Source organism: Amphiura filiformis, unplaced genomic scaffold (assembly GCF_039555335.1).
Source record: "Amphiura filiformis unplaced genomic scaffold, Afil_fr2py scaffold_26, whole genome shotgun sequence".
Lineage (NCBI taxonomy): Eukaryota > Metazoa > Echinodermata > Ophiuroidea > Amphilepidida > Amphiuridae > Amphiura > Amphiura filiformis.
In genome coordinates, this window is record NW_027305490.1 from 313,246 (window position 1) to 457,424 (window position 144,179).

At 36.2% G+C, this 144,179-nt stretch overlaps 2 protein-coding genes and 1 non-coding gene across 3 annotated transcripts in view; 1 reads left to right on the forward strand and 2 right to left on the reverse strand.

Annotated features, from left to right (window-relative positions):
• Positions 1–382: 382 nt before the first annotated feature.
• On the reverse strand, positions 383–109,326 carry LOC140143716 (twitchin-like). The gene is made up of 58 exons (XM_072165529.1): positions 109,260–109,326; positions 89,582–89,884; positions 74,170–74,349; positions 71,298–71,402; positions 69,731–69,847; positions 67,283–67,549; positions 65,902–66,141; positions 65,126–65,410; positions 63,564–63,842; positions 62,747–63,058; positions 61,738–62,151; positions 60,858–60,926; positions 59,413–59,733; positions 58,541–58,831; positions 53,735–54,085; positions 51,613–51,897; positions 50,312–50,614; positions 49,396–49,671; positions 48,626–48,970; positions 47,881–48,019; positions 47,736–47,848; positions 47,322–47,606; positions 46,234–46,524; positions 44,892–45,206; positions 43,367–43,672; positions 42,841–43,146; positions 42,273–42,593; positions 41,683–42,003; positions 40,928–41,227; positions 40,136–40,438; positions 38,365–38,661; positions 37,830–38,000; positions 37,100–37,384; positions 36,278–36,541; positions 35,411–35,440; positions 34,472–34,501; positions 34,127–34,165; positions 30,908–30,964; positions 29,916–29,948; positions 29,599–29,637; positions 28,027–28,080; positions 27,165–27,221; positions 26,269–26,301; positions 25,958–25,999; positions 24,870–25,220; positions 24,054–24,125; positions 23,664–23,744; positions 22,894–22,974; positions 22,639–22,713; positions 22,131–22,175; positions 21,595–21,627; positions 19,254–19,286; positions 18,775–19,107; positions 7,236–7,358; positions 6,727–6,871; positions 4,933–5,135; positions 3,696–3,916; positions 383–3,002 (listed from the first exon to the last, which is right to left on the reverse strand). Exons 1-58 carry the CDS (start codon positions 109,324–109,326, stop codon positions 2,778–2,780), a joined length of 11,262 nt encoding a protein of 3,753 aa, XP_072021630.1. The 3' UTR covers positions 383–2,777.
• Trnav-gac (transfer RNA valine (anticodon GAC)) lies at positions 31,467–31,538 on the forward strand. The gene has a single exon. It is a non-coding gene; the product is annotated as a tRNA-Val (tRNA).
• A 21,356-nt stretch (positions 109,327–130,682) lies between the features above and the next one.
• Positions 130,683–144,179, reverse strand: part of LOC140143738 (uncharacterized) — a 54,669-nt gene continuing 41,172 nt past the window's right edge. The window contains 2 exon segments of the mRNA XM_072165549.1: positions 130,683–135,380; positions 141,518–141,559. Coding sequence (XP_072021650.1) covers positions 135,053–135,380; positions 141,518–141,559 — 370 coding nt within the window. The 3' untranslated portion in view covers positions 130,683–135,052.

Here is a 144,179-nt window from a genome sequence, read left to right on the forward strand (position 1 = left end):
TCTTTTGTGACTTGATAATTGCTATTAGGTACTATATCCAAAATCACTTATCTCTTAATTTCAGAGCTTTGCCGATTTTTATAGTCTATAACTATTAAAAGCCGTATCTCTTTGCTGACATTTACCAAGTTTTGTGAGTATTATGGATCAAAATTGAAGCGCGGTTTTCCAAAGCTCGTTCAGTCCACGACTTGTTAAGTCTGAATCCAACAATTGGCTTAATTTGGTTACGTAACTGTATCGGCCATCATGTATAAGGTAAAGAAATTGCCAACAAGATTAGGGGGACAGATTTCCTATCTCAACATCCTTTCTAGCTTTGTTTCTAGTACTACAATAACACACAAATAATAATGACAACTTATATAATTATTATCTTTTAATCAATTGCATAGTGAAGAAGGTTCTCTTTTCAAAAACAGTGCATGTACAATGGGTAGTTTCAAGTACATTCAATACTTGAAAGTTGAATGAGTTAATTATTTTTGTACTTGACTGAAATAAATGAAGAAACATTTGCCCCAAATCAGAATTGATAATACAAAGTTAACATTGTGTAGGCCTACATATTAAACACAAGCACACAAATAATAGATATCAACTAACATAACTGTAATCAATTGCAGAGCGAAGAAGATTCTTTTTTGCTTTAAAAAAACAGTACATGTACAATGGATAGTTTCAAGTCTTTCATTTACAAACACCATTGTAAACAGCCCGGCTGCCAAGTACATTCAATCATATAATTGAAACGGCCCACTATATAACCCCATACGTTGAATGAGTTAATTATTTTTGTACTTGACTGAAATAATTGAAGAAACATCTGCCCCAAATCAAAATTGATAATACAAACTTAACATTGTGTACATATTAAACACAAACACACAAATAATAGATATCCACTTACATAACTGTAATCAATTGCATAGCGAAGAAGATTCTTTTTTGCTTTAAAACAGTACATGTACACAATGGATAGTTTCAAGTCTTTCATTTACATATTGTAACAGCCTGGCTGCCAAGCACATTCAATCATACACTTGAAAATGCCCACTATTATAACATCTTAAGTCAAGTGACTATTTTTAAATAACTCTTAAAAGAGTTATTTGTAAAAATCAAAGTGGTAAACATGAAATATACTTTCATACTTGACTGAAATAAATGAAACAATTGCCCCATATCAAAATTGATAATACCCAAGTTTACATTATATACATATTAAACCCTATAACTTTAATATTAATCTTACTTCTGGGACGAATGTATATTCGTCTCAGTTTACTTCAAAACAAGAAGGTTGATAGCATTATTAAAATATTATCTGGAAAAGGCTAATTACCGCTTAAGTAGATAATTTATTTACATCACTTATACTGAAATACACATGTCAATAGCTTTCTCTGTATTTCTTTGTGTTGCACACTATCAATTCCAGAAATATCACGCTATCAAGTTGAATCCTAAATGGTCAGTAGATGCTCCTACTGACCTACTCGCTTTCATTTATCAATATATTAATGCATAGACAATTCTTATAACACGTGCCTGCTGTCGATGTCAATTGATGAACATCGATATCACAACTCTCTTTGGAAAAAAAAAGTGAAACATAGAACCGTTTTGTCCCGTAGGACATGTAGGAAGCACCTTCAGCAAAATGGTTCTCCGGGGGATCTTTTCATGTTCAAGAACCCAAAAAGTTCCATAACCAATAGAGGTTATAAAGACCTCTTCAGACACCTTTAGAGAACTGTTAATGATTCTTTGAAGAAGGTGCCCATTAAGGACAGCCGAAGAAACAAACGCGTGTAGCACCATTTTTGCTATTGTGAATGGTCTAGAGTAAAATGTACATTAATGGTTATATATTATAGAACCATTACAATACATTTGCAAAGGACACTTAATTAAACTGGGAATCTATTCAAAATGAAGAAAATTTAGGATGTCATTGGAGATGAAAATGGAGGGGTTGACCAATGGGTGACACGTGATCTGGGGCTATTTAAGTTCCAGATCATGTCCCCACCCTTTGTCATCTCCAATGACATCCTGAATAGATTAAGTCGTTGCCAAATATTCCTATTATCTGCGAATTATATTGCCTATAATCTCAAAAGTGTCTATTCAAATGTGAATAGAATCTATTTAGGATGTCATTGGAGATGATAAAGGGCAGTATCTAAGCACACTTAATGCAAGAAAACATAACGAGTATGTCCTTTAGGTCAACTGTTATCATGGTTATGTGCAGCACGAGTGTACTAATTTTGCCACTAACTTGCATATACCCGTGATAACAGTTGACCTACGGTATTAGGACAGACTCGTTATGTTTTCTTGCGTTAAGTGTGCTTAGATAATGTAATTAAGTCGTTGCCAAATTTTCCTATTATCTGCTTATTATATTACCTATACTCTCAAAGCTGTATATTCAAATGTGAATAGAATATATTTAGGAGTCATTGGCTATGACAAAGGTGGGGGAAGCATTAGGTGACATGATCTGGGACTAAAACAGCCCCAGATCATGTGTCACCCATTGCTTCTTCCACTCCCCATTTTTTCATCTCCAATGACATCTAAATTTTCTTCATTTTGAATAGATTCCCTTTTTAATAGATCATAATTATTCAAATTTAAATTTAAATAGATAGTGTAGAGATCACCAGATCAATAAGCTTAAGTTATGTTTTAAAGATTTAATATTATAATAATAATGTGACAAGGTGATGTACATTCTACGAACTAACATTTTCAAATTCCTATGATCAAACAACAAAGTAAGCAGTTCCAATAAAATCTTCAAAAGCTTTATAAGTTTGTACTTCCATAGGGTTGCCATTCAGATTAAATTTACATCGTGTATTAGGTTGTATGATGAAGCATGTGCTCATTATGGCTAGTTCAAATTCGGGGCTAGCGCCGTGCATCATGCTCCCAAGAACTTTGATGCGTCCGTTCCAGTCAAAATTTGCACCAAGAACGTTCGTGTCCTGAAAATGACAGAAAAAATAAGACAGTATTAATATCTAAAAAAGTAGCTCGACAATTTACAAACTACGAATTTATAACGGATCTGTATTGGGCCCTTGTTAATTTATATATTATCTTAATAAACCATTTTATGCCTTCAGTGAATTGCGCCGAATCTGACTGATTCTAGACGTGATAGATATTTGTTCTTCCAACAGCATCCATATAGACAAATTAATATTATTCTTTTTCTGAGGAATATGATATTTCAGAACTTTCGATTATCATAGAAGTTCCAAAATTTAACGTGTAATGTATCTGCTTTGTTGCTATTAATGTACACATGGATACGCCACCCAATGTGAATAGTAGAACATGCAAAAATACATGGGATACTTTTCAGCATATCATGTTTAGAATCATGCAAGAGTATCATGGAGGACAACATCTCATGTATATTGACACCCTCTATTGGTCAACGTTAATTTAAGGTAACGCATTGCTTTAAAAGGGGACGGCCTGTCGATGAATTATCGTTACGCATCGCTTTATTGCCCTGCGGGGCCATTATTTATTATATTTTATACTGGGGGCCCAGTATCAACAAAAACCATCAAGGCCGCAAGCCCAGCAGGGCTGAGGCCGGAAACTCATTCATCCATTCACTTATTACTTTGAGTTTTTGAACATGCCTATATTTGTGTGTGACTTACAGGATTCAGGTCGACAAACCCATTGTAGTTCACTTCACCAGCCTTCTCTAAAAGATAAAACTGGACCCAGTTGTGGAATCCGTTCACTTTAGCACCCTTCCTATATTCGCCAACGAAAACATGCTCAAATCCAGATGTATCAGCGGCACTTCCTCGTTTGTACGGGCTAAACCACATCGCTTCTATCTTATTCTGAAGATCTTCTGCGTCTATCACGTATCCTAAAACAAGACAAACGCGTATAGGGCGTGAGCTTTCACAAATAAATCAATATTAGTTTCGATGTTTTAATTGCAGACACACAACACGAAAGGTTTATCCGACCGACCGGGCCAAAAGTAAATAAACAAAAACAATGAATATCATTATCTATTTATTTATTACTATATTATCTCGTATCCACATGTGATACATAACAAAAAAATTCCCTGACAACATTAACTTTGTCGTAAAATTTATAAAGTAAAAAAGTATCAGACTTGAAGGTGATTTTTTTTCTTTTTCTTTTTTTTTAAATTACGAATTCAAACACCCCTATTGATAATAAACAGAGATTTAAAACAGTTCTCTCAACAAATATTTGACTTACTTGATATTTCATCCCACATCCATGGGATTTCATCAGAAAGTGAGGTAGAGCGGTAAACACCTAGTCATGTGACCCACGGGGTAACCCGGGGTCACATGACGTGATGATCGGCTTGTAGACGCTGAGTAGCACGTGTCTCCCTTTGTCCTGGTTGAGATCGGGGCCCAAGGCGATAACATAGTAGGCTTCTTTGATGCCTCTTTGAAGCCATCGGGAGTCAGAACATAAAAGGCCGTCTTCCTCTGTGGGGGCGCACTTGAACTCAGAAGGGCATGATTTCAGTTCGGACAATGTCAAAGTCCTTGACTCAGACTCACGATGGCTTCAAAGAGGCATCAAAGAAGCCTTGGACCCCGATCTCAACCAGGACAAAGGGAGACACGTGCTACCCAGCGTCTACAAGCCGATCATTACGTCATGTGACCCCGGGTTACCCCGTGGGTCACATATTCTGATGAAATCCCATGGATGTGGGATGAAATATCAAGTAAGTCAAATATTTGTTGAGAGAACTGTTTTAAATCTCTGTTTATCATGGATATACCTCAACAATTTAACTTCCACAAACACCCCTATTGATATTTTGGCCAAATTGTTAGCCGGTATCCGTCTCATTTATTCTTCTTAATCATATTAATACGCATTTACCTTTATTCTTCAGTAAAGTTACCGCTTCCTTCATTACACTGGTAGCCATCACTAACTCCAAGAACGTGTTAATTTCTTTTTGTTCGACAGCAGTAGTTGTTTCATTAATTCCGTATGTTTCATTATAGTTATCAAGGAGAGCGATGAAAGCCTCAAAGGTTGGTCTCATAAAGATGGCATATTCGTTTACACGGGTAAATAATCTAAGATATAGTAAACATAAACATATAGGTGGTGATAAATATGAAAACTGCAAGATGACTTGGGTCGCTCCTATATACTTAAAGCCATAAACACTCTGAGATGTACGTTTTAATGAGTTAATGCAGTCGTGATAACATTGACTTACACCAAATAAAGTGCACTTGAAAACCCAATAGCATAGAAAAAATGTAATATGGAAAATAAGTATATGTGACTGTTTTTATTGAGTCCGTACTCACATTAGTGCAACTGATGAATCCTCAACACATTTTATAGACATGACCAGTTTCAAAGTTTTGGTAAGACCGCCTAATTTGATTTATCGCGCTGACTGTGTGACATCTTCACATCTGTGTCGCAGTAAACAGATGTATCACAAGTGCTATTAAACGAATCAAATGAAAGAATTTGCGCGCTACTTACAAATACTGATATGCCTACTACATTCAATGTAGGCCCTACAAGTTAACCCTAGAACTACGAAGGGGAGATTGTACCAACCAACCCCCACAAGATTTTTTATTCGTTATAAAAAACGCATTTGTATACGACCAGAGCTAATCGTAGCTCCATCCTTTGCGCTCTTAGTGATAACATTTTCATCCCAACACCTTACCCGGGGGTAGCTCCGGCCATAAAAGATTACTATCGAGGGGGTGGCGGGTTGGTGAGGCCCCAATGATTTTCATCTCGCTCTTGTGAAATTAATCCAAGAGCTACTGAGTTTTGACTTATTAGTATTTTGCCTATACTTTTGAACATAGTCAGAATTTTCCAAATTTGCATGGGCGCCCACATTACAACATAATAGCGACATTATGTGGGGAATGTTTGTACCTAATATTTCGGTATCACTGGCTAGAGGAGACCCATAGCTTTACATTTGTACCAAATATAAAGGTATATGACCAGTGTACTTCGGTTATATTTATAAATGCGCTTTTATAAATACGTACGTGACCCATGGGCACGACATACCAAAACCAGCAGGCGTGACCAAATCCCCATGCATTGACCACTAAATAGAAAGGGATAGGAACTCTGTAGATAAATATCATCAAATTTAAGTATTAATTGAATTGCAAAGTTATTACACATTTTGCAATTCCGAATTTTTATGTTATCAAAAACAACATTTTGAAAGTATTTGACGACGGAAAAATGATATTCAACAACGGAAATGTTTACAATATAATCACAAAGTTGAACAAAATAGACAATTTTGCTGCACAGCAGTCTCATGTTGTTTCGCCTTTGCATTTAAATGTATAGGAAGACCACTCGCTATGTATATTGAAGGTCACTTCGAGACTTACTGTCTATAAGCTGTTATTGCAGCGCGGAGGTGGTCACGTGCGTATTTATAAAAGCGCATTTATAAATATAACCGAAGCAACACCCCTCCCCCCTCGTAGTCCATATTCCAAAATATGGCTCAGTAGTTCTAGGGTTAATATTTGTTACCCACACAAAGGAATTGTCATACCTTTTCGCGCTCATCAAGAGGGATTTTCAGTCAGGTCAGGGACCTTTGCAATACAAGATATATGAAAAGAGAAACACGCGCATTTATTTATTTTCTGATATTACCTTTCAGGTGACAAATCTGTCCTATAATCAGTACCATTGACACTTTGCTGGATGTTAATGTCGTATTCCGAGGGATCAGCTTTGGATTTATCTGCGGCCCACATGTTATCCACCATCCTAGAAAGGTCTTCTGCACTTACTACATCTTAATAACAAAATATAGTAAGTAATTCCCATTATAGCTTGTTTTAGTGTCTTTTAAACTTTTGTTTTTAGTTGATTTTGCTTCTCAAGACAACCAGTTTTAAAATTGTGTTTTATTGTTGTTGTTTTTGTTGTTGTTTTGGTGTTGTTGTTGTTGTTGTTTTGTTTTGTTTTTGGCCCTCTGTGGGCATTGGGCAATTTTAGTAGCGGACTGTTAAAGTGCGGAGCTGACACTCAAAGTTGCTCAAATGTTGTTAAAGACTTCACACAGTTATTCGTCTAATCACAAGGATTCAGAAAAAGTATTATCTATAATAGTAATTGTTTTGTCATCGACATCAACACCATCACTTCCATACACTTACCTGGAAAGTCACATATCTCCGAGACATCGGGGCAGCAATTGTTATGCCTTCTACATTCCAGATTACATTGGCAGGAATGAAGGGGATCATACCGACTGCCACAAATACCCGCACAAGATGATCCTATAATTATTAATAAAACCAAACGCTTATGACAATTAATTTAATTAGCATGTTTAACTCATTTTGTCATTTTGTAAAATTCAATATAACGTTATACAAGGCTAAAACACATCACAAGACATGAAAGCAATTGATAAAAAAGTGAGAATATTAATTGTTTACGTTTACAAAAGTATGGTATATCTGGTATTACACTTGCGTAAAAGAATCAGAATGATTGAGAAATCCATGATAGAATGAAATTTGATGCGATTTGAAACGTTTCAAATTCAAACATTGAATAGCATTTTTTCATTCAATCATTAATTAGCTCACTCGATCGTTCCGATTTCTAACACAGGCAAACAACGGCAACTGTACTTCGATAAATGCGCACAACGACCACATGCATATCCCCATACCTTCCCTAAAGCTCGATTATGTTGTGTAATGTTGTGGATATGTATGCTGTGTAATTTTAAGTGTGGACGGTCCACGATTATGCGTTAACTCTCAAATTGAATGTCATGTCCGAAAATTTTGGAAATTAACTTTTTTTGGGGTATCTATTCTTGAACCATAAGCTACAAAGATGATGCTAAATTCACGAAATTTAGGTGTGTGGGGGGACGTAGACATAGGAGGTGTGTATCTATCGTATGGGATTATGGGTTTGCTAACTTCTTTGTTGCAACGTTTGTCTAATTGATGGGTTGTTTCTGAGCATATTTATAGGCTTTACATGAATATTTTACTATAACGTCCGTTTTGAGCCTTTTCGAAAATATTATCCGTTTGAAACCTCTTTTGAATAATATAGATTCGGTGTAATTGATCGGAATTTTCTGCGTTTCTTCTAAGATACTCGTTAATATATACGCTGTTTCATTGGTAATGTATTTTTTCGTGAAGTGTTTGGTTTTATATTAAACGGGGTACAATACTGATTTATCTTGGTGTAGATTATTCATCCAGTAGTTCAAAACATTATTTTGTAAATTAAATCAAATACTGTTGTCACACGCATGGGACCCGGCGTTACGAGACATTCCTCGCCGTCTGACGTCACAACATCTGACGTCATCACAACATCTTCAATCAGATGCCTGACGAAGTCCGATGCTTTCGGACGCAACGTAGCAAAGTGAGTTGCAAATTTTAGTTCCAGTATTTGATTTAATTTACAAAATAATACTAGAAGATGGTTCAACTTGAGTGTCAAAATTTCTGTAAATAAAGCCACGTCTCGTTGAATGTCGGAATATCGCACTTTACCTCCTATACAGACTTGACATAAAGTATGGAATATTTCTTCACGAATTGTCAAGACTAGTCTGAAAGGGGTCTGCATAAACCACACTGGCTAACTATTTATTGGGTGTGTCGGGAGATGGTGTCAAATAATCGATAGAAAATGTGCTTTCCATGAGCATGATGAGTTTACATTATGGTGCTCATAATGTAGTGAATTAACCTCAAATGGCGGATTAAAGAAATTGAATTTGAGTTCTGTGGGGGTAAAATTTCTTAATTTGGGCACAATATTGTTCTGATATTATCAAATTTATTGAGGTTTGAGATGATATGTACTGAACCTTAAGTGTTGCTTAGAACTGAAATTTTACCAGTTTTTAAAGTGGTAGGAGCTTCCGGAGCTGCTCTTAAAATGTCTCAGAAAGCCATGAGGCCAAATGTTATTAACTTACTGTAGGCTACACAAAGAAACAGCGTAAGTTCATTCGACAACCAGGAATCAGCGCAGTTGTTTTTGTACCGTAAGTTTATAACATTGGATCACAGGTGGGGGGAGGGGGCTGCAATCAATCTTTCCGAGTACGTACCACTTTTAAGAGCCATGTTTTAAGCTCCTCCCATTAAAGAAATGGCCAGTACATTGCCAGTGTATTTCAACTCTGACTAATACCAATTGCTGACGAAGGTCAGGAAATATCGCCTCAAAACTCTATAAAGCTGATAATAACAGGGCAATGTTGCATGAAGTCTAAAATTGTGTTCCCCACAAAGCTCAAATTCAGCCTTCCTTAAATCCACCATTTCAGGCAAATTCACTATATCATGTGCACCATAATGTAAATTCATGGAAATCATATTTGATATCATACAATTGTTTTACACCATCTCTCGACACACCCCAATTAATATTTAGCTCGTGCGGTTTATGCAGACCCTTCCAGACTAGTGTGGCACTTCGTGAAGAAATATTCCATACGTAATGTCAAGTCTGTATCTACTCCATTTAAATGAAATATTTGAATATTAAAGGTGGCTAGGCTAGAAAGTTTTGTGCCACTTACTTATCCTCCCTTCTAAACGTGAGCAACACTAGGGGGAGGCTCTCAAGGATTTTCTGGGTACCCATGGTAGATCCGGGGTTCATGGAGGTAACCCCTATACCGGGACTGTAGTTTTAAGTAAAATATATACCCCAAGCGGCATCCGATTTTCAATACAAAATAAACCCCTAACATGCCTAACGGGACTAGTTTTCTCCGGGAGTTTCGGTGAAAGTTCCCCCTATAAGACCAAGTGCACAATATGACAATTATTGTACCAGAAATGTCATTTGAAAGTCAAAAAGTCACATTTTGTTCTGGTTTTTTTTTTATCAAAAATTTCAAAAAAATAAGATGTGGGCAGGGATTCCGAAAATTTGATACCCCTTTGAGATTAGGAGAGGTAAATTTGATATCCATAGCGGGACTAGAAGAGGCTAATTAGGTTACTCCTAGTGGGAGTTGCGAGGGGTGGTGCAATATTTATGTGTAACCCAGGGGTAAATTATATAGGGGGAAACTATTTTTGGTAAGCCTCAGAGAGGGGAAGCATTTTTAGCTAGGTTATATTTTGAAGGGGAGAGGGTGGAGATTTTTGGCATAAAGTTGTACCTTTTCGATATTACGTCCTAAAGAAGCTTAGAAAGGTATGCCCAATTTCCTTTGGGGTACAAATAATTATTACACAGCTCCTTGTTTCACAACTTTTCATAGGTAACGGGCTTTTACAATTATACCATATAATACCACACTTTCACATATCACACAAACGTCAATAGATTTAAGAACCATGTTCGTCCGCTACATCCATTGTACAATAAGCGATGTAAGAGACACTTTATTTCCATTTGTACAAACCGAGTCCTTAGTCTATCAAATTATACACCATGATCAAGAAATATAACTTATATTAAGTCTACTGTCTTAGTGTTGGCTACGGTTTACGTATATCTCTCTACATACACTACTTTGATTATGGGTAGCTTTACCATAAATTCATACTACGGATGCTGGAAAATTTTAATGTAGCCTACTGTTGCTTTAGAAGATATTATATATGCGAAAGTGATATTTAATAGATTTCCCGCTCGCGCTGAACGCGATCTATTTCTGTGTAATTCAACACTTCATTATCTAAAATTGAAGTAACTGTATTAAGGAGGTACAGGGTGTCCCTAAAAGAACAGTATCGTCGGAAACTTATTTTGTGGAGTATTTTAATATCCCAACCGAACATAATTAAATAACTTGTATGAGGAATAAATTAGTTCTCACATACTTTCTACATTTTGAAAATTGACCACGCCGTTCTTAAAATATAAGAATTTTACGAAACTCCCTCACTTGCAAACCTTTGCACGGATTCAAATACCAACCAATGACCTCTATTGATGTAGGAGTGTCATAACTGCGCACGAGGCGATTATTGTTATTGATTGATATCTTACTCCGTGGAACGGATTGAAAATGAGGTAGTTTCGTAAAATTCTTATTTATCAAGAACGATGCGAACAATTGTCAAAATTATAAAGGTATGTGATAGCTAATTTATTCCTCAACCATATCAATTATTTAGTTCTGGTTCATTCGGGCATTAAAATACAAAAATTTATGTTTCCAACGTTACAGTTTCTTCAGGGACACCATGTATAGTATACGGTGGTGTACGAAATAGAAGCAATGACTGAGTGGTTACCACGTAAGCGCTTTTAAACATCCCAACTTCGCGACGCAAGGAACCTTCACAGACGGATACCAGGGCGGGTACCACATTGAGAGATATAAGTACACCAGTTGTACTCTCTGAACAGCATTTGCAACCTTAGAGATTTGCAGCCTTACTTAGTAAATAAAACTTACACTAATAAGTAAGGAAAGCCTAGATATATCTATAGTTAGATACAGTGGCAGAGACTTAAACTAAATTTAGTTATAACTTAACTATAGTCGCAGTCTATTATGTAATAATAAAAACTAAGTCACCTATAATGTGTCTATTCACATGAATATGCTTTATATTGAGGAAAAATGCAAAAACAAAAACAAGTGCCAATTAATATAAAAGTTCTCACTAACACACACCCGCACAATTACTGCACACTCACTAAAATGCTCACACTCACACGCCTCGCAACACAACTCACACAACTGGTGTTTTTGGTAATCATTCTCAATTATTTGAGTCTTATGTATACAATCATAACATTCGAACATTGTAAGCTTGGGGTAAGGGGGTCTCAAGACTGTTTCGTGAGGGTACATGCCTTCTTTAATATACCTACTATTCACCCAAATAAAACGCAATAGATTTCTATGGCAAGTCCAACAATATAATTTTGCAACAATTTCCTTATAGTTATATGTTCATTTATCATGGAGAGATAGTACAGAGACCACCTCACCCCTACTATAAATTCCTCACAGAAACATCCAGGCAGGTGGCTATGTCACGTCCTACACACTCACACTTCCTTTTATTTGGAAAAATTTTCATAACGAAAACTCGGTTAGTAAACGGTTAGTTCACCTACATATTATATACACGTGTTTCCACTCCAATTTGTTCCTTAATTTGAGCCCACTTACTCTTATCGAGCGACCAAAGAATTTTACTGTTGATTATATTTCCATAATCATATTTATAATTAAATAATTATCAACATTTGAGGAACAAAACTGCATCATTAATGCTACCTTGTGATTTAAATACAAATCCAACATTGTCCATAGCAAGACGATCCAGGTCGTAAGTGCAACATTTTCTGCTCCATTAGGGTCGAAATCAAAAGTAGACCGCCAGTTGACTGGCGGTTGAACCGCGTTCCATTGTTTAGAACATTAGAAACCGGACGGAACCGCTGGTCGATTTTTGATTTCAACCCTTATGCGGCCTAATCAAATTCGTACCTTCTCTAAACATGTGGAGTGTGGTTCTCAAATAATCTAGATCTGGATTGTCTCGCATTGTGTTGGTAGCTTTATATTAAACACAGGTATGACTTAAAATAATGACCCCATACCATTAGCTGCTTAGTTTATGTACATAATTACAGTCCTTAATGATCAAGCTGTACAATAACTACTTTTATTTGGACGATATTTCATTTTAAGATACTACAATGGATTTTACTCGATCAGTAATTGCTGAAAGTACTTGGTTGATGTAACTTCGACTTGCTAGTTTTCTTCCAAGTGATGCTGTTGTCTTAAGGTGCTGAAAATTGATAAAAAAAGAAAAGCACAAATGATGTAAAATAGCTGTAATTTATTACTATGAAGCGTGTGAATGAATGGCCGATACATAAATGTGGCTCAACAGTGCAATTGCTCTTATCTGAAGCACTCTTACATTATTCAAATATTGTAAATTTTCAATTGATACATTCTTGAAACTATGAATGGCCAAGTGGACCAAAAAACGTGTAAGATTATACGCGTAACCTTACACGTGTAAGATGGCATCTTACACGTGTAAGATGGCATCTTACACGTTTTTTGGACCACTTGGCCATTCATATTAAACGGCTCGCAACGCGTTACAATTAATATCCGACTTATATACGCAACATTTAATTAAGTTACGTAGATCACCTTTGAAAGTTACGCATTCTGTGGCCGGCTATTACCAGTATTTATGAAGGTACTCTGACATAAATTTATATACGTGGTGCCTTCATATTGCATCACCCTGAACAACTGGGATGTTTCTAATAAACCTTAATTATCAAAGAAAACAGGACTGTAACAAAATGTTCTTATTAATGAATGAATAGCAACAGAGCAAGAGCAAGATTAAATTATTACAATTCTTTGTACACATCAGCTGATTGTGTTATCTTCAATCAGTTGTACCGAATGGTATAATCGTAATGCCAAGATGCATGTGAAACTAAAATAACTACCAAGACTACATTAAAAACAATTGTATGGTCAAGATATAATATGTATAGGTTTAAGGGGCTGGACAGTGCTTGAAAAAAACCCGGATTATTTACTTGTCTGAAAAGGTGCTTTAAAATCACTGAATTGAAAAATATCAAACTATAAAGCCAAATATGCGCAAATGTCATACAGACTTAACATTTAATATGGAATATCTTTTTGCAAAATTCAAGACTGGTCTGGAAGGGGTCTGCATAAACCGCACGGGCTAAATATTAATTGGAACGTGTCGGGAGATGGTGTAAAATAATTGTTTGACAGAAAATGTGCTTTCCATTAGTTTACATTATGGCGCTCATAATGTATTGAAGTAGTCTAAAATGGCGGATTTAAAGAAACTGAATTTGATTTTGTGGGGGTAGAATTTCTGAATTTGAGCAACATTATTCTGATATTTGAGGTGATATTTACTGAACTTAAATACTAATAAGTGTTCGTCAGAACTGAAATGCACTAGTAATCTACCAGTTTTGAAAGTGGGAGGAGCTTTAGAAAATATGGCTCTTAAAAGTGGTATGAACACAGAAAGTGTGAATGGTCCTCTGGGGCCAAATGTTATAAACTTACTGTACACAAAGAAACAGCGTGAGTTCATTGGACAACCAGGATTCCGCGCAGTTGTTTTTGTACCGTAAGTTTATGACATTTGACCCCAAAGGGGCCATACAAACTTTCTGAGCACGTACCATTTTAAGAGCCCTATTTTAAGCTCCTCCCATGTTCAACAAATAGGTACATTGCAAGTGTATTTCAGCTGTGATGAATGCCAATTACTGATGAAGTTTAGGAAATATCACCTCAAACCCCTATAAATTTGATAATAGGGGGCAATGTTGCATAAAATCCGAAATTGTGTTCCCCACAAAGCTCAAATTCAGCATCCCTAAATCCACCATTTTAAGCAAATTCGCTACATTATGAGCACCATAATGCACACTTATGGAAAGTACATTTTCTATCAAACAATTATTTCCCACCATCTTCCGACACACACCAATTTATATTTAGCCCGTGCGGTTTATGCAGTCTGCAGACTACGTCCAGACCAGTTGTGGAAAAAATATTACATATTAAATGTCAAGTCTGTAATTATTTGCACAAATGACATGTTTTTTATCATTGTTTTACAGTTTTGATGGAGAGTTCCCTCATATTCATCCGCTGGACATCAATTTTCACACCCCTCTGATGTGTTCCTCTCAGGTCTCAGGTTATCGTATGTTGAAATTTTAGTCATTTATGAATTCAAACTTCTACTTTTAATTGATAACAATGCCTTTTTGCTATGAGAGTTACATGTATGAGAAAATCGAACTTGAAATTACCTATTTTACCATTGAATACTGTGTAATAGACAATTGGTGCCAGCACCAAAACATCTTTCGCAAGCTAAACTATTGAATAACAATCATTAGCTTAAGTGCTGGTTATTCTGTTAGACTTATTTTTACATATTATATGTGCTTCGGAATAGTAAAATAGTTTTGGCAGATTAAAAAGCAATAAAAGCCCAAGATGCCAAGCAGACCGATGCGCCATGCTAAGTGTTAGTAAGAGTTAATTAAACCATGCCAAATGCTAAATTTCTGATGAGGGCAAGATATTTACTTCGAAATGTTTGAAGATGGAGATTATATCGTTTTTTAACATTTACGAATATGTACTAAATATAGAGATTATTTTGGGTACATAATTATTGGTTGGATTTAAGATATTAATCGTGGTATATTTACCTGTATCTCGAGAACAGAGAAGTGCTATTTACATTCGTGGTGTTGACTCACAATATGGAAGGCGTACTAGATCATGTAGATGCATGATTTATATCAATCGCGGTCTGGAACTTGCGGACTTGTGAAATTCGGTTTTTTAAAGAAAATATCTTTCTTTACTGTTTTCTTTTCTTTTCTACATTTTATCGTATAATAATGTTAAGAATGTAGTAAATAGAATGGTGTATAAAACTGGTTCTGTGGTTCTATAATAGTTTGGGTAGACTTATCTGCTGTGTTACAATCACAATTATAGCATTTATTATTTTGGGAAATAAACATGATGAAAAGCGAGATCTGAACAATTAAACATCATGTCTGTGCACGAGTTGATAAGAAGAAATGGGGCTTTCCAAAAGCTCTCACAGGTGAGCAAAAATTTCAGTTTTGATAACACGAAGTTTAGCTTCATTGTCACGGTTCTTTTGGGTTCGATTAAATTATTGCATAACATCAACCATAGACAGTAGAGAGAACGTGCCAGCTAAAGACATGCAGGCCATGCAAAGACAAGAAACATGATGTAGCAGTTGAAAATATGAAGTAATAAAAAGCTGGGCTGGTGACTTTGCCATGCGACGCGCGACTGTTTTAAAGTTATATTCAAATAGGCGTAGGTACACCACATTGTCAAAACAATATTTAAAAAGAGAAGTATGAAATCCAACCCAATGCTAAGTATAGTACAAATATAATATCTCATTTAACGAAGTACTACCCCAGTACCCTTTATCCCTTAATATAAAGATTTAAGGAGGCTGAATTTGAGCTTTGAGGAGGACACAATTTCGGACTTTATATGCAACATAGTTCTGTTATTATCAAATTCATTGTGGTTTGAGGTAATATTTTCTAAACATCGTCAGCAATTGACATTCATCAGAGCTGAAATGCCCCCTGTGGTCAAATGTTATAAACTTACTGTACAAAAACAATTGCGCGCATTCCTGGTTGTCCAATGAACTCACTACTTCCGTTGTGTACAATTAAGTGAGTACGTACCACTTTTAAGAGCCATTTTTTCACATTCATAACTAGTAAATTACAAGTGTATTTTAGTTCTGACCAACACTTATTATTGGTATTTAGGTTCAGTGAATATTACCCCAAGGCCCAAACTTCAAAATTTTGACAAAATCAGAATAATGTTGCCCAAATTTATAAATTTTACCCGTCACAAAACTCAAATCCAGTCTCCTTGAATCCACCATTTTAAGCTAATTCACTACATTATGAGCATCATAGTGTAAACTCAAGGAAAACAAATTTCTATCAAAAAATATACGACACCATCTCCCGACACACCCAATAAATATTTAACCCGTGCGGTTTATGCAGACCCATTTAAAATTAGTCGTGGTACTTCGTGAAGAAATATTCCATAATTAATGTCAAGTCTGCACTTCCTTTATTATTTTGACAATACGGTTATATATGATCTTTTTGTGAATGTGTGGAGATATATCGATAAGGGTGGGAAGGTGTTCACTCCGAATGGGACGCTAGGCGGCAATTAACAGCCAATATCGTAATTTTTGTCCGAGGTGCGTTTTCGGCTCTTATTCACACCCACTTAGTACATTTTACACACACAGAGGACAATCTTAAATTGCAGCAACCCCCTTCCCCCTGAATTCCCCACTTACAATGATTCATCTCCTTCATTCCCATGAACTTTTACAATAACTTAATGTTGTGTGTCCAGCTTTTTTTTACCTATTGAGTGCATTGGATGGAGGGAGGTGTCTGTGCACAAGTATGTAACTCAACATCCGATGAGCAATATTATTAGATGGGCAATTTCGGCTTGGTTGTGAAGCTTTGTGAATAGATCTTCCACTGATGACCTGTACCGGGACCTGTATTAATTCGCTTACATTGTTCTGTATTCTTTCTGTCTCATGACCTGTATTAAATCGCTTATATCATTTCTGTCTATACATTTAACATGAGACCTACCTGTTAATCCTTTTGTAGTATAAGCTAGCATACTTGATATTCAAAGAGATATAATTTTTTATTATGCCTTTTTTCATTGGTTAGGAGCAAGCATAACCTCGTGAATTTTGCATAAAATAAGCGATAAGCCTTTCATCGTTAACTTTGATTTTCATGTACATGCTCGCTTTCGAATACATTTTGTACAGAGAATTTCTCTCTGACTTATACAAATTATGTTTGGTGTTAAATAAAAAAAAAACACGTTGCAGCCGTAGAATAAAAACTATACCCGTTTCTTTACATGTACAAGAAAATGCTATCAGTTAATTGCGCTTTTCTTTTGAGATTTTGCTGACTGAAATATTAATTGGACATGACACAAATATGAATTAATAGCATTTAAGAAATGAGAGACAGTGCTTGTGGGCCTCTCTTGTGTACACTGACAAGCACAATACTTTTATTTTTAATATCTATTTTTTCATGTTTATGTTCTTCATTTTCATGCAGTCTTTAAAGTGGTACTTCACCACCCCCTTATACATTTCGTGACTAATTTTGCATTTTTCTCAAAAATAACTACATACTGCAAAGGTATGTATATTATAGGGGCAAGGAATCCAATTACTTCTCTAAAATTTCAGTGATTCAAGACAAGTGGTCCATTATATATGTTAAGAAATGAGGTACATTCTACCAGTTCCTCTTTTCTTATCATAAATACCGTACCTCTTGTCTTGAGTCACTGAAATTCCAGTGTAGTAACTGGATTCCTTGCCCCTATAATATACATAACTTTTGTTACCAGTGTTATAATTTTTTGAGAAAAATGCACAAATAGTCACAAATTTATCAAGGGGTGTAGTGCCACATTAAATCAAAGAAAACCCGCATATTTGTTGTCCCGGTTTATTGTGCGGTCTTTACTTATGTTTTATGTTTTAATTAGAGTGATTATGCCATTCCTTTGCCATGTTAGCGGGTAAGTTAGATCACTTTTAAGTCTTAAAAGGATTCTTGCATTGCTTTAGATTATAACTATATAATGCAACAATTAACATCACAAATGTGAATAACAATGCCCATGCTTAAAATCATGCCTCTACAATCTTGTGATTTATTGTAAATTATTACACTAATGAATGTTCATTAACGTATGCTGATTCAATGGAAACTTTGAAACGTGCATCACATGTGAATACACACACCTGATGGCGCATGGTAGTGATGATTGGTAATTTAAGTGTTTCATTCTTGCTTAAGGACAGTTGGTAATTTAAGTGTTTCATTTTTGCTTTAGGACGGTTGTTCTTTTTTCTTTTTTTGAGTACTTTTGACAAAAGTCTTGAAAATTGGTGTAAAATATTTTAGGATGATAATCACATTATTAATTTTCACATTGAGTTCAATTGTGCATGTGTGTGTAATTTACAAATGAGGCATACATTAAACTTGTTCAACTGAATTTGACATTATCCTTTTACTCACGTGGTAACTCCTTTGCATCTTTGTCAAACGATAGGTAAGTTGAGTCTGAGGGTGGCCCTCTGCCGTCTGAATTCTCCACATACACAATAACCTCATACTCCACTCCACTTTCCAGATCTTTCAGATCATAATATGTATCTTTTGAGTCTACAGTCACTGTTGTTAGATCCTTTATTGGGTTTCGTTTGCTGTCTACTTGTTGGTAAGTAATGGCGTATGACTTGATATCAGACGTGGTATCTTTTGGCGGGAACCATTGTAGTCTGACTGTTTTGGAATCAACGGAACGGTAGGTTACTTCTTTCACCACACTGGATGGCCCTCCTCCTGTTACTGAGAATTTTAAAAAAAAACCGATTTCATATTAATGATAATCGATGAAGGGATGAAAGTAACATAATTCTTGGTTCGGCGGTGATTGTGAATCTAATTGTGACATTGATATTATTACAACAACTGGAAGTTTATGTTGCACATACCTTTCATTTCCTCTCCCCCGCTTCCTTCACCACCTAAATGAATATAATATCAAGAAAAATATGAAACTGATTAAAGCGATACAAGGGGCTTATTTATGTTTCATCGACTTGAAACTATGGTTGCGTAAGAAAACATGACATTTCTAACACTAACACATGCTGAAATGTGTACATACAAACCCGTTTCAAATAGTATCATGTTAAAAGTTTTGAAATCATGCTGTCTGTAAAAAACTGTATCGTATTACGCATTATTTTTAATGATGAAGAAATGTATGTGTTGTGTGGACTCCGCATGCACAAAAAGCAAGAAAATTCACACTGACAGAAGATGCAAGGATAAACAATAGAAGGATGAGTTCCACGTGAAATCGGTAAGGAAAGAGTATAATAACTAGCATGCGTCTATTTCTGAGTAACTTCTTCATGCAGCTTATAGCTTTATCTTAACCGTCTTTTAGAACGCTCCTTATGTGGTAGCTTGTGGTTTTCATCCAAATATTAAAACGTTTAAAATACAGCACCAAATGACTTGTCTAATTGTGGATCCATCCTGTATATGCATATAAGCGAAAAATGTTTCGGCCTACCACTTTACACCGATGCAAGACGTATTATCAACTCTCGGGGGTTGATGATATTAAACCTAATGAAGTTGTTATTCGATGAAAGTTGTGAACACTTGGGTCTACAGCCAATACAGAAAAAAATTAAGTAGTCTCAATGTGGACTTTAGGACCGAGTGTCTGAAGTAATTTTGAGGAAATATATCCTACTCCTACATTGCCGACTGGTTACATATCTGACAATAGTCTCGTGATACTTGTAACTAAACATAACACACAGAATGGCAAAGGTAGAGCGGTAATGTAAGTCTATATGCAATGGACTACCGTCTAATCCACACTTCAGGTCTCTTTGTTATGTGCCGTATCTAAAAGGTATGTTTCATACTCGTTTATTAACACAACGGAACTACCAGATGATATTAAAAAAATTGAAAAACAAAACATTCAGATGATAATATGGTCAGACACTAAACAATTGTAACCAGTGGCAAGAACCATCAATTTATACATAACGAGAAACAGCTCGCACACAAACGTTGTTCGTTTCGTGTCTGAAATACGAGATATTTAAGAACCTATTTGTTTTTTAATTCTTAAATGAGCTATATAATGAGATGAGCAGTTGGAAATTGAGTCGGAATGTTTTGGTGATATTTATGCTTATCAAGATGGCAAAACTCACATTATGATCTGATGATACATACTAAACAATGATCTAAAGACTACTACACATGCGACGTGCTAAACCCCACACAAAATGAATGTTTATGTACTTCATAGATGCAATTTGTATTATGAATAAAGATGTAATGATTCCTAATCAAATAAGACATCTTGCTGTGAATATTTCAAGGCGCAAGATGATATTGCATCAGATCATTTCGCCCAGGCTCTGCATGCATTTGGAATGCTCAACCAGCACATGTAGCTTCAATCAGGACTTGCACAGCTTCAAGACAGTGTGTGGTTAATAGCTATCTTGTCACCAACCATGATAGCCTATCGATAAAGCCTTGGCATAAAGTCGTAATTAATCAAATGTATGATACCCCATCAGAGGAGCATACGCGTAAGGAACGCACCATTAGACTTCAAGGGGGGCTAGGAAAATTTTCCCACTACATGAGCAAAAAAAAAAACTTTCCCCACCAACACTAAAAAAAACCACTTCCCCCACGTAACTGTGTATAAATGCATGAAATTTTTTAAAAAAACTTGCCGGCGGCGAAAATTTTTTTTTCCCCGACCCCAACTTCTTAACCCCCCCCCCCCCTTGATGTCTAATGGTGCGTCCCTAATGGATCGAGAAATAAGACCTGTTATACAATAGCATTATGGTAACAGGAAAACAAGCTTTTAATTTGTCGACATTGATTTCCCAACAAACGTTTTTGTTACAATGATTAAGAACATCACTAGCAACAAAGGACCAGGGTAATTCATAGTAATCTGCTGAAGACACTCGTTGAGTCGGTGAAAAGGCGCTTCGGTGAGTGTACCAAATTTAGTAGCATAGAACTTTAAACTCACTTTTCCAGTGTTTCTATTGTTTACTATTATAGTTTGGCTCCCCTGCCAAGTATGTAAAAAATAAAACCACGTGAATTCTGAAAAAGAACTAGCCGCAATCTACTCTAATGGTTGATGTTTGAGTTGAAATGTTTTATAATGATAGCATATCAAACAGAAAGTAAAAAGACCTAGCGCTATGACAGAACACAAGTATCCATGCAACGTGCGGAACTTGAAGTAATCATTCACACATATCATACCTAGATCTGTGGTTAGGTCCTCCGTAAACAAAGCTGAAAATTTAAGCCAATGTTACTCGGTTTTTAGATAATGAAGTTTGATTAACAGAGATGAACTTTCATGGCATTTTTCGCCAATATCATGACAGAGTTCAGGTTAAATCCCAGTTATGTTACTTTGTACAAGTATATTCAAATTAGCCCCATAAAGTTAATTTGCCATTACTAGTGCAGTGATTTGTTGCTGTTACCATTATTCGCAGACATTTAGATAGTTTTAAAATCCTTCTTAAGTTAACATAATCTGTGTATCTTTTTCAATATTAATCACTAACATGACTTAAGATTAAGCATCATATTACATTTTAAAATGGTATCTAATCCGGGTATCTAATAAAGTATGCGATCTTGGCCGTCCATACAAGGAAATAAAGACATTTAATAGATATTAATTTAGCAACATTTGGCCAACATATTCATGTAGCGTCACGTCCGTCGCAGATTAAATTTTAAAGAACACAAGAAAAACAAAGAATAAGAATTTTTTTGTAACATACCGATTGGTTTGGCAGTAGTTAATTCTTCCAAAATCTCCATTGTTGCTGTAAGGTATTAAAAAATGTTGAGTTAGCAGATTGCAAAATCGTAATCATATTATCGACTATAGCCCCAGCGATACTGCATCCATATTGTCCTGGGTAGGATATGTTCACCTGAGGGACATGTGTTGATTTTAATTGTTAATAACTAGCACTACATTAATGTTGATTTTTTTTCAAAGTAAAATGCTAATACCTATTACAATACCTTGTAAGGGTCTGAGGAAATTATCACGATACCAAGATAAATTTCTTATTTTGAGACAATGGATAATATGGGCTATTCCATTTGAAATCCATACACTCCCTATGGAAGACATCCTTTTAATCTCCCACACGAAGGGTGTAGATTTCCAATGGAGCCACCCATTTAGGCAACCCCATTCGAAATTCACACTCCATGTTATGTCTTCCATAGGGGTGTATGGATTTCAACTGGAATAGCCCAATATCATAATAACCTTACCTGTTGTGGTGACTACTGGAAGATCTACATATTGCCTCCAATACCCAACAAAGCTGTTTATTTGGTCACCCAAACCTATCGCAAAAACATAATAATTGGAGTGTTAATATAGGAGGAACTGTACTTTGTTATATTCTTTATTAAAGTATCATAACATATTTTTGTCTTGAACATCATTTTTCTTATGTATCATGTTGCTAAGGTAAAAGTTACGTGCAACATGTTATTCCTTTATTTTGAATCTTTCTTCCTTACCTGGTGGAGTGCTGCTTAGTAATGTTTGTAATAAATAGATTAATATGGTGCTGTTGCCACTCTCTGATGATACATTGGTTCCTGCAAAATGATAATGAAATAAGTCTATTTAAAAAAAAACATATTTCGAAGATGAATTTGTATTGAGTATTACAGTAAATCACATACGGTATATTGCCAAATAAATTGCGCTTTCCAATAAACCATTTCCCTTCAAGCATACTCAAGAAACATCTTATCAATTCCCTAAACAGGTATTAGTTAAATACATACGTTACTTGTTTAAATTACCATCGTCTATTATGGACTGACCATTCAACAACAATCAGGAAAATATTTGTTAATTTGAATAACTACTTCAAAAGATTCGAGCCAGGTATACCAACTTAATATGGAGAACAAGACAAAGATAAGATAAAAACTAATGCAGTATGTAAAACCATGGTGGTGTACACTGACACTGTACTGGTGAAAATCCAAAACCACAGGGATTTGGATGGTTTTTAATTTTTACTAGTGCAGTGTTAGTGTACACCTCCATGATTTACATACTGCATTAGTTTTTATCTTGTCTTTGTCTTGTTCCCCACATCAAGTTGGTTTACCTGGCTCAAATCTTTCTATTTTAATATATTCTATTGGAGACACCATTGACCACTTTGTACTTCAAATATTGTGTCAACATCATGTTTTTATTCATATGTTTATGTTATATAAAATTATGAGACAATTCCATATCATTTTAAAATTCAATTAGTCCCATACATTACCTGGACGTTGTTCGTTTGATAATAGGATAAACGCATCTCCCAGCGCAGCAAAATCAGCTCCTTCTAAATACGGGGATACGTCTTTGAAATGAAAATGAAAATAAAACATTATTTAGGAGTTGTGTGAATTAATATCGACCTAATTTGTGTGCATCGTTTGCGCATCCGAATAGGCAATCAATCATTGTAATTATTGTTCCACAAAATACCATAAAACTGATGTTAAAACTGTTGATATAAATTGATGATATAAACGATCATTTAAAACTGCTGGTGTAAATGTGCTTCGCAAAATGTGCTTCGCAAAACACAGAACTACTTCATGATTACCATGGTTCGAGATTGTTTGCAATAGAAAAAAATAACTGAATCGCTTTAGTTTTCACTCACCTTCCGGTACATCTTCGTTGGCAAGCATCCTTACTACATGGTTTCTAAAGGCACGTTTCGCGAACTCCTCATCTGTGTAAAGATAGTACATAATAATTAACCTTCGTTAATATAATATATATATAATATAATATAATATAATATAATATTAATTATTTAGCTCCCATTACGGTTGAGCACTTTACCTTTGGATGATTGTAACCATCTTGGATGTATATCTTGGATTTATCTATTTATACATTAATATATTTATCTACTATAAAATGATAAATATTTAAAGAACTTGGTTTGTAACATAGTGAAACCAATTTATTTCATAAAAGCAATTCTTTAAGGCTACACGATTTATTGTTGGTCGAAGCAGCCAAAAATCGATTTTAATTATCAAAATCAATATATTATTGAAAAATAACACTTTGATGTTTTGCAAGAGTTCATTCTACAAATCATAAAATTTGAAAACTTATACTTTGAACGCTTGATTTATTGTTGTGAATAAGTTATGTACGTTTTACAAAAGTGTTGTTGTTTCAGCCCTCTTTACAACATAACTCAAGAACCACAGGACCTACAAGAGTATGTCTGCGATATTTGAATTCTTTTACACACTCGCTATGAAATGATCAATGCAATTTTTGCCAAAACTCACTACCATTCGCAAGATGCTGTGAACTACCAAATCGCAGCAGGTAAAAATAGTTGCTAACCTTAAATGATAACTATTAATTAAAAACATTGAACCAACAGTATTTTGTTACATAACATTGACATAATACAGCGGGTAACACTTAAATTTTATGTGCCTTATCTACCTACCCAATTTCGACGTTCCCACTGCATCTTTTTCCACTCTAATAAACACATCATCTGATCCAGGATCCATACCAGCTGAAGTATTTGCATAAACAACGATTTGATACAAAGCTCCTTCTTCTAACCCTTCAATATCAGTGTTCAGAGTTGAAGCATCGACGTTGAATCGAGTTGCAGTAACATTCAAAGGTCCTGGTACACCTTCGGTTTCTTCCGGTTCAGTTAGCAGTTGGTATGATACGGTGTAGCCGGTTATTTCATCACCTTCTGCGTCCTTCCGTGGATACCAGTAAACACGGATAGTTGTGTCTTCAGTACCGAATGCTTCTACTTCTTTTATTAGACTCCGTGGGCCTATTACAATAATAATGATAACAATAACAATAATAATAATAATAATAATAATAATAATAATAATAATAATAATAATAATAATAATAATAACAATTATGCCTGAGGATAACATTCCAAATAACACCTAAAAATGAAGTAATGGCACTAACATCATGCAAATCTTGGACTAATGTCATCATATAAATCTTCGGCTAATGTAATTTTGTAATATAATAGGCGGTTGGTGACTGCCCAATCAGCGCCCTAGATATCACCATAATGTGCGATCATTTTTTTTTTCCAATCTGATTTTTTTCCATATTTGTAATGATTATACATCTAATTGGAATCGGACAAATCCATTGTCCTTGTGGGACAACAGGGTAATTTTGAATTAATGTCTTACTAAGACATTGAATCCCTCATAAAACACCACAGTTAAGCGGCCAAGATAGTGAGTGGGTTTTGTTTCTTTTTTGCTCATTATTCCAGTTTAAAATGACCAGAAAATATTCCTGACAGTTGTTACTAATATTATTTCATAATGTTTGAAATAAGATATGAGGGAAATTGTACATTATGGTTTAAGGGATCGGAAAGCAACGTTTGCACAATATTTTTGAAAGCACATCAGAAAAATATACATTTGTAAATAATTTGCCATAAAACGATCTGAACTGTATTTTCCCGGGGCAAAAACGTCATTATATTTTCCATTTGTCAATCAATTTATCTAATGACCAAAACTGTGAGCCTACCTGTAGGCGTTGTGCGATAAGGTGCTTCTGTGGTTGGAACATCTAAAACAATAAAACAAAGAAAACAGAATGATAACAACTGCATCTTGAAAATAATATGGCTACAATCATGCATATAATATACATGATTGTTACAACTATAAAAGTAACAGTTGCGCTTGAATGAAATGATCTCAAGTATTGAGATATTGGTTGTTTCCACTGAAGATGAGCCAAAAATTATGATGCTGACAATCATGAATAACAGAGAGAATTTAAACAAAATATATGAAACAATACGGACACAAAGTGCATTCAACATATATTTATACCTGACGGTGCTAGGGAGGGCTCATCTGTAAGATCTGAAACAAAAATATCATCAAATTGGTGTATTGAGTAAACATTTATAAATTACCAAAATGTATCAGCATTAACTTGTACTACTTGTGCAAAAATGGATTTGCATGCTTCTTTAAGATGATTTTCTCCAAGTTCCTTGCGACTGCATGTTAGGAATTGATATGCTGGAGGTAGCAGCATCGTGGCGCAGCATCAGAACATCTGATAACAATGATAACCTTATTGTTCAATAACTTCAGCTATATCTGAACTCAGAGGATGATTTAACCACTTCCCAGCAAGTCTTGCGGTTAGCACAGCTGTGTGAGTGAACATGACACCACTGCCCGCCCACTGCATACACACGTGCATGGTTAAATTTGAATTTGGACAGATATATTTACCGTAAAAACACCTTCAAAAAGTTGGTCGATTTCACATGTTATGTTATCTACAGAAGGTGTGAATTATCCTTCATGCATACATCACTTTAGATCTGAAATCGACCAAGTAATAATGACACACGGGCAATTCTAAAACAACATCTTTTGCACAGAGTTCAATGGGATTTGAAAAGTAAAGTGGCAGTTGAAACTCTAGTGATAACACTTTTACAGTGCATGATGGGGCTTCCTTAAATCATCCTCTGATCTGAACTGGTGCAAGTTTTAAAGCTAGGACACTATATGTTCCCAGTTTAACGTCACGTGTCACCTCATTACAAGGCCATGATGAGAAGGTAATGTATGATTTTCTATGCTACATCTTAAGTGCAAAAATGACAGTGATTAAGTGATGACAAAAACAACCATCCTAGCAAAACGAAATGGTTTTAACGAAACAACACAGATGTCGATGAGTGCATTCTATGTGAGGTGAGATGTACCTTCTGTAGTTGAAACAGCCGTAGTCATCAGTTCTGTAACTGGCAAAGTTATCAATTCTGTAACAGGTAAAGTTGATTGTATGAATATGATACCAGATGGTTATACATGCTATCAGATCATTTGAAACTACATTTTACATCTTTTATTTATTTCTAAATGACGGGTGTTTGACGTAATCACGCAATCTGTAATACACTGATATTATTTTCGGACAATCGATGCATACTGATATCTGATTATTTTGAAAGTAATTGCATGGTATCATCAAGTCAATTATCACATAATCATTTTGTAACACCTAAGACGATGATGTGGCAAATGATATTATTTTGCTTAATTTAGTGACGCCGTATATTGTTCATGGCAGACAAGAAGTAAAGTATCACATTTTGCACACAAGTAAATATCTTTAATTTCTCATATCTTTCAGTTGTATTATTATTATGAAAAATAGGGAATCTAGATAGAAGTGTAATGCCACAAAATTTCAAGTTAAATTTTAAAGTTGTTCGCCGATAGGAAGGTAATTAGGGTTTGGGCAGAGCAGATGCTCCCACTCAACATTTTATTTTGCCCGCCAACAGTAGCGGCGTTCCACATGTAAACAGAATGACAGATGCCACATCATCTATAAGATTATTTGCAAAATGAAGAAGACTAAAATGCGAAGAAAAAAGTATATGAATATACATGTACAATCAATGGAAATGACGAGAAACGGGCAAGAATTGTTTGTCAAATATGTTGGGGAATCGAAATTTGAAACATTCACTTGTCTAATCATGTGATGCGAACATGGACAGGGTTTTAACGAAACGACATAGATATCAATGAGTGCATTCCATGCGAAGTAAGATGTACCTTCTGGAGTTGCGACCGTAGTCATCAATTCTGTAGCAGGCAAAGTGATCAATTCTGTATGAAGTAAAATATGAGTATGCTGAGTTAAACATGTTAACATGTTTTAGGGAAATCTATTTTTCTTCCTAATGACATAATTATTTCGTGACAATTGGTGTCAGTTTATCTTATTGTTTGGAAAGTTGTAATTGTATGATGTGATCAAATAAAGCAACAGTTATTTGGGGACATATTTGAATATACCACGGTTTGCCGTAACCGATTTATCGTATTAACATGATAACGTATATACAATCTGTAACATGATGAAGTATCGTCTTAGGTGAGACTTGATACCAAGGATGCTAACTGATATTTTAAAAGTTAATGCTTACACGGTTGATTGTTCAAATGTCTCTTTGATCATGTCTCATTGCTTTCATGCAACGTATAATAGATGATGTGGCAAGTGATATCATTTGCTTAATTATGAGTGACACCCTCTATTGTTCCATGGCAGGCAAGAAGTATAAGTATACTTGGAAATAATTACTTTCTTTCGTGTTGTGATAAATAAGTAACCTAAATTAAAGTACCCACAACAAAGTTTCAAGTTTAATTTCAAACTTGGTCGCCGATATAGGAAAGCAAGGGTTGGGCAGGCAGATGCTCTTGCCCATTCACTCAACATTATATTTTGCCTGCCAGGTTTTTTATTGTAAGCAATAGCGGTGCTCCAACTGTAAAGAGGGTAACAGATGCCACATCATCTATAAATTTTATTTCAAATGAAGACGACTAAAATGCGAACAAGTGTAAACATACATGTACAATCAACGGACAATGAGCAGAAAGGTGCAATGATTATGTGTCAAAAATGTAGGGAAGCCCAAATTATTTTGATACCTTAACTTGTCTAATGGTCTCACCATGTGGTGCCAGCGCAGCGGGCATTAAAGTTTGAACATTGTAACGCGTATCCCCTTAATAACAATGACACAATTATGGCATCATTGCATTTGAATATTATGATTTAACTCTAAGACATAATTCAAAATAGATTCTTTTCTAAGTTTATATAAACAGTGATGGTGCAAGACATTGTGGCGAATATTTCAGATTATTAAGGCCTTAAGCATGATTTAGCAAATTGATCATTTCTGAGAACGTTCTTTCTTGATTTATACTTAAAATGGTACGATACCAACTTCATTTTGTAGCTTTTGGACTGAACATTTGGACTTGTAATTGTTATTTGTTGTGTCTGTTGTATAAAGAAGAAGTGCTTTTGGGTGGACCTTCTGCAAGGATATGCTATTGAGAACCGGGCTCAGCTATGCATTAGTGACCAGATGATGACAATAAAAAGATGATGATGATATTGAAGACCTGTCGATGGAAACCAGAGTTACAACAAACTTACAAATGCATTTAGAAACAAATCAATGCTAAAACTGATCATGAACATGATGATGAATTGATTCCACATTACAAAACTCAAAATAAAACCATGATAAGACATTTAGATGTTGATGCCGAATGTTGTTGATGATGATGATGATTGTCATTCCATTTCATACAATATGATTCTACCTGTGTAAACTTCAGTTGCTGTACTTGTCATAAATATTTCTGTAAGAAAAATGTCGTTTTATTATATTTACTCAAGATACTATAATAGGCATTGACGTTATATATATGTGAGCTAACATCGCTTTTTGAGATATTGCTGAATTGTTATCATTCGTATCGATTGATTTACTTGACTATAATAACTTTATGTTAAAACACAGTGTAAATATTGAGTTTTAACATGAGTGACAGGGTTCTAGAAACTTTAACCTTCATTTATAATTTTATAAGACGTAAAAGAAAAAAGTGAACAAAAGGGAAGCAACAATGGATAGTACCTTCTGTTGGTGGTTGCGCTGTTGTAATCTCCTCTGAAATAAACATAATGTATTATATAATATGTTTTACATAATAAGAAATAAGTTTATTTCAAATTTAATTTAAAGAAAAAATTTGAAAATTATTCTTGTTTCAAATGCAATACCGGTACGACAGATTTGAAATGTCCAAATGTCGTCTGGGGAACCCGGGCAAAGAGCACAAATTTCCGGGACAAATTCGTCCATGACAATTACACAAAACGGCTTGTTATACGTCCTGAGTTCACTCCCTACCTCATGCCAGATAAACTATATGAAATGTGTGTCGTCTTATCATGCACTATGCCATGGATGTGAATTTATAACGACAAGATCCAAATTGCGTCATTATTATGTTTTGGTGAGTCCAAGTGTGTGAAAATATTGGATCCAATGGATCCAAAACATAATAATGATAAAATTGGATGCTTTGCGCCCAATATTTATTGGTCTTGATATGAGTGTTAAAATATGGGCTCAATCGATCCAATTCTATATCATTATTGTTCTTTTGATAACAATGGTGACGGCGACTTTAGTTTTTAAAAATAAATACGCATCGCGATCTTTCCTTTCAGACCACCCTCGCTATAAAGGACTAAATATTGTTATTACTTTTGCATTGAAATTAACTTTTTTGCATCAAGGTTTGCAGTTACCAAGCATTTTGGATTCAAAGTTAACTACATTGGAAGGAGGGCGTGGCTTCAAGAAATGAGGGAAAATATTGGGTTAAACACTTACAGCCAAAGTTTAATATTTGACAAAATAGTAATTTTAACCTAATATAGTTCGTGTGGTCTAAATGGCACAATGGGAATGCAGCGTATGAAATTCTATATTCTAAGATATCCTTAAGTGATCAAGGTGATGATAAAAATTACTATTCTAGCAAAAACGAGTAAAACGAAATGGTGCTAACGAAACAACATAGATGTCGATGAGTGCATTCTATCTAAGGTGAGATGTACCTTCTGTAGTTGACACAGCCGTAGTCATCAATTCTGTAACTGGCAAAGTTATCAATTCTGTAATAAGTAACAATGATTATATAAATATGCTATAAAAAAGAAAGTTAGTTTAACATGCTAACAAATCATTTAAAGCAACCTTTGTCATGTTTTAGGGGAATCTTTCTTCCTAATGACACGTTTATTTCGTGACAATTGTTGTCAGTATATCTTATTGCTTGGAAAGTAGTAATTGTATGATATGATCAAGTCATTTGAAGCAACAATTATTTGCGGACATTTTTGACTATAACACGGGTTTGTTGTTATAAGTAATCGGCTAATCGTGCGAACATGATAACACAAAATTATATATTTTCGTGTCGAGTAACCCTTGATACCAAAGATGCTAGCTCATATTTTAAAACTTAATAGTTGCAAGGTTGATTGTTTGATCATTAATTGATCTCGTACACTGGTATGTAATGTGTTGTTTGTACTGTTTACCCCGCATGACTGCTCATATCCATAAGTACCAGACTTCTGTCCTGAAGTCTGGTAGTCCTGTTTATCAGGGACAGTCTGTGTAGCTCAGTGGTAGAGCGCTCGCCCGACAAGCGAGAGGTCTGGGGTTCGAGTCCCCGCACAGGCAGGTATGTCCGGAGTTTGTACTCTGGTATATCTGCCTATGCATGTAATGTTTCCACTTGTAAATTCATGTTTAATTGTGCTAGTGTGCGATGCGTAATTCTTCTTTCCCCTGTATGTATGACTTTCATATCTTTCATATCTTTGATTTGTTCCAGCTTCGATGAAACCTCTGTCACTTATGAAGAGGGGTTTTGATGAGACATGCAATTCAATTCCTAGCAAATCAAGGCGGTGTATTGATTACAGATCTATTTGCTCAATTGCCTTCACATACATGAACCTCCTCTTACATTGAATAAAATTTGCCCAACGTGACGTCAAAGGTGTCACCGTAGATGAAACGTATAATAGTAGATGATGTGGCAAGTGATATCATTTGCTTATTTCAGTGACACCCTCTATTGTTCCATGGCAGGCAAGAAGTAAAGTATAACATTTCATACACAATCAAATATCTTGAATTTCTTGAAATTCAAATTCAAAATTCACTTGGAATGAATTACTTTCTTTCGTGTTGTGATAAATAACATAAATTTAAGTACCTACTACAAAGGTCAATTTTAAACTTGTTCGCCGATAAGGGAAGGAAAGGGTTGGGCAGACAAATGCTCTTACCCATTTACTCAACAATGCATTTTGCCTGCCAGTATTTTATTGTAAACAATAGTGGTGCTCCAAATGTAAACAAAATAACAGATGCCATATAATCTTTAAGATTTTACAAAATGAAGAAGACTTAAGGGCTGGGGTATGAACGTTTGGACAGTATTTATTGTGGGACATTAGAGCACATCAGACATATCGAATTGCATTCTGAATACGAAGAATGTCATTCTGATATCAAATAATTTGTATTTTTTGAAATTCGCAATTTAATACACATTTTATGGCAAATCATTAAAAATTAATATTTTTGATATTTAACAGTACTTGAAGTAAACTTTATAAATCTGATGATTTATACTTAAAGTGTATGTAGGTGGGATGAAAAGCCGACGATCAATTGAAAATTTTGACCTTTCGTATTGAAGATATGGATTTTTTTCCCAAAACACCAAAAAAATTAGGTCTTTTTGGGAAAAAAATCCATATCTTCAATATGAAAGGTCAAAATTTTCAATTGACCGTCGGCTTTTCCTCCCTGCTACATACACTTTAAGAATATGTCATTAGTTTTATATAATTTACTTCGAGGACTGTTATATATCAAAATTTGAAAAATATCAAATTTTTATAATTTGTCATAAAATTTGTATTATATTGTGATTTTCAAAAATTAAAATTATTTGATATCAGAAAGACATGCTTCGTATTCAGAATGCAATTCGATAGGTCTGAGGTGCTCTCATGTTCCACAAAAAATACTGTCGAAACGCAATAAACGCTCATTTTTGATCCCTTAAGCGCTCCACAGACTCCGAGTATTTGACGTACAATATTGTATGCAACATATCTACGTTATTTAATCTATTGCCATTTTATTTAAAATAATGTTTAAGTTCTTACGAATGTTTGATGACGAAAAATCGATAATATGTTACATGTAATATCTAGTAGAAATATATTATCGATTTTACGTCATCAAACATTCGTTAGAACTTAAACATTACTGGAAATAGAATGGTAATAGATTAAACAACGTAGATATGTTGCATACAATATTGTACGTACAATAAAAAGTCTGAATACTGCTTTAAATATGAAAAAGTATATGGCTATACATACAATGGACAATTGGTAAAAACATGCAATGATTGTGTGTCAAAAAGGCCAATGTTGGGAAAACTTGTCTAATGGTCTAATCATGTGGTGTGAGCGCAGTAGGCATGAAAGTTTGCATATTGTAACATATCTCCCCTTGATAACAATGACATAATTATGACATCGTTGCGAAAAACATTTATATGAATATCTAAATTTATATGAACAGTGATGCTGCGAGTCATTGTGACGAATATTTCAAATTGTGCTGGGATCAAGCAAAATCAGTCGGAAGTAGGAAATATTAATTTTGAGATATAGCCAATCAAAGGAAGTATTTCCATTTGTTTCCTACTCTATTGGAAACTCTTTAACTGCTCATATCTTTTGAACTGCTTGTCCAAATTTAATGGGATTTTCTGCAAAATGTAGCTTTACAAATGCTTTTAACATAAAAATAACAATCCTATAAGAAACTGAAAATTGAATATGCCAGACTTCAAACTGATTTTGCTTGATCATACCACAATTATCATCGGGAAAAGACTTTAACAAAGACTTCAAAATGTTCAGATATGCATTAATGATAACATGACGACAATAATAAAGATGATGATGATATTGAAGACCTGTTGATGAAAAGTAGAAAATGATTGCAAATGATTATGGGTTAATAATTCCGTCTGTGTGATTTTGAGAGTGAAAACCATGTAATGGAAAAGTGGTATTTAGAAACAAAGTAATGCTAAAACTAAACATATGAAGACTGACCATGAACATGATAAGGAGTTGATTCCACACTACAAAACTCAAAATAAAACCATGTTAAGACATAATAGATGTTGATGATGATGATTGTCATTCCATCCTCATATTATATAATTCTACCTGTGTAAACTTCAGTTGCTGTACTTGTCATAAATATTTCTGTAAGAAAAATATCGTTGTGTTATATTTCTCAAGATGCTAAATAATAGGCATGGACGTTAAGATTTTTTTATATCGCTTGAGACATTGCTGAACTGTTATAATTCGTGTCGATTTACATGTACGATTAAATATGATGAAAAAATTATAATTCTTTTATTGCAACTAATTTATTTGTAAATACATTGTAAATAATATGGAGGTTTTTACATGAATTTCAAAGCTCTAACATTGTAATCTTCATTTATAATTTTACAAGACATAAAACAAATCGGTGAACAAAAACGAAACAACAATGGGTAGTACCTTCTGTTGGCTGTGCTGTTGTAATCACCTCTGAAATAAACATACATGTTTTATATATAAATAAGAAAAATTAAACATAATATTCTTGAATATCAGACGGTAATGACACTTAAGGAGTATTTCGTGATCCACAACCTCATTCTCCCACTTTTCTCATACAAAGTTGAGATTTTTATACAACTGGAAGCCTCTGGCTACATAATGTTTATGTACAAAACATTTCTTGCAGATTAATTTGTTTGGCAAAAATATCGTCAAATTTGAATTACGTTCTGGTGTACCAGGACGAAATTACAACAGTGGCCTATGGAGTAGTGTAATACACATAATCATGCGTAACTCGCAAACGCGAAATCGGAATCAACTGAAATTTTGGGAATAAGTTTTTTTCGTGGATATTTACTGAAAGACGTCATAAAAAGATGATGCTAGGATCATGAAATACTCCTTTGATATAGTACCACATAATATCAAATTCTAGGCTATAATAACAAGGAAATTTTCGATTTTCACGACGGATGGTTGTGCGACAGTAAAACACCAAAAGTTGTCGTCGTCGCCACAACGCGTTGCGACGGTTGTCAGACTTTTGTGTGTTGTAGAATTTAGACGACGACGCATTACAAAGTCGACGACAACGTTTGGTGTTTTACCGTCGCAGAACCATCCGTCGTGGAAATCGAAAACTCCCTATTACAAACAACGACGACGACCAAAACAACAACACGACAGCAACAACATACAGATTTACGAAGTATGAATTTATAAATGTCATGAGTTTGACGTGATCGTGGTAAAATATCATGCACAAAAATCATTCACATAATAGCAGTAATTTATCTTCAACATCAATATGGAAAAAAAACATGATTACTAAACTGAACAAATAAAAACACCAAGACTAGAACACTGATGGGGATGATACACATTAATTAATACCTTCTGGTTCCATGATTTCAGTGATATATTCTGGAATAAAGAAATTAATTTCAAATTTGCATATTAAGATACACATTTTGTTAGAACTACAGTGTTAAAGAGCGAGGAGAAAAGAAAGTGAGGTCCACTGTGTATGGATAACACATACGGAAAGACTTTATCAATATATTTGTCACGTATGTGTCATCAATCAAAAAAATAAAACGACTATTCCAAGAGACTTAAACAATATCAAACATAATAGCATTCATATAACTAAATCACGATGATTGAACCAAACCAGTTCTCCAAAACACCAATCCACTTGTAAGGACTTCTTATTAGGGCACAGTATAGAGCTTGCATCTTGGTAAAAGCTTATTGTAAACAATTTGGTTATTTGTGACCCAATCAGGCTAAAGTCGGCAATAATGAAACTGAGATACAGTACAGACAGAAAGTAAGGAGAAAAAAACAATGACCAACATAGGAAAATTGACATATAAAAGATTCATAAGTTTGCAACCAAATATTCAAAAAGCCTGGGGGTTCAACATTAGGTACCGATCGGGTCACTTTAGCATGTTTATAAATTCAAAAAACGCTTGAAAACCTCATTATGTTATTCTAAAGGTCAAAGCAATACCTCATTCACTTTTTGACTATATGCTATACATAAGTGTATGTAAAGGACCAAATTACCAAAACCGTTTTCTAACGCAAAATGACAAAATCGATACACGAGGTTTATTTAAGTTGTCCACTTTTTACATTATAAGGTATTGCGTTTGACCTTTGAAATTTCATTAGGTTTTTCCCGAACAGAGACGATTTGTAGCTTATATCCATAGTTCAAATCCAATTCTGTAAAAAAAATCATAGTCTTACCTTCGAATGTTTGAACAGTGATGATATATGAACTTGATCCAGACCTAATCTCTATATTGTAAGTTGTTCCCACAATGACATCTGGTATCACATAGGTAGCAAAGGTAGCTCCGCTGATCTGACCGACTGTATCGTTATATACATCGCCGCCAGCTTCGTTGTAGAAGATCTGGACATCTCCGTAGCGCCAAGTCAGAATGATCTCATTTGTTTCGTTAGAGGCGATAAATTCGGCTTCGATATCTTGCAATAGAACATCTGGCTCTATAACATGAAGGTGATCGTATAATACTGTTTGAGCAATAATTGCAATAACTAATAATATTCATAACGTAAATCAGAGCTTTAATAACAGGGCTGTGATAAATATTTTGTCTAGTATCTCTTCAGCACCATTTCAAAAACTGTGGTAATTGTTAACAAATAACCTGAACACAAGGGGCGTGAATATACACAATTGATGATGAGTTAGAACAGAGCACAAAATAATTGAGCTATTATCAAAGACCGAATTAAAAAGACTGGTTTGCGTCTGACGACATTTTTGGCCTGGTTGACAGGACGTCAAACGCAAACTAGTCTTTTTAATTCGGTCTTGAATTATAGAGGTAAACATCTTCTTCCTTGATCAATGCCGTCTCAAATTAATAATCTTTTGACTCGTAAAACATAAATATCAGTAGTGGTGTCTTTCATGCAAATGAAGTATGAGCCTATATTTCTTCGTTTTTCGTGTTACTAAGGAAGCGCTAAAATAATGTAATACTATTGTTTGAAAATATGTTTACATAGTATTTGAAATATGCTCTAAATCGACCCTACCTGTTACTTCGGTTTCTAAGACGATTCCTTGCGATTCTGGTCCTTCTCCTGTGTTACTAATACCACTCACAGTGAAGGTGTATGTCTCGCCGCCTTGAAGACCTTTGACTACAGCATACTGCTTATTAGCAGCAACTGAGATATTTTGTACATCAAATTCATTTGTGAAATAGTAGACGTTGTACCCAGTGATGGTGTCGTTTGTGTCGAGAGCTTGCCAGGACACTACTACCGTATCTGGACATACGCTTTCGATATCTACTCCACTTGGTGCTTCCTCTGGGCCTGTGAACAAAATAGAAATAATCTTATCTTTATGAAGCAGATTTAAGATTGAAAGGAAGTCCTACAAAATGATCTGTTCCCACCAAACTGATCATCACCATTGCTGTTAAGACTAGGTATGTATACAGGAACCTATGGTTTGAATCCTGGAATCCAGAATTGTGATTTTAAAAGGACAAATTCACTGTACATGATTGTTCTGATGCATCACTAACGTATACACGTAAAGCTCAACCTCATTTTACTGTTTTAAAAGCATTTCAAGTCTGATCAAAACTGATCGGTCTTTCATGTAAAATACCTTATTTTGTCTTATATACACAGCTTTCGGCTGAACCACTTGCAGGCTATGTTAGCACATCTATGACAATGACAAAGGACACTCAATGTAGATATGTACTGTGAGAAAGAGAGTATGATGTTACAAAGTATGTTTCTGTTTTACCTTTGACATCAATTGGTGCGCCAGTAACCCCTGGTCCATCAGTAACCCCTGGTCCATCAGTAACCCCTGGTCCATCAGTGACCCCTGGTTCGTCAGTGACCCCTGGTTCTTCAGTAATCCCTGGTTCTGTACCAGATGGTTCTTGTGTTGGTGGTTCCTCGGTACCAATATCTGAAAGATTACGACATATAATACATTAAAGACAAACAATTAAATAAGAGCCATGATTTTAATCTTAGTAAAAATAATTATTATCTTATTCGAACATAAGCAGGACCTGATTGGACTTATATCATGTACATAGCATTAGCCATCTCTCCGTACTGTCGCACGAAAGATGACGATTAATTAACCTGAGAAAGTCCAGACCTTCTCTTTGAGTGCACATTGCTAGTGAATTATTGTACTTTGTCTTTCAAAGTGGTGTCGCGTACAAAAAGTCAATTGAAACACAATGTAAAACCAAGTGTTAATAAGTAAACAAAATTTTACATGCATTGCACTAAATTGCAGTCAAATTGCATCAGTTATGTACCTGTGCCACTTCCAGTCCTTGCACGAGCTGGATAACTAGGCTCTCCACTTCCAAAGATATTTACCGCTGACACTCTAAATCCATAATCTGTATCAGGCTGAAGTCCACTCAGAATATATGTAGTGTCCACCAGATTGCGTAATTCTTCGCGCTTGTAAGTACCCTGAAAGTCAGCAGCTTCCCAGTGCTCTAAGACATAGTAATCGAGATAGCTGGCGGTACTGGGATCCCATCGCAGAGTTACACTATCACCAGTTGATGCGATGACTGAAGGCGTTTCTAGTCTTTCTGGAGTGTCTGTCGTATATCAAGATATTGAATTAAACATAATAAATAATCTAAAAATAACACCCTACACTGAAAACAATTCATTTGGAACGTTAGCATCAAATATTACACAATTTCATCAACACGAGAAATTATGGACAAGATTAATTATAATCCTATATGATATATCCAAACTGCAGTTTGAGTTTAAAGCATCCAATTATAATTCTGAAGACAAAATAATAGGATTGAGTTATGCCAGGCTAAAGAAGAACAGCTGATAATGCAGGCGTCTCAACTAAAATAAAATAATGAGCGCAGAGGATTCTTTGGTGCATAGTGAGCACTTCCGGGGTCCTGCAGGAAGCAAGAAACAATATGCAAGTTAATAGCCCAGTGTAACCAAAGTATGCTAAGCTATGTTTTTGTGCAAGAAAAGCAAAATGTAAAAAGAACACGCCACTTTCAATCAAGATTATGCTAATATTATACACACCAATTTTTTTAAACATGTTAAAAGCAATAATCGTCACCTTAATACGATAATTGCATAACTCTATGGATGGATTAAATTATAGCTTATATCCAATAAATAAGTTTACTTCTCCGTGTATGCAACTTGTATCTTTAAGTTATACCCATAAACATAATGCAATTATCGTATTGAGATCAAGATATTTAAGAAAACGGCAAACAATATCCTTTATGTAGTTCACAAAGTAAATTGCTATTTATTATTATTATTGCAATAAAGTAAAATACACAGCACAGTTGTAAGTATGCTTGCTTTTGTGATAGCTTATAAATGCATTACAAACGAAAATCCAATGCCCCTCATTTACACAGTACGTTCCATTGTGATTGGTGCGAGATATTCCATTTTATTATCTCCTTCCGCTGTATATGGATTCCAATACCAAATATATATATTCAAAACTTCTTCGCTGTTTGAACTAAATGTATAACTTGTAGCCAAATCCATTAGTCAGAATGCAGCAAATGTGGTGTTTGGAGGAGATATCTTGAAGATGCAGTTGACTGATAACAACTCTACACATTCGATGCATACAGGTATTTTAGTACGCCAAAGTCGGTTCTTCTTGGGTTTGGTTGTTTTATGCACTACTTATTAACCAACCAGACGTAATCGAACGTCAGTGGTCACAAAGGCCAAGATTTATTGCACTTTCCAAACGATGTGTAAAAGATGGCATTAACATCGATGCCTTGTGGCTTTTTAGTGCAATACACGAACGTAGCTTGCCGGTAACAAAACGAAATGTTGGCACTTCCAACACAACAGTATTAATGTCAGTGACACCCTCCACCTCTATAAGCTACAGCGTTCAAATTCGCTCTCTCACACACACACACACACACCCACACACCCACCTACTCACTTAGCTTTTGGTTATTTCTTGTTTAAGCGCAACAGAGATCTGTCAAGTGCAAAGTAAAGCATGCCGACTTCAGCCTTTGCGTACGATCAGGACTATACACTAACCTGGTACACCCAATGTATGCACTGAAGTTTTTTCACTGGGATTACTACTGCCAAACTCATTTACACCCGAAACCGCAAACTCGTAATAGGTATCGGGGTCAAGACCAACGATAGTCCATTCATTATCGTACGCAAAATCCCTAAAAACGTCTCCAGTGTCTGGCCGTTCATATTGGACTACATAATACGCAACACTATCGTCACTATCCCACGTTAATGTAACGGAGTCGGCGGCAACTTGTGGAAACCGTAACCCAGATGGTGTTGCTGGTGGTTGTTGCACTGGTGCAGAAGTCGTTGGACCTGAAGAGAAAATTTACTCAAAACTTTGATTTCCAAACAATTTTAAACCGTACCATCGATGGATAATTGAAGATCACCAAGCCTGATTACGGCAAGAATTTGCTTAGACCTTGTTCAAATGACTAATATTATAAAAGCTTTGGATTGTCTAAAGGAAGTTGTTGTAGCTTTGTTGCGTCACCACGGTGTCCGTGGTTATATAGATAACTATATAGTCACATACGAAACATCTTCAGCATCGGCAGCTTATTAAGTCTTGCCTGTGGGTCAATATGAAGCAACTTAGACCATTAACATTATTATGTTAGATGAGGAACACCGCAAAAACGCTCTTAATGTGGAGCACACGTCAAGAGTGTAGGTTAATACACGAGGTAAATTATCACATCTTGATATTTCAAGTAGGAACAACAAATTTGGGCAGAGTGTTAACTAGCTGCTTTTGTTACAAAGGGTTGGTTCATGTATTTGTAGCACATTCCAACTAACCTGGTACTCCCAGCGTTACCGCTGGTATCCTATGGCTAGGATGACTAGTGCCATATTCATTCACAGCTGAAACCTCAAATGAATAATAGGTCTCTGGCTCAAGACCAACTGCGCTCCATTCATTGGAATATGCTACGTCAGTGAAGATCTCCCCAGTGTCAGGACGTTCATACTTGATAACATAATATGCAACATCATCTGATCTATCCCATGTGAGGGTAACAGAATTGGCGGTTACCTCGCGGGAATCTAGACGAGAAGGTGTTTCTGGCGGACCTGCTGGTGCAGATGTCGTTGTGTCTAAGGAGAAATAAATTACTCAAAAGTTGCACCACAAACAGGTAAATATAATATTCACACCAAAAAACCCATAAATCGCTATTGGTGAAAACAGTATAAAGCTTAAATCAGATAAAAACGTAACTATCATCTGTGAGGTTTTGATCTTGAGACTGCACTATTGAGATGATTATCATGGCAAAATGCATTGCAACAGAAGTAGGCAGCATTACCCCCGGGAGCATTACATGTAACATGTTTTTCCAGTGGTACCATCTCTTGCTCGTTTGTATGTGCGCTGACTATAATTTTAAACATCATAAACATAAGCTAACATATGTTAAAATGATTACAACTAACGACTGCCGGATGTGGCTAGGGGCTAACAACAGCAATGATAAGTGTTTTTAGAGAAATTAATGTTACTTTGGGTTTGAAAGGGTTGTGACACATCATACGGAGGCATTTCGACTAACCTGCTACTCCCAGCGTTACCACAGGTGTCTTTTGGCTAGGATAACTAGTCCCATGTTCATTTATAGCTGAAACCTCAAATGTGTAATAGGTATCAGGTTCAAGACCATCTACGGTCCATTCATTGTCATATAAATATTCATGGACGACTTCCCCAGTGTCAGGACGTTCATAGCTGGCCAAATAATAGGAAACATCACCGGAGCCATCCCATGTGATGGTAACAGAATTGGCGCTTACATTGCGGGAAACTAAGTTGGTAGGTGCAGCTGGTGGACCGGGTGCAGATGTCGTTAGTGGACCTGGTGCCGATGTCGTTGGGCCTATTATTGAAACAAATTACTAAAATGTGTACATAATCTTTACTTTTGCCTAGTTTTTCTGCTATTATTTTCACTGATTTGCATGGAACCACCAATAAGTTTTCTTTCCTGTGATAATGATTACAATTGACGACTGTCGGGCGTGGCTAGAAGCTAACAACAGCTAACAACAGCAATAATTAGTTATGAAAATTAATTTTCCTTAGGCTACAATGGCTATTTGGGGTTGAATGGCTTGTGACACATCATACGGGTGTATTTCAACTAACCTGTTACTCCCAGCGTTACCACTGGTGTCTTTTGGCTAGGATAACTAGTCCCATGTTCATTTATTGCTGAAACCTCAAATGTATAATAGGTATCAGGTTCAAGACCATCTACGGTCCATTCATTGGTATATAAATATTCATGGACGACTTCCCCAGTGTCGGGACGTTCATAACTGGCCAAATAATACGCAACATCACCAGCGCCATCCCATGTTATGGTAACAGAATTGGTGCCTACATTGCGGGAAACTAAGTTGGTAGGTGCAGCTGGTGGACCGGGTGCAGATGTCGTTAGTGGACCTGGTGCCGATGTCGTTGGGCCTATTAAGGAAACAAATTACTAAAATGTGTACATAATCTTTACTTTTGCCTAGTTTTTCTGCTATTTTTTCACTGATTTGCATGGAACCACCAATAAGTTTTCTTTCCTGTGATAATGATTACAATTGACGACTGCCGGGCGTGGCTAGGAGCTAACAACAGCAGTAATAAGTGTAATTATAAAAATAATTTTTTCTTAGGCTACAATGGTTACTTTGGGTTGAATGGGTTGTGTATTTCAACTAACCTGCTACTCCCAGCGTTACCACTGGTATCTTTTGGCTAGGATAACTAGTCCCATATTCATTTATAGCTGAAACCTCAAATGTGTAATAGGTATCAGGTTCAAGACCATCTACGGTCCATTCATTGTCATATAAATATTCATGGACGACTTCCCCAGTGTCAGGACGTTCATAGCTGGCCAAATAATAGGCAACATCACCGGAGCCATCCCATGTGATGGTAACAGAATTGGCGCTTACATTGCGGGAAACTAAGTTGGTAGGTGCAGCTGGTGGACCTGTTGGACCTGGCACAGATGTCGTTGGGCCTATTAAGGAAACAAACGACTAAAATGTGTACAAACTCTTTACCTCTGCCTAGTTTTTCTGCATTTTTGTCACTGATTTGCATGGAACCACCAATAAATTTTTGTGCTAGGGGTTAACAACAGCAACAACAAGTTGGGGAAATAAATGTACCTTGACCTATAATGGCTACTTTGGGTTGAATAGTTTGTGACACATCATATGGGGGGAATTTCGACTAACCTGCTACTCCTAGCGTTACCACTGGTGTCTTTTGGCTAGGATAACTAGTCCCATGTTCATTTATAGCTGAAACCTCAAATGTGTAATAGGTATCAGGTTCAAGACCATCTACGGTCCATTCATTGTCATATAAATATTCATGGACGACTTCCCCAGTGTCAGGACGTTCATAGCTGGCCAAATAATAGGAAACATCACCGGAGCCATCCCATGTGATGGTAACAGAATTGGCGCTTACATTATGGAAAACTAAGTTGGTAGGTGCAGCTGGTGGACCTGGTGGACCTGGCGCAGATGTCGTTGGGCCTAGTAAGGAAAAAGTTACTAAATATGTACCACAAACAAAAAGACATAACTTTTTACTATATAAAATGAAAACGGTTAATAAGGTATATGAATTTATAGGAACAATAACATCAGATGCTCGTCAATCGTTCATGCACCTCCACGAAGAATGGTACACACTTGGTTATCTGAAATTAAACGGTCATCACTGAACTCGTCCTTTATACGGTTATGGCACTGTTATGCTTTCAATTACGTCATTTAAGTATGTTATGCTTTCACTAGATCTAATACAGGGGTACACAAGTTCACAAAGGGTTCACAAGTGCGCTTATTGTGTAAATGCAATTAGCTGGTTGTAATGTGCTCAACCCCATTTGGGAGCGCGAGTTCAAACCATTTGGGTTCGCAAGCTCGAAAGGTCGGATCGCAGCACTATTTAGGAATATTAAAGGTTAATCATTTAACGTCATTTTAAGACAGTGTTTTCAGTGGTCTGCAATAAGGTTGGAAGCTCTGCTCTAATGATGTCTTAGGATGATAGGGTACTAATAGATATTCGCACATCTGGGCTGTAGACCCCTATTTCTCTGGTCTGGTGATGATGACGTCTTATTCAGCTAATTTGATATACTGTTGGTTAATAGACGCTGCGTCAGTTAATGAACAATTCTGAAGGACGATTTGACACATCACTGATAGAATAGTACAAAAGGCCGGAAAGTAGCAATTCAACCTTAAGAACATCTGTGGTGTTATTACACAAACGGTTCCATGAAGATATCAATATGAAAAAAATAAGCAGATATTCTGATGTTTTTATCGTAAGCCGTTAAGATGCCTGTAATAAAATAGGAGGTTTAGTATTACGTCATGGTGATTTGCAAGGTACACAGCAAAAGGTTGTGAAGTTAAGCCGTACATGGCAGGTAATATCACACAACGTAACTAAGAAGACATTTTGTTGTTGATAAGAGCAATACCATCAGGTCACAAAAGTTACTCGTCCACGTGCATTACTATCAGCAGGCAGGTGCTTAAAATTAGACCATTATTCGAAACTGTAGCAGCTATCAGGACAGAAAGGACACTTTGCACACATAGTAGCAGGTTTTTATTTCACGAAATACTACAGGGTTGACAGGACAGCATGATGATTTGACCACTGATTCTGCATGGTTGTCACAAGTCACACGAGCTAGCCGGGCAAGCACACGAAACACACCAACCACCAACTAACCTGCTATTCCCAAAGTTACCACAGATATCTTTTCGCTAGGATAGCTAGCCGTCTGTTGATTCACAGCCACAACCGCAAAGTTATAATTGGTCTCAGGTTCAAGACCAACTACGGTGTATTCGTTGGAATATGAGTAGTCCTCACTAACAGTCCCTGGGGTATCGGTACGTCCATACTGGACTACAAAATATTCAACGCCGTCGATTTTATCCCAATTCAGTGTGACGGAGTCGGCTGTTACCTCGGTGAATTCTAGGCCAGATGGAGATGGTGGTAGGCCGTCTGGGGCTGACGTTGTTCCCGACGTTGTTGTGACTACAAATGAAAAACCCAACTTAAGGTTCGTGTCCCAATGGTGAGAGGTTACGCAAGGCATAAATGACATAATATCTCTAAGATAAATTGTTTTATCATTTAATCAACACAAATGGTGAACGATTAAACATTTAAAAATGTTAAATACGTCAATGATGATGTTACAATTATAGAACACATGAAACAAACAATTGTGTTAAGTTCTTAAGTTCCCTATTTAGGGTCATATATCAAGGCAACCCATGATATGTTATCAAATGGTACAACATTCACAATTCTTATTATATAAGTGGAAGCAGTGTTGCTATCAAAACAAAATACCGCATTACCTGTGCAGCCAATTCAAAGAGTACTATACATAATACAACATGCTATATATGCTATAGGCTTTTGATTCGCACATCAGATACTCCTACAAAGACTTAACTAATTTACTGGATGCACTATTTCATTGACTATTATATACTATTTGATATACTTTCACCATGATCACTATCATGTTGTACCTCTTATATTCAAAAATATTGTGAGCACGAAAGTAACTGGTTTAACGATTGAAAGTTGACTGCTGTTCAGTGGCGGCGCCACGGGGGGTATGGGCCCCAGTCAGAACTCTTGCCCCTACCCCCTGTTGCCACCCACATTAAAAAAAACCAAAATTTCCACTTTTTCCAGCAATTTGGTGCAAAATTTGTTGATTTTTCCCCCTCACCTGGAATTCACTTCCCCAACCAAAAAAAAATCATGGCGCCGCCACTGCTGCTAATACAAGAAAATGTAACAGATCGTTTGCGAAATCTTTATGGTTGTTATTACTGCTGCAGAAATTTTGCAGATACAGATTACATAGCACACACAACCCTCATAGTCGCATTCTGCTTCGAAAGATAGATAATCCCTGTCATAGAGGGTACAATATTGTCACTCAAGAGAATGCATTGCATGTAATTCAGTTCGTATTATAATTCATGTATAAAGTGTATTAAACTCAGTAATTGGTAAAACAAGCGAAAGCGAAAACACATACCTGGTATTCCTAGAGTAACCACAGGTGCTTGCTCGCTGGCTTGGCTACTTCCGTACTGGTTTACAGAAGTGACCTCAAATGTGTAATATGTGTCTGGTTCCAGTCCCACCACGGTCCATTCATTAGTGTACACAATATCACTGAAATTCTCACCAGTGTCAGGTCGTTGATATTTGACTATATAGTAAGCAACATCACCAACAGTACTATCGGGAGTCCAATTGAGGGTGACTGATGTAGATGTTACTTCCCGGAACTCTGGCCGGGATGGAGTGGGCGGTGGTCCCGCATCTATGGAAGAACAGCGTTAACGTTTGTATCTATGTTATATTGCTCATAAGCAAAACTTATTTACTTAATGTAAAGATTCACCTAATGGCGCCAATTGGCTCCTTTATCTTGTGGTAAATTTCACGTACAAATATAGAACTCCCTCCTCTGAAAATCCCACCAAGAATTACGGGACCGTGCCCTTATTTGCTGGTGGAAATTGTACGTCAGGGCAGTTTTACTTTGTGCCTACAATTCCAGGTTTGTTGGGGAAGCCCATAATGCGCCATTAGGCTAATCTTTACGGTAATGCCTTAAGGTATCTAAAGCGTAACAGAAGGTACTTAAGTTAATTCAAAAAGATATTTAGAAAAGTTGGCGTGGTTGGGGCCAAGCCTAATCGAGGGGGCACGTTTTTGGCAATTTTCAATCGGATATGTTGACAATTTTCACTTTCCCATCACCTGACCAGTATTACTAAATAGTATACCGCTAATTAAATATAAAGAAAGTTACATCAAATATGTATATAAATGAAAGCGGTTAATAAGGTAGATGGATTTATAGCAACAATAACACTAGATACTGGTCAATCGTCCATGTATCTCCACGATGAAGGGTACACATGGTTATCTGAAATTAAACGGTCACCACTGAACTCGTCCTTTATACGGTTATGGCACTGTTATGCTTTCAACTGACCGCTACTTTGTATTGAAGCCTTAGCTACATAATATACCTTGGTATCTTAAAATTATTAACTATAAAGAGTCTTAAAACATGATGAGGTATTTGTTTATGTTGACATCAATACCTACCTATTGCGTTTGTCCTAACATATTGGGTCTGACTAGCCTGTCCTCGTCCGGCCTGATTGTACGGATACACTTTAATTGCGTACTCTGAGTCAGGATCTAAGTTGGAGATTGTATACTCAGTTTCTTGAAGATCAAAGTAAAGGGGGTCCCCAGTCTGTGTGTTAACGGCTTCTACAGTGTAATAGTATACTTGGTCCGTACTTCCGGCTTCCCATGCGATGGTGATTGAATCAGAGGTTGCCTCGATAACCTCTGGTGTTGTTGGTGCGGGTGGTGGCTCTGGTCCTGCAGTGAGAGAAAGCATCATTGAAACAGTTAAGAAAATTTCATGTTTTTTCTCTCATGTTGCTGTCCATACCCCCATGTGTCTTTGTTTCCCCGTTCTGGCCCTTAAAGTAAAATACGATTTCTTACCAGTTGAAGTTTCAAGAGTAATCTGAGCCGTTTCACTGTATGCGCTGTTTCCATCTCTATTCTCTGCCGCTACATTGAAAGCATACACGTTGCTCCTTGTTTCAGATCGGCTACTTCATAGCTGGTAATTGGTGAGTACCCATACCCCTCATCTGCTGGGTCGTTTACGTTGCTCCAACGAATGTAGTAACGGTCAACTACGCTGTTGTCCCCTGGTAGCCACTGAAGAGATACGGTTGTGTCCGATAGTGGTTGCACTTGCAGGCTGTATGGTGCAGCAGGTACTGTATACAAAACATTGAAACCCCTTGTAATATCTATAATAAGTAGAATTTTTGGTTTTGTGATGGTTTTGGGGGTAGGCCTATCGGTTATTACATCTTGCGTATGTATATTCAACAATATATTATATAACCTACTTGCAGGGGAAAGAAGAATTACGCATCGCACACTAGCACAATTAAACATGAATTTACAAATGGAAACATTACATGCATATGCAGATATACCAGAGTAAAACCTCCGGACATACCTACCTGTGCGGGAATTTGAACCTACTTGTCTCTTCTATATAACATTTTCAGCATTTCAGTATCGAGAACATTTTTGGACATAATATACCATTCGTATAATTGCCAATTTCCTGGCGTTGATGGGGTAAACATCGCTATCACGCCAATTTGACCTCACTTTCGTTTACTTATAATCTCACACTACCTTTTTGACCTCGCCTTCGTTATTTTATAAGACGTGATATTGATGTAACAACGATGCTCACCCCATCAACGCCAGGAAAGTGCCCATGATACTAGGAATGGTCTCTATAAATATAATGTGAAAACGGTCTTCTGGCTTATAAACGGTATAAACCGATTGACTTTTTTACTTACCTCGAGAAGGTGGTTGAGTTGGTGGTTGAGTTGGTGGTTGAGTTGGTTGTTGAGTTGGTGGAATAACGATATCCCCTGCTCGCACTGTAATTATATCACTAGGGCTACCAGCTCCTTGGCTATTCAACCCAAACACTCTTATCACATATTCGCTTCCTCTCTCAAGGTTATCCAGAGTGAATTGGGTATCATAGACCTCCACAGCATCTGCTTTTTGTGTGCCAGTGTTCATGTACTGCACGAGATAGTAGACAGTGTCAGGGCTTCCCGCTTCCCAAGCAAATGTGATGGCGTTGTCGGTGACTTCAGTGGCTCGGAGACCAGATGGTGGAAGTGGAATTCCCTCTGTAGTAAGTAATGAAGAAGAATAAGAAATGTTGTAAAGGAATTGTGGGAATAGGACAAAACGTATCATGCTTGGTGTTTAAGTACGCTGAAAAAGCAATATAAGTGTTCAGAATATTAGAAAAGTCATTTGTAGCATGTTTAGTTTTCTCGATTTTACTTGTATTAAAGTACGCAATGGTACCTAAAGGTATCTATTATCTTATTATCGTAGCTTGTAAAAATAATTGGTTTCATCTGAAAATGAAAATTGATTCTTGGGCTGAGTGGTAGAATTCTTTTCGCCAGTGTAAACTTTCTGCCCAACCAGTAACCATAGCTGTTGATTTTGAACCCTTGTCATGCTAGGCATATAGTGTTTGAACCTATATTGCAGATTGCAGTATTACAGATCATAGACTATGATTACAGATATTACAACTTACCTTCAGCTGTTCGTGCTACAACTGCACTGCTAAGTTCTCCAGGTCCAGCATCATTGGATGCACGAACTCGGAAAGCATATTCAGAATTGGGTTGAAGACCGTCGATTGTAGCCGAATTAGTGTTAACAGGGACACGTATCACAATGGCGTCATCAGGAAAAGGAAGGTTATATTCTACAATATATGATGTGGCACGATCGCTTGGGGCCCACTGGAGCCTTACAGAAGATGGCCCGAGTACTTCACTTAGGACCTCAGTTGGTGGTTGGGGTACATCTGAAGAAAAGAATTTTGGATGACAAAATGATGATTAATATAGCGGTTAAGTACGAAGCCTCGATCATTTTGGGCTGCTCATCGATTGCTATATACAGCCTTGAAATGCAGACCTTAATTTTACAACAGAAAGCAACAATGCCTTATAGGACAAGTAGCCCAAGGTAAATCTTTATTTATTTATTTATTTAAATCGTATTTGAAATACTATCGAGTATTAACAAGAAGAGTCTTTAAAAAGACACAGTTCAGCGGATCAGGTGTATAGTAATTTGAATTACTATACACATACGAAATTCAGGAGTAGCAATTCTAGTCTCTTGAGTACTCTCCCCTCTTCCAGCCCGATTCACGGGATACACCCTGAACACATAGTCCGTGAAAGGTTCCAGTCTCTCGACAGTATACGTTGTACTATCATAGATGTCTACAAAGTGCATAACCCCTGTGTCCGTACGGAATTTGAACAAAAAGAGTCCCTTGATTCAATACACACAATATTAATATTATTATTTATCGTGCCCGGGCTTCGTACACTTCCGTGCATGATTGCAGACAGTTATAATGAGCTATGATTGTGATGCTGTTGCATTCTTGTAGTATTATGTCATTTTGCTTTATTTAATCATTATAAGCTTACCAACAGATGGAGTAGGAGTCCTCACTGACACCGTATCAGAGGCTGGACCATCTCCAACCGAGTTGAAGGCAACAACCCGGAAGTTATACAGTGTATCTGGATCAAGATTTGTTAGTCTCACTTGCGGTTCAGGTGTTGTAGTAACCAGCCAATCCTCAACAGCTGCTGGCGGTGGACTTGGTGTATAGTATACGGTATATCCACGAATGACACCAAAAGGTACAGCTGGAGGCTGCCATTCTAGTTGGATATCACTGGAGCTGATGGGAGTTGCTGTAAGGCCTTCTGGTGGTGATCCAGGAGCTGAAATATTTAGGTGAGATTTTCTTAGATACAAAATTAAGTATTATGATGTATTAACGAACAGGGCCAAAACATAGCATGCTAATTTGTATTTGTGATAAATAAAATACAAGTGGCATGAACCATTGAAGTCAACAATGTTTATTTGATATGTAATGGATTTTTGTCTTCTGTTTCCTCTATTTTGCAATGCATTGGCACTGATTTTCGTATCCGCACAAAGGATCACCAAATTGTCCGTATATCTGCAGATAAAACACATCCAGTTGCGTCAAATTGGTCAAAACGTGTGTCAGTTATTAAAAAAAAAACCACCCATACAATGTTTATAAGTGGATACTGGGTTCGTCTACCGAAAACCGAAAGTGACCATAGACTCTGAAGACAGTGTGACCGAAATTCCTTCTCACAATACAATGTGTATGGATTACTCTCCGAGATGTATGCGTCTTATATGTCAAAGGAGATAGATTAATTTCGGTCAAACTGACTTCCGGTAGAGAACCCAGGATCCACGTATTGGTGTAACTATTTTATTATATAGTTTTCATCACACGTAGTTCGTGTTTTACAACAATCGCACCTTCACTGATTGGTGATAGGATTGTGTTTTTATGGGATGCTGGCTATTGAGTACAGCATTCCATGCTGACGGGGGATATTCTCATATGTTTCTAAAATGGGTTGTGTACAAACTCCAATGTTTATTGTATGTATACACAGATTGGCTTGTTAGGTACGTTAGGGAAAACAATATTTGCGACAATCATGACAATTCGATTTGGGATATACAATATTACAAGTAAATAACTAAAACATATCTACATTACTACATTGTACACATAATATATCACTATTAGCTGAGCATTTCATTAGATCTAAAATATTACTATCTACACATTTCAAGACAATTACTTCTAATACTACAGTATAATTACGGTACACACATTTTAATTATCACTATGAATTATACTATAATATTGCACACAATGACATACGAAATTCAGTAGTAGCAATTCTAGTCTCTTGACTACTCTCCCCTCTTCCAGCCCGATTCACGGGGTACACTCTGAACACATAGTCCGTGAAAGGTTCCAGTCTCTCGACAGTATATGTTGTACTATCATAGACGTCTACAGACTGCATGACCCCCGTGTCCGTACGGAAGTATTCCACGGTGTAATAATCCACGAAGTCTGGAGATCCAGGCTGCCATCCTAGCGACACTGATGTCGCGGTTACTGCATCTATTCGTGGCTGAGAGGGTGAGGGCAGCAAATCACCTGTTATTGGTTACATATAGTTAGGAAAGGTTAGTTTCTTAAATTACAAATATTATATTATAACATATAAAATACTATAATGTCTACATTAAAAGCCCTCGTCTTAAATGGAAGAGAAGAAAAGAATGGAAAGTACCAAAGGAGAGGAGAGCAGAGAAGAGAAGAGAAGAGAGAGAAGAGAAGAGAAGAGAAGAGAAGAGGAGAGGAGAGGAGAGGAGAGGAGAGGAGAGGAGAGGAGAGGAGAGGAGAGGAGAGGAGAGAAGAGAAGAGAAGAGAAGAGAAGAGAAGAGAAGAGAAGAGAAGAGAAGAGAAGAGAAGAGAAGAGAAGAAGAGAAGAGAAGAGAAGAGAAGAGAAGAGAAGAGAAGAGAAGAGAAGAGGAGAGAAGAGGAGAAGTGTGGGTGGAGTGGACCCGATAACGATGTTTTATTCCACAATAGACATTTGCATCACAAGTTGCATCACCAACTGCATTTAATTATATGAACCTGTGACATGATCATTCAGTTGCATACAAAACAATACCAAATACTACATCTTGTAAGAACTTCAAGGAAGATATCAAATAACCTCCACGAGCGAAGCATGTAACAAACCAAATGTCTACAAAGAGAATAAAAGTCGTGTTCCGAGACACATTATACAGGTTAGTGCTTTATTTTATTCGCTCATGCATTTTAAGTAGCTTTTTTCAAACAAGTTTGGAAAGAACAAAAGTAAAACATTTCATTATAGCCCTACAGCTAATAGGCATCCGGCAAGTAAAGCAAGAACAAAAACGAGAGCGAATACCGTAAAATTCCGTCTACAAGCATATATATGCCTCTAAACGAGGTTTGTTTGACACAAGAGACAAGAGGCGGACACTCTCAACAAAAACGTTATTTGGAGTTTGAACAACTATATTACTGATAAAGGCGGCTGTAGAAACATGTATATTTGTAAGACCAATCTATTGCAATGTTTTTGAGAAGGGTATTGGCCTTTCATATCTTTCGTTAAAAAAAACCCTCGTTTAGAGGCATATATGCTTCTAGACGGAATTCTACGGTATTACTTGAAAGCCAGTCCTGATGATATTACATAATCATACGGCACTAGAGCAAGGTAAAGCAAAGTAACATTAAAGTAAACCTTATCATCTAGGACCTGATCCAATTGGTTTCAATTTTGACTCATACGTGTTTGCTTTTCAAAGTAATATAATTCGCTTCTGAAAGATATTTCCCAACTTTCTAAAGCACATCATATAGAGCTATTATATATCATAGTTTTGTCAGAATTTCGGTTTTGATTGCACCATTTTTAAATTCCGACTACCAATGTTGTCACAATCAACTCGCGAATGTACCCATGAATGGATGATTTTGCAAGTCACAATAGAAATGTCGATTATTTCTGCTGGTTATATTAGAATGGAAGTACTGAGTTGGACATTTTGGCAGTGGTAAGTGAAAAAAGTTAAATCATAACTATAATATATAGACCCACACGATGTAGCTTATAGCAGCCTATAGAGGCGAGAAAATCTTTCTTTAGCGAACTATATTAGTTTGAAACGCTAAAGTGCCATGTTTTTATTCGACATTCCTGAAAAATAAAATTATTGTATTTTATTTGACCGAGAAAATTAATTTCAAAGCAAAAGGGTGTATTCTGAATTATGCTGATTTCAACATGTATTGAATGCCTTTTAGTACGACTATGCATAACAATAGAGGATGGTCACTGGCGTACTGAGTGAACAGTTTCTAATGAGCGTAATATAAAAAGTTTATTTCTAAGTATAAGGCTATGGGGACTTTTCCCTTTGATCGGGATTAGACCGACCGCTCTTACCGCCGTTGAGTCCAATCTCTCCAGGCGGTCTTAGTGGACGAACTCTATTCGATGCTGTGCGTATTTGATGCACCTGTGAAGTGGGACCTTCTCCATTAGAGTAATATGCTGATACTGTTACATAGTAGACTGTGTCAGGCTCCAAACTGCTGACAATAACACCAGGACGAGGTCCCTTCGGCTCTACCAACACTCGATCCCATTCTGTAGGCTGTAGATTATGATCTTCTGTGTAGTAAACTACGTAAGCAGTCAGGGCGGGGTGATGCACTGGTTGCCATTCCAGCATAATGGAGTGGGAACTTAATGTGTTGATTCGGATATCACGTGGTATTGCAGTTGGTATGGAGACTAAGAATGAAAGCAGGTTATCATCAAATAATGTTGGAGTCATAATGCGGGAAATCCATCCATAAAAACCTGTGCATAAGTGCTGCATTCTCGGACGTGGTGCTCGTCTAGCTAGGGATCCATCAGTGTGCCACTCGGTTTACTACTCGGTTTGCAAATGAATGTACTCTACTCATCTTATATTAGTAGTGTGCAATAAATAACAGGAATTAACTCATGATGCATGCAAGGTATTGTTTCATGCGTAGAAGTGCAGCAATGGGCACTGCTTGATACCATCACAGCCAGATTCCTGCTGTTAACTCCGTAGATCTCAGTTCAACATCATATCCCTGGTTGCAGAGACGTACTGACCGCAATGTTATCTTCCTTTGGCTCGGTTTTAGGCCACAAGTGTCCACATTTTCAGCATTAAAATTGAAAATTGTCGTGCATTTATTAGCGAGACAATTTGTTTAATTTAGGACGGTCTCCTTCAAGAAACACGAATGGAAACCACGTTGTGGTACACACACGCACATCTACACACAAGTGAGGAATCTGGCTGTGCATATGCAATTTACTATGGATCACATAAGTCAGGATTTCAGCTTGGATTTTAAGGTTATTGGCAATTTTAATTAAAATATCAAAATATTATTCTTAAAGGCACATTCACAGATTTTGTTGGAGTGGTCGAATGATATCTGTTAATGCTACGTTGTTGCAACCGTTCTGATGCTACAATGCATAAAAGAACAGCCTAGTTACAACTACAAAATTACAATTGTGATCTCAGTGTCTTGAAAGGCACTATGATATTTTTTTTTCAACTTTTAAAATGTGTAAAGTTAATGTTTTAGTACTTCAGTGGTCAGGATACGTGCTGGAGATCGACGATCGCATAAGAGAGGCGAAGTCTCTTCCCCTTCTGCGTGCCGATAACCAAAGTAGGTCAACCACCTTATTGCCAAGACCGTTGATCAGCCAATCATCGTAATTGTTTATTGTTTATCACTTTAATGTTTACGCTCGTATACGCTGGACGCACAGCCCAGAACACGGAGGTAATGACAAATCTACTCTTTGTAGGTTCTTGTCAAAAATGTCAACACAAAATCTCTGAATGTCCCTTTAAACAGTTATTAACATATTGTGATATGACATGTCTGATACGAGATTGTTAAAAACATGTTAACAATTCCATTTGCGCTGTTGTCAAATTGCAATCTCTAATAATTATTCAATCAATGTAAACACAAAAGAATTAATTTGTTATAAATTAGTAGTGAAATTAGCAGTCATGTGAGATACTTGGACATCAAATTCATCTACATAGTCTATAAATTACAACATTAGATGGGTACTAGCAAATATACTGCGCCAATAAAGTATCCTTATACTTTTTCTTTTTTAATAGATGCACTATCTAATCCTGCACATTATGACACCACATTGAATCCAATGTGACCACAAGAAGTAAAGTTACAAGCAATTGAATAGACCAGAGAAGATGATAAAAGAGGAGGACGCTCGCTGCCCACATCAAATAAATAATGTGTGCATCCGCCTATTGATGGAAACAATGATCTAATCCGATTGATCAACTAATACGATAAGTGGCTTTGCGAGTCACGACTGTCTAGCTCTAAACGGCGCATGCCCGGATGTCAATTTGTTACGTCAGTTGACCGCGAAATATAATTTCTGTATTGTTTGGCATGACCGGCTGCTAAGTTTGACCCGAGTTCCATGTGAAAAAGACCATCACTTTTGATCCAAATAGCATTTTTGGACACGTTTGGACACAAAACGGGAGTATATGGAGAAACTGACACGAGTTTGAATTACTGATTACACTAGTTTTAAGTTTCCGTAAACAGCCGCAAATATTCAAATGATTATCATTTAAATTTCTTTTTCTTTGACCTTATATTAATTTTACTGGAAAATTAATTATGCTTGACTTTCCATAACTTTTAATGGGAGTTGCGATATATATAATGCTTTTTCACTCGTTTAAAAATCATGGTCACCCTAGTTAGTATTATTTTTTTTTTAAAAAAAGCAAGATTTGACTGCCAAATTGGGAATTTAACGATGTACTTCCGTGTGTGGAATATTTTCTCCACTAAGAGAACTACTGAATCAGTCGAGCGTGTGTCGGATGAACAGATTACCACAAAGGAATATTCAAGTGGTGTTTGAAGTACTCCAAACAAAGAAAAGTGAATGGAGGTTAACTGTGGGCAATCGGATTATAATGTTCGAGCGACCTCCTCTTTTCTCATCTTCTCTGAATAGACGAAGGTCCAGTTTTAAAAGTGACAAACTGGCCTATACAAGGCGCAAAAAGATTCCAACAAGCGCAACAAAGAGACAACACAGTTTCTTCAATGAAGCGTTATTTAAAGCAGTTTTTATTTCAGTTTTTACTTCTCTGTACTTTCACAACTTTCATTTTATTTGTCAGTTATTTTGTTTCAGTTTTCCTTTGTTCCTTTTGTTTTAAATTAAAGCCAAACGCAAATATTAGCCATTCACCACTCTCAAACCAGATGTCTAGTCTGTGAAGTTTTGAATAGGCCAGTTTGTCACTTTTAAAACTAGACCTCCGTGTAATCAAAGGCTTGTAACTTTGCTTCTTGAAGTCACATTAGATTCAATGTGGTGTCATAATGTGCAGGATTAAATAGAGCATCTATTAATAAAACAAATTTACCCCAATATTGTTCAGTTTTGAAATTGTGATTATTTTTCCAAGTGTAAGGATACTTTATTGGCGCAGTATACATGTTTTCATTACAGATTCAAACTGATACGCTGGCGACTTAGCTTCTCCTTTCCTTGTGCTCCTGACTGTAATGTCGTTAGAAGCTGATCAAAATGTTTGGAAAGAGGTATTTCCCTCTTAAATATGTTCATGGTGATACGTGATAAAAAACCAATGTATAGGGTCCACAACTTATAAGCCCCCCCCCCCCACCTATATACTAAATATTTGACGAAATGAAAACGTGTAAAAAGATATGTGTATCCTTATTTGTTTCACACATGTCCATTGCGTTCAGTCACTGGTTCATAATTTATGTAAAAAAGAGACCGTTTTAAACAGTGTTAAAAGTTGCATCTGAGTCCATTATAGTCAACTCTCAAACAATGCAGTAGGCCAGACCTATTCGTAAGTTTGTCAAAGAAAACCTGACTGCTATGAACTCAGGTGCAACTTTTAAAACGGCCTCTTTTCTTACACAATTAACCGTTGTGATTGAACGCAATGATGTGTGACGTTATAAATTGGTCCACAGGGGTAAAACAAATAGGGCTATACATATCTTTTTACACTTATTTTACATTTCGTAAATATTTTTCGACTTATTTTAAAAAGTATTAGGGAACTTATCAGTTGTGCACCCTATATAGGAGAGAAGAAGCTATGTTGCCAGTCTGATGAAAAGCTCCGTAGCAGTTTAAAACTATGACGACAGTATGTCATTAAAATATCACATTAATCACCTAAAAGTATACACCAGGGCATATACCCAGCAAACAAAAAACGTTTTCGATTTTTACGTTTACGGTATGTAACCTGTTTAAAACGTTTTAAAACATTTTGGTGTTTGCTGGGTTCAACAAAGGCCAAAAAATACACTTATATATTTGGCACTCATGCATAACTCGCGTTACTAAAAACCTAGTTATAATTAATTCTAATATTACTAACCTAACAATGTTTCTGATGTTCAAATACATGTATACCAAGTATTGGAATTGTATAAGCCAAAATGTTCATTTTATGAGTGACACACGCGATAAATACCCGGGGGGCACTCACAAAAAATGGGTGACGGGGATGTGCGGCCACATTGACCCCCATTTTTAACTACCTCTCACCCAATGACCCCCCTTTTTTTGTTTTCCTGTCACCAAATGACCCCTTTTTTCAAAATATTTAGGGAAATTTCTGATAATCTCTCATTAAATGACCCCATTTTTCGTGATTTGTATTCAAATTTTTCAAAATTTTTCAAATTGTTTCAAATTTTGATAAATTTTGGGAAATTTTGTATCAACTTTTATATCTGGACCCAAATTTTTTCCCAGTCTCACTAAATGACACTTTTTGGTCGGATTTTCTCCAGTCTCACGGAAAGACCCCTTTTGGGAGCTTTCTCACTGAAAGGCCCCCTTTTACGGTGTCTAGGCTTTCACCGAAAGACCCATAGTTTCGAACTGCTGTCCGTACATCCCCGTCACTTCCAAAGATGAGTGCCCCCCTCCCCTCTCGGATAAATATACTACCTCTGCCGCGCACATATTATGTATAATTGACCTGTGAGGTTCGTTACAGAAAGGCTGGCATTTAAGTCACTAAAAACTCCGATAACACAAAAATTGCCTTAATAGAACATTTTGTGTAGAATGGTAGATAATCCATAAGAGTATTGCAAACATTTCAGTGCAACATGAACTTACCTTCTTCACCGCTCGTCGTTACGAAAGTTTCCCTGCTTGGTCCACTTGATCCCTGGTCATTTTGTCCGCTCACACGGAAAGCATACTCTGTATTAGGCTTTAGGTTTCCAACTGTATATTGCGTCTCCTCTATTCCTGGTATCTCTTTGAAATCAGGCAGTAGGTATGATTCTTGATATTCCAAGTTGTATGAACGGATGTCCGGTGCAGGAGCAAAAATGAGTGTGACTGAGGAAGCAGTGACTTCTCGGACTATGGGTGCCTCTGGTGTGTCAGGTACACTGGGTTGATCTGTTACCAAGGGAACAAAGGGTTTTGAAACGTTATTCTGCGGTTTGTTATGGCTTGCAGATTATGATATCTAGTCAAATTAAACCATAATCGTGTCAAATTTGACATACTGGAAGGGTCATATTTGACATGAATTATATTTGAATTTGACTTGAAATCATCTAAAGTCATATATTACTAGGATCTAGTCAAATTCAAAGCAATTGCCTTTAAGATATTTAACTTTTTCCTGGTTCATAGCATGCTGTTAACCATTAGCAAAGCATTAATCAAATTATTTTGGTTAGAGTTATCGTGGTTATTATTAATTTGTGCAGGTTTAGCTTATTCTCATCGTATTTAGGCATGTTGGACGCTAAGAGCGTTTGCCTTTCTTCATTGGTCCTAGAGACACGTTTTAGCATTAAAACTTGAACAAATGTTCGTTCAGAGAAGGCTGATTGACTTTTTAATGTGGATACAGTTTACACCTTTGTTTTCGTGATGTAAAGTGTTCTATTACGCAACATATAGGTTATTTACCAAAAGACAAAAGATAAGATCTGCTAATATTAATAATGTTAATTATTATACGTAATTACCACCAGCAGAGGTTCGGGCTACCGCCAGAAACGACGCCGGTCCCTGTCCAGCTTCGTTGACTGTAGTAGAGCTCAAGTAATACGTGGTATCGGGATAAAGATTGCTTATAACGCCAGTAATTTCAGATTGGCCAGTTTCTGGAAAGAACATCTGTCCCCAATCGCCGAATAACCGACTTGGATCGTCGGTATAGTAAACATTGTAGCCAGTAATAATCCCGCTTGTTTCGGGTCTTGTAAATGATACTTGCAATGCAGGAGCGTCGCCATTGGCTGGAGGTAAGGCTTCTGCCCTCAGATTTTGTGGGTATACATCCGGTACTGCCACATTGAACGAAATAAAATGAAGCATTTACCATGGCATCATGACTCAAATCAAATTCAATTGATGAGCATTGATGATTGCACAACGTTAATGGCAGATTAATGGAATGAAGGAATTGTTTTTAGATATTAACTGTTAAGGATGGATTGGGGGTGTGAGAGACAGGGTATTAAACTGTAAAAACATAAACATAAAACTAACAATTACATGCCAAGAACTAATGCGACGAAGATATTCTTTTATCACGAAGTTTTCGTGAAATCGATGCAGCCGTATATCCTCTTGTAGTATGACGGCACCTGGAATTTCTAACGCATTGACATTTGACAACAGCGCGGTGCAACTTTTTCATGTCTTTGTTGTGTTCCTGATTTCACTTCAATTGGTAATATCATCCCTGGTAAGACAAATAATCCGCCACATGTTAAAGGGAGCTGATGAAATGTTATTTTTCACAATGAATCCTCATTATTAAACTTCTTCTTCTCCAGTTCTCGGACCTGATGGTGGATGATGTGTTGTTGATATGGTAGTGGTGGTGGTTGTGGCAGTGGTAGTGATGATGATGGTGGTAGTAGTAGCAGAAATAGTAGTAGTAGAAGTAGTAGTACTAAAGTAGTAGTACTATAGTAGTAGAAGTAGTAGAAGTAGTAAATGTCAGTAGTATGCACTAAATCTAGCTTGAAGTATGAAATAACTTCCCCCACGTTTATGCGCCATGTGGGTAGATGCTGTGATCTACCGTAAATCGCAATATCTTTATACTTCGTACTTCAAGCCGGATGGAGTCCAAGAGTAGTGTACTTTGATCAGAGCCAAAAAAGGCGGGAATTATAATGCGCTGTTACCACTCGTGTAAAGGAAGTTTACCTTTTTGCAACACATTTCCTATTTGCCATGTTTAGGACATTGTACTGTTGTTCACAATTCTAAATGATCAATACGTTATAAGTAACACATAATATTAGTGGTATGCGCAGTGCCCCTCCTGTTGGCTCTGATCAAAGCGATATAGAACTAAGTAGCTCCAGCAGCTTTATGACCGAGCCTCTTCGTCAATTAATTCGTCGGAGGTGTGTCAAAGCGACGGAGTCAATGACAACAAAATTGACGAACTTACTTGTTGTAGGTGATGGGGAAGTTACTTCACCACCTCCCAAGCCCAAGAAGAAAAACAGTACATTGTGTACTTTGTGAGATAATGAAGGTGAAAAATATGAAAACAACAGATGAAGACGAAAGAATACACACAATTGCACACAATTATTATATAGACTATTAACCGGCCGAAAGATGGTCAGGTATCGAATATTTTTGCAGTTACAGCACTAAACAGCTAATTTTTGGTGTATAAAAACCCTTTATAAAAGAAAATCAAATATAATGTATTTCAATATTTACAGGGTAACCAAAAACCTCCACAGTCTTAATTTGTTATAACCTTTGTCGTTGATGTGGTATAAAATTTGCTGTAGCCTCAAATGGAAAGTTTCATTCGGTAACACAAATTTAGTTTTCATTCTTATTATTATCTAAACATTAGATATTGAGCGTTGAGTCAAGACAAATAAAAATGTGGGACCGTCTTAAACTAGTTAAACATAAGACAGGCCGTGTGACTGACTCTTACGCTAAATATTGAATGCCTAATGCAAAATATATTATAAGAATTGCAACGTATCATCAGTCTATATTGTAATGGTCCTATATTTTCTGAACAACCAGTGAATTCCTGATTATTCACCCTAATTCTTACTGTCCTAATTCCCGGGCCTAATTCATATATATTGAAAATCAACCAAATTGAAATAAAGTGCCAAGCAAGAGCAACGTTAATGCCATATTGGGATGCGACGCCGATTTGGATGCGTGTCCAAATAAATTAGGTTGGATTTGGATTGGGTCTCTCCTAGAAATTAGCTCGATACGGTTTTTAGGTATAGATAATGATTAAAGTGTTATTTGACAAACTATCATCGGGACTATCATGCATCGCTTACCACTTGCTGCCGTCCTCACGGTAATCTCCGTTCCTTCTACCAGATTGTTATTTTGGTCGTAGTAAGACACTCTAAATGTGTAATCGGTGTAAGGTTCCAGATTCTCTACTAAAAGCTCATTGCCTCTTGTTTGAGAAACATATTGGTAAGGTCCTCCCCCGGTTTTCTGCTCGATCAGATACGACTGTGCTCCTGGCACTGTTGACCACCGAAGAAGAACTGAATCCGCATCTACCCTACCACCATTTGCATCTCCAGTACCTCCAGTACCACCATTTCCTCCTGTAGGTGGGCTAGTCACACCTGGTGGACTGGTAGGTCCGGCGGTAGTAGCATTTGGGGCTGATGTTGTGAAGAGCCTTGCCGTTGTTGCTGGTGGTGGTGTTGGAGGAGCATCTGTTGCTGGACCAGGACCTGAAGGGGAAAGTTTTGGGCAGAGAAACCTTGTGATATGCAACATTAAGAAGCAGAAAATCATAGGATATGCAATGCCAGGGTTGCACCTAAAACACTCCCTACAATGCTAGCCAAAATGTGTTGGGACACTTTTGGAAAACGTTATTTGTAACATAATGAAATGGACGTTTCTTTGGTGTCAAGCCTATACATTTTCCTGGCACCCCAATCCTCCCCCTTCCCCACCAATCAATGTTGGATGCGGGGTTGGTGGCACTAGGTGCGCGTAACCAAAAAGGTAGGATTCAACATTAACCGGGGTGGGGGCTTATTTACATAACCCATTCACCGGAACTACAAATTTAGATCCCCGTGTCATTTGGATAGTAATTCATACATGTTACCCGTTTTAAAGAGCTATCAAATATGATCTTAAAACTCGTCCTTATTACAATGTTCACTCCCTGTGTTTACACCAGAGTGGCAGACGAGGTGATAAAAGAACAGCGGTTTAAATGTGCATGGAATCAGAAAACATTGTGTATTATATTTGAATGTTTGAAACTCGATACGCCAAGCTGTTGAAGTTTAATATTTAAACGTTATTACTTACCTGTACCTCCATCACCGGCAGTCACTGTTATTGAACGGAATACTTGACCGTGGGGGTTATAAGCATGGCAAGTGTAAGAATCTGTTTCTTGGAAATCCCTGATCGCCAGATAGCTGTACCCAGTACCAGGCTCGCTTTGATGCAGGACATTGCCTCTATTAAGCCATCTGATGTCTGGAATAGGATCACCACTAGCTGAACACAAGATGAATTTGCTGCCGCCTCTTTCCACCACAGTATTTTGTGGTTCGAAGGTAAACTCTGGGGGTGTACCAGTGTTGCCTCCTGGTGAACCTGTACTGCCACCTTGTCCTGTGAAGAAAATATAAAGACAATAGCAGTAAATTAAACATATTTCCATGAATTTAAATATGTCTTGTTATTAAGCTTACTTAATTTTACGAAATCGAACAAGAAGGTTCTTGTCACATCATTAACAGTGTACTTCGGTTATATTTATCAATTCGCTTTTATAAATACACACGTGACCACCTCCGTGCTACCATAACAGCTTTTGACAGTAAGACTCGGAAAAAGCATAGCGGATGGTCTTTCTATACATTTGAATGCAAAGGCGGAACAACAGAAGACTACTGTGCAGCAAAATTGTCTATTTTGTTCAACTTTGTGATTATATTGTAAACGTTTCCGTCGTTGAACAGAGTTCCTATCCTTTTCTGTATAGTGGCCAATGCATGAGGATTTCGGGTCACGTTTGCTGGTCTTGGTATGTCGTGCCCATGAGTCACGTGCGTATTTATAAAAGCGCATTTATAAATATAACCGAAGTACACTGATTATCATAAACTTTACGTACCTTGGTCAACTGGTTCAAGTCTAACAGAAGATCCGATAGTCCCGTACTGATTGAAAGCATAGCAATTGTATTCTACAATGTTTTGTACGTTTTCCACCAGGAGAGTGCTTTCACCAGTGCCTTCTGCTAGTACGGTTCCTACTGGATCTTGTCCTTCAAACCATTGCACCGTCGGGGTTGGGTAGCCACTTGCTGCACAGGTCAGGTTTTGTGACCCTCCAAGCTGAATTGGTCCAGGAGTTGGGGTGACATCAAATGCAGGTGGACTCGGAGTTTGGTCTGTGAGTTGACCAATGACAAAAATAATTCGTGTTATATATATAAATAAGGCTATGTTATACTGGCGAATGGTGCTTGTGTAAGAAACAGAGATACAAACGTTAATTGTATTGCACAATGTTTGTAATTATATCTTGTCGTGTGTATTGTACACAGAATATCACTGTATTTCTGAGGGTACAATCAATGTCTCTGGTTCGTACGCAAAGCGGATTCGTCATTGTGATGATATTGTGACGCGTACATTTACAAATCAAATTTATGATTTGCTTTAAGGTATTTGTGAAGGGAACAAATCACATTCAATGCAATGTTAAATTTCAAGTACATTCTAGTGCTTTTGAGAGTGAAGTAAATTAATTCATGCCAAACTACGGTATTTCGATATACTTTGCGATTTGCGCAAATTTAAACTGCATTTATTTGTGAAAACTATGAGCTAGCTAAAAGATCATTCCTAACTTTTTAAAGACGTGGACGATGCAGGGTTTTCTAACTACATACATATTGTATGATGTGACATGCAAGGAGTATTCTTTACTAAATAGATAGCCTACTACTGGAATCAATGTTTTCATCAAGCACATCAAGTGCGTATGGCATTTCAATGATTATATTGCAGGGGCACCGAGAGCCCGGGCCGAGAGTTTACTTCATAAAATTCATCTTGCGGTAATAATTAATTGATTAATTTTCTCCATGTTTGTAATTAACCATTTCACATGGTTTTTTTCTAGCAGGAAATATCTGACCATCGGCAGTTGTAAGTTGTAACGTCTGGTGATGAAGTAGCCATGCGATGATGAACGTTGTGTGTACATGTATGCTAAACCACGGTCCCTGGTTAGACCAGAAGAGTTTGTTAGTGTTCTGCATACGTATGCTTGTTTTATATTGCCTCGTATGTTAAAAGTATATGAGGAAAAAGAAATGTACATGCAGAAAACTTTTCAGGAAAAACAATGAAGAATGATGAAGATTGTTTCATTAAATATTATGATGTACATAATAATTAACATTAACATATGATGTTTTGAGAAACATGTGTACATAGTTTGCTAAGAAGAACCCGAGGAGAGGTGTTAATATAAAGGATTATGATTTGGGGCATGAGCTCTTTTTGCTACGGCCAAGAGGTGCGGTTGACTACTGCTATCACTGCAAATCAAATGTCACACAAGTGTTGTTAATAAGTTTGGAGATTGGTGAACAAACAGGCATTTTCACTGCTACGATTCACGGGAATTATATGGTTGCTATTTCGGTATGTACACTCAGTATACCTATCCCAAGCGTTCGAATGATGGTTTCTCCGCTGGGTCCACTGATTCCTTCGCTATTTTGTGCCAACACTCTGAATCCATACTCAGTACCAGGAGAAAGGACGCCATCTATAGAGAGCTCTGGCCGCGAGACTTGCGTGAGTCTTGTGAACCTTTGTTCACTGGTCAGCCTGAATTCGATTACGTAACTCCATACCAAATTGGGATTACTATGTGACCATTCAAGCGTGATGGAATTTTGACTGATCTCAACAACCTCTGGGGCTGTTGGGGCATTTGGTTTCACTGAAAAGAACAATGGACACTTCATGATTTGTATGTGTAAAAAATCGCACTTCGTTACAACTACTCCCTTTTTTGTTCTATTCAAACAAAGCCGCATATCTTATCCGGCGATGAATTGGTCGTTAGAAATGAGTGAAGAAAACATTCATATGCTGTATAAGACCTCCGTATCCCGCTCCGTATAGGCTTTTTTTAAGTCGAAACATGCAACATTGATTTGACAATGTGTTGATTTAATAACAAAATATGTTAGAGAGAAAATGCCTTCAAGTTGAAATAAAAACATGACACCACAAATAGGGAGACAATAAACAAATACAAACAGAGGTGGAAACAGCAACTTGCAGCAAGAAACATTTTTAGGGCAACAACAGTAATAAATGAAATGCCTGCAGGTATTGAACGAAAACCACCGAAAGACATAACATGACAATGTGCATTGTTTTTACCAAAGTGGGTCATAGCAATGATTTCATTTGAGTTCCCCAAACCGGCGGAGTTTACGGCAGCTACTCTGAAGACATATTCTCTCCTCGGTTCCAGGCTCTCCACCTTAAACAGCGTGTCTGTAATTCCACCGACTTCAATAAATGGTTCATCGGGTGTATCGCTTGGTTTGTATTTGACAATGAAGTAATCGGCTGGAGTAAGATCTCGGTATCGCCAAGTGAGAGTGACAGAATTGGGTGTGACACGATTGACTTCAAGACTGGTTGGTGTAGCAGGCGGAACTGCAAGATGAGGACGGGCGACAAAGATAGGCTTGGGTATTATGTTAGTTGAAAAGTCATGATAATTGAAAAAGCAATGATTAATGAAAAGAATATTAGTTTGAAAACCTTAAGTAAAGCTTTTAAATATTTTTAGAAGCGCCGAATAATATGGTCAAGTCTTAACCAAAATTATAGTAGATGTTTCATCCCACGTTTCCCACGTCTTTAATAAAATCTCAATGACCCTCCAGTGGACAAGTTATTGTTTCTTATAGTAACGATGCTTTTGGGGTCTGGTGTTTTTTGTCCAAGATCTTATTGACGGGGGGTGGTGGTGGGAAAGCGGCAAATTCTTCATTTTGATTGGTTATTTGTCATGTTTGTGATGAAATCCACCCGAAACCGAAATTAATACAAATTGAGATGCTTAAGGATTGTGTTTTTAAAAGGATTTTGATTTGATTTGATTTGATTTGTTCGGGTTTGACAACCCTGGATAACCCAAGAAAGCCTCTATTGAAGCTTATTTCCATTGGGGTCCATTTGAACACCGGGACGGTTGGGAACAGTCAGGGGTTAACACCCTACTCTTTTCGAAACTGGCTGCGAGATACATGTACAGGTATGGCTCTCTGTACACGGGACCGACGGCTTAACGTCCCCTCCGAAGGACGGAGTACTTTCATGATTCATTTACCCAATTCTAAATGAACCATGGGGAGAGCGGATGTGTCCACTTTGCAATACTGATAATGACTTGGTAAATGCATGATTCAATTAAATTGCAGAAATACGGAGATGATAAAGTAGGGCATTAATTTTCTGATTCCAAAGTTTAAACTTCGTCAACATACAGTATTGCAATGGCTCAGGTTATAAGCGGCGATTCGTTGCAAATCAATTTCTTAAGGCCTTTGACATGTTTGAGGGTAAATTATACAAACAGAAAGAATATCAGTGAATATTGTGTTAGTAGATAGTGAGATACTTTTTATTTCACCTATACCCAATCGCATAATGAATGGTGATATAATTATGTTATTAATTAGTAATTTATACAATCATATTATTGTACGCTTTTACCATAATCATTAGGAAGAAACTGGCGGTGTCAGGAATAAGAAAGAATATACATGTACGACTCATGTGTTCTACCTACCTAACATCGTAACCGTGATATCTTTGGTGATAGATGCCACCGAATTTTCGGCTTCACACGTGTAAGTGGCCGATTCCTGAATATTATCTAATGTCAATGTGTTTCGTCCAGGAAATTCGGCCTCCGTATCAACGTACGTTTCTCCTTTTTTCCACCTCACCATTGGAAAGGGTGTACCAGTGGCAGCGCACGTAAGATTTAGGGAATCACCAGGAATAGCGACTTGATCTTCCGGAAAGGCAATGATAGTAGGAGGAGTTTGGCGATCTGTATGATGGGTTAATATTGGTGCAGAGGGAGGTGTGTAGCGATACAGGTCAGAAGAATAGCGGATGGATGTATGGATGATGTTTGTGGGTTAGAAATTTCGATGATTATGATCAAAGTTGAGTAGAGGATAGGTGACCAGGGTAATGGCACAGGTGTAGAATTGGAGGGTAGAAGTACAGGAGATTGATAAGTATAGGGAAGAAGGGGCGATTGTAAAGCAAGATAGGAATGTGATGGATGGCATAGCACAAAGAAGTGTTTCGTTTATATTAATGGGTGGTAGGGAAGGATGGTATGAAAAACATGAAGATGAAGTTTATTCATATGATAATGTATCAAAATAATGATAGCATGATAATGATAGTAATTGACATGGTTGATATGAAAGCGTATCAAATGATAATGCAAAATGACATTTGCAATGAATAATGATAAATGTGATAAATGAAAATAATTATAAAATAAGTAGGTTAGGTATTTGGCATGGTATGTATGGTATTCAAAGAGGTATGAATATGCAAAGTGGTTGGAATGGCATTTTTATGAGAAGATTAATAAGGTTGTTTGTGGCGAGAAGGTGATAGAAGAAAAGAATATATATTTGAAACAGTTAAGATTTCACCTTTACATAGATAAATGTTGTAGAAAAGAAGAAGGGTGAAGTCATTCATTCATTCCCATATTAATTGCATTTTGCAAGCTGGTATAAGAAGCTATATAGGGAGCTTTATTTAATATGTTGCATTTTGGGGTTTCTCATCATGCTGATAATATGTGACCATCCTCCACAACTGAGCCCGGATGTCGCCAGTGCCACTATTGAGATATGCTCCATTGAACTTAACAATAAACAATATAGTCCAGTCAAAGTGGGTTTTGACTCACCACTAATTGCAACAGAATTTTTTTCACTGCTATGAATGTCAGAGATGTCCCTGAACAGCATACAAAAAGTATACTAAAATATACTTGGTGGAAAGGTAGTTTTTGGCGGGAAAAAAGGTCATACAGGGCCAAATTTCAAAATTGCTCCAATCATTTGAAAAACTATACCAAATTATTCCTCTAGTCATAAGGATTCAGAAAAATATAGTTTGCCATATCTGTGATGTACGGTTCTTGAGTTATAACCGAAAAGGTCAAAGGTCAAATGTTGGGTTCAACAGAGGTCAAAAAAATAAAAATTGTCTGATTTTAACCAAAATGGTCTCAAATTGTTCGGCTTGCAAACATAATTCATTTAAAGAATATTTGCGCTGTTTAGGTTGTTTAATTGCATGCGTAACATCGAAAACTAGGTCGGGGTCAATAGAGTTCTATGGTCAACGACCTCTTTTATCCTGTTACCTAGGTAACGAAACATCCAAGATATGGCAAACTATTCGAATTTTGGAGTGTTTTTAAAGTACGAACACATTGAGACCATTTTTAAGGATATCGGAGCATTTTTTCGAAGTTGACCCACGTGAAGCCCAAAATTTGACCTTTGATCTTTTTGCTTATAACTTGAGAATGGTACATCACAGATATGACAAACTATACTTTTTTTGAATCCTTAAGACTAGAGGAATGCTTTGGTATAGTTTTTTTAAAAGATTAAAGCAATTTTGAAATTTGACCCCTGTATGACCTTTTCCCGCCAAAAACTACCTTTCCACCAAGTATATTTGAGTATATTTTTGGTATGATGTTCAGGGGACATCTCTTAAATGTATAAAAGTGAAAAAAATTCTGTTGCAATTAGTGATGGGTGACACCACTAATTTGTTTAGATTGACTGGACTAATAGGAAACAAAGGATTTATTGACTGTTTTATTGATTTTTCACTACTTAAATGTCAAGTACTATAGACATGATATACATCATTTTACAGCTAATTTCAAGCAGAATATTTTGGTTGAATATCTCAAAAATGATGATTGGCGACTTCAGGGCTCAGTTGTGCTGGATGGTCACATATGCTGGATAAATCTTTCAAATCTAAACCTTCTATGATATACATTTTTACTCAATTTACAGTGCAATTCACTAATAGCCGGGACTAACAGCCAGACGGACGAATGAGTTTGAAAGTAGCGGTCCTTTCATGTGTCCGTGTCATGCAAGAACTGGTTAGCTAAAGTGTTAGACAGCATACTACATAATCTCTTATTGTATTACTTCTCTTATATACTTGCCTCTGACATAGAGAAATGCTGGCAACGAATTCCGTAATCCAACAGTGTTGTTAACTGCGCAATGGTATCTGCCTTGGTCAGCAGATTCGGCTTCGTTGATAAGTAGGTTAAGATTGCCTGAAAAAGGAAAGATACAGTTTACTCTGTGCGTATGTTTCATGGCACTTAAATGATCTTTTCTATCTTCAATGTCGCGCATTCCCGGGGCACATTCAGCCTATACTGGATAGAATGGGGTACTGCGCATTCATGTATATATAATGAAAGACAAAGATAAAAAGACTAGCTCGCGTCTAAAATTCTGACAAGTAGACAGAAAATTCCGTATTGAGCAGGTCGGCAACCAATGACGGCGTGTCTTCGTTCCTGAATGAAACTAAATGGTTTGTATCATGCATGGTGTGGCTATGGCCACAGTGGTCAGCGAATTCCTGTAGAGTGCCGTGTGCTGAGGCTTGTGTGTTTATGCCTTAAAATCTATATGAAGAATGAATGAACCTCTCAACATATTTCTTTCTAGCAGCTAGATGAAAACCGAGCAGGATTCGAACAGACAACCTACATAGCAAAATTATTGATAAGGCCAAAGAACAGTGCTGCAACATCAGCAGTTGTGGATTGTGTAAAGAGTTTGATAACCCTGACCATCCGCCCTTGATGACTGCATTTGATACACACTATAGTGTAAGAAACTCGGCTACATTCGTCTTATCAATATATTGTAAAAATCCGAATGGAGAAACGCCAAAACAAAATATTGTCTCCAAAATCCTGGAATGTGACATCACCTATCGGTGCGGTGGCCCTATGCCTCAACAAAGTGTTTCACTGCAGCCATAGAGGATACATGTCCCTATGACAGTCAATGGATGAAATTGTATTAGATGTTGAACATCATAGCTCAGGTTTGCCAAACGCTCAGGAAAGTATACGAGAAAGTAGAGAAGCATGTATATCTCAACATGTGTAGACGTGATGAGTGCGTGAACAGACTGCACATTAATATTTGGCGATTTTTTTTTTTTGCTTGTAAAAAAAACTTCAAAAAGAATGGAATAAAAGGATCCAGATTTCATGAGTAATATTTGCGCAAATAAGCGTTATATTTCGTTATATTACTGCTGGGGACTGATACGTGAAGAAGCAGATGTATTACTTTGAGGATATTTGGACACCAATTATGATGTTTGTAGAGAATAGACTAAAAATGCCCGACTTAAGAGTGCAATGAGGATAATCATGATAATTATGACTGGTGTAACACCCGGGATGTCACAAGAAGGGACAGGATCAGCAATCTGGATTTGAGAAACAAGAAACAAAATGAGGTGACTGTGCATGCAGATTAAAACTGGATGTGCTGCGCAGCTGCGGTCTAAAAAGACCATGAAGTCCAGGGTGACATTGAAATGACATTGGACAAAATCGCTTTTTTTGTGAAAAATGCATGCAATAACAATCTATCTAATAACCAAATGTGACCTTTGTATCACCTCTAGTGACCTTGAAATGGCCTCCATCACGTAATCTTGCAAATGGCATGCAGTAGATGACATGCTTTTCTTACCTGGCGTACACACTCCACACGTTAGAGGGCAAGTCTCTTTGACAAGAGCAGTGTCACAAAATGCGCTATCTGCTGCACAATATCTGACGGACTTATCCACGCACGCTGACAGGAAAAAAACAACAAAATGTCATAATTAACCCGCAGCTTGCATGAAGACTTACATCAGAATATCCCGATCAATATTCAAGATACTTGGTGTGTAATAATAAGACAACAAAGTACAGTCGTGACCTTGAAATGACATCTGATGACGTTGAAATGACCTTGGACAAAGTTGTCACTTGGACAAACATCACATATTCTAATTTTCATTCGAATTGGACAAATTTGAATGTTACTCTCGGACCCAAATGCATCTAATACTAGAGCCTATTTGACATTATTCTGATGATCACAACAATAATATGCAGTAAATAGTAAATTCCAAGGTGTTTTTCAGTAATCGACCCTGTTTGACCTCTTCATGACCTTGAAATCCCAAGATTTTTTTTCATTTTCCCCTCATATCAAGGAGGGATTCTTTACTTAAAACCTAAGGCTAATCGGGCAAACTTTAACATTGGACCCATATGACCTACGATGACTTCCGATTGGTTTTTTCATGCTCCTCTCATATCAAGTAATCGGACATATTTTAAAAATTTGACCTTCATGACCTTTGACCTCAGATGAGGGTCCTTATTGAAGGTTACAACCACGTGGATTCAAAGAAGCCCAATATATCGGATACAAAGAAGAATTCACCATTGTTAGATTATTATTGCACCAAATAGTTGAAACTAGCATTTACCAAACAGTGGGCCAGTGGTTCTTTTGACAAGGCTTGGTGGTCATAGCATGGAATTGAGAGAAGGAGTAGCATGACGATTAATACGAAGATATGTTTTGGAGCTTCATATTTATGAGAAGCACGCGGCAAAACAGACTTGGCAAATGCTTCGCATTGGATATTGGGACTTAAAACCCAATATGATGCATGCATGGTCTTGGAACCACTTTGACCTCGGATGGAACTCGGTATTCTCCATACCGAGGATACTGAAGATTATTAATGTCGCGTGAAGATGCCACTGGCTTAATACCACCCGCCCTCTAAGATCTATTTGTTTTGAATTACCAGGCTGAGTTTCAGGGCACTACCACTGAAAGAGGCTTTGTCTGATAAACTACTGTTGACCTGCTTGACATGTTTGAAATACTGATAATAATGTTTGAAAATACTCATACAAATATCAGAATTATGACACTTCTTGGGGCGCTGACAGTAGAACACATTACACACTAAGGATTGAGGAATGAAAACAAATTGAGTGATGACTGTTGGCTGGCTCATATATATCCTGAACGAAATGCCCGCAATATGTACTGTCATTTCATATTGAAATTTTAGTTATAACCATAACAGTGGCGTAGGCCAGAGTGGGCGTAGGCCAGGAGCGCAGAGTCCCACAGAAAATTTTCAGGGACAAAATGGAGACGGTAAATAGTAAAATGTCCTTAAAATGGCTAAAAATGGGCCAAAAAATTGACAAATGAGGACGAAAATCTGGCTTGCGTCCTAAATGGGCACAGAACTTTGGCTTTGCTCCCTAAATGGTGACGAAAATTTGGCTTTGCCCCTCACATCAAATTCCGGGCTACACCACTGCATGATAACCAGAGGTGTTGTGGCTCAAAAGCCACGAATATCCGGTGACTGCATTGAAAATTGAATTGAATTGAATTGATGACCTCTGGATGACATTTTACCTCCATTATCTCTTTGAATTTTGACATGTTCTCTATTAGTGTATATATTTCTTTTTACCGGGTTTAACTGAAATTGTATCCGTATATTACCTTTGACCGCGAATGACCTCAGATAAATATTTTTCATGATCCCCTCAAATCAGAGAATGTTTGCACCAAGGTTTAGCCCAGTCAGAGGAATTTAACATCTGACCCGTAAATGGGCTTTCACTTTGAATGACCTTTTATTGATATTTTTCATGTTACCCACATAATGATGATTTATTTGCACCAGGTTTAAGCCCAATCGGACACATTTCAAGATTTGACCCGCACGGCTTTTAGTTCTAGCCTTTAACTAGCTGTTTTCTCTCACACCCTGATTAATATTCAATTGCCGAAGGTTGATTGTTACACACAGTTAGTCAAACAGAATAACATCTGATAATATACTCAAATTAAGGGATCCAAAATGAGCGTTTATTGCGTTTCGACAGTATTTTTTGTGGGACATGAGAGCACCTCAGACCTATCGAATTGCATTCTGAATACGAAGCGTGTCTTTCTGATATCAAATAATTTTCATTTTTTAAAAATCACAATATAATACAAATTTTATGACAAATTATAAAAATTTGATATTTTTCAAATTTTTGATATATAACAGTCCTCGAAGTAAATTATATAAATCTAATGATATTTTCTTAAAGTGTATGTAGCAGGGAGGAAAAGCCAACGGTCAATTGAAAATTTTGACATTTCATATTGAAGATATGGATTTTTTTCCCAAAAATACCTAATTTTTTTTTGGTGTTTTGGGAAAAAAATCCATATCTTCAATACGAAAGGTCAAAATTTTCAATTGATCGTCGGCTTTTCATCCCACCTATACACTTTAAGTATAAATCATCAGATTTATAAAGTTTACTTCAAGTACTGTTAAATATCAAAAATATCAATTTTAATGATTTGCCATAAAATGTGTATTAAATTGCGAATTTCAAAAATCAAAATTATTTGATATCAGAATGACATTCTTCGTATTCAGAATGCAATTCGATATGTCTGATGTGCTCTAATGTCCCAAAATAAATACTGTTCAAACGTTCATACCCCAGCCCTTAAAGCAGTGAGCTCTTACCATCTGCGATCTGCAATCGTTGTCCATCGATCTCGAGTGGTTTGTAGTCTTTGAACCATTCCACACCTGGCGTGGGATTGCCTTCAGCTTCACATACCATTGCACCTCGAAGTCCATTCTCTATAACTTCTATGCTTGGATCTGTTAAAATCTCAGGGAAACCTTCAGGTAAAAATCTCTCTGGAAAAAAAGGAAGAAAAAAAGGTTATTAGTTTTGATATTTGGATTGGGAATTAAAAGGGCCTGCTTCACATGTTTCTGTCAGCAGAGAACCTATACGGAGAACTTGTTATTTCATGTGCGTGATATTAAGGAAGATGTAAAAAGGGTTGTGGTATAAGGAGACTATTGGGAATGTACCTGGCTTTTCGGTGACTATATCATACAGGGTGAGTAAAAAAAAAGTGCAATAGAGAAAAGAATCCTTTTTTTTTTAAACCGAGTTGAACCTTTTAGGTTTTAAAACATTTTATAAATAACATATCCATTAGTATTCTTGTGTGAAAAAAATCAAGAAAAAAAATTATGACACATTTTATAGCGATACCCAATTTTAATGTTTGTCCATTTTCCTAACCTCATTGGCATTGAAATAAAATGGAGCACCCAAAGTGTTATTGCCCTTGGTCTTGTTTAAGGAGAAGAAACATTATTTGTTGTTATATTTTCATTTCCCCTTTTAATACTTTAAAGATGTTTATTCTCTATCAAAAACATATATATTTGTAGGCGGGTTTTTCAAATTTCGAAATGAAATGCGCGCAAATTGAAGTGGAGTGAATTACAAAATATCCAGTAAGTTGGACATATTGGGATTTAAAAACAAAACTTGAGTTGGAGTCGAGTAAGGTATGAAGGACTTAAAGTAATGTTAGAAAGTTTGTTTGAACAGAAAAAAAGAGATTAAAATGACGCAAAAATCAACCTTATTTAAGTTAAAGTCAGTTAGCATTCATCCGACCATTTCGGAATATTGTCATATGCAGACCCTGGCCATATGATTTTTCTTAATAGCGCCATCTATCCTCATATCTCCTATACCTTAAAATAATTCCTTACACTTTTTAAAATATAGAAATAATAGTACTACAATATAAAATGGGTTTCCAATTCTTGCTCATTTTAAAGCAAATACAACACAAGGAATTTCCGAGACTCTTAAGGAAGTTGAGTCGTTTATCGCATATCAACATATTTAATCTTTTGTTCATTTTGCCAATAACAATCATTAAATCGCGTTATTGTTCTGCTTCAAATAGATTTTATGGTTATATTTGAGGTAGACCTCGTTTTGTCATGGAAAGGTAAAGAAACACAAGGAAGTCGTATACTCACGTTTTTTCCTTACTTTGTTACTCTATTTACTCGAGTAATTGATTGATCAGTTGTTAAAATTAAAATGATACATTGCATACCGAGTTTTGATTCAATATAAATATACATAATATAAAAAAAATTGAGGGTAAGTATGTGAAATCTTTTATCAATGGGATAAAGTAGGACCTAATATGTAGGCGCACCTTTGCTGCAAATTGATGACAACGCTCATTATAGTTCGATTTTCTAAAGAAATGTACCGTAGACATACCGCCACACAGGGCCTACGTGTTTTCTTTTAATATCGCTTAATGATTGTGATCATTTCCCGCCATATAGCAAAAAAACATCACACAAAGCCGAGCTGAAATGTCACCCAAAGATAACAATGATTCATCAGACGCTAAAGAAATATGATTTTTTTTTGGTAGGCATTAGTGCAAATTTGACAGTTTTTCAGGGCGATAGGCACATTCCCGGGGCACATTCAGATAGACCTATGTGTGTTTCCAAAAGAAACGCATCACTTTACGCTATCCGTCATATTTTTAGATAGAAGTATTAATTTGCAGTCAGTAAGGTGTTGCTGTTGGGTAAATGCTCTAAAAGTGTTCTAACAATCCAGGTATTCCCTTTAGAGATATGATCCCTGCAAGTAAGCAACGCAAAAACCCATGTTCCTACATTTCGGCACTAATAATCGCAAAGCCGGCACTACGGTGCGCATAATTCGTGAGAACTTAATAAGATTTTGAGGACAACCGAAATTTAATTTGTACCAAATTTCTTGTAAAAACGATTTGCGCTAAATCGGATAATTATATTTTCATTATCTTCATTTTAATCTGCCGGTCATTCAATTTTGAGCTGAACTAACTGTTTAAAAGTAGTTAGGCCTATAAAAACAGATTGAAACAATAATACAAAAATGTCGAGAAAGGAAACTTTTTGAGAAACAAATTACAAAGTTCTGGTCATCTTAGAGAAAATAGGCGGTCATTCGGGGAGAATAAAACGGGGGACAGCAAAAAAGAGTGTCATTGTTGAGAGGGATTTAAAAAATGTGGATCAAGGTGGTCGCACATCCCTGCATGTCAGCCTTTGACCCCCCCCCCCCTCAATTTCTATCCACTGTCATGACTCATGACTGTGAGTCTGTGATTCTTCTTTTTTTCTTTGTAATTTCTTCTTTACATTATATTAAAGGTCCATGTAAACCATTACATTCATGAGTGGGCCCGAGTGAGTGGGATGAGTTCAACAGATAGTTCAAGTTCTATAGCATCGTGTAAGTTTCATGTAACGTAACTCAAGTAAGTGAATTCGAGCAGGACACATGTGAATGTTTATTTACTCATCTCACCAGGAAACTTACTCTAACATCCGAGGGTTCAGGACGATGCGTAGATTGATATAGTCTATTCAATTTCATATTGGCCACATTGGCGAGGGTACGATGCTTTTTTTAATCACTCGTATTTAGTAATGGAAATAATATTTGATTTATTCAACTTTCTCATATAGCTGGAAATTAATCCATTTTGAAAACCAAGAAAGTTAACTGTTCTCGTGAATTTGCAAAGAAATAAACTTTGCTTTTTAATGTTTTTTTTTTTTTTGTTTTTGTTTTTTTGTTGTTGTTATTTATTTTTATTTTTTTTATTTTTAGGTTGGGCCATACAGGGCTACATATGGTATCCATCGTTTAATCACACTTGAGAAACCCATTATTTACCTTATTTTATGTTTGATTTTTGCTAGTAATACACCCACGACACCTAATGCTAAATAGAAGAAGAGTTAGGAAGTATAACATGTAACGAGAAAATCAGTATCTTGTGGCCAGTTTAGAAATAATCATACTATTAATGTCCTGGAGTCATAGCTCGCCAGTCGTGCCAAAATAATTCGTTAAAACACGTTACAAATTCCACCGCATTTACCTGTGTTTTAAAACCAACACAAGATTGTAGTTCCGACGTTTAGTAAATTAGGCTTAATTGGGCACCCCGCGTAGTTTTGGTGACCCGATACTATGCTGTGTCTCAAATTTGGGTGGCCTTTGGTAGACTTTTCTCATATATAGTTGAAATATGGAATTTAGAATTCAGCAATATGTATTTTATTTTAAAGACAAGAAAAATCAGTTGGCATTCTGAAATAAAGTTATGTGAAGTTATGTGGTAGTGTATTCACTAATTTTTGAAAATTTATAGCGTCATTTTAGACCCAGTATTTCATTTCGAACCATTTTGACTCATTTCACAATTTACAAGCATGCTCCCAAACTTAGTAGCAATATGATAATTTGATGGGCATATATAACGGAAACATGTCCTACTTCAGTTGAGATATAAATAGGGAACCTACATTACGATGTATAAACAATGATGATAAGAATGATTTCATGATCGCCTTGAACGTGATCCCGGACGTATAATAAATGGATTTCAAGTGTTTTAAAGGGGCATTTCGAGATCCACAGCCTAATCCCCCCACTCTTCACACACAAAATGAGATTTTTATACCACTGCAGATGAATTTGTGTAGCAAACATAAACATATCGTCAAACGAAATTATAATACAGTATAATAATCATTGCATAACTCGTAAACGAGAAATCGGAATCAAATGAAATTAAGGAATAAGCGTTCAAGTGGCTATCCGCTGAAAAATGTCATAAAAAGAGGATGCTATAGGATCACGAAATACTCCTTCAATTGGGGTGTTTCCATAACCTGACCACCTTTTCTGACTACCTTTTCTGACCACCTTTTCTGACCATCTTTTTTGACCATCTTTTTTGACATTATTTCGATGTTTGCTTCATTTTTATTATCTTTACACTTTGCACAATAATGTTGTACCATTCTGGATGTTAAGTGACATAAAATTGAAATTATCAAGTTTAATTGGTTTTGTTTTTCACAGGGCAGTTAACTTCTCAGTTTAGAGAGGAGGCAATTGTCATTTCATGTAGCTGTTGTGTTATCAAATGTTTTTGTTTTCTGTTGAAATAAATTGAAATGTTTTTGGATTGGGTTGTTTCTGATGACTTTAATTGTGTAGGATGGAAAAGTTTGAAGTTTTTGTTACAATGATGATTTCAATGGACATGCCATGACCAGCTGACCATGCAGGTGAATGACAGCATGGGTATGACCAATGCTAGGTAACTCCTTAGCCATGTTAGCCCAGGCTCCAGAGGAAGTATGATATTTATAGCAGTATGAATAATTCTGAGCCAACGTGACATCATTTGGCTGAATACGTGTAGCATTTCAATATTCCTCAGTAGCTACATGGCTTATAAGAATAAAATCGCTAATTCTACAAAATCCGGTGCCAATCCACTAAAAAAATAGAAAAAATAAAAGTTGTTCAAAAATACCTGCTTTTTTGTTTATTAAGAGTAAATGTATCACTACTTTCAGATGTAAAAAATTGCCAACACCACTTGTATATTTTTCTTTCAGGAAGTCATGATGTTTTTTAACACTAAAACTCAATGTAATGTGAGCTACGTTACCGACTACAAAATGGGCTGGTTTTACTCAATCCAAGGTCATAAAAAGCAATCTAAAGATCACTTGAGTGAAATGTAAAACAGATTTCACCATTTCATAGAAGTTTTGAAGATGCGTAAATGAGTGTGTAACGTAGCTCACAGTAACGTAGTTCACTGGTTTTAATGTTTTTAATGTGATTTGCGAACGTTAGAACGTTATGTCGGTTAATTATAATATAAATGGGGTTCGACCACTGGTAGCTTTCACATATTATTAGGAAGTACATCTAATACAAGTGCATACTATAGAATCCTGGTAACGTAGCTCACCAATCTTAACATGGTCGGTCGAAATTTCAATGTTTACAACATTTCTATGCCAAAAATGCTACAGCATCACGATTTTTACTGTCATTTTTAAAAACCTATGAGTGTTTCCTTTCAAAAACCGCAAATTACATTGATACCTCTGTTTTACTTCTTTCCAATAACGTGTGTTAAAAAGGGTAACGTAGCTCACAGCGTTTTGGTGGAAAGTGCAATTTATTTTAGAATTACACAAAGACGTTTTAATCACTAAAAAATAATGTTGATAAACAATATGATGGTGCGTTATCTAATTAAAAAACAACAAATATGTAAAGAAATCGCATTTATTCAAAGAAAATATTCAGGGTTAGATGTGACACTTGAGCAGTGGAAACGCATTTTGAGCGATTCTTGAGCCTTTGCAAGGGTTAATCAGGCTGAAGAAAGCATTTAAAGTATGGAAAACTATATATGTCCGTGTAGATCTCGTTGAGTTCTACCAGAAAAACAACATATTTGATGCCCTAAATGCTCGACAAAGTGTTTGTGGACCAAAGAACGGAAAAAAGGCCATTGGCACCGGATTTTGTAGAATGAGCGTGTACAGGGTGTCTAAAATACCCCAGATAATTTCATTTTTATGGTTATTATCACTATAAGATGTGTTTATATGGATAGGCCAATCTCAGGTAGCAGGCATATGAATGCTTGTAAAATCTTTTAACGGAAGCGACCACTAAGTTCTACTAATATACTAATTATAGTTTTGCATCGACAGCTTCAATGACAACAAATCGTTATCACTCTACTATCAGGTGTATTCCATATAGTCATGATAGTTGACTTTGGAACACCCTCTATCTTACATATGATTTGACATGGTTGAAAATGGTCACCAAATTAATTTCAACCTGGTAATCCTCAATAATCTCATTATCCTCAAAGGTTTTCAGATTTTATCAATGACCGCACATTTCTACAGCATGATCAGGATTTTGCTCTTAAGGGTAGACGAGGTATTGTTGGTCGAAGCAACCCAAAAATCGATTTTCATTATCTAGATCAATATATTATTTAAAAATAACACCTTGATGTTTTGCAAAAGTTCATTCTACAAACCGTATACTTTGCAATCTTGCTTAATTTATTGTTGTTAATAACTTATACGTTTTACAAAAGTGTTGTTGTTTCAGCCCTCTTTACAACGTAACTCAAGAACCGCAGCACCTATAAAAGTATATCTGTGATATTTTAATTCTTCTACACGCTCGCTATGAATTGAGCAATGCAGTTTTTGTCAAAGCTCACTACCATTCGTAAGATGCTGTGAACTACCAAATCACAACAGTTTAAAATAGTTAATAACCTTAAAGCTTGTCTGTATGATCTATGGTATGATTATTACCATATCATGATACATGCATGCTTAAAGTTATTCCAAAAGTTATTCTTTTATGTACATGTACAGAAACAATTAATTTTACTATAACCCCTATGATGCGAGATTTGGTTAAAGGCCCATTCAGACGATCGTAAAAATCATCACAATTCAGATGTTGGTACCTCTGTCATTGTCATAAATGTGCTAACATGTAGCCTGCTAGTGGTTCAGCCGAAAGCCGCGTATTTAAGACAAAATAAGGCATTATACATGAATCTATTTGAATGGGGGCTTCAGCTTAGTCAATACTGCTGTTTTCTTTGTTATTTGCCCAATTTTGTATTTCAAAAATACTAAATGACAATTTGAATGACGCATTCTTCACTTTTAAGCAATTTATAAACAATTTTATTTTTTTTACACTTTCGCTGGGATCACTGAATGGGACTTTAACAATTAGCGACATTATTATAACCTGAAAGCGAACAAAAACCATCATGATTATTTTACACATAATATAGCTATCTTCAGTAGACAGCGGTTTCAAACGTGACACAATTCTTTGGCACAATACTGTAGTCTTCAATTATTTTTTTGAGGGGTTCAAATTTCATATTCGGGGGCTCCAATTGAATTGCCCCTATGGTACCGGCCTTTTTTTTTTTTTTTAATTTATTTATTTATATGGCTTGTGACGATTGTCACAAAACTCCATGAGACCATAAACATGATCAATATGTTATCTCAAGTCTGACGCGTGACGTGCTGTTTTGCCCCAACTTGTGAGATCGTCCGACGAGATAACACACATATAATGTTTTTCTTACTCATTTATTAAGACCATTGATATGCCCTACCCTCGTATAAAATCAAAGCAGGAGAAGGCCCTACTAAGCCTGTCGATCGTAGCGTTTCTACGAACACTATGGACGACAATGGCCTCATTCCAATTGCATAGTTCAATAACCTCAATTAAACAATCATAGTGCAAAATTTGACCTCAAGTTGCAGGGTATGAGATTTTGTATCCAAATTGTCAAAGGTCATTCAATGAATGTTCAAATGTATTGGGGTTAAAGAACTTTGCCCTGATAGATGAGCATGTTGTGCTTCCTAGTGGAAGATCTGTTATAGGAAATGAAAGCCATCAGAATCAATTAGAGTCACTCATGACAAATGGTGGTATAGTTGAAACTGACTTCTCAATTTAGTGCCCTGATCATACATACATACCTCATCATATACAGAGGACCCTTTCCAAGCATGCAGTGCAACTATCTTCAGAAGACAGCACGTCTATTAACTAATTCCATTGAGCATTGATTGCACGTTATAAATCCTCTTTCAAACTGGTACTTGTTTGGATTTAATTTATTGTTAAATTGAGAAAATAAATGTAACACATTATGTTAACTTTATTCTCTATTGCATGGACATGTATGGTGGAAAGCATGATTCCGGCAAAGTCTTCTGCAAATCCGCTCAGAATGTGCGGCAGGAAACTATGACGCTGAGACAATGAGCTTTCCCCGTTTAAATCCATACACCCCCTGTGAAAGACATGACCCTTATTCTCCCATACAGGGGATGTATATTTCAAATGGAGTTACACATATTCAGGTAACCCCATTTGAAATCTGCACTCCCTGTATTGGAGGTTTAAGGTCATATTAAGTTCTATATTGGGTGTGTATGGATTTCAATAAGGTGTAGCCTAATCTGTACGTAATTATTACTCTTACAATATTACTTCTTAACATGAAACATTTCACGCGATGCTGTCATCTAAACTTCGAAATAACACAAATGTAAAGGAGTATTTCGTGATCCTAGCATCCACTTTTTATGAAATTTTCAGTAGATGTCCACGAAGAGAGCTTATTCCCAAAATTTCAGTTGATTCCGATTTTGCGTTTACGAGTTATGCATGACTCTGTGTATTACACTGCTCACTGAGACAATGTGTTGTAATTTCGTTCTGGTGTACCAGAACGTAATTCAAATTTCACGATATTTTTCCAAACGAAATAATTTGCAAGAAATTTTTTGTACATAAACAGCATGTAGCCAGAGGTTTCCAATCTCAAGTTTTTTTAGAAACGTGAGGGGGGATGATGCTGTGGATCACAGAATGGCCCTTTAAGTTGAACTATATCTTATTTTTAATTACTTTTCTGTACACAACAATGACAACGGTTGCTTTAAATTCTTTTCAAATCATGTCTATATCTTCGCGAAAAATAAATCTGAATCTGAAAAGCAATCTGTGTTTGATGCTTTGTAATTTGTCTGTATTTAAACTAGAACATTCTTTTATGATGTTATTTGTAAACATTGTACATAGTTAGATAATGTTTTGACAAGCAAAAGCCAAATAGGAATGTAAAAGATGAACGTGTTTAATATCTAAAAGCCCATAGAGATAAAACCGCTGGGTTAACCCTAGACTTATGGAAACTTTTGGCCCTAGATATTTATATCTAGTTTTGTACAATTAATAAAAAATGTTTTTACTTGCGAATTTTTTTGTTACGTTGCCCAAAATAATGAGGGTAAAAAAAGGTTTTGAGGATTTTCTCCAGAACTGATCATTTGTGCCCAAATTTGACTTCATGGATTGATTTTTCAAGTCTTTGCCATTCTATGTATACTTTTATAGACCAATAATTTAGCAGTTATGAGGACCAATGTTTGCATAATCCAGAGTTAAGACCAACCTTAAAATGTACTCTCTATTCAATTTGCGTTGACAAACATGACAAATAGAAAATGCACAGAATGAGTACAATCATGCCTTCTAAAACAGTCATTATTTTGAGGACCGTTAGTTTATTTTAAGTAGACAGCAGTAAAGGCATTAATATAGAGCCTGATAATTACTTGTATTATCCTTATCCTAAGTGGTGAGAGACCTGGGAAATCGCAGGAATTGCAAACTCTTGATTAAAAGGGCATTTCGTGATCCACAGCATCAATTTATCCTCCCACTCTTCTCAAAAAAAGTTGAGATTTTTATACAACTGGAAACCTCTGGCTACATAATGTTTATGTACAAAACAAAAAATTTATTGCAGATTAATTCGTTTAGCAAAAATATCGCGAAATTTGAATTACGTTCTGGTACATCAGAACGAAATTACAACACATTGTCTATGGTGCAGTGTAATACACACACTCAAGCATAACTCGCAAGCGCAAAATGGGAATCAAATTAAATTTTGGGAATATGTTTTTTCTTGGATATCTACTGACAAATGTAATAAAAAGAGGATGCTAAAATCACGTAATACTCTGGGATTTGCAAAGGTATTATAAGATGACAAGGTTGATAAGGTCATCACATTTTAAATTGATCATGATCAGATCTGAGCTGTAAAACCGTTTCTTAGCTGTAGAAGTAATAATAAATAAATTTATATAGCGCTTTTTTCCAGAGAATTTCCAAAAGTACATGTATATATTAAGTAAAAGATGTGGCGTCTTGCAATTGCGTGTATAAAGTACGTCAAAAAACAAACAAATAGAAACATAATCTAGTCTTAAGATTGAATGAGGCATGGCTTCCAGCGATTGATACTTAGTAACTCATCAAACAAACCAAAGTTATATATCGTAATGCTTGACCATCCCTGGGATCAAACAGCATGAAACTGTCATATAATACTATGGGTGGTTTTATTTTGTTGCCCCTGTTGTTGTTTTTAGGTCATGAAGTCCCGTTAAGCAATATCTGTTTGTTGACTATTGACTATTTTCACATAACTAACAATTAAAAAGTCAGTAGCTCTTGGAATAATTTTACAAGAGCGAAATGAAAATCATTGATTTTACTGTAGAAACCAATAGTGGGCCTCACCCCCCCCCCCTCCCTAAGGTGATCTTTGATGGCCAGTCCTACCTGGGTAAGGTGCTGGGTGTAAAATGAGCCCAAAGGATGGATCTACGATTAGCTCTCAGGTCGTTTGGGCGTAAACGCGTGCGTTTCAAGTTTTACGACGGATAAAAATTTACACCCCCTGTGTTAGTTCTAGGGTTAAACCCCACATTGGAAATCATAGTTTGTCAGGAAAAGAGCAGACCAGATCATGCATGAGTAGCCCAGATGAGTACGTTTATTTCACCTTCAATTCTGTGCGGAAACAACAGGAAGGAAAAACCAATGCCCATTTACTTCGGCCAATCTGGAAATGTTTTTACGTCGAAAATGTAGTTTAAGTTAGATCCGGGAGTTATAAAGAAGAGGGGCAAGGTATACCAACTTGATGTGGGGAAAAAAATAAAATACAGACTAAACGGTACGCAGAGGGGGACAAAAACACCTAATGTAGGCTCAAAAAGAGTATTTTCAATAACTATCTTTTGTAAACAACTGAAACTTGTAAAAAAAAGTGGGTAATGGTGGATCCAACGGACGAGGACACAAAACATATCAAGGACCAATAAATGATACAAGAGGATACCTTGAATATACGAACAACTAGAAAGAAAAGGGACAAGGTATACCAACTTGATGTGGGGAAACAAGTAGAATACAGACTAAACGGTGCCTTGTTTGGTTTATCGTGTCACAGTGATGTTAATCACTTGTTCTAGTGTACTTTTGTATTCCCATTCATCCCAGTTGTTTTTGTTGGTTTAACACTTCTGTAGGCCTTGTAATTTTTGTCTATCGAACTTTACCTACTTCTGTGCCTACATTAGTTGTTTTTTGTCCCCCTCTGTGTACCAGTTAGTTTGTATTTTACTTGTTTCCCCACATCAAGTTGATATACATTGCTCTTTTCCTTCTAGTTGTTTGTATATTCAAGGTATCCTCTTGTATCATTTATTGGTCCTTGATGTGTTTTGTCCTTGATGTGTTTTGTGTCCTCATCCGTTAGATTCACCATTGTCCACTTTTTTTTATAGTTTCAGTTGTTTACGAAAGATAAATTGCAAAATACTCTTTTTGAATTTTGCATTATGAACCCATTTAGATCTACAATTTTTAAACTTCAACAGTACATTTTAGCTTGAGACCCGAGTTCAACCATTGACACTGCCATTATCTCAGTTCTTACTCCATAATCATGATAATCCCTGCTGAGCAATTTGCGTTGGCTGTCATTTTCTATTATACCCTTTGTGGGTTTGACCATTGGATGTCATCTAGTGTCTACCCATTGACTTAACAAATGATCTCACACAGCACGAGAAAGTAATCAATGCTGGCGGCAACACACCTTTAAGATCAACGTCAAGTATAAGCCCTTCCCAGAATGCATGACGTGTAACATACTAAAGAACTACACGCATAGTTCATTAATGTTGTGCCAGGACCCCGAACCAGGCCAATGACAGAGGCTCATAATAACAGGACACAATGTAGGTATAATTCTCCATCATATTTGACTTACGGTTCCTGAAGGCCCCATGTGACATGGGGGAAAATGGGAGCTCACACAAAAACAGCCAGATTTCCTAAAATAACGACAAAATTCTGCAAAATTATGATAAATGAGGAGAAGTGCTGCTAAATATGTGTGATTTACCATTTCCCCCATGTGACATGGGGCCTTCCTGAGATGGACAAGAGAACACCTCTTCTCAAAAGTCGATTTTAGAGTCAAACAACTCTGACATGTGGCTTGAGGTCCATTTCTCAGACTTCCGACCAATCTTGCGATTGGTTTAGTACACCATGAATAGAATAGAAAAATTGCAAATCGTCAGTTTTTGAGGCCCATGGGGTCCATTTCACTAAACTTTTAAGTTTAACCCTTCGTAACTCAAGTAACCATTTGTAAAGTTTCGAATACCCAATACTAGACGTAACTTTACGAATGGTCCTGTAGTAAACCCCTATTATTTACGATACCGTTCGTAAGTAAGTTATGAAATGGAACTTCGACTCGTCGTAAGTTACGAATGATTTCGAGACTTACGAAGCTTCGTAGAGTTTAGTGAAATGAACCCCTGGTTAACTATCACATTCCGCATCAAAGCATTATCAACATTGCATGGTGGGATGTTAGTAAACTATCTCCACATTCAATAAGATCATGTCATGTGGAGGAATCAACTTTCTTCATGGAAATCACCAACTGGATGTATAATTGGCTCCCGATATGTAAAGCGTTTGACATAGATAAAGGTCAAATATGAAAACATTCTTCATTTCCCACATCTATTATAGTCAATTATGTCATGTAATACGCAAAAACATGCTTTATATTTCTAGAACATTGCTGGTAGAAATCGGTAAAATATCGGACAAATCAGTACGTGACGGTTCCCGTTTATCCGGGCCGTTTATCTTATGCATAATCTGGTTTGCCGCAATTGCATAGCGTTATACAACATGTACAATAAAGAATAAAAGATTACTATTTAAAAAGAAGCTACATGAATAATAATAATGATAATAATAATAATAAGATATTTTAATGAGGTTGCTTCAGCATTTTAGTCAATGCTCTATCATGTCTATGTAATGTAATTGTGTACTGATAAAGTCAATCTACGCTCTCTTTTTGTGTTACAGGGCAGGCATGGCAGGGTGTTCCTGAAAAAAATGTATCGTCGGGAACTGGTTGTTTTGGGTACTTTAACGCATAAACCAAATGTAACTAAATAACTGATGATGTAGAGGAACATATATCAGCTATCACATACTTTTTGAATTTTGACAATAGACCGCTCCGTTTTTAAAATAAAAGTTAGGAAACTCCCTCATTTTCAAGGATTCACGGATTCAAATTTCAATTAATAAAATTCTTCAATTTAGTAATTTCAATAACGATATTGTCAAAATTCAAAAAGTCAATTGTCAAAATCCACAATTAGTTGTGGTGTTAAAATACATAACAATTACGTTTCCGACGATACAGTTCTTTCAGGGACACCCTGTACACAGAGCTGCATTTCAGCCGACTGTCATTTGTTTCTGTAAATAGACGCGAGTTTGAAATATTTAATAGATTTAAAAAGGCAGTTATTATGCTTTGAATTTCCGGCAAACTAACTTCACATTTCCCGTGACAAAGTGACAAAAATGCGTGATGAATACTATTCATTGAATAGTCAATATACAGAGTTGAAAGAAGCACCATGCTATCTTCATGAGATAATTGGGTGAAAGACTTTGTTAAATTTGGACCGAACCGAAAAAGGTTTATAAGCATTGCATGGCATTTTTGTTTCTCACAAAATAACTTATTTCATATCAAAGGTGTATACCTTTGATGTGAAGGAACAAAGACATTGTAAAATCTCCAAAGACGGTTTTGTTTAAAACGAGGCAACACTCAATCGGTTCCTCGATACTACATGTACGGTACTACGTTTATGACATAATAGATGGCAAAGTTCTAGTGGTAACTAATATCTTCCTAAGTAACAGGAATTAAAAATGGCGAAGAGCTTTTTGGTCCCTCCAAAAGATTTCAGCACTGGAGCCAAAGGGTTTATTGTGATCAGGTTTTGGACATAAAAGATTACTATTTAAACATGTTAAAAAGAGGCTACATGAATAATAATAATAATAAATTATTTTAATGGGGTTGCTTCAACATTTTAGTCAATGCTCTATCATGTCTATGTTTAATAGTATATGTGATGTAATGGTGTCTGATGAAGTCAATCTACGCTCTCTTTTTGTGTTTCACAGAGTTGCATTTTAGCCGACTGTCACTTGTTTCTGTAAATAGACGCGAGTTTGAAATAGTTAATAGATTTAAAAAGGCAGTTATTATGCTTTGAATTTCCGGCAAACTAACTTCACATTTCCCGTGACAAAGTGACAAAAATGCGTGATGAATAGTCAATATATGAGTGAAAAGAATCACCAGGCATGCCAGGCTATCTTGATGAGATAATTGGGTGAAAGACTTTGTTAAAATTGGACCGAACCGAAAAAGGTTTATAAGCATTACATGGCATTTTTGTTTCTCATAAAGTAGCTTATTATCAAAGGTGTATACCTTGCAAAAACAAAGAGCATAAATGTTTTTGGCGTTTTACCAATTTTTAATAACGAATAAACATTTCGAAGGTTTCGGTGTTCATATTGTAAAATCTCCAAAGACGGTTTTGTTTAAAATGAGGCAACACTCAATCGGTTCCTCTACACTCATGTACGGTACTACGTATGACGTAATAGATGGCAAGGTTCTAGCGGTAACATAAACATCTCAAAAAACTAACTAACCCCCCTTCAAATGGTCATTATTCAAAAAGGGCTATTGTATTACAAATCTGTAAAATGCGTTGGAAGCAGAATTTATTTCTGCGTATTTTGACACATCATTTGATAGGATAGCCAAAAAAACAACAAAACACCGGTCAATGTAGTGAGGTCCAGATTTGAAAGTTGCACTTACCATGCTTACATACAATTCAAAAACACTAAGATATCGTTACACAGATTTCCTTCCATTATCATGATTATACTGAATACAAAATCAATACAATTTTCTGCAACTTTCAAATCTTGGGTTACATTATTTGATTTAAATGTACGCTGTGACGTCAATATTTAGTCAATTGCAACAAATGAGGTGTCAAAATGTGCGGAAATAAATTCAGCTTCCACCGCATTTTACAGATTTGTAATACAATCGTCCGTTTTAGAATAATGGTCATTATTTAAGGGGGTTAGTTAATCTTCCTTTTAAAGTAACAGGAATTTAAAATGGCGCAAAGCATTTTGGTCCCTCCAGAAGATTTCAGCTTTGGAGCCAAAGGATTTATTGTGGTTTGGCAGAAGGGTTACGCCGGGGGGTTACGATCAGGGTTTGGACATGCTGTATGATTCTATTCATATGTGTATTTGCATTTTCTTTGTCTATACATTGTCCATGTATTAGTTGATACAAGAAGCACAGGTCTCCTGTTCAATTTCAATTATAGTACTTACCTTGCTCTACTGTAAGGAATGCCGTCGAAGTATCCTCGCCTTCACCATTACTAACAGTACAGCCGAATGCTTCATCTCTATCCTTCCTTCTCTTCAGCGGCGATATTCTCATAACAGACAAAGCCCCGCCATCTGCCGTCGTTACTGTGTCCTCTATGATATATCTTTGAGCACTAACTTTTTTGTCGGTCTTAGTCCAGACAAAATTTAATGGTGGAGTACCAGTAGCTTCACATATAAAGTAATGGTCGGAACCGTCTACTACTGTTTCATTGCTAAGTCCTCTAGTTAGGGTCGGTGGTTCTGAAATTGAAAAAGACAATATAAATGGTTTTGTTAGAAAACTACGATCATAAATATAACACAGGGCCCAAGTTTGGTACAATATTCTCTAAGAGAACTCTTCCTATATACGCAGTTATAATCTATTCGTTTTCAAATAATGATACATGGAATAAAATAACATCAAATCAAGTGTCTCATGCATACATAATTACTCAGTCCGCAATTATCCATGGTCAAAGGTGTACAACTGCTAGTATTGAGTTAAAGACGAGGTATTGTTGGACGAAGCAGCTAAATTTTAAAAAAAATCGATTTTCATTATCTAAATCAATATATTATTAAAAAATAACACTTTAAAGTTTTGCAAACGTTCATTCTACAAATCATATACTTTGAAAATTTGCTTGATTTATTGTTATTAATGAGTTATGTACGTTTCACAAAAGTGTTATTGTTTCAACCCTCTTTACAACATAACTCAAGAACCACAGGTTGTGAAATCTTCTATGCACACTCGCTATGAAATGATCAATGATTATTTTTGCCAAAGCTCACTACCATCATGACCATTTGCAAGATGCAATGTTTTCTATATTATTCGAGATTCTGTAGAATGAAAAATTGTCACCCCTAATGGTAATTGCAAGATTTCCATGGTTAAAATTGTCGAAAATACCAACTTATTCCTATGAATCACAAGGATTTAGCAAATGAATAAATGCTGGACTAATTTAATGCTCTGGTTACCTAATTGCTATGAATCCTATATCGAAGATGACTTATATTTAGTGGCGTTACCTCGGTAAAATGTCATACCAGGCAGTGCAAATTATCCTGAATATTTTCTGTTTTTACCCTGTGGTCTTCAAATTTAAACTCGCCCTTTTTTGCTCATAACTACTCCCGAACAATAAAATATATAGATAATATACAAATTGTATATTTTCTGACCGCTTATCGTCAGCCTGCTACGCTAATTGCCTAAGTCATTTTTTGAAATTTTGAGAACAAAGTACAAAATATGGTTCAAGCATGCATTTAAACGTATTTATTCACCAATCTTTGCACAAGAACAAATGATAATGATACAAATGAAAGGGAATAATCCGAAATAAATAATTAGAGTGATTATGTAACTGATGCATGCTTGAACCACATTTTGTTCTTTGTTTTCAAAATTACAAAAAATGACTTAGGCAATTAGCGTAGCAGGCTGACGTTATTAACTCATAGCAAAAATAATATGAGCACAGAAAAACACTAAAACTGGCAAAAAATTCAGAGCCTGCAGTACTATGATACTGCTATCTCGGCTATTATCATGCACACGTATTACACACACTTCAACACTACACTATTTTTCGCTCACCTGGAACGATTTGAATTAACTATTTTAAGTCTTCACATGCTATTAGTATTATATTATCTGTTCCTGCTCCAATGACACCCCATGCATATTGTTTTAAGTAGGATATGTTCACTGGAATAATATAGTATTACAGCAGTGTTATATTGATTTTATTTTTTAAAAGTGAAATGCTAATACATATTTTTTGGAGTTAGACGTGGAGTTGGAGTTGGAACTGGAGTTAGAGTTGGAACTGGAACAAGTTACTATTAAACTGTCCTGATTTAAATATTCATTTAAAATCGACCCATTTATTTTGAAGTTCCAACTGTGATAGTTTACCCAAATATGACCACTTTAGGTTTTATTTATCAACCAATATAATCCTGATATCATTTTTATATATTTAAATTAGCGAAACAGGTGGTGTGAACTTCAGGAAGTCGTCTAAATATTTCAGGAATTCTCCCCTCTGAACGAACCCTCTCGTCTTTTAAGTTATAAAAGCTCTCTACTGAGGTAAGGTTGGTTTAATGTAGACCATAGACTCATATCATGTATTCCAAGTCCAAGATCTGTCTGTCCACTGATGTCTCAGGTTTGGATGGACGGACTGTAACGGTTCCATTATTTATTTCCCCGGACCTTTGGATGTATGTAGCGCTACTGTGAACATATCCTACCCAGGACAATATGCATGAATTGTCACTGGAACTGGAACAGATCTTTTTCTGATTTATCCGTAGGATACCAAGTCTTGTAAATACCGTAACACAACCTGCCATTGAATATAGTGTCCTCCTTTGTGAGACACAATAATTGTTATCTGCTGTAGAGTCATTTGGGTCACATAGTGAGGTGTCATCCGTATACACTATCAGCAGGGGCGTAAATCCGTTTTTGAAAGTGGGGGGGGACACACTGAAAGTGGGGAAATCAATAAATACATTACAAAATGGCCGCAAAGCGGCCATCGCGTCGCGCATGCGCGACGCAGGGGGGTGTCTGAGGGGGGATGTGCCCCCCTGAGAAGTAAGAAACTTTTGCAAAATGAATACCTAATTGAAGCGATTTGGTGGCCCATTTTGGCACTATTAGTGTGTAAAATTTTAGTTTAAAAAAGCCCAAAATTTGTGAAATGACAGTCCACAAAGCCTTTCGTAGAAAAGTTTTCCCTATTATTGTAGGCCTATACATGTACATGTAAATTACATAAATTGGCAATGTGGAAAGCAGAAGTGAAAATGGCTACTTGTTTACCCACCACGCAGGGGGTGTCTGAGGGGATGTGGCCCCTGAGAAGTAAGAAACTTTTTCAAAATGAATACTTAATTGAAGCAATTTGGTGGCCCATTTTGGCACTAATTATAGTGTGGAAATTTTTAGTTTAAAAAAGCCACAATGTTGTGAAATGACGGTCCATGAAGCCTTTCGTGGAAAAGTTTTCCCTATTATTGTAGGCCTATAAATTACATAAATTGGCAAATGTGGAAAGCAGAACCGAAAATGGCTACTTGTTTACCCACTATGCAGGGGGTGTCAGGGGGGATGTTCCACCTTGAGAAGTTGGACAATTTTGCAAAATGAAGGTCCAATTGAAGCCATTTAGTGCATCATATTTACACTATTTAAATCATTGCTTAAACAAAAGAAGGGTCCGAACTCAATTAGCAAAATGTTAAATGTTACACAGGTCCACTGATATGTTAGGCCTATAAGACCCGCCCTGAATTAGGGACGCACCATTAGATTCTCGGGGGCATGGCGGAGAATTTTTTTTTTTTCGCCTCCAAGAGCACCAAATTTTTTTTTTTTCGCCGCCTTCGGCGGCGAAGTTATTTTTTTTCAATTTTAATGTATATTTTTATACAAAGTTGGGTGGGGAAATTTTTTTTTTTTACTCATCAGTGAGGCAAAATTTTTTTTTTCGTCTCACTAGTGGGCAAATTTTTTTTTTTTTTTCTCACTAGTGGGCAAAGTTTTTTTTTTTCAAAAAACTCCCATGCCCCCCCTGGAAATCTAATGGTGCGCCCCTTATCACACGCTTATGGGCCCACCCACCTTCACACAATGCCTAAAATAACCACAGGCCTATACCGGTACCGACTGTGCGGTGATGGGCATACTCAATTACATGCAATTTAACCTTTCTCTTCTTTTTCTCCTTTTCTCTTCTCCTTTTCTCCCTTTTCTTCTCTCTTTTCCTTTTTTTTAGGGGTGGGGACCAAAAAGTGGGGGGACATTTGATATTGTGTCCCCCCCACTTTAAAAAGTGAGGGGGACGTGTCCCCCTGTCCCCCACCCAATTTACGCCCTTGACTATCAGTCATGGTAATTCCACGCACATGTGAACATGACTGACCTTACTTACACGTGGAACAAAAGTTGTTCAAGTAACTAAAAGGAATTTGATGTTGATCAGCAACTTGCTATTGAAAATGGCCATTCCAAGTCATCCATTTATTCATCTGATTCATTCCTATCTTTGGGGTCAACCAGTGGCTAGGATTTTCCGGTGAATCGGGGAGGGGGGATCGAGTCTACAACTAACACTAACTTTCAAAGGGGGACAAGATGGGGGGAATGCATAAATTAAACGGTTGCCAGCATCCCACACTCAATGGGGTTGTGGAAAATCATGCGTGTGTGTGGGAGGGGTGGCAAATGGCGGGAAGCTGCCCCTCCGTGGCTACACCAATGGGTCAATAATTATCAAAATAACTTCGAAAATGTGCACAGGCCATCGAAGTGCGAGGAGAGCTAGCACTGCTTCAGGGAAAAGTCACAAACATGAATGCATTGACAGCGACTGACCACAACTAATTATTATGTAAACTACATACGATGGCTATACGTTTTTAATGTATAGGCCCTATATGTATACATGGTATATCAAAATAAAATAAACAGTTTGAAAAATGCCACTAGATTAAAAAGTATGAGATCTGTCTGTGGATGCCAACTTGTGCCATTTATGTGTCCCGGAGTTTATCAAGGTCCACAGGAGGACTTGTAAAAAACCTGAGAGCCCCACAAGAAGAAATCCAGAGGTGTAAGGGACGCACCATTAGATTCTCAGGGGGGGCATGGGAGTTTGGGTCAGGCGAAATTTTTTTTTTTTCGCCTCCAAGAGCACCAAATTTTTTTTTTCAATTTTAATGTACATTTTGATACAAAGTTGGGTGGGGAAATTTTTTTTTTTTACTCATCAGTGAGGCAATTTTTTTTTTTTTTTTTTTCTACTAGTGGGCAAAGTTTTTTTTTTTTCACTGGTGGGCAAAGTTTTTTTTCAAAAAACTCCCATGCCCCCCCCCCCCTGGAAATCTAATGGTGCGCCCCTAAGATCGGGATATATTTATTAGGGGCCGTTCCACTTGGTGCTTTTGCAAGGCGTTCTATCAATTACTGTCACGAAAGTGGTAAAACACGTGATTTTCATGCTATTTTAAAAGACTTTGCGCCGGACTGCATTTTTACACGACTAACAAAAATAGCCACTGAGTCTTTATTAATGGCATCACGACCGTTATTTTACAGTTGTGGGAGTACTAGATGTTGATTCGGCAATCAACTAAAGCGTTTTGACCAATTATCTCATACTTTTTAATTTAATGGCATTTTTCAAACTGTTAAAGTCATTTTGATACACCCTGTATACAGGGTTTACTGTGACGCACAAATCACTCGTATACGCGTTCACACACTTTCCGTACCCCTTCAAATGCAAAGTGCAAACATATGCGTTCATATATTCAATGATTTGTAAAACCCGGTATTTTCAACTGGTGGTAGTAGAGGACGAAAATATACCCTTATTATGAGATTGTAGCACGACCCAGCAACCACAAAACGTTTTTGACATCATTCGCAAAAGGTTATAAAAGGTTATCAGAAAACGTTTAAATGTCGGGTTATATAAAGGGTACATTAATGGTATAAAACGTTTTCATAACAATAAATAACATTTGTTGGAAATTTACTGCACAGCAAACACAAATGTTTCACAGAAAACATTTAAATGTCGGGTTATATAAATGGTATAAAAACGTTCTAATAACATTCCAAAAACATTTGTGAAAACTTGGTACAAATCATTCTAAACAGAATTTTATTTTGGGGTTGAAAAAATATTTTGCAAAAAATGTTTGCCCAAAATATTTACATAACGTTTTTAAAATGTTTTCACGACCTTTATATAACCCGACATTTAAATGTTATTAAAACGTTTTGTAAAAAACATTTTAAGAACATTTCTGTGTTTGCTAGGTGCAAATATTTTAACATAATGTTATTTAAGTGTATTTAAGTGTTGACAAAATATTTGACCAAAAATGTTTGCAAAAATAGTTTACAATGGCATTTCGAAAACATTTTAAAAATATTGTTGTAGTGTGTTTTCATACAAAACGTTTCAAAACAATTTCATGAGCTTTATATAACCCGACATTTTAATGTTATTAAAACGTTTTTACCTAAACCAAAACCAAAAATATAACTTATTTAAAACGTTTTTGTGTTTGCTGGGGAGTCAGTAGTAATATTTATAGGTTAATGAATGCGTATTATTACTTGTGGGGAGATAAATTAGACAAAATAATGCACGCGCACTGATATTGATGCGTTTAATGCACGATCCCTGTGCAAGTGCATTATTTTGTCTAATTTCTCGAGCAAGTAATACGCGTTTATTAAAAAACTCCAAAACCATGAAAACTCCTTATCCACTGATATCTCAGGTTTGGATGGACGGACTGTAACGGTTCCATTATTTATGTCCCCGGACCTTTGGATGTATTTTAATAGGTATTAGCATTTTACTTTGAAAAATCAACGTAGTGCTACTGTGAACATATCCTACCCAGGACAATATGCATGAATTGTCACTGGAACTGGAACAGATCTTTTTCTGATTTATCCGAAGTCTTGTAAATACCGTAACACAACCTGCCATTGAATCTAGTGTCCTCGTTTGTGAGACACAATAATTGTTATCTGCTGTAGGCGTGAAAGACTTGAAGGGTCATTTGGGTCACATAGTGAGGTGTCATCCGTATACACTATCAGTCATGGTAATTCTACGCACATGTGAACATGACTGACCTTACTTACACGTGGAACAAAAGTTGTTCAAGTAACTAAAAGGAATTTGATGGTGATCAGCAACTTGCTATTGAAAATGGCTATAATTTCAACACATTCAGGTTTAAAGCATGGTTTATCGGGAACATTCGGAAATTGTTTTTGTAGTTCATGATTCTTGTAGTCCATGAAAGATTAATCGTAAGAAATTCGTGCAGAACGATTTGTGGATCCCTACTCCTCTTCAGAAATTAAATACAAGTCTCATCCGAATGACGCAGTGCTGTCATGGTTCATTTTAAATGTATACTATGGGGGAGAGCGGACCGAATTAGTATTTGATGTTACCAATGAAAAGTTGGTTGAAGTTGAACCAATTCGATTTCCTCAACGAAAGACGAACATCTCTTGTTTTTAATCTCGTGTTCACTTCCTCCGGAAGAAAAGAAAGTGGGTATTTTATATAAATCATATGTAAATGGTTCCGTGTCTCTGTAATAAATAAAGATTCTTTAAACCACTATATATTTGAAGCTTTTATCATTAGCTACAAAATAACAAAAGTCACTCTGGATGCTACTTAAAGCCATAGAATCACGGCACATTTAAGAAGAAATAGCATGGTTCATTTCTAATGAAATCAGAGGACAAATGGAGAGTCATGACATCTGCATTTGTTCAGTATACAAGTGTCAATTATGTCCGCAAAACCAGAGATCCTAACATATTCCGCTGCAGAACACAAATGTAGATTATCTAGAACAGTTTTGAAGACACAAGGATCAGTGAAAGATGTGTATGGTGCACTTTGCCTTGTTTTTTATTTTCATGCAAACTCTAATCACTATTTATATAATGGATTGCATGTAGCTAGCAACAAACCAATAATAGTTATAAAAAGAACAATACATATTTACATATGTTTTCAGGTTGTTCATTGTATTGGTACGTTACGTGTGGATGATAAATGGCCTGATTCACGGCTAAAATTAATCATTTATGGAATAACAATATCGTTTTCTGACATTGTTCCAATAATTCTCGTTATGTGTTGTTTTGAATTTGAAGTTGCTTATCAAACTTTGAAAGAGTTCGACGATGATTGATATGATTAAAAAGCGAGCAAAAATCTCACATTCTCCTAAAGGGTACAAAATATGGATTATACAATTAAAGAAAGTACGCATAAACCCAGTACCCCGATTGCTCAACTCAAGAAAAAAATATAAGCGATTATAGCAAAATAGAATATTTCGGATGGAAGAAGTCTCAAACGGGAGACAACCCCCACAGGACAAGGAAACATGGGAAATGGGAAGCGTAACAATGACCACATCTTGATGACAATAACATATAAGCCAATTTCCATGTTTCCTTCTGTCAATCTTTTTTGCACATATCTGGATGATACTTTGGTTCTGCGCCAAAACATTTTATAGGTTAATGCTCAAATTCCTTTGGAACATTGTGAGTATACATGTAACTTAAATATGATTAAAATATTAGCCTATAGAATAGTTCAGTATAAGCAAACCATCCACAGCTTTGGAATCTCTGCAGCTTACTGCAGCCCGATAAATGTTTGACATATAATTTGAATATGTTGTTGCAACAATATCAGCACAACTCTGCCAGGAATGTATTACTTTGGATGATGCCTAAAGAAGATTCATTTCACTTATATCAGTCATGTCAGTAGCAAGACAATGTAATTAAGATTGCGTATGGGGAACTTTCATCAGTGAAATCAGACTCATGCCACCCAAAATGGGTATTACTCGCGTTTTACTAATTAACCTACCATTCTTGTGCCCTTGATGTGCGTGACACAATGATAATAACAACAATAACAAAAGTCATCTCTGTGAGATGTGTTTATGAAAAGCTGTTTGGTTGGTATACTCAAGGGGGATATAATAAACACGGAGAAACAATAGATTACGTCGCGCATTGTTCCTTTGATACCGAATTGATTTGCCGACAGGTGGTTCCATTGTTTCGGACAAAAGCTTCGGTCATTAAAACCCGACAGCAGATTAACGGTTTACCTGGCAGGCGACTGCCAATAAGTGATGAATAGATAGTCATGTGTAAGCGCCCCACTTGAGAAAGTGGTACCATTGTTCTCACACCGTCAGCCTGCTACGATAATCCCCTAAGTCATTTTTTTTGTAATTTTGAGAACAAAGTACAAAATATGATTTAAGCATACATTCAAACATATTTATTCACCAATCTTTGCACAAGAACAAATGATAATGAGGTAGATTAAAGGGAATAATCAGAAATAATTAGGGTGATTACGTAACTGGCGCATACTTGAATCACATTTTGTACTTTGTTCTCAAAATTACAAAAATGACTCCGCACAATAATAACAACAATAACAAAAGTCAATCTCTGTGAGATGTGTTTATGAAAAGCTTTTTGGTTGGCATACTTAAGGGGGATATAAACACGGAGAAACAATAGATTACATCGCGCATTGTTCCTTTGATACCGAATTGATTTGCCGACTGGTGGTTCCATTGTTTCGGACAAAAGGCTTCGGCCATTAAATTGGTTACTGACCTGAGTACAGCATATTAACGGTTTACCTGGCAGGCGACTGCCAACAAGTGATGAATAGATAGCCATATGTAAGCGTCCTACTTGAGAAAGTGGTCCCATTGTTCTCACACATCGTCAAAAGAAATTATCTTTTTGTACTCTTGGCCTACCATTCTAGCGGCCTTGTGCATGGCCAATTACAATCAGTTACGAAAGCAAAAGTCATGTCTTTGATGCAAGCCCTGATATCCGTTTATGAATAGCTTTTTGGAATATCAATATACAGTGGATTGCGTAATGGACTACCAACTGACCAATCTGTGGCTTATAAAATAAAATGAACATATTTTGTGCCAATTTTGTCCAAACATAATTTGAGAATGGTATCTGTCAATTGAATTTGCCATTTACTCTTAAAGTGCAATAAAAGTGGCCCAGTAATAGACAACCTGTTCAGTGCCCCAGATTTGTATAGACAAAACTGCGACGTTCTAGAGCTGTCTAGATTCCGTCTCATGATGTGAGCTCCGGGCGTGAACTGTTTTGGCAGGTAGTTGTTCCAACTTGTTTGATGGATAAGACATTTCCCTAAACAAGTCATTCATAAAATTGGAATGTCGCTGAACTTGACTGATGGCCTTGCAGGATTTTTGCACGATAGCATAAGTGCATATTTATACTCTCGAAGAGTGGGGTACTCATTATTCTCTGTGATGTTTTGCAATAGTTCATTCTACAAATCATATACTTTGACAACTTGCTTGATTTATTGTTGTTAATGAGTTATGTACGTTTTACAAAAGTGTTGTTGTTTCAGACCTCTTTACAACATAACTCAAGAACCACAGGACCTACAAAACTATATCTGTGATATTTGAATTCTTCTACACACTCGCTATGATAAGATCAATGCAATTTTTGCCAAAGCTCACTACCATTCGCAAGATGCTGTGAACTACCAAATCGCAACAGTTTAAAATAGTTGCTAACCTTAAACAGTACCCGAAACTAAAAGGTTACTGAATTTCGTCCCAGAATTCAATGGGCAGAGATGGTGCAATATCTTCACCCCAGAATGCAATGGACAGAGCCGGGGACAGAGGTGGCGTAGAGGATCGTTGATTCAAAGGATAGTTTTAGCGCCAAAGATTAGTAAAAGCTCTTGTTGAAAGCCAAACTTTAAGCAAGCTCATACGTGTAATCTGACTGACATATTTGCATGTTTTTCACTGAACACAAGACTTGCCGTCACTTTTCCATTCGCAAAACGAGAAACGGAGTCGTTTGAGCGTATGTAGTCTTGTAGCTGCTTACAATGGATTGTGGGGACAATCCAATTCATCATCTGCAACTAGCCAGACTAGTAAACCTCATTGTCACGGCCATTTCGTTTTGATCAATCATATGGTTTGTGGGCGAAACAAGTTCACACATCGGAAAGTCTGTTTGGAATTTGGGTGAAATTAAGAGAATAATTTTCAACACCGATGTAAGTGATCCGATGACGGGAGTTGTTAGTTGGTAATTTGATGGATTTGATGATGGACTTTTGATTGGTTGATTGTTTTGCTGATGGGTTGACCATTTGGGAATCAAAGCGATGACCGTTTAAGTTGACAACGCTTGACCATGACCATCATGATAGTGTAAACCCTTAACCTACTCAGATAATTCAACCGGTTTGTGAGAATGCGCGTTCATCATTTGCCCTAGAAACAGAGTTAAGAAGCTGATATGGCGCATGGCGTTAAATGTTGTCGCAATGCAATTTATGATAAAAGGGACTTTGTCCATTACCAATTATTTGTTCAGATATTTTTGAACGTTTCTTTAGTCTTAATTTTGTTTGACCATAATAATTAAAGTACTATAATTAAAAAAACCTAAAACAGATTTTCACATAGCTATGACGACATGTTGGGCATATCTTGATATGATCTCCTTATTCTTATTGACGAATCTAACGAGCCAGGTGATGGTCAGAATTCATTCGTTGGTTGAACCAATTCGAATTCCTCAACGAAAGACGAACATCTCTTGTTTTTAATCTCGTGTTCATTTCCTCCGGAAGAAAAGAAAGTGGGTATTTTATATAAATCATATGTAAATGGTTCCGTGTCTCTGTAATGAATAAAGATTTTTTACACCACTATATATTTGAAGCTTTTATCATTAGCTACAAAATAACAAAAGTCACTCTGGATGCTACTTAAAGCCATAGAATCACGGCACATTTAAGGTGCAAATAGCATGGTTCATTTCTAATGAAATCAGAGGACAAATGGAGAGTCATGACATCTGTATTTGTTCAGTATACAAGTGTCAATTATGTCCGCAAAACCAGAGATCCTAACATATTCCGTAGCAGAACACAAATCTAGTTTATCTAGAACAGATTTGAAGACACAAGGACCAGTAAAAGATGTTGTATGGTGCACTTTGCCTTGATTTTTATTTTCATGCAAACTCTAATCACTATTTATATAATTGATTCCATGTAACTAGCAACAAACCAATAATAGTAATAAAAAGAACAATACATATTTAATTACATATATTTTCAGGTTGTTCATTGTATTGGTACGTTACGTGTGGATGGTAAATGACCTGATTCACGGCTAAAATTAATCATTTATGGAATAACAATATAGTTATCTGACAATGTTCCAATAATTCTCGTTATGTGTTGTTTTGAATTTGAAGTTGCTTATCAAACTTTGAACTCGGAGTTCGACGATGATTGAAATGATTAAAAAACGAGCAAACATCACATTCTCCTAAAGGGTACAAAATATGGATTACTCGTGCAAATAAAGAAAGTACGCATAAACCCAGTACCCCGATTGCTCAACTCAAGAAAAAATATAAGCGATTATAGCAAAACAGAATATTTCGGATGGAAGAAGTCTCAAACGGGAGACAACCCCCACAGGACAAGGAAACATGGGAAATGGGAAGCGTAACAATGACCACATCTTGATGACAATAACACATAAGCCAATTTCCATGTTTCCTTCTGTCAATCTTTTTTGCACATATCTGGATGATACTTTGGTTCTGCGCCAAAACATTTTATAGGTTAATGCTCAAATTCCTTTGGAACATTGTGAGTATACATGTAACTTAAATATGATTAAAATATTATAGAATAGTTCAGTATAAGCAAATCATCCACAGCTTTGGAATCTCTGCAGCTTACTGCAGCCCGATAAATGTTTGACAATTTGAATTGTTGTTGCTACAATATCATGCATCAGCTGCACAACTCTACCAGGAATGTATTACTTTGGATAATGCCTAAAGAAGATTCATTTCACTCATATCAGTAGCAAGACAATGTAATTAAGATTGCGTATGGGGAACTTTCATCAGTGAAATCAGAAACACGTGCCACCCAAGTCATCTCTTTTATGCAATAAGCCGGAGATTAATGAAAAGCTTTTTGGTTGATATACTCAAGGAGGATATAATAAACACGGAAAAACAATAGATTACGTCGCCCATTGTTCCTTTGATACCGAATTGATTTGCCGACAGGTGGTTCCATTGTTTCGGACAAAAGGTTCGGTCATTAAATTGGTTACTGACCTGACAGCATTTTAACGGTTTACCTAGCAGGCGACTGCCAATAAGTGACGAAGTACAAAATATGATTTAAGCATACATTCAAACGTATGATAATGAGGTATAGATTAAAGGGAATAATCAGAAATAATTAGGGTGATTACGTAACTGGCGCATACTTGAATCATATTTTGTACTTTGTTCTCAAAATTACAAAAAATGACTCCGCACAATAATAACAACAATAACAAAAGTCATCTCTGTGAGATGTGTTTACGAAAAGCTTTTTGGTTGGCATACTTAAGGGGGATATAATAAACACGGAGAAACAATAGATTACATCGCGCATTGTTCCTTTGATACCGAATTGATTTGCCGACTGCTGGTTGCATTGTTTCGGACAAAATGCTTCGGCCATTAAATTGGTTACTGACCTGACAGCATATTAACGGTTTACCTAGCAGGCGACTGCCAACAAATGATGAATAAGTGATGTGTAAGCGCCCTACTTGAGAAAGTGGTACCATTGTTCTCACACGTCGTCAAAAGAAATTATCTTTTTGTACTCTTGGCCTACCATTCTAGCGGCCTTGTGCATGGCCAATAACAATCTGTTACGAAAGCAAAAGTCATATCTTTGAATTGATGCAAGCCCTGATATCCGTTTATGAATATCTTTTTTGAATATCAATATAGCACAAAAGTACAGTGGATTGCGTAATGGACTACCAACTGACCAATCTGTGGCTTATAAAATAAAATGCACATATTTTGTGCCAATTTTGTCCAAACATAATTTGAGAATGGTATCTATCAACTGAATTTGCCAATTTACTCTTAAAGTGCAGTAAAAGTGGCCCAGTAATAGACAACCTGTTCAGTGCCCCAGATTTGTATAGACAAAACTGCGACGTTCTAGAGCTGTCTAGATTCCGTCTCATGATGTGAGCTCCGGGCGTGAACTGTTTTGGCAGGTAGTTGTTCCAACTTGTTTGATGGATAAGACATTTCCCTAAACAAGTCATTCATAAAACTGGAATGTCGCTGAACTTGACTGATGGCCTTGCAGGTTTATTGCACGATAGCATTAGTGAAAATGTAATACTCTCGAAGAGTGGGGTACTCATTATTCTCTGTGATGTTTTGCAATAGTTCATTCTACAAATCATATACTTTGACAACTTGCTTGATTTATTGTTGTTAATGAGTTATGTACGTTTTACAAAAGTGTTGTTGTTTCAGACCTCTTTACAACATAACTCAAAAACCAAAGGACCTACAAAACTATATCTGTGATATTTGAATTCTTCTACACACTCGCTATGAAAAGATCAATGCAATTTTTGCCAAAGCTCACTACCATTCGCAAAATGCTGTGAACTACCAAATCGCAACAGTTTAAAATAGTTGCTAACCTTAAACAGTACCCGAGACTAAAAGGTTACTGAATTTCGTCCCAGAATGCAATGGGCAGAGATGGTGCAACATCTTCACCCCAGAATGCAATGGACAGAGCCGGGGACAGAGGTGGAGCAGAGGAGCGTTGATTCAAAGGATAGTTTTAGCGCCAAAGATTATTAAAAGCTCTTGTTGAAAGCCAAACTTTAAGCAAGCTCATGCCGCGAATAATCTGACTGACATATTTGCATGTTTTTCACTGAACACAAGACTTGCCGTCACTTTTCCATTCGCAAAACGAGAAACGGAGTCGTTTTGAGCGTTTGTAGTCTTGTAGCTGCTTACAATGGATTGTGGGGACAATCCAATTCATCATCTGCAAGCCTGACTAGCAAACCTCATTGTCACGGCCATTTCGTTTTGATCAATCATATTGTTTGTGGGCGAAACAAGTTCACACATCGGAAAGTCTGTTTGGAATTTGGGTGAAATTAAGAGAATAATTTTCAACACCGATGTAAGTGATCCGATGACGGGAGTTGTTAGTTGGTAATTTGATGGATTTGATGATGGACTTTTGATTGGTTGATTGTTTTGCTGATGGGTTGAACATTTGGGAATTAAAGCGATGACCGTTTAAGTTGACAACGCTTGACCATGACCATCATGATAGTGTAAACCTACTCAGATAATTCAACCGGTTTGTGAGAATGCGAGTTCATCATTTGCCCTAGAAACAGAGTTAATAAGCTGATATGGCGTTAAATGTTGTCGCAATGCAATGATAGAGGGGACTTTATCCGTTACCAATTATTTGTTCAGATATTTTTGTAACGTTTCTTTATTCTTAATTTTGTTTGACCATAATACTTAAAGTACCATAATTAAAAAACCTAAAACAGATTTTCACATAGCTATGACGACATGTTGATATCAATATGAGAGATAGAAAGGTTAGGATGAATTTGTAACAACAACAAAGATTAGATTCCTTAACCATGTTAACTTTTCTGAAATAAAAAATGCCCAAAATAATTTTTAATATATCAGCAGATTTGTGAAGCTGAGATCGAGTAAATAGCTGCAAATAAAGCTTGAAGAAGCAGTGATGCAGTAGATATAATTTAAATACGATCAGAGAAACAAAGTCCTGGTAGTATTTTTACTTAAGGAATCGGGCATATCTTGATATGATCTCCTTATTCTAATATTGACGAATCTAACGAGCCAGGTCATGGTCAGAATTCATTCGGCCTGCTGGGCCCCCTCCGCACCAAACTGGTGTTGTGACTTCCCAATTGGGTGGATTAAAACCGCATAAAAATCGATGTTATATTCCATTGTGTTGGAAACTTTCACCATTCTTTTGTCTACGTGTAACATGGGTGATGGAATGCAGTTTAAAATCCCCGCCAAGGCTGGTGTAGGAATGCGTGGGATTGGATTCGTCTATAATTTTGGTATCCTTTAAAGTCGCGAAACTAATTTGAATCCACGCTGTACCACATACCTCTATGTGATCGGTGGTTGTGCATGTACTATAGTACTTTGAAGTCGTTGTACTTGAAAATAACTCAATCCGTATGCATTAAAAGTTTCCAATTAACAATTCGTTACAATTTCGTTTAAATATAGGTTAACAATCACTTGTAACCCGACGTAACATCTGCATTCAATGACTTAGTGCGAAATTAGAGCTGGTTTCGCAGCTTCACACCTTTCCTTCTGTTAATAAACTAATTAATCGCTATGTGTTAATTGGCTAAATTGGTTACAGCAATGGAATTTGCATCTGCCATCACCATGAGCACATTTCAATGACTGCAAAGAAATTGTCCGACTTATCTCAATATTTAGGCAAAATAAAATAATATCCTTATTTAGTTATTTGTGCTGCATATAAATGGAGAATGGAACTTAAAAGGGCATTTCGTGATCCACAGCCCCTCTTTTCTCAAAAAAAGTTGATATTTTTTATAGCATTGGAAACATCTGCCTACATATTGGTGATGTACACACAATTTCTTGCAGATTAATTCGCTTAGCAAAATGGTCAAATTTGAATTATGTTCTATCTAATAAACGTGTACAAGAAAGTAGCATACACCTATAATCATGCATAACCATGATAACTTGCAAACGCACAATGGGAATCAACTGGAATAAAAATATCAAGATTAGAATGTGAAACACCTATTTAGAAGAACATTATGCACAATGTTCAATTTGAAACCGTGTGGGGTTTTAGTGAGGCCGCTTTAACAAGAAGGTATTGAAATATTAAAAACTATTAAAAAATATGTGTTTAAAAAGTTGCACAATGCCCCGGGCACAATGCATGTAGGGAAGAACTCTTTGTAAGCTATGGTTTAACTTACTTACACCCATGCTCGTTATAAGATGTACTCTTTGGGTCGACAGATCATTGGACACGGTTAACTCAATTATCTGGCCCATCTCATATCTAAACTTGCATTAAGAATACCAGTTGTACCTTTGATGTTTTGCAACCCGTAAATGATACAAATTTGTTTCCTATTATCCTCATACTGAAATAGTCATTGCCCGGGATTCATTGTATGTTCAAAAATAGAACCAACATGGCTACCCGTATCATCAGATGCCTTTATCGCTTGGAAAATACTTGTGCAGTACTTGTATAATTGGGGTGGTGAAATAGGTTCTGGATAAGATATCTTGCGCAATTAGTCAATTCATTGTCACTGAATAGCAAATGACTATTCCGTTTTAGCGAGCGTTTTGCAACTATAATCACCATACAGTGACACCCCAAATGACCCAATCTAATTAGCATCTTAGTTCTTACACACACAATTTTCCAAGATGGCTGTGCACAGGGAAAGCAATTATAATTAAGGTACCAGTTATGTTCATCCCTGTATATCCTATGGCAAAGACAACTATATCAAAAACGTAATTCTTTTGTTTTTTGTTTTTTTGTGCTGTCTATAGTGTTATACCAAGTATACACTATCTTGTTCCAATTTGGTAGACGCCAGAAAGCTATACCAAATGGTTGCATTCCAAACCTTTAATGGACATGTCAATTTGTATTCGTAATATAAACCACTATAAAATTAAATGAAACCAATTTGAAAAGACATGTAGCAAGTAGACCTAAAGAAAAGTTTTGGATGTCCTCATTTTACATTAAGGAAAAACGTTAAATGATTGTGAACATAGACATTGAATTCCACGCATTGAAATACTGTCAATGTAGTAGAAATGCTCCATGATACGTACATAAAATTATAAATGGTTATTTTGGCGGCTTTCTGTTTACTTGCTCATTATCATTTATTATGTAATGTAATGTAATACGCCTCACAAAAGAGTTATAATATTAACATGTAGATAGTTTAAAGACTTTTACAGGGCGAATATATATTCATCTTCTAAATTGAAAACATTTCCCTTTAATTGAATTTAAAACCACGTCAGGAGGGTCAGTGTCACCTCGCATCCAGCATTAATCATACGTTATAGCTCCTATAAGGCCACGGGGTGTTATGAATTATTTCCGACAATTACACTTAAGCACGCAAGATTTCCCATCATATGTTAATAATATTCACATTCAGACCATATGCGACCAGATTTATGGGGATAGTAGTATTTTGTGGTTGACTAACTTGACTTTGACTTTTGTTTGACTTTTTACAAGACTAGTAGCCGCAAGGTTAAATCAACTACAGCAACACACTAAGATCAATCACAGTGTATTTAAACGTTTGTAAAACTTTCAACCTGTTCACATTCGTATCACATCGTTTCAATGAATCCAAAAATGTTATGAAAATAGGACTCGAAAATAGCTTTTTATTGCTCTGCACAAAAACATTCATACGTGTGCCACACGTCACGCTGAGCGCGCACATCTCATACGCGCCTGCAATCAATATGCACACAACTCCATAACCTACCCACTCACACGACCCACATACGTCGTGTACGTGCACCTCTCCTTGCATTCACGCACGCTAATGTACAAATATGCGCACCCCACGAGCACAACCCGGCACATCCCAACACACCACCCCTACACACAGCCAGCATTTCATTGTCCAAAAATACAAAGAAAAACGCCACAGTTTGGCCTTATAATAATATTATGTGTTTCTAGGTTGAAAATGGAACGCATTACTTTATGTAATAACATTTCCACAAATTATAGCCACATGTATTACGGCCAGTGACAAAAATGCACTGATAATCCAGTATTGAACCTCTGACCTTTTATAATTAACCATGTTTAACTTAACTCAAAATTTAAATTGTAGAATCCAAACACCTTTTAAATACATCAGACAAAACCCGCTATTGACCAGACGGATGACACTCTAATATCTACGCAAATCCAATTTGAACTTTTATATTAGTTTATAGTCGTGAGAAAGTTGTGTCTAATCCTGCCCTAATCCAGCAGAAATTTCCGTTTTTATCAACTTTAGTCCATCATGACTCCTGCCGTTTCCGCAACAAAGCCAGTACCGAGGTTTGAATTGGAGTCAAGGTCGCTGCTGTGGATCCTATTATATCATGTCTATCTTTTTACATCGACACGCAACACTTTTGAAACACCCTCTATCTTTATCTTTGCCTTAAGTTCCTAGTTAGTGTAATCCAACCCCCTACTTAACTATGCTCAACCATGTATCACAGCTGAGTAACTTACTCGTAATCATAGATGCGTAAATGAATGAATGAATAAATAAATAAATAAATAAATAAATAAATAAATAAATAAATAAATAAATAAATAAATAAATAAATAAATAAATAAATAAATAAATAAATAAATAAATAAATAAATAAATAAATAAATAAATAACAAGCAACACCATTATGTGAATATTTTCAAGATCAAAAAAGGAGCTGCTTTTTTTTAATCAGAGGTTATATGTACCTCGTAAGATCGATTGAATTTTAATCAGCAATAGGCAGATCTCCACAAACACACAAGCTAAATGTATGCATCAATCATTTGCATATACCACCAACAATTAAAACCATAATGTACGATCTCAGTTTCAATGAGCTACGTCATTTTTTTTTTCAAACGTGCATTTTGTGGCATATTTGCAATGTTACACATGTCCCAACTTACACCTAATTGGATTCAGCCAAATTCATTGTACTTTAAGGACAATAGAGTCATTACGTTTGAATTAAAGTCATAATATGACTTTAATTAAAAAACCACATAGAACACCGCAGTTAAGCGGGTCTTTTATTTTATCTCAGTAGTTTGGCTTGAAATGACCAGAAAACTTTCCTGACTGTTGTTACTAATAGTACTGATTTATACTATTGGCAAAGAATAACCAAATTTAAATCGACGTTTTGGCTAAGATATCGCCAACACTAAGCATATTCCAAAAGAATGGTTTTATATTTAATATAATTTGTAAAATGATAATTGCGACAACTTACCTGCTACGCATACTGCACAACACCAAATAAATAGTAGCACCAAAGGTTGATAATTCCTTAGTTCCATTTTGGCAACACAATTATAATACGATTCCACAGGAATAAGTATATTATCCCGAATTTGAAAGAACTTGGAAGAAATATATGTTATTCACAAACAGTACATCCCAGGGTATGTTATGTCCGTCTCGTCGTCAATATCTAAGTTCTAAATTCCATCATAGATACGTTCGCGAAAAGTTACTGCTAATCTCCAAGCTTCTGAAAAAAATCAGCCGGCAAGATGGATTTTTGAAGGCGACCGCGCCCGATGGTCCACTCTGACTGCAGTAAGACCTATTATAGCCGTGTCGTGGTATACGTGAACACAAACTTGAGGGAGTTGTGAGCAAGTCGTGGGATGAAGTCCCTAGATAGTGTCAAATCTCAACGGGGAATCCTATACGACCAACACCCATTCAACCTATAACAAAAAATCACATATTATTATTGACCTAACACGTTACGGGTATAAACAAGATATGACTTAGCTACATAATAAAATAAATGCGAAATAATATTACCCTTAGATGACCCGCAAAACTTCAACGTTGTAAAACGGCGGCGGGTCTAAACTTTTTTGGCCCACTCCCGGCTGAGTCTAACAGCTGTTTCATACAATCCGCCTCCTACGCGTACTGCCAATGCAGGCACGTCAGATTTTCATTGAGAAAAAAATGTTATGAAAGCGAGTTATGTAAAGTATGGAGTTACACTGGGCATGACGAGTTTCATTATCATAGTACTGTCACTACACTACCGACAATCTGCCTCATACCCCGGGGCCTCATATTTTCAACGGTGTCACCGTTTAATTTCATCACTGTTCATTGGCGGAAATTCGAAAAGGAGTTAGTGTACTACTATATAGACTACAAGACGAATTACTTCCGACACATCAACCTACGCTTCCCGAATGAAAGTTATTTTAAAGGGAGTTGTGGATGACCATGGAGTTTCTTTACCCCATCTTAAAATATGATCGGATGCTTGTCATTTTACTGACGATGGTATCGTAGATGATATTGCCAATACGTTGTCTAAAGTTATATTGCACTAAAGGTTTGACTTCTTCTGATATATTCAAGCAACGGTTAATGACCATCCATTGTATAACATGGCAACACAACATTATGATTCAACGTCAAAAGGCATGCGTAAAAATTATGACATGCACAGTTATCCAGGTATTATCGAGTCATGAAAACAGTTAACCTGCTAATTAACGATTAATGCTTTTTCGTAATCTATAGTCTGTTTTCCACAAAATACAAACCTTTCATTTTCTGAATTGCAAAACAAAAGGACTTACAAATATTCGTCTATATCGATTGTCTAGCAAGTGTAGATCCTAACAATAGGCGTTACACAAAAGCTTATGTTATGCAATAAATAATCATTGGTTTCTGTAAGCGGGTTAGGTGGTGAATTCTTTGATTATTGCTTAGTCAATCAACCCAGACATTAAAATCAATACGAGTTAAAAACAAATAGCGGCGTTCAATAGATTTAATGATGCTGGAAACCGGACACTTGGAAAGACCCATTATGTATGAACAATTGCTCAGAGGTATTTGGCTATTAGGCAATAGCACAGATTGGGTCAGTTCATATCTTTCATATCGCACAGCAATAGATTTTGTAAAAGATTTTATACCTCTTACTGTTAGGATCCAGCTAGATAGCCATTGCGTGATTGGATGCCTGAAGTATCCCAATTGTGAAAAAAAGGTTATAGATAGCGCGTTATTATGTTACATATCTTTTGTTAAATTCCGGACAAAAATGCGAATAACCTGCTTTAAACAAGGCATATTACAAAGATCTCCGCCATTTTGAAATCACTATGAGCAAAAACAAATAGATAGCCAGAATAAATATTATATGAAAATTTAATTAATTTACTGTACATACAAATACTAATATGACTAAGTTGCTCTATTGGATTAATGGTTTGGTTCACTGAAACGTTATCATTAAAGAAATCTACCAAGTACTCATAATACTAGAATTAGGTATTTTGACAAAGCAAAAAAACTGACAGACAACTTGCCTTTTCAGAGAGGTATCTAATGTATCCTTACATCAGGCATTTTGTTTGTCAGGTGTTACAATTTCATTGACAAAATGCCTCTACCTACTATCTGATGTAACCTAAAATCCTGTTTCTGGCCGACACTTTTGCATGTATTGTGTATTTGTTTTCCTTATTTCGAGTATAGATCAGTTTCCTAACCACAGTCATTATTGCTATAATGATGTGTAATTTGTCATAATCATTTGGATTAATATTGTTCATGCAGTTGAGTAAGTCTTGCGGTTCTATTATCTATCGCGAACACTGCAACAATGGCAGGCAGCAGGTATTTTCCTTTAAAATGATGTCACAACAACTATGACAAGAATACTATATACAGAGCTGATATGAAACACTTACTTTCGATAACTCAGCAATAGAATATTTAAGTTAATTGTGTTACTAAAAACTAAAGATAGAAAACAGTCTCAAAATCTAGCGGAAGAACTAACAGCTCCTACTAAGCCTCAAGTTGAGCATATTAGAACTCATAAGTAAGACCATGACAAAGCATGAAGCCGGGGCACGGAGGCTATAATAATTATAACTATCATTCCAGTAATACAGGATTACATTCATAATTATCAATCCAATGGCATCCTTACAATTTGTGAAAATCCTGGATGTAGAAAATAAGAACTCGTTATCATGGTTAGTACCAAAACCATTTTAATTTTACTACTAAATTGTCTGATCTCCAGCGGATGTTGTTTGTTGGTCTCTTGGCAATCGTCAATTGCCTAAAATGGATATGCTCACTCATCAGCCAATTGGACAAATATCTTGACATTTCCTCAAATGATAAAACACCTACTTCGACTGCTCAGTGCCAGAAGTGGGTAAGTGCAATTATAGCTGCCATGTGTAGACGAGTACAATATGTGTGCAAGTGCAACTGTGTGTAAATTATCAAATGTTCACAGGCATCTATTGCACTTATCCACTTCAGACACTGAGCAGTCGACTTGTCCTTCGGGAGCAATTTTAAAAATGGTGGTCACTACCACAAGCCGTAAGCATAACCGTAATGCTAATGTGAGCATCACTGACTTACAATATTGTTAACGTATGGTGCTGAATTCCAGAGGATAGAATAGCCAGCTTAATATTGAATGAAACAGAATGACACTGTGTAGTATGACAGAGAGCATGCAGTTGAACACATTGCTTTTATTCTGGCAAGGGTTAATATAATATACTTTTATAAAGCAAAACACATGATTCGAACCGATTTTGAACAGCTCGTAATTAGCTTGATTAGGAAAAAACCACCATACTATTGAAGGAGCATGTCAGTTTGATCCCAGCTTTTTATCATATCAGTCTATACACACAAATCATATTTCATATTACACATGTACTGTAAAATAGTCTGCTCGAGGTTAAAAAGGTGAAGGACTCCAGTGATTAACTCGTCCGTAAGTTCTCGAAACTCACCATTTATATACTCTGCGAAATCTGGCAAATTATAGGTGTGATTAATGCAAAGCCGGGAATGCGCCAATCTACTTTTGTTAACCTAAAGTTGTCTACCAAGTTACCACCCTCTAAATAATATATTCCAAAAAACAAACAAATTATAAACAGTTAATATGTGGCATTTTTTCTTAAATATCAGCAACAAAATTGTAAATTTGAATGTACACAATCTTCCCAAAGATCGGGATTTAAGTAAAGAAGTTGTACTTTAGGTTAGCTAGGTATTACACCTAAGGCAATGAAAGTGAATTACAGAATGTATGACCATAATACCAAAGGTGTAAATCTAAATCTAAGTTCAGTCGTGTCAGTTGGGCGATCTTGCTTTTGGCACGTTAGGTGAATCCAACTAGACCATACTTTTTGGCCACATAATCATAATAATGTAACAATATAGGCTCTTACTAGCAAGCTGGGCTGAATCGCTCACTTCTTGACAAATTCTTGACAAATTAGTTCACTAACTTCACTTGTCAAAATTACTCGTGAATGTTAACCCAAAAGTTCAATGTGAGGTTGTGAGGTGCATACACTTCATAGGAATTCGTGTTCACAAAGTGAGAATTGAATATATCTCTCGTCTGTAACAAAATGAAATAATTATGTTAAACATTCCCTTTGGAAGTACCTATACTCTAGGGTAGTACTAGTAGACTATTATGTGGAATGTGTTTTCTATTCATAAACTTCTTGATATTGGCTTAGTGAGATTTCAACATTTGGGGGAGGGGGCTGACGAATATTTTTGGTGTGTGTGACCCATACTGGGGGTTGCAAATTATCGAAAACAAGCATTGCACACAGAAAGACTTCATTAATAATGTTTGCAATTTAGTAATTTATGAGCCTTGACAAAATCTTTGTTGTTGCTGATTGCGTGTGTATTATTGTCATTATTGTGCACTTGCTTACTTTCCCATCGGAACAAAACAAAAACATTGTAATACTCATTGTCTTTCTCATATTCTCTCTTGTCATGGTGTGCACTTGGTTACTTTCCCATCGGAACAAAACAAAATTGTAATACTCATTGTGTTTCTCATATTCACTCTTTGAACATCTTGAAGAGCATAATTTATTTGGTTGAACTGCTAACTTTTAACATATTGGAGATAGTAAAAGACTAATCTCGCTTAATCAGAAGAATTCTACTTGAAAATTTGAATGTTTTAATTACCCTTTCTTTAGGATTTGCAGCTGCAGTAAAGAATTTCTTCAAAATGACAATGCTCAATGACAAACTGTGTGTTACAATGTTTGCCCGGGAGTTTTTGAAAGATCTTTGCTGTGTGAGCTTGATGGTGATGTCAAAAGTTTGGTGGCATAACGTATGCCGGAGGGGCCTGGGGCTGTGGTTAACTTAACAAATAAACATAATTGGGGTTATATATAGCGCACGTGTCAGAAGTTTGATAAATAGTGCACCTACAGGGCCCAATGGTTTTCCCTGTGCAAAATCACACAATTTAAAACATCGGCTAGATTTCTTCTTCTTCTTCTTCTTTTTTGTTTTGCAGATAATCGATTTCTGCTCATATTTTTTTTAATCGCGGCACGCTGCACATTATATATTAACTCTCGGTGTCCATTTATTGATGGAGAGTTCGTAAATGGTGCAGGAACTTCAATTAGACATCAGTCATGTCAGTACTTTTGTGGAAACAAATGTCAGTTGGATGGATGGTCTAAGTAACGGTGCTCATATCATATCATATGATCACCGTTATTTAGACCATCCATCCAACTTTAGTCTAAAACAATCAGCTCTGCCATTCTTGACATCATTTAAGAAAATACCTTCTTTGCTGTCTTCGCAGCATTGCAAAAGCATGACAAGAACTACTCAGCTACTGTGCTACAAGAATTAATTTCAATAATTGACCTTTTCGGTAAATTTCATAAACCTTTGAGAGTACACCTGAGAATTCGTCATTTGACGTCGCGCCGTCTTGCAATGCGCAGTAACGATGTTCGATAAACGATGTGCGCATCGGCGCAGATCGGCGTGACGTCAAATGACGAGGTCTCAGCGGGGGTCTTGTACTCGCAAAGGCTTATGGGATTTACCGAAAAGGTGAATTATGACAAATGACACATCATGACAAATAGCACCTCCTTCTCTATCTATGATTAAACTGATCTACTCAAAATAAAGAAGAAAAAGTAATTTTCTTGCAGTTTAATAGTTTGTAAAATTAATATCAAATAATTATAATGTTCAATTTTTCAAACTTGAACTTAACATTTGCATGATTTAAGTTGTATAAAAGAAACAGGTGTAACAATTATGTGTTTTCAGTCAGTGAAACTTTTGCCAACAGGTCCTTTGTCCTTTCTCCTGCCATTTCTAGACCAATTCTATCAAATAACTTGAGGATTAACGCGTTTATTTTTATTGACACAAGAAAGGCGCACTAGTTGTTGAACTTATCTGAAGGTGATCTTAACAAGGTTACGTTTTAACTCGGAGAAATTCTAATGTCGTATAGCAAAAGATTTAAATTGTCCCTATCAGTCACTAGAATGTTAAAGCAGGACGGTCAGGACCCAATGATTTTCCTTCGCGAAAAAATATGTCCTTTATTAACATTTTCATTTTTCAACGCGCAAATCGTTGAACCCTGTCTAGAAGTAACGTTCGGCAATCTATTTCAAATAATCCTCGTAATCAGGTAATCCATGTAGTCCATGAAGTGTGATAAGGTCATTTGCTATCAAAAAGGCAAAATAACTTGACTTTGTGATCTAATATAGTGTGGATTTAGCATAAATCCTAATGTTTTATATATCCTTGCTATAAAGCTGCGACATTAATGTTATAAACGTCAGGTATGATCATGCATGTCACTTCATGCAACAAATGCCTACTTTGCTATACATGCACAACGGTCAAAGTAGGCATTTGTTGCATGAAGTGACATGCATGATCATACCTGACGTTTATAACATTAATGTCGCAGCTTTATAGCAAGGATCAGTTTTTACTGGTGACATGCACTTTTTAATCATCACGAAAAGAAGGCTCATCATAACTATTCACAATAATTTAACATAGAAAGAAAGGTGGTTTAGTACGTGCATTTGTTTAATTTCGTTTATTAAATATTATGAAATAAATAACAACACAGCAGTAATTTTAAAGGTAATTTAAAAGTTGCAGTAAATTGTATTGATTTCAATAACGGCGCGAAGATAATGGCGGGCTTTCCCATTGATCGCTGTAATTGCAACTTTTAAATTCGGGGCTTTTTCTTTAAAAAATACTACTGGGTTAATACTGTTATTAATATTGAACGAGATTGGGCGATTAATATATTGAACGAGATTGGGCGATTAATAGTTTTGAAGCTGCAGGTGTATTAGTAACGGACGAGGTACTTTTGTGAAGCCTTTACTTTGACATGGTGTGACACCTAGGCCTATACAAATTCCACAAATTACATTACACCAATATCATGAGAATCAAAAAAGACTGCAGTAGACAAAAACGTTCAAGAATATAGACCATGGAACCATTAATCATGTTAATGTAATTGAACGTACATTTATGACTTTTTGTGTTGGTTGGCCCTTAATGGAATGTCTTCCGAAGTTTATCAAAGGTTTACACTTTGCATGTAGACTAATATGATGGTGTGACTTTGAAAGTTTTGACAAGGTAAATAAAACACTCTAAAGCCAGGTATAGGTGAGTAATCAGATAATTATTCACATTGGTAGTGAAAGTTGATCTTAACCCATCACCTTAAGACTTAGCTTGTTTTCTTTGGGATATCAACAGGTTTTACTTATAGGTAAAGAAAACAGGCCTCAGGACAACTAATCAGAATGATAGACTTGTTAAGTCTGAAATCACTGAACCAAAGCTAGGCATGTTTATACTTCCACAGAAGGTGAAGATTGAAATACTATATGCATATGGTTTATGCAGGATCAAAAGTGGATGAATTACTATAGTCAGTTAGCTTTGTAATAAACACCAATCAGATAAAAAGATAGATAGTATTTGTTTTTCAATTTGTAAAAATCCTTTACATCATTTCCCCCATTTGCAAAGTTCGTGTCATTTTGGCAGTAGAGTAGGAGTAAACCTTGACTGGACGATGATTAATCTACAAAAAGAGTTAATCCAAAAATCTATTTTTCAATCATTTCATATCAACTTCTGAAATATTGAAATAATTATTTCAATGTGGATGTAATCGCAGAGGACCAGGAGAAGTGAATGTGACAGCGTGGTGGAAGGAGGAGGTGGAAGAAGTTGCAAAGAGAAGACATTGTTACATCAACATGAGGATCTAAATGGAGACTATAAGAATCAAAGTGCAAGACAAACTGTCAACGAATCTAAAAATTCATCCTGGCAACAATTGGAGAATGATCTTCCAAAAAGTGTGAACATTCATCCAAGGCTGTTAAGACCTTCAGTGAACAATTTGATCCTACATCTATCATAAATGGTAAAAATGTGATCAGAGTCCACTCAATCATGTCAATGGAGATGACAAGATTAATGCAAGATGGGAAGAATACTTCAAAGAAAATTCTGAATCCAATCAGAGACCAGACCCACCAAGAACCTTTAAGACTATGGTTCCCTGACCAGATGGACCAAACATCATGATCGATCAGAAGAGACAAGAGCAGTTAAAACAAGCCACATGAGCAAAGCAGTTGAGACAGATGGAATCAATACGAACATGTGGCGAATCAGGTGTCTCCTGGTTCACAAGAGTATTTAACAAAGCCTGTGATGAGAGTAGAGCACCTGAAGACTGGCAAAAAGCTATAGTAATCCCAATGTGGAAAAGGAAGTGAGGTATCTCTCTTCAGCCATGCAAGAAAGTTGTTTACCCAAATTCTAATAAAAATTCCCTTTAAAGGAAAGCCAGCTTCAATGCAGAAGATGCCTTGTAATTAGTTTGGGTGGTGGCATTTTAGGATCACTCTTTTTATGATCCATCATGTTTCATGACAGTCCACCAAACCATCAATGATGAGAACATGCACACAGAAACAGCAAACCAAACAACTCCTATAACTTCCTGTCAATTAATTACTCCAAATTGTTCTGTCTTTTTGTCTTTTCTGCCTTTTAGGCTACCCTTAGCTCATTATTAATATAAAGAAATGCAGTTTTTAGTTAATTGGCTAAAAACTGCCATCCTACTTGCCTCATACATGCACATTAATTTTATATTAATTCGCAATTTATACTTAATATAGCACATTATAAAATGTATAAAGACTGATATTGTTCAATTATAATAGGCCTACATGTATATAAATTATACCCATATCAAAAATAGGCCCTGAAATTGCATCGAATTTTTCCCGTTGAAAAGACAAAACTGATGTTTAAGATATAAATTATTTCATAAATGACATTTTGAGTCATTTTTATCCATAAAACGATACAGATTATAGAATATTTTGACTTTGACTTTTACGTCCATAAAGGTTTTAATCATGTTATCAATACACTCACATCTCATGCTGTGCTGATCTCCAGGAGGTCTGCGAATGTAAATCTAAGAACGCCTGATTCTATAATTTTCTTTCGTTGATATGCTGTGGAAACTATTATAGGCCTGGCATGAACTTTTAATGTCATATTTCCTTCAAACCATAACTTTTGAAATTCTCACTCGTTTTCATTCGTTGAAACGGCAAAACTTTTTTTTATTTTTCTTACAAATCCAATAACAGGTCTATTATATATTTTCACCATAAAAAGTTCCGCAAAGTAATTCAAACCAATGCTAGTACCCCGTAATCTCTTTAGCAAACAAAGACGATCTCCGAATTAGATCATAGCCAGCTAACGCTGGCGAAAAGAAGGATAAGACCAAAGTGGATTTCCAATTCAGCCAGACACAGTTCGGTTTTAGGAAAAAGAGATGCTGCAGAGATCATGAGAGATGCCATCTTTGCTCTTCGTCCGCTGTGCGAAAGAAGCATCATTGAACATGATGGTTTGGACACATCGTGAGAATGCATCTCGGCCTGAGCCGCACGAGCATATCACAGCCGGATATAAGCCACCAAACCAAGAGGGAGAACCAGAATATGGGAAGAAGATGGGAAGATGGTGTTCAGAAGAGTGTATAACATAACTGGGTATCACCATGTCTGAGGCATCTCACCTAACCCTTGAATGGAAGTTACATCTTGCCACGACACTTCACGGTACAAGTGCAAGGAAATAGTAATGTATCTGGAGATAACCTGGGATAGCGGCCCTTATCTGAGGATATAGCACATAATTAAAGAAATGTATCCGTTTTTCACTCTGTCCACGGAGAAGGTTTGGCTACTTCAAAGATTGAAAAGTGCATATGCCATGCATACATATTCTTTAAAAAAAAAAGGGCATATCTTCAAAAGTTATGAGCCGATTGAAATAATTGTTTCGGTTTATTAAAGCTAACGGGTAAATGCTTCTTTACATACCAACATATACTTGATCAACTTTTCTGAAATAGGAGAAAAAGAGGGCGCAATGAGGGGCCTCTTTTTTTTTTTGGGGGGATACCCTGTAGTAGTCAAGGTAGTGCACTTGAAGTAGTTCCCTATGTAGCCCTACTCAAAGCATCCAGACACACTGCTAAGGTTTCTTCAGGTTAATTAACTTCCCCAAGTTCATCTGTAACACTGGATCTAAATCAGGAATGAATGTGACCTTGGAAGTAAAAATTTTAAATAAAGTTCCAAAGAAAGGTACCCTGACGTTCTAATGGACTTGTATAGCCTCAGCAGTAGGATCTTCAGCATCTGTTGTGGAAATACCAGAAGTGGTTCCTTTGGAATTACGTTCATGACTTCATTTTAACGATGAATTCCGAAGATTTTTTTTGTTCATTTTTTTACACACCTCGACATGCTAGAGGAAAAAGTTTAGGCATGCATGGAAAGTTGGAGAACAATTTCAAGATTATTTTAAATACACCCCATAATCCAAAACTATATTCTGATTTGTTTGGGGTTATGTTACAGGCAAAGTAAATGTAATACACTAGTTTGGCTGATGGGTTGGACTTGTATATTTATGTTTGGTTTGGGTTGGGTATAGGGTTTTATGAAAGTTAGGACCAAAATAAATAATATAAATATTTCGGGAACATTTTGAATTTTTGGTATTGGTATTGATCTAAATTTGGTAAGTTATTTATGCTTACAGAAAGGTTACATTTGTAATTTTCACACCCCGGGTTTCACAACACGTTTTGATGAATTTTGAAAGACGTTTTTTCCTGATTGAGAATTATTTCTTCTATGCCGTCACCATGGTAACATTATGATCTCTAATCATGGTTGGTGTAATTAGCCTTGCTCTCTTTCTCTTTTCTGAGTTGTCTAAAATTATCTGTTCCATGTAACTTTTCAGATTGTTGAGAAGTAAATAGTAAATACAATAATGTAAAGTTTAAAAGTTTTGGAACCAAGGTTTAGACCATTTCCTTGACTACGAATACGCCAAAAAAGTGCTAATCACCAATCAATGGTCTGCCTCTGTTTATGTTGTAATCATTTGTCCAATACAGGATATTGTGTGTCGTAATAAAGATAACACTTCTGTCTTCCGATTGTTGTATGTTTAGACTTTCAGAAATAACATTCGATTAATTCAACATAAAGAACTGTTCTCACGCCGCGAATGCAAGATTATTCATTATATAAAAGCATGGAAGAAAGAGATGAGAAGGAACCACAACGACTTCGATCGGCCAAGTTTTAATCCGCATATCTATTGACGCATGAAAAGAAAAGCTATCAATGGTACTTACTTTCATGTATGATCCATTTACCGCGATCGATGCTTGGCGAAATAATTACTGGAAAAAACTATAACAAACCCATCCAAGAACAAACAAACGCTACCCAGAAGTAAGATTATGGAATTTCACTGATGCTCTGAACTTGAATAGTAGCTTTGTTTTGGGATCTACAGTCAAACTGTTTTCTTGATCGTGTTATGTAGAAAATGTCCTTTAAAACATCGAAAAGGTCATCAAAATCGGCCGTTTTTTGCTGAGTTTCATCTTTAGCAAATAAGGTAAGATTTTGGTGACTTTTTCGATGAAAAATAGATGCAAAATATTCTTAAATAATGTACAATGTTCCGGTTGAGTCCGGTACATGAAACCTGTTTAATTTAATAGTTTATATGTGTATAATCGTAACTAGCTAACTCGTTTCAGTGCCAAAGACTGCCAACTCTGAGAAAAAAGTCATCAAAGTTCGGGAAAATTGGGCGAAATGGAAGAAAAAGATGTAGGCCATCAATGACCGATGATCACGTCACCAGAGAAAATCCTATAGAGTGCTTGCACGGAAGGTCATTAGTTCAAATCATCCTTCAGACACGCTCCAGAAGACATGCAAATACATGGAGTACAATACCAATCACCTATTTAACGCGGGGTATTGATCAAAGTAAATCCTCATGAATAACAATGTCAATTAAATGTCGGTAAAGGGAGTGTACAAAGTGAATGCGTTCGTTGTGGTTCCTTCTTATCTCTTTCTTCCATGATAAAAGGTATCTCGAACGTATCAAATTTAGGTCAAACAAAATCATCACCTATTTACATGAAAATCGTTAATCGCAAATCATTACAATTTGCCCAATAACCATGCGAACAATTGCTTTCTTCGCAAATTTAATCGTCCTTAAATTCTGCTTCCTTCATTTCAACGTCTCCCTGGTGAAATATGTTGTGAAAGTGGAACGAATTCGCGCCAAGAGCGCAAAAATTGCATTTTTTCAAAAAACTAAAATGACCAAATATGAGGTTAATTTGGTCAGAACTAGAAACCTACAAACAGGCGTCAACATTGGGGAATGGTACCCCCTTTGGGGAGGGTAAAATGGGGGAGAATTTTTGGCAAGCCGAAGGGGGGGGGCAAGCAATTTTGGCAAGCCGAGAGGGGGTAAGCGATTTTTGGCGAACATTCATCGGGCGCTTTTTAAATAAAAGGCTTAGGAAAACATGTACAGAAATGCTTTAATATTCAAATTTTCCTACACGATGCGCTCGCAACATATATCTAGACCATTTAAGGTTTGCAAATTGGGATCCAAAAATTTGGCATGTGCAAAGGGGGGGGGGCAAAGATTTTTTGACGGGCCGAGATGTGGGGGGGGCAAGCGATTTTTGGCGAGCCGTTCGGAAATTTTACCCCCGGCTCATAATTATTGCACAGCCCCTTAATTGTGTAAAAGCACAATATCTGTGGTAAAAGACATTGGGTCCTGACTGACCTGCTTTTACACGTATATTGGTTTGGGAAGGCGGACGATTCCAATTGCCATACATTTTCTAGTGAGGGACAATTTAAACCTTTTGTTATAATGCCATTCTTCGACTTAAACGTAACTGTTACAAACTACCTTTAGATAAGGTCAACAACTAGCGCGCTTTTCTTGTGTCACTTAAAATAAATACGTTAATCCCCAACTTATTTGATAGAATTGGTCTAGAAATGGCAGGAGAAAGAACAAAGGACCTGTTGGCAAAAGTTTCACTGACTGAAAACACATAATTGTCACACCTGTTTCGTTTACAACTTAATCATGATAATGTTAAGTTCACAAGTAGTTCATTTGATATCGCAGCATTATTTGACATTTTTACAACTATGAAAACTGCAGAAAAAATTGCATTAATGAATATAACCACGCCTATTACTATCATGAGTGTTTATTTTACTGTAGTGTTTGAGATAGCCTGTGACACTTGGAAAACATACCAAAATAAGGTGCCTATATAAAACAACACACTAAAGAATACAAAATATTTAGCAATGAAAACCAAAAACTGTTGCAGGCTGTTGGGGTCTATATTATGCAATTTGGACGGGGATCTGTGTTTTAAGCTAGGAAAGGGCAATTTTGCAGGGGGCGATTTTGTGAAAAGTGGACTTTTTCCCCAAAATTTTGACCTTTTTTGACCAAAAAACCTGATTTTGTGGCTCGCTGCGCTCGCAAGTTCTTACATTTTGGGACTTTTTGTATACTTTTGCAATTTTTTTTTTGGGGGGGGGCCTGCATATTATACAGGCCTGGGCGACGCACCCCTCCCCCTTTAACGGCTGCGGGCCTGATCATGTTTTAGTGTCCTCAGTAGCTCTCAGTATAAATCCACAGTAGTCAGGAAAATGTAATTTATCATTACATCACGTGTTAAATTATTTTCATTGACAAATTGATGCCTCTATACCTCTATTATCTGATGCAATCGTAAAATCCTGTTTCTGACGGCACTATTGTGTATATCTTTTCTTTATATTGAGTAGACCAAAGTAAGATAGTGAAGGAGGTGCTTATCGACCAATATAATTATGATGTGTCATTTGTCATAATTATTCAGATTAATATTGTTCTTACAGTCGAGTATAGGTTTAGGTTTGTGGTGCAGCAAAAGTGGCATACCTCATTATTTTAAAATTAGGAAATCAGTTGGATGCATGGTCTAAATCGTATATTGAAATAAATTTATTTCCTCAAAAGTAGGTCTACTGATGATGTCTAATTTTGTAGTAGTAGTAAATCTTTATTTATTCAGGGTTACTCAGTTCAGTAATACAATACTGGTCTCCCATGAGACCCTGATTAATTAAAATTATACAAACAAAAATTAAATATAAACATTTATTGATGTCTAATTTTGTAGTAATTAGGCCTAAGTCCCTGCACCCTTTTCGAACACTCTATGGTTCATTTGGGCAAATGAACAACCAGACCGGGCAACGAGACTACTGATTGCGCAGGAATCGTCAGAAAAAAATCTTGTGGAGGATTTTGAATTGTGTGATTTTGCACAGCGAATACCATAGGTGCACTACATGTAATAACTTCTGACACGTGCGCTATATATTCTAACCCCAATGTTTATTTGTTAAGTTAACCACAGCCCTAGGCCCCTTAGGAGTAGGCATACGTTGTGTCACCAAACTTTTGACATCACCACCAAGCTCACAGCATAGATCCTCATCATATTCAAAAACTCCCGGGCAAAAATGATCAGTTTGCCATTTTGCTCATTGCCATTTCAAACAGACCTGATTTTAAAGAATTTATTTACTGTGTGCTGCCGAACTATACAGACAGGTATAATCAAAATATTCAAAACTTCGAGCCGAGTTCTTCTGATTTAGCGAGGCAATTTTTTTAGGGGTTGTGCAATAATTATCTGTCCGGGGGATTTCAAAATGGCCTGCCAAAAAATCCTTGCCCCCCTTCTCGACGTAACAAACCCTTGTCCCCTCTCGGCATGCCAAAAATTACATGCATCCCTCTCAGCCTTTCGCCCCTTTGCAATTTGCAATTAACCTTACTAGCGATCACCCGTCTTGCGCGGTCAGAGTCTTTCGCGGTTTGTGCATTTTTTATATTTTGTGAACATGTAAATGTTTTATTTAATGTGATTAATGGTATGAGAGGAGATTATATATATCATTTAGAAATATAATTTGTAGTGTCCTTTCCATATAAATCAATGGCTTGAAATTGCAATTACATCGTGATCGAAGCAAGTCTTCTTGCCACCATATCATATCCACCGTGAGAAGTCTTGCCCCTGTTTGATGCTGGCCGTCCTGATATTTAAGATTTTTATGCATTTACAGTACTTTTTAGCCCATTTTGGACAAATTTGTTGTACCTTTTGGCCATTTTGTACCATTTTCGTCCAAGTTTGTCCCCCACCTTGAAATGTACCTTGCTGCCCCCTGCAAAAGTCCTGGCTACATCACTGAGCGGATTAACACAATTTTATTCAATTCCCTCTTGGCCCCCTGTGGTATGCTGGGTGACAGATATTTAAGATTTGTATGCACACAAAAAAATTCGCCACCAAAAACAATTCGCCGACAAAAAAATTATTTCCCCGACCCTAACTTCCTACCCACTTATATATTCTTAAAGTGTATGTAGCAGGAGGAAATGCCGACAGTCAATTGAAAATTTTGACCTTTCATATTGAAGATATGGATTTTTTCCCAAAAAGACCTAATTTTGTTTGGTGTTTTGGGAAAAAAATCCATATCTTCAATACGAAAGGTCAAAATTTTCAATTGATCGTCGGCTTTTCATCCCACCTACATACACTTTAAGTATAAATCATCAGATTTATAAAGTTTACTTCAAGTACTGTTAAATATCAAAAATATCAATTTTTAATGATTTGCCATATAATAAATTGCGAATTTCAAAAATCAAAATTATTTGATATCAGAATGACATTCTTCGTATTCAGAATGCAATTCGATATGTCTGATGTGCTCTAATGTCCCAAAATAAATACTGTCCAAACGTTCATACCCCAGCCCTTAACGTAAACAAAAACAAAATTGGACGTTTTATTGGGGTGCGGACAACTTTACTCTACGCAACGCAAAAATCCGTTTTCCGAAATAATGTAAAACGTAGAAGTTTTTAGCCTTACCAATTCGAAAAACTCAGTAATTTATTATAGATAATAGTCTAGATATATACCCAGCAAACACAAAACGTTTCGCTGGAAACGTTTTATTGTCGGATTATATAAAGGGTATAAAACGTTTTAATAACGTTCCAAAAACATTATTGTGAAAACTAGATGCAGAACATTATAACATAATGTTATTAAAGAATTGACAAAATGTTCTGCATATATGTTAGCCAACAAATATTTTACAATAACATTTTGACATTTTTAGAATGTTGTTGTGGTTTTTTTTCATATAAAACGTTTCGAAAACGTTTTCATGTCCTTTAAACAACCCGATATTTAAATGTTATGAAAAAAAACCAAGTTAGGACACCGTAGCACGATTATAACGTTTTAAGAACATTTTTGTGTTTGCTGGATAATGCGAGTGTAGCGATCGGAAAATTGTGCATATCATGACATTAGAACGTTTCTATGCTGTTTTCCTAAGCTTTTAAGAGCGTTTTATTTAAAAGGTACCCAATGAATGTGTGCCAAAAATCTCGTTCCACCTTTTGCCCTGCCAAAAATCTCTTGCCGCCCTTAGACCCGGGCTTTAGACCTGCCAAAATTGTTTTCCCCCTCTCTTTCTCCTCCCCCAATCCCGGAAAGCTAATTATTGTACAGCCCCTTACCATGCTTACCATGCTTACCATCTCCAACATGTCAAAAACAAAGTTGAGTAGTTTCATATCGCCAATTAGATGGCTCTTCAAAGACAATGTTTGTTCTTTTTAGCGGAGAATGCGAGGAACACGATGAGTATATGTTTTTGTTTTGTTTTGTTCCGATAGGAAAATAATAAAAGTGCACAATGACATTTGACAAAACACATGCATCAACAACAAAGAAAGTATGTTATATTTATTTTTATCATATGATCAACTTTCGTGCTTGTTCCTGCGTTTCTTTTCTTTTTGAGAGAAGGGAAAGTTTAAGGCTCATAAATAACAACATTGCAAATATTAAATAAAAAGGTGGCATAATGGTGTCCCGAATAGTGCAATACGGTATGTGTTTTCGATAACTTTTGCAACAAAACCAGCATTTTCCAAAATTACACCGAGTTAAGTTTCACATGTTTTAACACTTTATAGAGTGCTATAAGTTTAACACAACCACATTATTAGAGAACAACTTAAAGGTGAACTTCGTGATCCACAGCCTCCTTAATACTTAACTCAAGAAAACGTTATACAATCAGATACCTCAAGCAGGATAATACATCATGTTTGTATGAATAAACCTTTCTTGCAGGCATGAGGCAATGTGGGGTCCACAACAACTTTGGAAATAGCTTATTCGTGGATATCTATTGAACCGGAAAAAGAAGATGCTACAATTACGAAATGCCCCTTTAAATTAACCTTCCCTTTTTCGCGCATATTGAGTGGGCACTGGGAAGAAAAAAAATCCTCACGATTCAGGTTCATTAATGTCCTCCTCCGTAACTGTTGTCGACACTATTGGCGATTCATATAAAGTTTGTTTAACCGGTCGGTCCGGGCGGACACACACTTGGGTCCTGATGGGACCAGGCTCAAGCAAAATGCTTAAGCCAAGCCTTAAAAGCTAAGCATGCTGGCCTATATGAAGAGCCAGGAAAGAAACAGGATTGAGGAAAAAGAACAAGAAAAGAAAGTCCACTCCCAACAAATCAATTCGGTATAAATTTGCTCTTAGCTCTTGGGGTCGAGAAATAAGAAATTGGGAATTCTTATTATGTGCCCCAATATAACGGCTATCGATGGTTTATACCACTATAGATGTCAAATTTTAAACATTCAAATGAATAGATCTTCCAAAATAGAAATCATTACTTTCATGCTTACGCAATCGTCAGACGACTATGTGATTTCAAATCTTAATTATTTTCTCAATTTACATTCCCATACCAGTCGTCTATAATACACATATTTAATCAAATTTATCATATAAACGGGCAGCAACAGATGTGTGAAACTACTACAATAAAATTTTGATAATGATCGTGAAATTTTTGTCTGAAACCTCTCAATGAACTATTGAATTGTATAATATGTCAAACAAATAACTACTCTTGGAAAAGAAAGCCGAGCTAGCGGGTGAAATCAAAGTAAGTTATACTCCAAATTAAATATCAAATTGTTCAGATTTTTTCCTCTGCGCTGATCTTTTTGGTACAGGTTTCAGACCAACATAACTGGTCCTAGAAAAAAGGCAATACGTGTAGCTAGGCCTACACTTAAAAATTACAGTGGAAGAAGTACCCAATTGCAAATTATTTTTCAGAAACGCAGGCCGAATTTTGATTTCAAGCTGTGGATTATACAGCAACTCTTTTTGTTTGAAAGGTAGTTTAGTTCTTGTGTCAATTTCATTATGCTTACTAGTAGGCCATGTTTGAAAACATGAATGTTTGTGACCTATACATTTATTTATTTTTGATATAGTGCCAATCTATTCGTGCTAATATTTCTGAACACTTGTCGTGACTCTTCTAGGGCTTCCAAGTTCAGGCATTAGGATGATCCATTTCTATGGAAAAAAACCAAGGAATGTTCTGAAAAAAACACCGTAAAATGTGGCAATGCTCCAAAACGGGATAAAATGAAATGAAATAAAAACGCGGAAATTTGGGCAACAAAAAATTCTACGGAAAAGCCATATGCCTATAGCCTGCAAGTTCTATACAAAAATCATTTGTAACTTACCATGATGCAGTCATGTCTACAGTAGAATTCATCTCGACCTTTGCAGGACTTAACCCCATTAAAAGCTATTAAACCAAGATAACACTCATTGAAACAGCTCAACTGATTAAATCGGATCTTCTCTGGTTGTGCACAAGTGACTGTTTTCATGTGCGATATCGCAATAAATCTGGTATTCATAGCTTCAGTTGGGTAACCGATTATAAAGGAAACGAAAGGAAACAATGTTATGTGTGGCTTTGTTCACGAAATCAGACAATGGCGTGCTTTTTGTAAACCAGCATTCTTGAAAATGAGCAACATAATGATTTTTGACTTAACACGGTTTGGAAATAATTTCTTCATATTTTTGGTGTTATCTGTCGTTTACATGTCCTTCCTAAAACACAAAAGTACGACCCTCTCCAAACACCTAAATTAGCTAAAATTTAGGACATGTTACAAACCTATATTGTCTAGAATTTTAGAAGAGTACTTTTAATATTGGCCGGTTATTTTCACACAGCGACGTTAACTAGGCAATGTACTATTACCTATAACATTAACTAAAACACCAAAGTACGAATATTTCCAAACATCTAAATTAGCTAAAAATTTAGGACATGTTAAAAACTATATTTTCTAGAACTTTAGAAGAGTACTTTTAATATTGGCCGGTTATTTTTCACACAGCGACGTTAACTAGTCATATCCCCATACTGTTAACGTAGGGCTATTTGTAAAGGTCACGCGTCAATGGGAAAGAGCACTGTGTATTGTGTATAGGAAAACGGACAGTAACTGCAGTATGCTGCAGTTTTGTAAATGTTATTGGTAGATGACTAGAGTATATTATGTACTTTTTAGCTGAGACAAAAATACTTATACTTCGTCTCAGCTTTTTAGGAGGGTTATTAATTTTCTAATCGAACATCTTTAGGGTTGGGCAACAATAAATTGTTTTAATGCATTTCCAGTGTGTAATTTTTAATTCCATATTTTCACCAAGCGTGCATAGCACATAAAAATACAGGTTTCACCATTGATTGAGGATATAATGGGGTTGGCAGTTTCAATATCCCCATACTTAGCCTCTTGTTGTAGCTTTGTGTGAACCATTGAACTGTAAAAAGCTCAAAATGTAGTAATTTCTTTCCCTTTTTCAAACCTAATCTTATATAATTGTAAAACGTGTCAAACCAATTGGTCCCCGGTGCCTTGTTAAGTTGACTTCCTTTTTATGCCCTTTTCTACTTTTCCTGTCCCGTTTTATTCCAGTTGGACTTCTCATCAGTATTTGAAGCCATTTCCAGTCTATAATTGCCGCGATTCTGTACTTTCAATCAAAAGTTGAAACAAGAGTCAAGTACACCGCTTACACGATAATATATAGGGATTTTGGGTCAATATCAGTTTCCAAAATAAAGTTAATCCAAATTATTTACTCCGTTGAAAGGAAAACTTATTTGTCATTCCATATTTATTTTCCATAATGTATATCAATATTTATTTCAGAAGCAGGGTGTAATTATTAAAAGGGGACAGCCAATTTTGATTTAGTTTCTAGCACTCGGATGCGTATGTTCTCCAAAATTTGAATTTCACCCTATTCTCTCTCACTATGGACCACAATGGCTCATCCCATGGCATAGTTCAATAACCTTAATTAAACAATCATAGTGCATAATTTGACCTCAAGTTGCAGAGTATGAGTTTTTGTACCCAAATTTTCAAATTTGATAGATGAACATGTTGTGGATCCTAGTGTCTTCAATCAGAATTTGTTATATATAAATGACTGCAACCACTATGGAAGCTTAGGTGTTCTGAAGTTAGTTATAAGGGAGTTCTTACTGAAATTTAAATCTTAATTGTGAAAGTTTATTCAAAGTTCATAATTCTCTTTGATTCTGAGAACCATATTCATTCATTCAAGTTACCGCCAGTAATAACGACGTCAGAAAAATAATGATCATCTAAAATGACAAGCATTCATTGGTAAATACAATTTCTTAAATAGATCATAATTATAGGATCTCCGTGTACGTGTACGTGTACAAATGTAGAATATTCTGAATACACCGTTTATCGTCATATACGAAAAAATGACACTTTACAGTTAAAGGCCCATTCAGTGATATGCTCATCCGGACGTCATAAAAATCATCAAAATTCATATTTTTGTACCTTTGTCATTGTCATAGATGTGCCAGTGGTTCAGCCAGAAGGCACGTATTTAAGGCAAAGTAAGGCATTTACATATGAATCTATAATTTATATACTGACAGTATATAAATTAGCTACATGTATTTGAATGGGGCTTCAAATTTGTCGATACTGCTGTTTTCTTCGTTTTTTGCCTAATATTTCACTTCAAAAATACCAAATGACAATTTGAATGACTTATCCTTCCCTTTTAAGCAATTTATAAACAATTTTAATTTTTGCACTTGCGCTGGGATCACTATATAGATCTTTAAGTAAAAGAACCTTATAAACTGTGGAATAAACCCTTTTAGAAATCATTCAGTTCAATAAGGATAAGGTCATTACCCTTGTTACGTTCAGTTGAATCTGCTGGGTAAGACAGCGGTTGAAATATCACCATGATAAAATATACCCCATTAGAGATAGTTGTCAAACAATGTGTAATTTGTTTGTATGCATCTTATACTGGACCTGGTGTGTGCCCTCTTACCACTTTTCTACATGTAACCGATTAAACCAGAGACGAATAATAACTTTTTAGTTATTCGTCTCAGCCGATAACAAACCAATTGACATTTTTGCTCCATGAGTGTTCAGTTAGCGATAAAAAAGGTAGAAAACAGATATGTGGCGTGTCATGTCAAAATGAGACACTTTTGGGCAGGTTATCAATTTTGAAGTTTTTACATATCTTAAATATAGAGATATTTTGCTCCACAACACTGTTTTCTCCAATGAAATTGGACATTAGCGAAGATATTGAGTTTGTAAGTTATGGTATTATAAAATTGGAAATTGAGATATCGGTCTTTTAAAATAATTATTATTGACAATATAGAGAGTAGGAATTACCTTGAAAAATGTCTCAAAAATACAAGTTATACAAAATACTAGTATATTCCGATCTGAAACTATCAGACAATATTTTAAACATTAATAACATCACAAATTCGCAACAAACTCATATTGTGAAAAAATCCCGATTTTTGGCTATTTTTCCATTTACGATCCTGCCCAAAAGTGTCTCCTTTTGACATGGAACGTCACATTTGTTAGCGATACACTGCTTTGCTACTGAAATATGATTGTGTAGTAATAATAAGTATCTTAAAACTCACCCCAAAACTCCAACCAAAATTCACATGAACTTTCAATAACACTTGCGAAACAACAATCACACTACACCTACGAAGTTGGATATTAATTTTTATTCCAGTCTGGATAATCCAGCCTTCGCCAAAATGACTAAGTATGCAATTTTCGTCTGCTTACATTAAAATTGATAAAAATCATGAAACTATGTACTTACCATAATGTTACACACCAGGCTACGAGGAGCTCCAGACTAACAATATGGATATAATATGAACATATCATTAAATTCATTTTAAGTATTTGCTTTTGTGTCATACTAAGTTCACTTCATTCATTTTAGTCTTTCTGTGCAGGTCGGCTCACTTTTGATCCATTCAAAAGATGATTCCTGAAAGAATTCAGGGTGATTGATTAGTCCAGACGAAGCACCAAGACTTTAAGCAAATACATGTAATATAGCATAACCATAACAACAAACTTTTTGTTCACTAAATACAAAACTAATTACAAATAAACAAACTTCAAATGCATAAGTTTCAAAAGCCCATAATGATTTATTAATATTAGGTGATGGTGTTGACAGACTTGCAGTATATGAAATATTAATCGTATTAATACAAAGTCTATTGCCCTGAAGTATAAATAAGTAAATCACACTAACTTACTGTAAGATCATGCCACTTTATAGTGAAATACGAGTTGCTGCATAAAACTGATTTCCAAATAACTTAAATAAATTGAAAATATATTCACAATTACTAGAAAGTACAAACAATTTTAATGGATTTAAGCATGTATTGAATGTAGACGTCATTAATTTATGCAACAATGCATCAACAGTAATGATCTCACAAACTTTACATGTTAGGGCTGTGCAAAATTATGTGTAGGCGTTCCATAGAGGATTTCCATATGATCAACAAAAAATCTCTCCCCTGACATATCAAGAAACGTTTAGTAACCAAATTTTATTTCAAACCCTAAATTGACGAATTGAAAAGGTCAAAAGGAATGTGGCCCAAAAATTACCTGCCTTCTCCTCCCTTTATACCTGCCAAAACTGATTGCCTCCTTTTAGCTCACACCTCCCTGTTAAAAATCTGGGGTACACATAATTATTGCACCACCAATTAGTAAAGTTGTATGGAATTTCAAATTTCAAAGCAGTGTGAAAATATCACATGGACCTCTTTGAAAGGAATTAGTCAAATGAACTTTTATTTGAGCTCATCAGGTCATTTGGTTCAAAGTAGAGCCCATCAAAGCTATATTGTGGTCAATACATACTGATGAGCCTAAAGGTCCATTCAAACTTCACTGCATCTGTGATGCGTTACCGATATATCGATCATTTTCTGATGCATTTCAACATAACGCCCTGCAAATCCTCTTGAAACGAATTAACTTTACTGCGATACTGCAATGCCGTATTTCGGGAAGAGATTGGAATTCAGGCAACACAACTCACTGCAACGCAGATGCACTGCAACGCAGATGCAGTAAACTATGAACAAACCTTAACAGTAATAATTGGTGATTTTTAGAAGAAACATATCGAAATTAACCTACAGAAGCATTTACTTTTATGCAAAAACTGTTTTCAGAACAGAAATTACATTTCAATTAATCTAAATTTACACTCAAAACATTTTGGAAAATATGTTTGAATTCATCCAATTTTTGAACAACTCTGTGAGGGTGGAATATGTTTTGGGGAAAAGATGTGCAGATATGTAGTTTAGTTAATGAGTTTCAAGGGGAATGAACATGATATAGTTGCTGTCTGTTGGTCCACCCAGTTCATTGGTATAAATAACATTAACTGCAAAACTTGATCCCAATCCGAAAACCTCAAATATTTCTTTTCCACCCACTTACACATTGTCACATGCTTAAAGGATTTTGTTGTCAAATAAACCCAATTACAAGTGGGTCACCATCACACATTAATGCATCATCATTTACTCCCAACCCACATGTTCTCATTTCATGGCTTCCAACAACAAATCCTCATTTTATTACCTTCCAGATGATTTTATTTGTCGTCAATGCAGTCTGTATTATGTACATTCTGCCCACCTGCTGAAATGAAAATGTGTCACCAACTGACAATTCATATATTTATGCTGTAATTCTTGACCCATATGAAGCAAGGGTGTACTGATCCAGGGGGTTGTGAAGGGTGTGTGTGTGCACAGGGCTTTCTGAAAATCAGCCTATTTTGGGCACATTTCAGCCCTAGCCTGAGTCCCTCGGCCCCGATCTCAAAACTATTAAGCATGGTGGAACAAAATGGCCCTGCCTAGCAATTGAAGGACTGGTGGATCAAGTCTATTTCAGCCTTCCCCCTCTCCCGGGTAGCCGGTTTCTGGATACACCCCTTCTGAAGGAATGGGAAATATGCTAAAAAAATACAGAGTAAAATGTAAAGATGCTGAGAATCAATGATATAGTCTGATATCACTTTGCATTTTGCAAGAAGGGTAGAAAGTTAAACCTGAAATTTAATACCTGGCATCTCTGATGGTGAATTGTTTTATATAACTAAAAACTCAGTGAGGCAGTTTCAGGCGAATTGACAGCTTAGTATTATATACATCTACTATAAAATAAGAACTTGCCCTAAGTATCCTGGTCATGAAGTGGATAGCAAAATACAAGTTCATGAGAATTTACAAAACATTCAAGTTTCAGGGAACAAAGTTTAATGTGTGAAGTCAATTTGCCAATTGACTCTATAATCTGACAACAGATGAAACCTGGTCCTTTAACACATAATGCAAACTGAACAACATGATTAAACTTACATAAACGGAAATAATTCTTACTTTCAGTGATGTTTAATACAATATTGGCAAATCATTATTTATACATGTTTAAAATCCAAGGTGTGGGAAGCTTACAGTCATGATTAATTAATTATCCAAATTAATAAGTGATAATTGGTTGAGCACTACCTGTGCAAGCTTTAAACACCTGTTCTACATCATGACTGTGATAACAAAAACCTATATGCGAACATGTGAAAATAATGCAATACAAAACTAAAGCGGGAAAACCTCAAACACTTAGCTTATTAATACTTTATGATCAGTGTCATTTACTCTATACAGCAGTTGAATGGACAAGGGCAAGGTGTTTGTGTCTGGTATGTGGATATTCATCACAGTAAAAGTTTTTCACACATTAAGATTTCAATTTGTGCTGCTGCAGCAAAATTTGTACACTCGTTTTCTGAATAAAAAGGTAATACATTTACACAAAATTAAGTCCAAAATTCCAAGTTGACAGATAGGACAGCACAACATAAAATTTGGCTTCAAACCATCCCTTGCCTAGTTAACTTTGCTTATTACTCTCTCTGTATTACACTAATTTGTATGAAGTTTGAATTCCCTCTTTGGATATGATAGGGAATGAAGTACTCTTTTTAACCTAATTAACACCATGGCCTACAAGCCATTTCAAGGGACATATTATTTTCTACATTATGAAAGTTACAGTGAGCATTTCCCTTGGCATTTTTTTTGTAACTCATGAATAAGATGTATAATTATTTGTAGAACTAAATGTCACAGCTATTTGAACTCAATGCTGAAATGATTTAATGTGCATTTGTGCTCACTTTCATGTACAAAGGGACTAAAAAGTTTAAAAAAATTCTATAGGGTGCAAAGTTTGGAATGGAGCTAATCATGTCATAGAGTCATGAATGTTGTTGCTTGTATCATGATACAGGATTGGCCTAATTCACTCTGTATCAACATCCATATCCATGCTTTGTAGATTAGTGTCCATTGTATCATCTACTGGTCTATTACCTTCTCCCATCACCACCTGTATCTTCATCCCTCCCTCCCCCTTTTCCCCATCCCCTCCTTCCTTCTCTTTATCACTGTCATAACCCTTTTCCTCTTCATCATAATCACGCTTGACTTTACTCTTCGACTTCTTGCCGTCTTTGTCTTCGGAGCTTCGGTCTTTACGATCACGATCTTTATCTTTCTTGTGCTTGCGTGAACTACGTTCTCTCTCTCGGCTGCGTTCGCGGTCTCTACTCTTCTTGTCTTTTTTATGTCTGTAACAATGGGGAGAAAACAAGCCAAAACACAGGTAAGAATGCTGATTAGATGAGAAAACAATTTAGTCAAATTCAAGATGAAGCAATTATAATGAGCATGCCTTTGATAATATGAATCTGTAAACATCGCAAAGAAATTGTCATGACTTCCATTATAATCTTTCCCTGTAAACATTTGACAAGAATGTATTTTAAGCATACATCATGTATTTACTGCATTGAAACACACTTGTCTTTGATTGGCTACTGAGGTGATCTGCTGTTGTTGAGTGCAAATTTAATTTACTTAGCAGCCTCTCAGTCTCAGTAGTACACGCTCATCAAAGGTTTACAGGAAAATATTAAAATTTGTGCCATGTTCAAATGTATTCAAATATACTTTAGTTCTACATGTTGCTATTTTATCTTTTTTTTGTATTTACAATATATTGAAGACAACAAACTTCTACATGAAATATGTGACCATCCACCATTTTGTGTTGTTAAATAAATTATCATTTCAATCAAAAGTACTGAAATGGGTCACATATTTCAAAGTATTGATTGACCTGCAGCAAATGAAGATTGGAGAACTACTTCCCTAAAATGTATCATGATGGCTTTCAAAATATTAACATGATGCCAACAAATAAGTATAATTAATTATACAAATCAAAGTTCCAATGACAGAAATTGTTAACATGGACAATCTAAAACGTGGAGTGCACAGGGCTGCTTCGAAGCCACCAGGCCAGCCAGGTTATTGACAGGGATGGTTTGTCACATCCAGCACTGAACCAGTGCTGGGGCAACTCCCTTCTTTGCCAGTTAGTTTGAAACCGACTCAAACGTCAAAAAATTCAATTCACAAAGTATCTGCAGCACAGGTATCCCATGTAATGCAGTTGCGTCACCATGCAAACAGTCATGTGGGCACGAAAAGCTAGGCCGGCTAAGCTGTACCTCTATGGCAAGGTATCCCCATGCATGTTTGGCACCAGAGGGGTCTGTGGTTCAAAACCACACCTGAGAAAAAAGTTTTCTCTTCTTTCTTTCTTGAGTATTATATATTTCTTGATTAGGCCACTGTCCCCAAACCTACACATTCCATTTCTACCAAATTAATCTAATGAAACCCACTGTATCCTACCTATTTGGTTCATTTAATTGAAAACAAACTCTTTACAAGAGTTGAAACAAAATATAAAGTGATTTTGAACACTATAGAACTTCCTTCAAGGAGAACTATGTAAGGGTATGACTATGGAACTGTGGTGCATTTTACTCAACTTTTAGCCCTTCTAAACTCAAGTAACTGTTCGTAAGTTATGAATACCCTTTTACTAGACCTAACTTTACAAAGGGCCCCTGTAGTAAATCCCCATTACTTACGCAGGGACTATCTTTTAGAATTTGCAGAAGAGCATTAAATAGTTCTTCTGGAGCCTTACAAGGAGAGCTATTTAGAGCATTTACAATAGAATGTAAGGAGAGAATGATCAACAAACGAGAGCTAAAAATCACTATCCTATATCAGATTTAAGGAGAGCAGTACAGAATGATTTCTCTTGCTCTCCTCAAAAGGCAGTCCCTGCTTACTAAGGGTACCGATCATAAGTCATTTTCATGAAATGGATTTTACAATGCGTCGTAAATTAACTGATTTTGAGACTTTCCAAACTTCATAAAGTTTAGTAAAATGGACCCCTGGTAACATAGTATTTCATTTTTTAATATATCGGTACAATAAATCAGTTTATTTGCAGCTCTGCTCACACTGCACTATTCTTTTAATAACTTTTTATGCAAATCACTCTCCAATATTAATATCATGATTATCCAACTTATTTGTTGCTCTAAAGATCGATGTCATCCACAATCTAATCAGACATCCATGCTCATATTGTACTCTTCCTTATCTGGCTAACCCATACAATTTACTGGTTACTCAATGCGAATCACATCATTATATCCGGCCAGCTGATTTATTAATAGCAGTTAATATGTTTTTATACCCTGAATTTCCTAAAGACACTTACAATGTCAACATTTGTCTTGTTTCTGAAGTATGATATGACTCATCACTCTATGGTGCCTCTGTCATTAAACTCTAATCATCTAATGCTTGTATAATTGGATGGATTTTGATAGATTCTAGTTGGCCAAGTTCAGTTTGTAAGTTTTATATGCAAGGCCTAAATTACCGACCAACCATCCATTGACACAATCTGAGGCTGTCTGACACATACATATGTGTTGGGGGTGGTATAATCACTAAACCAAGGTGACCTATTCCCATTTCAATGGCTTCAATTTGATGCTTCATTAGGTTCCATTCTTTCAGGATCTTATTGTCATCCATGTCCCTAAAATCTATCACCAGCTTTCACATTATGTTGGTATATTGGTATCTTACTGAACTGTAACCTTCTCAACTTTTAAATATCTTCAATTGCACATATATGTTTTAGACAAGGGGAAATGAAGCCAACATTATGTGGTTGGGGCAAAATGTTTTTTATTATTTGTTTAAAAAAAACCATCCAAAGTTAAAACAATAGGATACCATTTATGGAATTTATGAGTTAATTAAAAAAAGTTTTTAAACAGAATTCCTTATCACTGTCCTTTTTTCAAAATTGAGATCTTGGTAACAGTGGAACTCCTTCGTATGACTGCTCTGCCCAACTCTGGGCCAGTCTAAGAAAATGTATTACTTGTATGCCAGATTGAAATGCTAAATGGTATATCCATGGACACATATCATACACTTTTAACACTGCTATCTAGTTTTGCTTCTATTTCTGTATTAAGCCCATATCGCCCTAGATCCCTGACCTAATTTAGAATATTAAGACCAATTTATCACCATTAATTAGACATAGGGAAGACGCTATTATATAACAAATTGTTATCTCAGTCTCTCAGACAATACAGGCGTACCTGGCTATGATTATCTTACTCAGGGTCCAAAAGTGGGGATTACCGGTGAAATGACTCCTTGCAAAACTGCCATGTTATAAAACCAAAGAGATTGGGTAATTCACAGGTTTAATTTTGCACTAACAGCTAGCAGTTAATCTTTCCTTCTTTTACAAAATATTGTTCTCACTTATAGATGATATCTAACACAAACACATTTCCTCTTCCAATGTCTGGCCCTTTTTTCTTGATTATCTATCACTTTGTTTTCAATATTTCACATTATTATTACAACCGGAGTTGCATGACATATTCTGCATTTATTCAATGACTTCCCTGATCCAAATTTTCCTCAGTTTATTGCTTATAAATCATTATCTTCCAAATTTATGCCCTTTTAAATATTTCAAAAACACTTAAAACATTGTGTAAGCTAAATGCCAGCCTTGCAGTGAACTGCAAACTTGCACTTTTTTCATGACTTGTGTCACTAGAAGAAATAAAGGGCAAAAACAACATACTAATAGACCAATATAATGGAATATTTTCAAGATTTTTAGCCTTTTAGACAATAGTGGAGACAGGGTTACTGAATGAGTCAATCAGGGCACACATGTTACAACAAGCTGGTCACACATGCCAATTACAAAGTAGATATCAAGTGTAAGACAGGTGGCTTCATTACTTGATTGTTGTAAAGGTTTTAAGCCTCATATCAAGCCATTTCACACTGCTAAATTTACTAGTTGCACTACAACTTCAACACTGAGGCAGATTCAGGGTGCATTTACAGCCATTTTGGTTTATTGATGGCCCTCAAATTAATGAAAATTTGGTAAAGAAAGGTTGGTTTTTCATAATTTTCTATGAAAAGTTTTCATTGTTTCTTAACAAAATTTGTATAATTCCAGGTCTGTTTTTCGTACAAATTTGGTTTAAAGTCAGGTAGTTTTTCGGAGTCCCAGTTCCACATCCCCACCCAAAGTTGAGAACACCCCCACCCTGGATCACATTCTCCTTTCAAAATAGCATGTGTATTGAAATCTAGTGTTAAATTTGATCAGAAGCATAGTTGTACAGATTCAAGACAATGACAAAACTATCGTAAGCGAGTGGACTATCTTAGCTCATGTAATGGTATCAGACAGCTAGGCTTCTTACACACACAAGAGGATCCATACTAGCCACTGCCTGGCACCTTTGGCTTGCTCATCACCCTCCACCAAATGACACAGACTTATCATGTCTAATGCTCGTCTTAAGCACTGATTGATTGAATTAGCCCTGGGATCTATTCATGGACTTAATCCTGAATGAGCAACAGAGAATTACATCAGGTTTTTGGAATGACCAATACTGGACTGCATCTGTTCCTGGGAATCACTGAAGATACAATGTACTTAACAGTGGCCGAATTGCAATGAGACCCGGCACCCAAACATTATTATTCTACTTTCAGCGTTCAATTGCTCCAGTGATTTGGATTGAGCAAAAATGTGTATTACAGTGCCCATAGAACACCACTTCTGGTGTGGTAACAATTTTACTACTAATGCTCACATCCTAGGCCTAAATATTACTGGGACTATAAGAAAACTATGCCCTTTCATCTGTTACCAAAACCTGAATTTGGGGGGCATGTCAATTGGGTCACACAACTTTAAACATAAGTTGACCCAGAAGAATGTAAATATCTCCATACGACTAATCTCCATAATTAGACCAGGCCTAAAATTAGATGGTCTCTAACTTGTTTTATGCATAAGGACCTATTAGTCTTACTTAGTCTGACCTCTTTAATACAACAGCATAATATAAACATAGCTTGAATCCAATTTGAATCCAACTCTTCCTTTGATGCCTTGGAATCAGAGATCCTCAATAGGTACACAATAAATTACATAAAAAACAGGATTTTAAGATGTCTGTATAGTAATTCTATGCTTTGCCATGGGACTATGAAGCCTGATCAGTGATCTCACAATCAGATCAGCCTTCATGATAACAACACTGTTACATGGCAGTGACCATGCTAGCAGTACAGAAGGATCAGTTTCTCATAATCGGTTCATTACGTGAGATGTCACATAATGTTGCTGTAAACAATCGGCACTCTTGAATGACATCAAAGCGACATCTTGTGTTTACTTAAGGCTATACACAATCTTGAACTGTTGTGATTTGGTAGTTCACAGCATCTTGCGAATGGTAGTGAGCTTTGGCAAAAATTGCATTGCTCAATTCTTAGGGAGTGTGTAGAAGAATTCAAATATCACAGATATACTTTGTAGGTCCTGTGGTTCTTGAGTTATGTTGTAAAGAGGGCTGAAACAACAACACTTTTGCAAAAAGTACATAACTCATTAACAACAATAAATTAAGCACGTTTTCAAAGCATATGATTTGTAGAATGACCTTTTGCAAAACATCAAAGTGTTATTTTTCAATAATGTATTGATTTAGACAATGAAAAATCCTGTTAATTCTAATTCCTCCCCTCCCTCACCAACCAATGACAAAGCACAGGTACATTTTTCATAAACCTGAGCTCGTAAGCATCATGAAACAGCCCTATCTACATTATGTTCCTGAAATAACAAAATATCATATTACAGGCATATATTTCTTTGAGTAAAAATAATAATAAATGTTCACAAATATATTTAAATGAAGAAAGAAACATGATATAATGGATACAGTAAATCATAAAATAATAATGTAGTCATTAATCAAGGACATTAATGAAGACTAGTGCATTCCACATAAACAGGTGCGCCATTCCATAAAGAGCTTAACACGCATTACAAGTCACTATTTCTGGGGTCAACAATGGATGCTCAATAATGAATAGCATTAAAGTAATCCAATGTAAAGTTACAACAATTTTGGGAACCTGTAATTGTACAAGTTCCATATGCTATGATGGCCAAAGTTTTGCAAAAGACCTCAAGAGTGGCCAAAAATTTACTAATATTTACAACACATCATAGATGAATCATGTAGCACGCATCATGAGGCCTCTCACAAATAAGATATAAAAGGTATGAATAGGGTTTTCTAACAGAAACCCCTATCGTAAAGTACAATTGTTACAAACTGCTGGCAACTTTTCAATGGATTACTTAAGATTAAAAGAAGCTTTGCGAATTCCACCCCAAAACACATAAGGTTTGACTTAACACCAAATGCACTAGTCTTGACTGAAGTCCTCGATTCATGCGTCTACAGCTTACATTTTGTCCTGTGTAGCAGAAGATCTTGTACTAGGCTTTGATCTGATTTGATAATGTGAAACAGTCAAAACTTTTATCAATAGCAAAAAAAATATTCACACACACAAACATACTTGCAAACAACACATCAATCTACACTATACCACTAGTTGTGTTATTATAAGGGTTACCAAATCAACTAGAATACTAGTATTAATATTACTATACTACTACAGTTTTGAGATCTGGCAACTGTGAACATTTGAAATTCATTGCAGGTTGATCGTAACAGAAGAGTGAACTTTTGAAACAAGTAACAAAATTAAATAAATGTAAGTATTTTATTTATCATTTGAAGCACTGCACATTTATACCATTGTTGTTAGGATATCACACAACTCCCTATGAAGCACTATATAACCCCTAAACATCTCCCCATTTTACACCTCAGTGGAATGGGACAAGTGAGATAAAGTGTCTGCACAAGGACACAGTATGTTGGACCCTGAGAGGGTTCAAACCCACACTGAACCGTACGATCAAGAGTCAAACACCCCAACATTAATTAGGTCATCATGCTCCCAGTTATCATCCAGAATGCATTTAACAATGCACAAGTAGTGTCTGGATGTACTCTGGCACAGAAATGAAGGCTTTGTCTTTTAATTATAAGACCATGGGTTCAAATCCAGGTATACCCTGTGGTTAGGTCTCACAGCTCATCAGAGGGGCTTTGTGATAGGAAGCAAAGTTTTCTCAAAGCAAGAACATCTGTGAATTTTTTTTTAGTATTATTCAACAACATTTTGTAAAATACATTTGAGTTTAAATTTGCAGATAGACTAGCAAACGATTACACAATTTTCCTAGAACGATAATAATAATACAGTGATTCATTTAATATCAGCTCTATTTCATTCAACATCATTACCCATCATTTCCCCAACATAACAATAAACAGACAATCTTTTACAACCTGTTGATAAACACGTACATTCGTAGGCGTGATAACTGCTATAAGAAATGTGCAACATTTGTTATATGCCCATATTAATTTGTGATAAGTATTTTGGAACATAATTTACAGGCATCTGCCAATGCAGGGGTGTTCTGTTGTGTATTAACTGTCCGCTATTATACATCTCGGCGTATAATTTTTGGATTTTACTAATTTAAATAACCCATTTAGATTTTTAACTATGTATGGAAAGAGGAACTCTTGGAGAAAATTCTCAATGAAGTTTTGAAGTCTAGTAGATAAATTACTTTGTCTAATCTTTCAAAATTTCACCTTTTCTCCAAACGTTATGAAACCTGACTCCTAGTACAAACATGACTACATTACTTATTGTGAGCTTTAGAGGATTTTTTTTCTTCACATTTATGGAGATAATTAGAATCTGTAAAATGTTGTATATATTGGATGGAGACAGAAGGTGAGTCACTGTAAGACTGCCTGGTCTCACTCTGGCTGGCCATTGGTAGTGACAAATAGCTGTTAATAGGGGGCTGATCACTTGGGGGCAAAATGTCAACCAACTGAATCAAACTTGTGGCTATTTAATCACACAGAAAGGAAGGAATGGATCAACAGGCTAAGTAAAACTAGAAGCTACTTGGGCAGTATAAAAATGATTTCTAAAACAGGAGTTTTAGTTAATTTATGCATTATTTGGATAATGAGTGCATAAGTCTTCTGTCTCAACTTAAGCAGGGTTCTTATCGGTCAAATAAGGTCATGGCACATGAAAATAGTGCTGTGACTTTGTGGCTAATCCACAGTCACCACACATCAAATCAATTCCAACACAAAACTAGTTGAATGTAAAGTGTCTTAATTGATTTTGACACCCTCAACCATTTGGGCAGTAAATGAAGACATCAAGGCAACAGCTTGTTACAACATGATTAGGCAAAATGACTTGTTGCCACAAAAGTATGTGATTCTGAAATTTGCAGCCTGGTTGTTTGATTTATATCAGGCTGATTTAAATCACTGATTGGAATCAACTTGTTCATTTTTTACCGTTTTTGTTGACTGTTTTACTTCATTCCTAATGTTTCTACAACTTTTGGACACAATTAAAATACCTCTATGATGTCACTTTATCTATTGTTCATAACCTCATTAATAAACCCGATGCGTGCGATCCAATCATATTTTATTATTTGCGGCAACGCGAACGCAAATCGAGGTCATTAATATCTCACAATTGACCGCAAAATGCGTAATTGTTCCAATGTCGCACACAATTGACTTCTGCGTGCGCTGGCGGTATTGTCGTCCAACAAACTGCTTGTAGCGCTGGCTGCCGATTTGGATTAAGCGCGCTACCATATTTGCACAGATTGTGATACGCACTTTTGTTATTGGTCGTTCTGTTTTAGCCTGATCGATTTTTGGCAAGGGAAGATGTAAAATCATCTATTTTTATAAACTTTTGAGCAAAATTTTGTGTTATTTTGTAAGGTGAAGAGATTAAAGTGACGGTTATGAATGAGGTTAATAACTTTGCATCGGTAATATGTCGGGCATTGTGAAAAATCTAAACATTTTGCTTTGGACCTCGGAATATCCCTCGGTTCCAAAGGCAAAATGTTTAGATTTTTCACAATGCCCTCCAAATAACCGATGCGCAGTTATTAACCTCTAACTAAAAATTCATTTTCGAGGTGCAGAATT

Excerpts from the sequence above, each read along its gene's own strand:
- LOC140143716 (XM_072165529.1), bottom strand. The coding sequence starts at position 109,326 with ATGGAACTAAGGAATTATCAACCTTTGGTGCTACTATTTATTTGGTGT. Across the intron at positions 51,898-53,734 it reads AGAGATTGGACTCAACGGCG|GTGATTTGCTGCCCTCACCC; the intron begins GTAAGAGCGGTC and ends AACCAATAACAG. Across the intron at positions 30,965-34,126 it reads AGCAACTGAAGTTTACACAG|AATTGATAACTTTGCCAGTT; the intron begins GTAGAATTATAT and ends TACTTATTACAG.